At 40.9% G+C, this 122,054-nt stretch overlaps 2 protein-coding genes across 6 annotated transcripts; both read left to right on the top strand.

The window, feature by feature from the left end:
• Nucleotides 1-470: 470 nt before the first annotated feature.
• On the top strand, nucleotides 471-74,844 carry STON2 (stonin 2). 4 transcript variants are annotated; one of them, XM_085061616.1, is made up of 7 exons: nucleotides 471-539; nucleotides 17,273-17,481; nucleotides 17,899-18,153; nucleotides 23,410-23,607; nucleotides 60,869-62,704; nucleotides 68,901-69,103; nucleotides 70,400-74,844. In XM_085061616.1, the coding sequence occupies exons 2-7, from the start codon at nucleotides 17,394-17,396 to the stop codon at nucleotides 70,481-70,483; spliced, it is 2,664 nt and encodes an 887-aa protein (XP_084917742.1). In that variant the 5' UTR covers nucleotides 471-539; nucleotides 17,273-17,393; the 3' UTR covers nucleotides 70,484-74,844. The 4 variants fall into 4 exon arrangements, with proteins under 4 accessions (XP_084917742.1, XP_084917743.1, XP_084917745.1 ...); XM_085061617.1 differs by lacking the exon at nucleotides 471-539 and adding an exon at nucleotides 583-707; XM_085061619.1 differs by lacking the exon at nucleotides 471-539 and adding an exon at nucleotides 4,789-4,854.
• Nucleotides 74,845-77,857: 3,013 nt separating this feature from the next.
• GTF2A1 (general transcription factor IIA subunit 1) lies at nucleotides 77,858-114,946 on the top strand. 2 transcript variants are annotated; one of them, XM_085061621.1, is made up of 10 exons: nucleotides 77,858-77,988; nucleotides 84,055-84,140; nucleotides 95,390-95,491; nucleotides 97,141-97,345; nucleotides 99,711-99,775; nucleotides 101,904-101,979; nucleotides 103,812-103,945; nucleotides 104,879-105,199; nucleotides 107,264-107,353; nucleotides 110,410-114,946. In XM_085061621.1, the coding sequence occupies exons 2-10, from the start codon at nucleotides 84,111-84,113 to the stop codon at nucleotides 110,515-110,517; spliced, it is 1,131 nt and encodes a 376-aa protein (XP_084917747.1). In that variant the 5' UTR covers nucleotides 77,858-77,988; nucleotides 84,055-84,110; the 3' UTR covers nucleotides 110,518-114,946. The 2 variants fall into 2 exon arrangements, with proteins under 2 accessions (XP_084917747.1, XP_084917746.1); XM_085061620.1 differs by lacking the exons at nucleotides 77,858-77,988; nucleotides 84,055-84,140 and adding an exon at nucleotides 88,315-88,567.
• The last annotated feature ends 7,108 nt before the right edge of the window (nucleotides 114,947-122,054 follow it).

The following is a 122,054-nucleotide window of genomic DNA, read 5'->3' on the forward strand; positions in this document are numbered from 1 at the left end:
AAAACAATTTGGTTCATGGACATTGTATTAACTTTCTTAGTCCTGCCTAATACCTAATCCGCAAAATTCATCAGGGTCCAACAGAAGAACTGAGGTGCCCGCTAATTGGTGTTAATAGGTGTTAAAAGTGGGTACACGAACTCACCAGTTACGAATAAACAGCGTTTTTTTCAAGCACGCCCGTTGAGTGATATGTGTTTGCATTATCCATTTTTATTTGCACACTGCCGTTTATTTTTGCCCGTGGGGGAGCGGAGACGGCAAAGGCCGATGGGAGGTCGCTGCGGCCCGAGTCCCTCGGCAGGCAGGGATGCAGTGCGGGCAGCGGGGCACAGCCAACCCTCGCCGCCACCTGTGCGCGGGCCGGGCGGGCGGCGCGGGGCTGGGGCGGGCGGGGCGGGACCGGCCGGCCAATGCGGAGCCGCGGCCCCGCGGAGCGCCCAATGGCGGCGGCGCTGCGCGGCGGGGCGGGCCGGGCCGGGCCGCCGCCGATCGCGCCGGAGGGAGCCCGCAGCGCCCGCGGAGCGCCGAGCCCGCCGGTAGGTGTGAGGGGAAGGGGAGCTGCGGCCCGCGGGAGGAGGGGGTGCGCCCCGTGCTCTGCCTCCTGAGGGCATGCGGGGACGGGGGACCGCGGCTCGGCGCTGACGGGCAGCGCTGGCGCGGCCGGAGGACATCAGAAACTGGAGCCGAGGGCACCTAAAGCGAAGGCAGGTGGCCCTGCTGGCGGAGCTGGGGCCGCCGCCTGCCCCTCGGTGCCTGCGGAGCGGGGCCGCCCTCGGCTGCGCGCCCTGAGGGAGCCGAGCTTCCCCTCGCCGCTGCAGCTCTTTCCCCGGCCGGGCTCGGGGCAGCGCTCCCAGCCGCGACCATCTGCGCCGAGTGCGGAGCTGTGCCGCTGGCTGCTCGCAGCCTCCCCGGGCTGTTCTCCGCGCAGGCTGGCGGTGCCGGCAGCAGCAGCCCTGGGATGTGCGCCTGTGCCGGGGCGAGCTGTCGGCGCTCCTGGGCTGCGGAAGGGTTAACGCTCCTCAGCAGCGGCGCGGGGAAGCCGCTGGTATCCACCTACCCCTCAGCTGCTCCGTGCCATTACTCATGGCTTGGATTTTTTCTTGCTCGGGTCCGCCGAATTGTGCTGCTTTTGAAACGTTTTTCTGCGGATAAGATACTGCAAGGCAAGCAGAAATCGCTCGCTCATCTTTCTGTTGTCGCGTTTGAATACGCTATGTAAATTGTAGGTTTAAAAAGCTCAAATTACCTATTTCCACGCAAAGTGGATTTTTGTGTTGATACGCGACCAGACAGCTTTTTCCTTGCACGTTTGTTTAGTTCATGTGTTAAATATTTTTTCTGTACTGCATCTCCACTTTACTGATTTTTGTTAATTATTTTGTGGATTAATTGGATGTAATCAGCCTCAACTTTTCTGATTTTTTCTTTCCCGTGGCTTAATCTTGTTTGAGACTTCAGGTTTCCAGAGACACAAAAGTTAAAATGCTCGACTGCTTGGCTAGATCAGGTGATGCTTTGCGGCTCATGTCTTCTCATACTTCGGTTGCCCCTTTTGCTGGGAAATATCCTTAGGATAATATCACAGTGGTGGTTTGAGGGCTCTTGTAGTATTGTCAAGGCAAAAATTTGGCGAACATTGGCATTTCTTTACTTGTGAATCAGGTATGAATCATTCTTGTCTTCTGTGTAATGTGTATTTTGCAAACTTACTAGTCTGGGCAAGTAAACTTCAAACTATAGGTTGCTTGTAAAATGCTTGTGTTCGCTAATTCTGGCATGTGACTCTGATGTTGTGTTTTCTTTTCTCTGCCAAGGTGATGGAAACATACCTTGTGTTACACAGACAAGTGAGATTTGGACTTTGCCTTAATATTGCCCAGATAAATAGGTTTATGTAATAAAGTTTGTGTTATCACAAAAAAGCTTGAAGAGCAGTTCCCCCCATCTCTGTGAGATGGATTATGCGGGTTTATGCAACACATCTGACTTTCCTAAATACTTAGTTTCCTAATGGCTAGGTTCACTCTTCTCCAGTAATTTTAAGCTCTGATTGATTATAATTTAAAGCAGTGTTTGCTGTGAATAACTTAGTTTTGTCATGCGTTTTTCAGATTTTCTGTATGCTATTAAAGGCTTTTCATTATATTCCTATGAAGCTTTAAAGTACAAAGCAAGTAGTATTAACTCCTTAGCAGATCTGACATACAGGTTTCCTTATATATAGTAGGAATACAGCTGGCAACTCTTTTATAGTTGTGGCTTTTAAATGATTTTTAAAGTATCAGTGTAATCAGAGCCATGACCATTAAACTTTCCAGTTAGAGAAAAGGGTCAGATTGTTTCTTCTGTGAAGTGGTCCAGTGTATCTCAGTTCAGACTAGTCATACTCTTTTATGAATTGTGCCCTTCATTATCATTAAGAACCTAACAGCATACCTTGGTCTTTAACTGCAGATCTTTCCTTAACTTGAGTTCCTTGGATCCCTCACTACATCAGTGGCATAATTAATACTCTGTGTGGTTGGTTTAGATTACAGTCCAAGGCATGCAAGGTAAAAAGGTAACAGCTACATCTCAGTAGTGGCTAACTCCCCATCTTGAGTCTTGTTTGTGCTGCCTTGCCTGCAGTCTTGTTAAGAACTAGCAGGTGGTACAGTTCCCTGGTTGAGAAACCCAGACTGTGTGTGGGTTAAAACCATATTGTGAGTGGGCTAAATACATCATGTTTACGGAGTCCATAGTTTTTAGCTATCTCAAGTCTGGCATCAGCAAGTGAAAATGAGAAATGGCATCTGTGTGTTACAAGCTTCTCAAGATGTTTTGCTCTGCAATGCTTCTGTTGCACCTATTGTAGAAGCAGTGACTTTTCCAGTCAGTGAGACAGTTTCCAAGGTGGCATCAGCTAGAAGGTCATGGCATATGGGTTCTCCTGCTCTGTCACTTGGCTCCTGGTAGTACCCTTTCTTCAGGCACCTTTTAACCCAGGTATTGCACTGAGGCTTTGTGCAGTAAGGTAACAGAATCAGTTTTGAATTGTTGAAAAGTCGTGTTAAAGGCTGTCTTTGCAATACCATCAGCTTTCTCTTTGGAAGCTGGAAAACTATAAAAAGGTCATTAGTAACTAAGCAATAGAACTATAAAGATTCATGTGGTGGTGGCAGTCTTCTAACAAAATCTTGGCCATCTAAAAGTTGTGTTTATGTATGATAATCACTTAAACTCATTCTGCAGGTCAGCTAGGAAAGGACAACCTTCAGAAGGCAATTCTTAGCCAGTTTGTGTGAACTGTAAGTTGCATTTAAAAGAAAAGTGAAGCACTCAATGGCAAAACCTGGTTCTTTTGCCCTCACATCCTCAGTTGTCTTAGTACATCTCTTCGGAGTCTAGCATGCCGGATGTTTTCTTGCAGGACTGTGAATTCTGCTAATGGATGTAATAACTTCACAAGTGGTTAACCTCGAGGAAGGAATGCCTGTCTTTGTATGCGTTGGGTATGAGCATGTGTTGTCTTCAAGACTACAGCTGTAATTATGACCGCAAGAATTTGAGTCCTAGGAAATTAGGACTCAGCTCATATGTCTGGAAACTTTAGAGATTAAATATTTGCTCCTTCGAGATGGTGAAAGGTTTTCCAGGATATTAAAATCCTTAAAAAGGGCCAAAAATCCATCTACAGGTGTCTAAATGAATAAGGCTGCTTCCCAGGTAGGGATAATGTATCCCCTATTGACTTCTGCCCCATCAATTTTCACTGTCTTCTAAATGTGCAAATAAGGTGAACGGTGTTGAATGTCCTATTTTTTTTCATAACTGAAAGGGGGGTAAAATCTCAGAAACTGAGATTTAAAAAAAATTGAAAAAATACAGTCCTGTGGAAGTACCAGGGGACACACATCAGTGTTCCAGGTTTCTCTTCTTTTCCAAAAAAACTGTGGATGCAAATACATGAGCGCATTATTTAGAGTAGGAATGCATTTTCAAAATTAATGTCCTGATCACCTGCATTTACTGCAGTTCAGTTTGCATCTTGGAGCACTGATTTTGTTTGGGATAAAACCGAGCAGAATGAGGAGCTCATTTAATGTACACCAAGTGCTCATGCAAATTCAGCCTACAGGATCATTTTGGAGATAATTGTAAGTAAAAACCACAAGAAAAGGTCGTGCGAAAGCTGTGCCCTTAATGCCAATTATTTCACTCTCTGACTCTGCTCCTACTGTTAAGGTTTTATGCTGTTTTTTAGTGTAAACTTGGGATGTCTCTTGACCAACCTGATAACCCGTTTTGAAACTCAGCATACTCCTTAGTGTATATTGACAGAAAAAAAATGCAAGAGGAAGAATAAACAACATAGCATAATGCTGAAAGAGTCAAGAGCAGACATCAGTGCTAGGACGATGTGTCCCTTAGATAAACATAGAAACAAATAGTGCTTTTTTTTAATAGGAAATACTCTCAAAATAAGTAGATTGCTGAAATGTATAGCTTTCTTATACATCAGTTTTGTAGAGATACAGTTTCTGAAGGGAAACCATAAAATTAAAGAGCTTTTGCTCTCATCAATCCCAAAAATCCTTCAATAGGTACTTTTTTGACAGGAAGTATTTCCCAAAATATTGAAAATATTTTCTCAGCAGTGATATATTAAGGTTTGTTAGTCCGCTGCAGTGAAACATCTAGAAATATGTGTAAGACTTTCTTGAAGTTTACACCCTTAGGTGTGAAAAAGACATGTAAGTCTAAGTTACCATTCTCTTCTTGGAGGGGGATTCACCTCATTTGAAAACACATCAGGCAAAAGATCCTCTGGAGGTGTTGTGTTCCTTCTATTGACTATAAAAAGAGCATCAGGTGACTATCTCAGATGTCTGACTGGGTGTCTGGAGTTAAATGAGGTGTGATTCATCTTGCTTTATTAAGGTAACTGAACTAAATGTCTCAGCACAATTCCTTCAGCTTGAAACAGAGGGCAGAACTGACCAGTGTGCTTCAGGATCCTACAGAGGTGCTCTAGTACAAAACTATCCTGATATTCAAAGAGCAAACAGTGTGCTCCAGAGCTGAGATTCAAAGTGGAGCACTTGGTCCAAGGGCAGCAGATCTGCCTGGTGAGCTAGAGAGAAAGGATGTCTTTTTGCTGAGCTGTTTCTTGATTCATTATGCTACTTTAGGCCAAGTTTTAGTTGGCATTTATAGACATGAGTATTTATAGAAACTAATTCTCTCTGTGGGCTCTTGGGTTTGCCAGCTGTGAAATGAAATGAAAGAATTATCTTTAATTTACTTTTGAAATAGGGGTTGAGTATACGATACAGTAATTTTACTATCTGAATCAGGGGCCTCTGGTGAACAGAAGGTACTATTTTGCAGAACTTCGTTGTGGTTTTGTGGTTGTGTGGATGATGGAAATGCATGAAAAAGCCTCTACTAAGCATTTTTGAAGAGAAAAAGTATTACTAGCTGCAAAACTGAAACTAGAGCTGGTCAAGCTCCACAGCACAAGGCCAGTTTTTCTAATACAGCAGTTTCAACCAAATAGCTGTAGGGAAGAATTTGGCCTATGCAGTTTAATGAGTAATTGCTGTTTAATTGCCATCTGTTCCTAAGGACAGAAACTTGCCAACAGAAATGCTCCTTTCTTTCTGATCCTTGCTAAGTTCTTTCAAGTTCACCACAGTTCAAGTATTTACCTGGCTAAAAATCATATTCTATATATAAAAATTATACATGGTGAAAACATCAGGTGCATGCTCCCAAATTCATCCTAAATTATAAGATATTTTAGTTTAGCATGCAGAATGAGATATCAGTTGATAGGTGCATGGATTATTTTGGGGACATCCACAGCTAGAATCTCAAATGTCACTGAAGAGGATAAAACTGAGGTAGAATAGATTTGGCAGATCTGGGCTTTCCTCTCCTGATTCACACATCTCTGACCTCTGCAATTTAATCATCCGGTCTCTCTGAATGGAGGCATTAGTTTACCACACTACATGTGGGCTCAGAGGTTGGCACCAGCATTCACTCTTTTTTCCAGGAAGGTTTAAAAGATTCTCCGTGTCCAATCCAGGCTATTGATATGAATGTGATTTGAGCTAAGGCTAATCGAGGGTAGCCACAGACCTTTGGGAGCTGCAGCTCCAACCACTGAAACAGGCACTAACTTTCAAGTGATAATCCTTTCTTTCCAGGAAGCTTGTCTTGAAAAAAAATTAAGTTCTTCTAATTCTGCTAATTTTAGGTAGTTTCTAACGTGCTTTTGTTTTTGTGTGTGAATTATGTGTCAAATTTACAGCTCTGACACAGTGAATCTTCGTGACAGAGAATGCCTGTCCCTTTGTGGGCCTGTGCCTTTATGAAAGAGGAAGTAAATATCTCAGATATTTTAAAATTTTCTTGACTGCGTCCCACTGCCAAAACTTGTCCACTGCATATGGCAATATTTGCCACAGCTTAGCTGGATTCAGCTTCCCCAGAGATAGCAAGAGAGCAGTAACACTGCGTTAGCATTGCCATGTACTGGTATTTCCACATATCGTAATGCTGTGCTACTTATTGTGGGCTGAGGAGCAGAATAACCATGGTCACATTTGGCTACACAAGGCTGGGTGGGAGGTGACTGCATTGCTTTCATTTCCAAAGCAGGTTCAGAAAGTGGCTGTGGTGTCAAACACACTGCACTGCTGGGAGCGTCACCTAGGAGGGGTTGCACAGGGAGGATATTAAGGTTCCAAACCAATTCCAATTTTAATGAAGAAAGGCCTTGCTGGTATGACCTGAGTGCCCGGCATCCGTCTCCAATGCTTTATATTGTTTTGCTCAATTAAATGAGTGAAGTCTTCACAGAGTTCTTTCTGCTTTGTTTTCCTGACTACACTCTAGAGTTTTAAGGCAACAGTAAACCTGCCTTAAACTTCTGGTGGCTTGGATGGAAAGGGAGCCTTGGGGTTTCTTTAGTGGTTTTTGATTTTGTGTTTGGTTGTTTGTTTTTTTTGACATGGTTGCTCTACTAAAGCACTTGCATAACACAAAAGAGGTCATGCGTTAACTAGAAAGAAGTTACACAATATATGACAGCACTCAGAAATGTGACATGAATTAAATTCTTGTCTAAAAATCTGGAATACTGCATTACCCAAGTCCAGCTGAGAGCTGGAATATGTTCATGGCTTCACTTGTCTTACCATGTGACTCTCATCTTACTCTGTAAGTTTCCACATGCATAATGCAGGAGAACACAGTTCTAGCTGTACAGAACGGCTGGTCACCTGCTGCAGTCAAACTTTACAAGATTTCCTCTTCATTAGGAACTGCAGTGATAAGACAAGGAGTAGTGGGTACAAATTGAAAGAGGGGAAGTTTATGTTAGACATTAGGAAGAAATTCTTTATTGGGAGGATGGTGAGACACTGGAATAGGTTGCCCAGGGAAGGTACATTTGTGTTTTTTCCTTTCTCTGTCCCTTTCTTCTTTCTTTCCTTTTTTTTTTTTTTTTTTCTGGGTATTGATTTGGTGTATCCAAGTAAATTAATCTATGTCTTCAAAATGTGCAATTTCAAAAGACGGAATCACGTTTCTATGTCTCTGTGCAAAACGGAGATTTTTTTTTCCCATGCACCTATAAATTGTGGTTTGTTTCGTTTCGGTTCTGTGTAGCATGTGGTGGTTCACACTCCTACAGCACTTGTGTCCAACTGGCTCTAGCCAGGCATATGAGGAGGTGCCACTGCAGAAGCTCCCCCAGCAAATGGTTTGGTCTCCAGGGACCTTCCCCAGGGTGTCTGCACAGCTCTGTCATGCACCCAATATGCAGTGCTCCCTGCTATTCCAGTTTGGACAGTTCACTTTGACAATAATGCCCCTGCCACTCAGTGATTAGCTATTGTCCCACTCTGTGAGAGCTGGTAAATGTGACTTTTGGTGTAAAATGCTACACATTCTTTAAAACCCTGAATGCTTTGTAACAGGGCATTTGCATCAGATTAAAAGATGAGCATGTAATGGAAGCCATGCAGTAATGTTGATATTAATTATTTGATGCCCTCAAGCGTGAGGTGCAACTGATCTTCCTGCAGCTAGTATCAGACTTGCAGTGTCTTCCTGTTGTAGCCTCCTCAGCAAAATACTGAATGTAATAAAATACAAGTGATTTGGTGCCTCCATAGGCAACAGGGGCCTGCATCACTCTCACCGTGTACCTCTGCATCACTTAAAGGATCTCACCTAGGTAGATGACAACATATCTTGGATTCCTCCTTTGGGATGCACAAGGTTGCCTGGTGTCTCACAGGTACTATCATGGGGTAGTGCCAAAGAGTACCAGTTATTAATGTATGTTAATGAAAACAACCCAAAGCCTCAAAAAACCCGAAACTAAACAACAAAAAATTGTAGGATTTTGTCATACCCTGTGTTCTACATCATGCTAGTGTACAATGCATTCTTCTGTTTTGACAACTAAACAAATACAATTAGACACAAATGCATTAGACAGTACCATGGCAAGCAGTATTTTGTACTGTGTATGAATTTGACTTGTCAAGAACTTTGTTTCCACTTCAGATAATTTTTGGTAATATTATATAAAATACAGGGTACCTTTAAATTCAATCCTTGCACAAGCTTTTTTTTTTTCTATAGTTGTTTTTCATTCTCTTGAAACAGGAGTAGCCATGCTAAAGGAATAGAACCATCAAGTCTAATGGGCCTATATTTAGGCTGTCTAAAATAGAGAGTGACAACAAACATGATATTTGTGGGTTGCCCTGAAGGGCTGCAGTGTCCTGGCATCACATTAAGTTGCATTTGACTCTCCAGACGTTGGAAATGAGGAAAGACTTGTTGGATCATTGAAAGACTTTTCTGCTAGGGTAAGCTTATTCCCTGTGATATCTCTTCCAGAGTATTGTTTTTTGTCTGGCTTTAAATAATCAAGCAAGGTTTCCTTAAACTGGGAGACAACTTCACATTTTAATGTTGCCTTTAATTGTAACAATCAGAAAGGATCTCCTTTACAACAAAAATCCCTTTTTAAACTCTTTTCATTGGAAGGGTGTTTCTGATACAGATTAGAAGTTATAAAAGATGTCACATGTAAGTACAATTACAGAGAAATTATTTATGTGTAAATAGTTGTTAGCTATATGGCAATACAGAGAAGGCTTGAATAGAAGATGAATTTCCCTGCTCAGTGTTCCTAATCCCCCTTTCCAGCCAACATTCAGCACAAGAAAACTTCTTTGCTTTCATTCACGGCTGCATCACTTCCTCAATAGTCCTTATCTTCCTGATGCTTTCACAGTTGGATTCTGTGTTTTTCTCTCACTCTGAATCTGTTCTCCCATTCTGTGCATACTCACAGCTCAGACAGATCAATGCCCATCCTCTCTGTAGGCATACAGCCTCCAGTGAAGCATCTCTGTCTACAGAATTCAGTTCCTCCCTTGTCTTGAATGTGGCTAGTGTTTGAGGGCTTAACTTCTTTCTTTTTGGTTGGTTTTTTTTTTTTTTTTCTATTTCCCCAGCTTTCTTAGTCAAAATGAGAGTTTAACTGATACTGATTGATGGCAAATAATTATACCCACCATCTTCAGTGAAGATGTTTTCACCCATCTTCTAGCATTTAACTTTTTTGTAATCAGAAAATAAAACCCTGATTCATTTGTGCAATTGAAACTTGAGGCACAGGAAGAATTCTGCTGACTTTATTAATGGAGGCAGGATCAGTTTTTGAGTTGTACAGTGAATACTTGAAATACAGTAATTTGTTTCAATGCATGTAATCAATGCTGGAGTGTTATATCTCTCAGAACAGGATGGTATTTCATACAAGCCAGGTTGTGTGTTTGCTGAAAGAGTGTTGATCATGAAGCATGATATTCCAGTAAACTTACAATAGCTTACTCATTTCCCTGTTTTGTTATTAGTCCCAGTTTAGAAGAAGGACAGGTAGATAGGATTTTATGATCTGTGTTCACTTCTAGATGGCTTTCTTCAGTGATGCCAAGCTGCAATGGCATAGTTGGTTCCAGAGTGATTAGCTGTAGAACATTATGCTTTTTGCGTTAGTGAGATAACTTTAAAAACCCGCTTTGATAATCATCACAACAGCAAATAAAGTACAGTAGCTTTTGGAGGGTTTGGTAAATGGAGTACATCTGGCTAGCTTGTCTGTGCAGAATTTAAATGAGAACATATGAAAGCATCAATATCAGATGTGCAAACCAGGTTGCTCAGTGAGAATTCTCTTTTGAAACGTGTCCCTTGTATGACTCACTTTTTGAGGTTTGAAAAAAGAGATCAATTTTTAAACCCAGTTCCCTCCACATACTGTGGATTGGAGCATCAATTTTATAGTATTGTGTTGTGCAATAGTTGTGACTACTACAAATTCAGCAACCTGAAGCAGAGAAAAATCTGTGGCATGTGTACTGGGCAGATGTGGAAGTCTGAGATCAGGTTGCTGCTTTGGAGTTCTGCCCTGTGGAGGCCTTGAGAAAGTAAGGAAGAGTAGTAAGGACTATGTACCCACCCTCTCCTAAGAGGATGTTAGCAACCTCTCCTCCCTTACTGCATTTAGATTTCCTGTTGCCTACTGTTATTACCAACAGAATTTTGCTGAACAAAGTAAAACCTGATCTGAGCTAGTCTAGTCTTTGGGAAGAAAAGCCTTAAATTAGTGTTTTTTCTCCTATTTTTTCTCCTGTTTGTACAATACTGGGGGGAAAAAAAGTCCCAGATTTTAGAGATGCAAATATTCTGCTAAACAAATTGACACATTGCCTCTTTCCTGTGATCTTGTCCCAGTCTAGTTTTATTGTACTGTTGCTCTATATGGTAAGACAAGCATTTGACTGATTGTTGCCTCAGCTTCTAGTTTGAGTTGAAAGGTTGGCAGTTTGGGAAGTTGTCCTTCAAGTTCCCATGCAATTACATGACTGGAGGCTTCAGTTACACATTGAATGAATCATGTACCCAGAGTGAACTATATTGAAAGTCCTGAAATGCAGAACTTCTGTTTCCCTGATGTGACTGTTGATATGAACTATCACTGTCAAGCATTTTCTCTCACATCCTCCCATGGTTTTTGCTTGCTATATATTACTTTTAATTGGGGTGGGGTGGGGTGGGATTCAAAATACTTCCTATTCTTTTTTGCACTGTTGTTCTACAGTGTCTTTCTACATTTCTCAAGTTTTTAGGAGGACAAGTAATAGAGGAGGTTGTACAATTTTCCTCCAACATCAAATTTTGAATCTGTCATTATGAGGCATCCAGAATCCATAAAGTATTTCTAAGGCATTGCCTTGGCAGAAGGAGAGACCTTATTGCCTTCTGAATTGTCTAAATAGGCTGGTATTGTCTGCAGGAGAACATCTTAGGTGTTTTCTCTCTCTCTGTGGAAAACAGAGGAGCTTCTGCGCCAGATAGATTTTGGTGTAGAGAAAATAGCAGCTGTTGACCTTTCAGATATTAGCCTTGACGTAAATATTCCTGAGGGAGATGCTTATGACTTTCTTACCAACGCATCCTGTACAGACTCTCCTCTCTTACTATCACTGAAATGTGAACTGCCAGGAAAGCTGGGATGTGTGTTTGTGGCATATGAGTTTATGTGTACTGGTTGTGCTGGAGAAAATAAGGTCATTCCAGGTCACCTCAGCTTTAACACTGCTTCTTCTGTGGACTTTTAGTGTGGATTTAGGCAGATCACTTCATATCTGTTGGAGTAATTGGGAATGGTCCTTAGTGTGGCTGTACTGGGTCCTGGGCTCAGGAAAACCCCCAGTCTGCTTTTTTGTCACTCAGTGTGCCAGATGGCTCTAGTCACCGTCAGTACCACACTCCACCTCACTCCATCTCTGTCTAGAATCACCAGCAGACAGTGGTAATGACCTACCTTGAAACAGCACAAAGTGAGTTTGCCCAGCCTCTGCCAGCTCAGCACTGCCAAGGCTGTTGTTACCAATCACTTATGCGGAATCCATAATGGGAAAAGCCATCCTTTCTTCCAGAGAGGCTGCAGGAGTTTCACAGGGCATGTCCACTCATCTCCCTTTGGCCCCTAATTCTTCCTTTCAGAGACATTTTGTGTGAGTCTTACATGCACCAGGTAGTGACTGAGCTTCCTAAGCTACATCTGAAGTCATGGAGCTCATGTAATAGCATGTATCAGAGAAATTATAGCTGGTCTAAGATTTGAAACAGTTTTACCAGGGCCTTTCTCGGAGCAATTTATAAGCTGGGGGAGCTGTATACATGAAGAAAATATAGTCAATATTAAGAATAATCAGCCAAACGTGACTTTATTCCTGTCACCTAGGTCATTCATAAGGTAATCTTGCCTCAGGTATTTAGGCAGAGATTAGTAAAAGGATTTTTTTTTAAGTAGGAATGATACCCAAATCCAATTCCTTTATTTCATTGGGTTTCTCAAGTTCATTATTTTGGTTTTTTGATGTTGTTAACACTGTGTTTTTGTTTATGCTGTTGCACCTTGGGACTTTCTTTTGATACTTGAGAGCAGAGTTCCAATTTGGAGTTTGTTTATTATTCAGATCATGATGTGCTGCTGGTCAGTGCTTGTTACAGGCCAAGCTGAGAGGAAGAGCCATGAGCTCTCTCACACTTGGAAATTTGCCCAAGGCAGCAATCATTCCTCAGTTCATGCTACTAGAATTGTTTTATCTGTACAGGTTTGCCAAACACATGGTCAAGATAAAATTACTTATTTTTCCTTGAGGCTTTCCTGATGGGAGTGAAACTTGATTGTTACAAGAAAAGCCATGGTCAGAATCTTTCCTTTTCTTACTGTCCCTTTGGCTTAGTTTCTTTTCTCTGCTTTGTGGAATTCAACAGCTTGTCTAGTTGTTTTCCCTTAATGGTCTCCTACAAAACCAAATGCAAACTGCAATAACCAGTTAATGTTTCAGTTCCTGAGATTGTATGGGAATATATAAGCAAGAAAAGCAATATCACTGTATGGATTACAGGATTTTGTTCAGTAATGCTGCCATGTAAGGCAATATATTTAGAGAGGTTACACACTTAGCACAAGCTTGCTATTGATATTACATTTGGAAAACAGGAAAACAAACAACTGGATTTCATTCTCAATATTTCTATTCGGATTTTTTTCTCCTGCTTTTCCATATAACTGTAACCTAGTAACTCTGGGTATTGATCAGAAAGTTGACTGCCACTTGCAACAAATGGATTGAAGCAATTGGAGAAATGACCCTTAGTGCTTAAAATTATTAACTGTGCTAAGCTGTTTCTTTTTAGCAGAACTGAAATCTACTGAGAAACAATGTTTGGGTTTGCTGTCTGAACACATGAGTAATTAAATACTGTGAATGGTATGTTTACAAAAATACCATGCAATTACAGATACTTCTGAAATCCATTACAGATACTTTTGACACTTTTAAACCTCAGTAGTGCCACAAACATTTCTATGTATCAACATTGCTTCTGTTGTTGTTTGTACTCACATAATGTGTAAAGGTCCCACCTAAAGTGGGGGCTCATTGTACAAGGTGCTGGGTGTCAGACTTCTGGTACAGGATAATTATATCTCTTACTCAAGTACATGTTTTTGACTTAATATAAAGGGAGAAGGACAATGATACTCCTTTTCATCTGTTGCCAGAGTGGAGTTGAAGAAAGGACAGATGTGTCACAAGAAGGAATGGTTGTAGACTGTGAATTTACATAGTTTTGAAATGAGAGGTTTCTAGTTATCAAAGCAGTTTTGTATTTTAGAATGAACCTTCATCAGTTTTTAAAAGGGGTTATGTAAAGTGGTTTATCAAAACACTAGGAGGACTAAGGAGGCAAGGAGTTTTGTTCCAGCTGTATGATCTCTACCTTTTGGAGAACTGGAAATAAGTGTCACCTACTTGTCACTCAGATTTACGTGCACCACTGTGAAACTGTAATGTGAAATAGGGACACCAGAAGCAGAAAAGTCATCTTCTTAAAGGGTTTTTTTGAGTCATGATCAAATCACTGCCTTGGAACTGATGGTAAGAATTATTTGGGCCAGCAGGTATACATCTGCTTTACCTTGTATTTACTGTGTAATAGTAGCGAACAAACAAAAGGACTTCTGATTTGCAATTTTTTTACCAAATATCTGATAAATTGGTTTGTTTGGGTTTTTTTTTAACCTGTTCAGCACCAAAAGCTTAGTGCACATAACAACATAAATCCAAAAGTAACCATCTAAACAATCCAGTTCATGTAGGGAAAAATAATGCTGGTCTGGCCTGGTAGTATTTAGTTCCAAGAAATGTGTTTCCATCTCCTTTTGTTTGGTCTGTGCAGCATACACTTTTGCTTTAACTGTAGCTCACTTGGAGTTAAAAAGATCCATTTGTTCTTACTCCTTGTAGGCTTCAAGATTCATTTCTCTACGAATAGCCAGAGATGTTTGAGAAGTCTGAAGAATAGGAAGGAACACTCTGAAATTCACTTGCTGAGTACTCACTGTAGTGTTTAAATAGTGGTGCTGGCTGCTTTGATACAGAGAGGATTCAGGTTTATCCACAATTCAAATGGTTCTTCTGGAGATATTTACCTCTGTAGCAGTTCTGCAAATTGCAGCATTGTTGTATTAACTGGTGCTGGCTGAGGCTCCTTGGTTCACAGTGGGGTTGGCTTAGGTCTCTTTGTAAGAAGGATTTTGGAGAGTGAATGAGAGGTGAAAAATGATTTGTGGATGAAGTTGTGGTTTTTTCCACATAGGCTGCTCAGGTGTTAGCTGTACATGATTCATAATTCTGTGCCAGCATTTAGGTCAAGGGGGGGTGGGATTGGGGCTTTTTTGTGAATGCTGAGAGAATGCAAAATTCTATCTTTTTCATTTTTTAAAAAAAACTAACATATGCATCCTCAAAATGCCTCTGTTCTGAATATCTTTGAAGTTATTATCTAGCTACTCAGACTGCCTTTCCTCTCTTTCAGGCTGCTTGTCTAAAAGGTATGATAACCCTGATAAGTCAAGACAATCTCTTTTACTTACCAAACTGTGAAGTTTGTAGAAAATTCCAGTCATGGAGAAGTTGTATAACCTTCAATGCACAGTATTCTGAAGCTTTTCTGGGTTCATAGTGCTCACTATCCAGTTTAAAGTGCTAATTTTGCTGTCTGGTACTAAGTGGATTTTAAGAATTATGCTTGTTACAGGGCAGTAAGGTACTAGAGGAAATCCACCTTAAAGTAGTGGTATAATTCTCCCACATATCTGCATAGCTGAAACAGTCCATTTTTTGCCTTCTTTCATATTGTTTTTCCCCTTGAAATTGAAAAGAAAAAAAAAATAAATGAGTTCTACTGCAGTCTCTATGCATCAAGGGCAAGCTGAACTGTTTGTTTTTTTCATTTCCTGCCACTTCATGCTTCTGTCAGGACTTTTCCAGGAGAAAGGGCAGGTCACTATCCAGTTGTCTGGGAAAAGAAAACTTAGCTACAGATATTTAAACAAGCTCAAAACAAACAACTTAATTGGTCACATGAGGAAAACAAGATGCCAAGGTCATCCTCTCCTTCCCTCATATGGCATCCAAGTGACCCTAAACATCTGATTTTTTTTTCAGTTAGCTTGCCTCTATGTTTAGCTTTGTAGTTTCCATGAACAGCACCCAAAATGGATGTTGTGCAAGGCAGGCAAATGTACCTGCCCACACTGCATGGAGACAGGCGTCCTGCCATGGCAGTGCAGGAAAAGGGGCTCAGGCACTGCTGTTCCTCCTGCAACAGGGAATTGGTTGTGTAACAGGGGGAGAATATGCAGGGTGACTGGTCAGGGGGCCATAGGCTCTGGAAAGTCTAATGCAAGGGGATTGGTCTTATGGCAGATTTTACTTAACCATCTGGGTTGTCTCTAGGAATCCTTTTTTGTGTTTGCAGAAAATTGTACATTTTGCATTCAATCCCCCTTGAAAAGATTAATCTTCAGACAATGAACATGATTTCTCTCTAGTTGTCAGGCAGGTTTGTGACTTCCAGACTTTTGAAGTTTTTAGCTCTTTCTTGATTGCTGATCTGCCTTCAGCAGACAAATGACTTTGTCACCCTGAGGAGAATAATTGTATTGGAAGGTTATTATCTGCCTCCTTCAGAAAGTACTTAAAGATTGAATGCATTTAAATATGTCTGCTTTTTGGGCCCAAATGTTGTTAATACAAGGCAAAGAGAATTCTCAGTGAAGTATCTGTTCTTATACACTAACATGAAGTTTCACCCTGCAAAACGCTTTAGTTAGGTGAGAGACAGCAGGCCAAGAAATGCTGCTTAAAACTCTTTCAAATAGCCAAGTCTGAGTTCCAGTATTTTCAAGTACTTCAATACCATGGCAACAAGAGCTTCAATGCTTGAGATAATTGGGGACAGAATTAGCATACTTCCCTAGGAGGAGTCTTCTAAGAGTTTTGAAGCAGTTTGCAAATCGGAGGGGGTCATGAGTGCTTGTCAGAGATAATTTCTCTGCCTGGACCTGACCCTCTGCTAACAGCCAGAGCACTTTGCAGTGCTCCATTCCATCTAGGAGATTCACAGATCTGTGTGGCGTGCATACCATTGGAAAGCCTACAAAATTCAGTTGCCGTGATAACAAAAATCATGCTTAACTCCAGACAAGGTATAAGATGGTCTTTAAAATTAAAATGTGAAATTCCAGTCAAGTAGCAGAGTTGAAAGTGCAGCTAGGTGAGAGGGCATCTCATATATCCAAAACCATGATAAAAGTCGTTGGCAACTCATCCTCGTTCCAGAATCAGCTACCTAAATGTTATTGATCATGAAACATGCAGTTTATTGCTTTCTCTGGAAAGGGATTAGACATTGTAAGCATTAGACATTGTAAGCATTAGACAAGTAAGACATGTTGACAGCTTGGACTGGGGATTAAGTTACATCATAATCAAAATTTGCTAATCCTGGGAGAATCTCCTCATCTGCTTTTGCTGGGGTTATGTGAGGCATGGCTCCTTGGCTCAGGAATAAAATATTGGGTTTGGTGATGGACTGTTTTAACATAAAGATGTTTGAAGACCCTCAGCTGCTTTGTATGAAGGAGTTGCTCAAGTGTAGCCCACCTCTAGACACAGGTGACATTCCTGTCTGTAAGGTGGTAGTACTTTGACAGTGTTGTGCCTGTGGTACATAAATTGCTTTAGCACTCTATATTATAAAAAATGGTGGCATTTGTTTCTCCCATTTAATTTTCTAAAATACATAATCTACTTCTTTCTTATCTTAACAGCCCTTGAAAAGAAAGTGCAAAGGAGGTGTTTCCCTCTGTTGGCTCATCTTCACCATCTCTCTCCCATTCTGCTTCCTCCTCCTTATAATCCCCAAGTGAAGATGAGTGGCCTGCTGCGAATATGACATCTCTGACAAGTGTCATTGCCTCCCACCAGTCTGAGTGGGTGTCCTTCACTGACGAGCTGCTCCTCCCTGTTAACCCACGAGGTAAGCTCTCTGATTTTCTTTTAAACTGGTGAGACTTTGTTTGAATTAGACCAACTACTGTCATATATCTAGCACCAGAGAGCTTGCCTTCTAAGTGGAAGCAGTTTGTGCAGAGATTATCTCCTATGTAATAGGAGAATTTGGGCCATAAAGGTAAATTACCCTCCTCATGTGATGCCGTGTAGATCTGCTACAGGTTTTGGATCTGTTCTTCAAAATTCAAGACAGTATCCAACCAACCATGGAGGAAATCTCACCTATTATTAACAAGTGCAAAAGTATGTCCAGTGTTAATCCAAAAACTGCATTAGGCGAAGGAGAATTTCCTACATTTAATGGCAAATTTTAGGTGTTTTAATAAAAAACAATGAAATAACGGTGAGTGCTGTGAATCTTTCTATGTTGTCTCTATTTTAGGTAGCACTGAGGATGCTCCAGTGAAATGTTTTAATTCCTCAGACACCTCCTCAGAAGAGAACCACAATGCAGATAGGGAATTTCAAGACCTTTTCCGCACAGAGCTGGAAGAAGCAGCTGACCAACCCAAGGTGGATTCTGCTGTGCTTGGTAACCATGTGTGTCCCAGCACTGATCTGTCATCATCCATCAGTGCTTGGGTTCAGTTTGAAGATGCACCATGGACCAGTGCTTCATCAACCCACCCACAAACAGGTGAGGCAACAGCAGTGAAAAGGTCCATTCCAGTAAGATAACTACAATGAGAGTATACAGGATTTTTGCCTTGCTCTTTGGCTTCTCAAAGGTTGAACTTTGAGTAGTTTGTACTGTATTTTAACCCAATGCTATCAGAGTTTCAAAAAGAGCTTGTACTGTCCTTCTGGATTGAACAAGAAATACTTTCTTTTCGTAAAGAAAATTAAAGCCTTCTGTGATTCACTCCACCTGTGTTTTGACTAAATCTTGGAGATTGCCAAAATGCATTAATGGGGAAAGAGCATAGAGGTGTTTTCATTAGGGACATTTCTTACAGAGAAGTATGAACAACCATCAAAAAAGTCTGAGCCATATTTGCCTCTGTAACCTGAACTGAAAGAATGGTGATCACCTCTGTGATCATAGTGTTTGCCTACTCATAGATCCTGGGGTTTTTTTGCCAGAAAAAAAAGCTTATTGATACCAACAACTACTGTGCCAGTGCTCATCAGTACTTTCTGCTGTCTTTTGTTGCTATCTTTGCTTTAGCAGCTGGAGAATTACAAAGACAACAGAAGCTTACCTTAATTCCAGCACTGCATACACTTTTCTTCAAATGTAACAGTTTTTTCTGACATACTTTAAACATGCATGCAAATCCTCTGGCTTGCCTCATCAGCTTATGCTAACTGATGTGGCTATATCAGTCTTGTCCTGTGTGGTCCATGTCACTGAGGGAGGATATTTACACACTAAGTCTTGGCATCTGACTGAGATTCATGGGGGAGAGTGGTTCCCCTAGCAGTCAGACCAGGATGTACTCCATGTAATTCTTACATGGGAAGCTATTATTCTATGAACTATATAGGAACCCTAAGGAGGTGTTTCCTAAGGCTGTTTTAAAACCCTCACTTATGAGCTGGTCCCTCTCCTATTCTGGACCCTGTATTATAAATGGCCAGACCAGTGCAGCTGGTCTAAAGCAGCAGCCTCTAAAGTGAAGAAGAAATGACAGCTCTTTTTTGCTGGCCCTTTACGTTGAGGGACATTTTGACAGCAAGAGGTAGGATAAACTTCAGCCTAGTTGTTCTCCATTATTGTGTGGATCATGATTTGTTTCTATGGGCAGCAGCAAAGCTGGAGACGTTGTGTATGCTGACACGCTCAGTGGAAAGCCCGTGGTGACAGCAATTATTCATTTCCAGTAGCAAACATTCTGCATAAGAACAATAGCAAATACCCAGACCGGGGTGGGAGGGGGGAGAGTATAAAGGCCAAGTACAAACAGAAGGATTGGTGTGAGAAGGATGGACACATTTGAAATCTGTTTCCTGTGCAGGCAGCTGTGAAGAGCAATGTCCTGGAGGCTCAGCACTCCCAGTCGCGTTCCTGTCAGGGCTCCAGCACTGTTAGGAAATCGTCTGTCTGTCTGTGCTTGAGCAGCTGCTCAGCTGACTAGATAATTAGCTAGGCTGATGGCCAGGCTGCCTGGAAACACATTTTGAAAAGGGCTTGCAAAGTGGGATTTCCAGAGTGGCATGAGAGTGGAGAGGATGGGTCTTAGGAGAGAGAGATGCTGTCTTACTCTGACATTAGGGTTACAGTATCTTTGCACAGGTTCCCCCAAAAGCAAATATTTGTCCCAAAGTGCTGACAGTCTGAAAAAGTACCGATTTAAAGACAGCTATAATGTAGTGGTAATCCTATAGGAAATACATTTTAAATAAAAAAACAAGGCTAATGGTGGACCCTTATTGTCCTGGGAAAAGTGAAAACATTATTGGAGAAGCAGAGATCAGGTGGACTGATGGAAAGAAGCAGGCCTGAATGAACAGGCAGAGAATTTGGACAATGAGAAAAAACCTGAGGTATAGAAATAAAAAGCACCCACAGTGAGCCTCACAGCGAAAACTGTCTTTGTTTAGGATAGTTCAGGCAGAGTAAATGCTAAGAAAAATGTTTGTTTCAAAATATTTCTGCATTTGGGGTTTATGCATAGCTAACTGACAGCTGCCAAATCATATAGATTTCTCCCCAAGAAGCAAAAACTCTTGAGTGAGGCCATAGAAATATTTGGTCACAGAAATGATGTATTGTGGTGCCCCCTTCCCTGTTTTCCTTTTGCTGGGAAAAGAAGAAATTTGATTTTTGTTATGGTTATAATCAGTGTCGTCAAACTGTTTCTGCCATAGTGAAAAATGAGATTTTTAGGCTAATCCAAAAGCTCCTATCACAAGCACTACACAATCTGTAAATGATCACAGCCAGCGGGTGACAAAACATTTGCATTTGTTACGCAATGGGCCTCCAGCTCACAGTCTCATATTCTGTCAGTGTTAGCTGCACTCTTCAATTCAATGAGGTATTCAAAGCACCAAAATTAGACTAAGGCAAGATCTGTTACATCATGCATCTTACACACACACACACAGAGCCACCCCCACTTCTTCCCAAGAGCTTTGTCTGGTTTTAAATGGCTCAAATAACTTGGACTCCTACCCTGTCCCTTGAGAGGCTATCCAACAGCATATCTGGGTTTAACTACTTTGTGCTATTCTCTCGGAACATAGGCAATGTTTGCAACACAAGATCAGCAGCTGGAAACTACACCTGTCTTTGGCAACTGTGATGCTGTCCTAAAATCAGAAAAATCTGAAGTTCTATGTGATAGAAAATGATGCTAACAAGGTTTGTTATAGTACTGTGTAGGGATCAAGGAACGGGTCCTCAAAACACCAAAGAGGAATGAATGCTTCAAGGTAAATCTGCATATTAAAAGCCAGTCCATCATTTTAAGAGCAAACATATCAAGAAAAGTAAGATGCATGGGGAAGGAAACATTTTTCAGTTTGGGAAACGAGTTGATTTTCAGTATCCAACGTGTGCTGTGGAATTTGCATTTTAGCGATAGTTCTGGCACTGATCTTTTAAAATAAACAGATTTCTGAGAAATTCCTGCAGCAGAAAGGCTGTGACTCTCCAGCTGCTGGCATTAGAGACTGAATTCAAAATTTCTACAAAAAAAGTCCTGCCTCATTTAGGAATTAGACTGCAGCATTTCCAGGAGTCTGAAGAGCAGCAGCAGCAGAAGCATCTAAAGAGGGATCTTAAACATGTGTAGATGTTTACTTTTGCTTGTCTTGCTTTTTGAGATTGCTAGATAGTCTTCGGCTCAGCATAGGGGAAAATGCACTTAGACTAGTTTCAAGGGTTAGTGTTGGGGAGCCTAGAACAGTCGCAGGTGGAAGTTGAGTGCAGTAAGATTTTAAAGAAGGTCTGTTGCAGAAAAAGCTGTCTGTGGTTACAGTTTTCCAAAGTACAAGACTCTTTTTAGGAAAAACAAACTGTACTTTCAAGGTGGCCCAACTTACCTGGAATAAAGTTAATTTGCCCTTATATAGAAGTATTTAGCAACACTAGTCCAGTCAGTCACCGTCTTACATAAGAATTGGTTTTGGAAAGCACAAAACTAGTTGGCAGTATATAAGTTATTATATCTAAATTAGCCAAATGTTTTTTCATATTTCTGTGACTGACTTTAAACAAAAAAATACTGCAAATAGAAAATCTTTTTTTATAAAATAATTCCAGAGTTTCTCAAATTCCAGATACAAAGCACGCTTTAAAAACGCCTTGGCTCCCGTCAGTGATTCACATAGGGAGCTCAGCTTTTCAGCTTGTTGTCTATGTCCAAGTAAAGTGCTCTGTCTACCAAAGCAATTTCAGGTGAAGTTTTAGGATGGCTTTTCAGGTGCCTCATGCCATGTTTAACAAAAGTACTGAGAGAGGGACTGACAGATTATAATCATACACTCATCATCCTTTCTCTGCAGGCATTGAGCACAGCACAGTGTGCAGTTACTGGAGGGGGGAGGGGTGGGCTTTGGTTGTGTGTCTAACACAACAGCTGTCAACCTGTGCAATGAGGAGACAGATCTGACTTTCAGCTCCTCATCCTTAGGGATGACTCAGAAGCTGCTCAGTATGTTGGCTCACAGCTGTATACATAAAAGTACCAGTGCCTGCTTTCCTGAGACTATCAGTGCAGATCTGTAAAATAAATTCACATTTATTTTATTTTTTTTATTTTATATAATTTATTCACATTAACAGTGCAGAGAGCACTGTTTGGATATTCCATCTATGCACACAACAAGGTTTCCATAATGAGGCAGTGTTCCAACACTTGGAGTGGAGAGAGACAAATCTTCTTTAGCATTAATTTGTCATTTTCTTCCAAAGCATCTGTCAACCTAATAAGGGTTGTTCATGTATTACATGCCGAGAAGAGAATCTCTGTTTCAGTAGTTGTTCAGTAACTGCAAGATTTGGGGTGCATCAGCATATTTGTTGGTTTAACAGATAAATATAGATGTACTAACTTACAAAACAGCTATTATGCTGATATTAAATTAGAACTAGTCTCTACCTGTACACTTTTCCTTAGTTCAGGAAGACTTTTTAACCATAGCTTTATTTTTTATTAGTATTATTTTCTCACTAGAGTCACCCATTATTCCTAGCATTCGAGTGATGTTGTGGACAAAGAGTATGCAATACAAAGAGTACACAATACAGACTCAAAGCAGTGGATATGTATGATTGTGTTCTGAACTCTGGGTGATGGTTAGGCAGGGCTTAACTGTTTGACATGCAAGTCTGGCAAATGAGTAGAACAGGATTTTTGATCTATACTGAGCAGAAATGTTATGTAGTATATTCAGATTGGGACTCTCCATGCCACATGTTCAGAAACAAAAGCATTTCCTGGTGCACATCAGTGTGTCAATTTCAGTTATTTTTATACTCCCCCTCCATGTGGAGCATTCTTGAGATGATGACTGCGTTTGAGTGGGTGTCACAGATAGGGAATGCTTCATTATATATAATAATATTACTTTCAAAAAAATCCGTGATACTGTAAAAACTCCATGGTGTTGCACAACTAACTTATTCAGGTCTTGTCAGTTGTGTCAAAAACCTAAAATCTGGTTCTGAAAAGTCACAGCTTCTCCAGTACTTGAGCAACAGGAAAGCATATGGCTGCCAGCAGTATAGGATCTAAGGCAGACAGCTCAGTAGTGCTGGAGGGCAACAGCACCAGGCACTAGTTAAGTTGCTCTGTGTTTGTTATAAAATAACTGCGTTGCTGTGGATGTTGGAACTTATATTTACAGAGCCTCAGTACACTGATATAACATGTCTTTGGGATAGTTGTGATCTTCAGGTAGATTGCCCTGTATGTCTCTAACCAATACCTGTTTCTGCATTCAGTGTCTGCATCAAAAGCACCCAGCTGGACTTCCCCCTCTTCCAACTCTTCTGAGAGGCAAGCCCGTGCCTCAGAGAGCAGCTGGACAACCAACTCAGAGGACACCAGCAGCCCAAGCATTGCTCCCTCCTACACAGATCTGCGGTCACTTAATACTGAGGACTTGACCAGTGGTAGAACATCTGCAGCAGATTCAGCTGGTAAGAGGGAAGCCTTCAAACTTCCATCTCAATCTTTATGATGCTACTCAAACTCACTGCTCAGAATTGAGCCACAGGGAATGAATCCAAAGCAGAACAAACTCAAGGACTAGGGAGACTAACATTTTATTCTACTCCAATTCCAGAAAAATCACACTTGGATTTTACACAGCACTGATACATGCAGGGTCCTGAAGTTGGTGCCAAATGCAACTCTGTACCTGTGATAGACTTGGAGCATTTCTGGTTTTCACATGCCATGACAGTTTAAGCTGATCTAGGGACTAGTTCTCAGTGTATTGTGGGAGAAGCTGGATGCCTTTCCTGAATTTCTATGCAGAAATTTTCTTAACTCGACAATGCATTCAGCTGAGGCAGGCCCAGCTCTGCATGCCCATCTGTTTCAGTGAGTGCCAAGACACAGATCCAGTTTGCTGGATGTGTTCTTTGCATTGTGCTTTGCACTGTTACTGAACAGTAGTGCACAGAGACTGTAAGACATGACATAGGATGGTTCAGTGAGAGATTTTAACATTTAAGGATCCTATATCTAACCTTGTAGGGCTCTGTTCAGATGCCATCATGATTGTGAAAAAATGTGCTACATGGGATTGTAGCTCATTGCTCCTCAATTGTACTCTGGGTAATCTCTGAAGCAGGAGAAATAAAACAGCATGGTGCCAGTTATATCATGGAGAATGGGAACTCCTGAATGACAAAGTTGACTTTCACAGTGCGTAAAAAAAGCTGACATGTCAGGACACAAAAGGAAAAAAAAATACACAGCTCCAGGAGGAAGCATCTGCAGTATGTTGGAAGCTGTTCAAAGCAAGCTGAGGAAGGTCATTAGCTACCCAGTTCAGTGATGAAAATTGATTCCCCGGTGTCTTGATAGCTCAGACCTGGGAGATATTTAATGTGTTTTCTCTCAGGCGGTGAAGGTAAAAATATATGGGAAATACGATCTATTTTATGAGAATGGGCTTCCTAAGCCTCACTGAGGTCATATGTCCCTTCCATTAGAAACATATGCATGCATCATCTGCAAGGAGTATTATCTGATGGTTCAGTGAAGCTGGGTTAGACTTCTAGGCAGGTTTATAAACAGCAGCATGGTAGGTGCTGGCTCAGGACTTAAGACAGGCATTTGTGGAGAAGCAGTAGTTATTTTGGATAAATAGAGCTATTTCTTTTTTCAAATAATGAAGTTATCACAAATCTGTCTTGACCATTTTTATTTTAGAATAAAATGTACCTCTGAGTTTGGAAACCATTTCTTGGTAGGAGGGTAGAATAGGCAAGCTGGAGGATGTGCTAGATATTGCTGTTTTGTTGACTTGGTATAGGTTGCTGTCCCTGGGGCTGTCTCCATCTGAGTAAAGGGAACGAGGGATGCCCAGTAAATATATAACTTTGCATCATATAGAAAAGTCAAAGACAAAAGGGCTGCTGTATATGCCTGGCACACATATGGGATTATGTCCTATATATGGCCTAAAGTGAAGCTGATACTTCAGTAAAAGCTTTGTGTGCAACCTTCTTACTATTTCTTTCTCAGTCAGTCACAAACTGATATATTTATTAGAAAGAGGGATACAAAAACTCATTCCAGTCACCTAAAAATTTTTAAAAGTAAAAAAGGAGGTAATATAAGCAAGGCTGTGCTATTTGTTAAAACAGAAGACACACTTATCATAAACACAGGATACCTAAAACATAAGATACACTTACACTTCCAGTACCTTAGTGGTACTGGAACTTGAAGTATGAAACCCATCGAGTCTTCCTATCACCAGGTGTGGAGCTTGCAAAAGGGCAGCATGAACAAAGTGCATCTGTTTGTCCTGTTCCTAGGATGCCTCACAGCCCCCAAGATGGCTGCTGGCATCAGGAAGGTTTGTGCAAGTGAGGGAGCTGAGGACCTAGTGGCATGGAATTGTTGTACAGTTCTGGCTGTTCTGTTGTTCATTCCCCCCTCATCCCACCATCACAGTGCTTAAGTGGACAAAAAACCTGTGGTCACTTTCTTCTCTCTTTCCTCTCTGCCCCTCTCCAGAAATTCAGTTCTTTAAACCTGACTTGATTCAATCTTTGATTTGCATTTCTCCTCTCAAAGGACTGGCTACCTCAGTCTGTAGTGAAGTTTGAAGTCTCCGTCAAGGCAATGAAATGGCATGTATTTTTGCCATGAAGGCAAAGAGAGGAATCCTCATGGTCTGTTGAGGATGAAGTCACCTTGACTGCTAGCCAGGATGTTGACTTCAAGGTCAAGCTTGCTGGAGGGAAAAAAAAATCAGACTAATTTCACTGCTAAAAAACCCTATGAAAATAAGAAATCAATGTTTGATCTACTTAGTGATGCTAAACAATCAGATCTGTAAAAAAATCTGGGTTTAATACTGTTTCAAGCTAGAAAAACCTAGTGATGAGAAAAGCATGAAAAACTCTACTCTGTGGTCAGATGCTGAGTGAAATAACTGTTTTAGCCATGGTGAATTTTTATAGCCTGAACAGGATAAAAGGATATTCTTCTCCATAATTTCACCATTTGTCTTGAATTTATCCTGCATGCAAAATGCTTTAACGCCAACTGCCTGTGATAGTTGGGGTCACAGGGTTTGTGTGGGAGCAGATGAAAGCCTGAGGTAGGTCTGACTGCAGGCATACACAGAAACAAGTCCAAGAATGTGCATCTTGGTGTCCAGGGCTGGTAGGCTTGAGGCAGGTAAAACTGGCTGGGAATTAACTTTCTCACAAATGACACAAGATTTGAGTGTAAAACCTATGGGCTTGAGCTTTAGCTAATGCATGTGTTTATGCAAGATATGGCCTAGGAAGATATCTGAGAAAGATGAGAGAGACCTGAATGATCCCAACCTGAAAGTTTACCCGTGCTACAGGGGACTGCAGAAAACCTCCCGACTGATGGAGCTGGGATAAGCACAGTGATGTCCTGTAAAGGCAGTAATGTTTACAGTGGTGAAGGTAAATGCTGCATGACCAGAGCTGAAAAAGATTTGCTTTTCTATCAAAGTGCAGCTAAAAGATGCTGCACTTTATTGCCTATGCTTGTTGAACTCTGGCACCAAGAAGCTTTTATATTATCTTCATCTTTGTCATCACAAGGGGCTCTTTAGCCTGCAGCAGCTAGTCAATAAGTGTGGATCAGGGGATAGCAGACTGTCCATTTAATGTGGGCATGTTTACATGGTTACAACAGCAAGCACTTTGCAACAGCTAGGGTTTCACTGTGTGTGTGAAACTGTGTTTGGTGCTGCTGAAGTGGCCCCTTGCTTCAGTTCTTACCATGCCTCGCTGTGTCCCTCAGCTTGGATCAATGAGCTTGAAAAGAAGTGGGAACTTTTGGCCTTTTTGCTGTACTCTGCAAGATAAGTAACACAGGACATCTCTGTTACTGATACAATACAAGTATTTGTTCCTTCTGTAGCAGATGCCTGTCTCAGCTTTCAAAAAAGGCCAAATATCTGCGAGTCAGAGGAGCAAGGGAGAGGCCTTCTTGTAACTGTGGTTATAGATCTTGAAGCACTGAGATCTGTTCTGAGGTTATGCACAAATACCTCAGCTTGATTTAGATTTCTGCATCTCAGCATTCATCTTTAATTTTATTTATATAAATGAAAATTACATTATATACAAAATAAAAATAATTATATGGTCAATATGTATATAATAAAAACATATATATTTACATAGTTCATAAATTATATTCTACTATAAATTTAATACAATATATAATAAAATCTATCTGTATTATATAATAAAGCTATGTGTGTGTATGTCTGTGTGTAGGCATAAGTTTCCTCATAGCCATTTTAGATGCATTGTTGCTAGTTGTGTTGTTTCTGTTGTGATTTGTATCTTAGCAAAGCTGCAGCTTTGCCATGTTTGATGTTAATGCTTCAGTTTGCTGACCAGTTGTTCTCTTTGGCATTCTTCTGAATCTCTGGGGCTACAGGGATACTGAGGAAATTGCTATGTTATTATTTTCTGAGAACATCTGCATGTTTGGAGATAGAAGGTTAAATGTGTGACCTGTAACTTCTCAGAATCCAGAAAGTTAATAAATAGCACAAGGAATTAATTCTGAGAATGTTGTTATTTTCAAAGTAAAATACATGGTTTAAAGCATTTCTGCTGCTTCTGTTTCAAAATGGAAATGGCAGTTCTGACAAGCTCAGCTTCAGCTATTTCTTGAGGGTAATACAGGGCAAGTAATAACTTTTCAAACCTTTTCCTAATGCTTTTCTGCAGTAGTTCTCTTACATACATTTTTACTGTAACTGTAGCCAGCTAGGTACTGAATTCTGATAGAATGATTGAAAGAATGGTGTTCCGTGAGTTTCAAACAAGCAGCTTTGAACAGATTATATAGCTGTGCAATGTGGTTGCACTGAATGCCAGAAACAGACTATGAGCTCTGAACTTATTCCATGTTAATTACCAGGGCAAGGGGGAAAATAATATATGCTGATGATTACCCCTGCCATCCAGAACTGCTCTTCAGTTAGGCTATGTAGCTATTAACCACCTTGTTGTCCCTGTCCCAGATACATGAAAAACTTGCATATGAGAGCCTGCCAAAGCCCGCTGGAGAGGCTGCAGGGAGGAACATCCAATCCTTGCTTCAAGGAGGAGGGGACTCCAGAGTACCACAAACAAGTAGCATTCTAAATGTACTCTTAAACGACTCCAACCTGTAATGGCTAAATTCAGTACCAGAGGTAGTGGTTTTTTTATTCTTCATGTCCAATACCAGCTAGCAATTCAGGAGTTTTATATTCTAGTTGTCATCCCATATTTTTCTCAAGCACTTCTAGCTTCTTTAAGAGTACTGCATTAGTAGGACAGATCTGAGAAGCTAAGTTTAGATAATTCATAGCAGTAGAAGTGTTCTGATTCCAAGGCAGACCCATGTGCCAGAATTCAGCTCCTCTTCAAGGTTCCCTGGCTACAGTGTCCCAGTGACCTCTGCAACAGTGTTCAGTTCTCATCCCTATTTTGTGGTGGGGGAAGCCTGCAGCTCAGTTGTACTAGCTGAAGTGAAGTAGAAATGGCTTTTGCCATGTAGACTGACAGTCTTGCTCTTTGATGAAGACTGCAGGTAAAAGCAGTGGACCAAAGTCACTGTCTCAGTGCCTCCTTATGGCAGGAAGGAAGGCACAGAAAATCTGCCAGGAAGAAGGGGGAAGTGTTAGAATGAGGAAAGAACAGGTACAACAATAAACAAAAGGTTTATTTCTATCTTCAAAAGTTCATTTTTATAAAGGACTGTCCTAATGATAACACTTGGAGCTGAGATGGCTCAGCTCTGCCAGCTCTTGTGGGGCCAAATAGTAGTCTCCTAACTTCAAAAGGTTCAGTATCTGTCTCAACTATGCCCCAGAAAATAACACTGATTACTTATCTTCTCTGTTAGCTTGCCTCCCAAAGGAGTGGTTGATGCTGCTGTAGAACTACCAGATTCTTGATTTTTGTTCAGGAATTATGAGAAATTTCAGGGTGTTGGAGGACAGGATTTAACGTTGCTCTTATAGGGAGAAAGGAGTTAGAAGAAAGCTCCAAGTATCTGCTCCTACTAATGCCTGCTAGACTGAGTCTTACACTACTTACCCCCGTGAATTAATTAGGCCTTCCTTGCTCCTCCACATTCTGAGAAAATCAGGTCTAAGGCAAGGAGGAGGCAAAGTGTGAGAGGAGAAAGTAACACCATGAAAGAACTGAGTCTGATTTTCATTATTGCTGAGAAATGTTTTAATTAAAAACTTTTTATCTAAATATATATATATTTTAAAATATAATAACTTTGCTATTTAATTGAGTGTTTTCTTGTCTGCATGCTAGCACAGAATCAGTTTTGATCTCATGCATGTCATTGGCTCTGTGCTGCAAACAGCTAAAGGAGCATCTGCTAGTTCAGGTGCTGAGTTTTCTTCTCATGGCTGTTTGGAAGTGTAAGGTACAGGAACTGTGGATTTATAACAGGGTTATCTTTATTATAGAAGAGCTAAGTGCTAAGCTTACATGGTATTCTTGATGAATTTCACTCTTTCCACACCTGTTCACTAATGTTTTTATATAGTCACATCAGCTGAAGGGGAGGCAGAGACATCCAGGGACAGTCACACAACTGACCATCTGATGTCCCTTTATGTAGGCAATATCCTGAGAAAATATATGTGAGTAGGTGCTTTGTAGTTTGTCTCAGGCCAGTGAGGCAGATTAGGTGATATGAAGCCCTTTTTTTCTGTTTATAAGGCTGTGATTCCTCAGCCACAGTGTTTACCATGGCCCCAATTGCTCTGTAATGCAGATATCCACATGCTGATGTGATAAGCCTGAGGAGTTCTGTAGGAGATTTTGCAGCTGGACAGGACATTTCAGTGTAAAGCTTAATTGGAGATGGAATGCTTAAGTGCAGCAGTTATCTATGATTACTGTGTTGTTTGGAGCAATTCTGCAAGATGCTAAGTGGCTTCCAAACTTAAAGCTGCTGGGAGAGAAGAACACCAAGATATCTCCCCACATCCAGCTTTCAAAGTAGAGAACATCAGTGTCGGTCTTCAGCGACATTATCTCTCCTGTTGCATTCAGTTCCTGGCAGCATGCTGCTGTACTGCTGACAGGAGGCAGGAATGGCACTGTGGCCATGTTTTAGCTCTGGTGGAGCACTGTCCCAGCTTTGTGCTGCTCAGCAGCACAGCCAGTGCCTCACAGTGCTGGCAGCACCCCAAAGAACCTGATTCTGCAGCTCCCGACCTACAGCAGGATCCACCACGGGGAGCAGTTACCCACCTGAGAACTGGCATTTTCCACCCTCGATTCTACATGGCAGAGAAGCAAGCAAGGCTTTAGCAGTAGCACCATTTAACAAGAGCTGTAAATCATTGCATGTGCTCTTGATTAGAGATCCCAATTCTGTGTGGAATTTCCTGTCTGATTATGAAGGGACTGAATGGAACTGGTAGAGTTAAAACAGCTGGTGAAAAAGCTGAGAGCAAGTAAGAATGAGAAATTTCACAATACCCAAATGCATGGATTTGCTTATTTCTCTCTTACTGTGATATCATCTGAAACCTAAGAAAGGTTCAGGGGATCACTGGACTTTGCAGTACAGGAATTGGAATAGTGATGATGAATGCCCGTAGGGGATCAGTTCTAAAATCATCTCCTCAAAGAACAGTGTGGGATAAAATGGGAAGCAGATTGGTCAAAACCATGAATGAACAGAATCATTTAAGCAAAACCTTCAGCTTCTATGTTGACAACTTATTTTCTTGTGCCCACTTAGAAACTTGTGATAAATGTCCATTTTTAGCAGGACTTCTGCCTCATTTTTTCTTTTATTCAGACCCAGTGTTAGGGAAAAAATGTAACACTTTCTGTTCTTTCAAGGCAGAAATGGCAGAGTTGGATGGGAGTACTGTAGCAACATTGCTGATTTATGTCTTTACTTCAACATCTCTGGTTATTACCTCATCTAGCCTTGATGAAACCATATAATATTGGAGCACAGATATGACATGAATCTTAATAGCTATGTTCACCTGTTATTAGAAGCAATTGGTCTTAATTGTCCTTATGTTTGACAGGTGAGACCAAAATCCTCTGCCTATGTAAACTGGTATTTGATTATGACTGTGCATGTTACATGAGAGGGAGAGGAGACTTCATGCTTTTTATTCATTCTGATCTTGGTTAGCAAGAATGAGAATTGTGATTCTGGGTTTTGTCACATGGATGCCAGTCCAATTTACTCGTCAGTACCCTCGTGGTACTGCAGTATCTTTCTTGGAGACTGATTTGAACTAGTCACTTAGGGCTCAATTTTTAAAAAACTATTAAGAGTCCTCAGTACATTCTGTGAAGAAGTCCACGTCAGGGATTTGCACCTAGAACTGTTTCCAAGATTCTCATGTCCCAGCTATTCCTGTTACAGCTGAACATAATTTTCAAACAGTTTCAGCTCAGTGTGCTCCGCTCCAAATCTAGCCATTTAATTTAGTGTCTAAAAGGAGAGTAGAGATCCTGCCAACATATGTCCTGTAGCTCTGTGTTCTCAAGCCCATTACAGGCTTTGTAGAAATTATGCTTTTAAGTGGAGACATTAGTCAACAGTTTATTGAAGCTACTGTATTTTTACATGTAGACATTTCAGAGAGCTTTAAACATGATTCACTTAAGATCATAGGAATGGAATCTATTTCCCAGGACCCTGATGTAAATGTATTCAGGGCCATTTCCTATCCATGTGTTCCTGTGCCAATATTGTCTATCAAATAGCTTTTTGCCCTCTCTAGTGTAAGCACTTTAATATATTTATACAGGGCAATTATCTCTCTCTCTGTTTTCATTTGCTAAACTGAACGAGACAAGCTCTTTAGTATTCTGGTTCTGCATTCTCCCCCTCATCCTAGAAAGCTTTTCTCAGCTCATGTTGCTGTTTGAATTAATCTTTCAGGTTTATTTATCTTGCACAGAGCTGTGCAAGACTGAGGTCTCACCATAGTCTGATATCCAGATAGTAGTTTTCCCATCTTCAGGAATTGTCTTCTTGATACATCCCAGGATCTTATTTCCTTTTGTGCCAGTGCATCAGGCAAGTACCCTTGCATTATATTCAAATTGATTGTCTATATCCTAGATCACTTTTTCTCATATGTAATTAATTAGTTCCTTCCTTATAACAAATGTATTGTCCTTAAATGCCTGCTTGTGAAATTTATATTGCTTATTACATTTAATCTCATTTCTGATACTCCAGCACTCAAGATGAATCGCTCCTTTCAGTATGACATTCAAATTTTCTTTTATATACCCAGATTCTCCTAATAGTCTGTATTCAGCAAATACCATTAGCATGTTCATTTCTGTGCCATGATCATTATTTAAAAATACAGATAAACAGTGTTAATCATGTAAACTTAATCAAGAAATGTTACTTGTAGCTCCTCTAACCTAATATTTCTCTTAAAACTCAATGGCTGTCTTCCTTTAGCTTGGGTTTTAGTTCTGTCTTAATATTGGTATCAATCTCCATTTTAACTCCTTCCCAGGTGGCACCACATTAAATGCTTTTTCTAATACAGACGGATCTGGTTTTTTATCTAGAAAATTTGTTGTCAGTTAAACCTCTTACATTTGGCTGGAACAAACTACCTCTTTTAAAGTTAGCTTTCGTCCTCTTTATTATCTGATGCTTTTCAATTTTTCCTTCCAAAATCATGCATACTACACAGTCAGTCTCAGCCTTGTATCTTCCAGAGTGAGATATGGTTACTATGTATGTTCTTCTCCAATTGTATGGTACCATTCCCTTCTGAACCGATTCCTTTCAAATCTTGTGATGCAAGCAACTACAGATGTCAGTTCTTTCAGAGTTTAGGGAGGCAGCTTATCAGACCTCCTGATCTGAGCACAGTAACCTCTCCAAAATGTTTACTTACCTCATTAATGTTAATTTCCATTTCCACTCCCTCCTGTTGGTTATCTAGCCTGCCTCCTTTGACCTTATCACTTCGCTCTGCATCACTATCCTTATTAAAGAGCCAGGACAAAATATTCATTAGCTTTGGCACAATGTCTACATGTGTTAATGTTTAATTATCACCACAGCCCCACTTCCTTGTTCTTTATATATGCATATATTGCTTTGGTTTTGCTCCAGTATGTAACATTACCACTGAAGATTATTTCTTAGAAAGGTAGGGCCCATTGAGACCCAGCTTTCCAGGTCAACCAGTCCTGTGTTGGCTTCATTCACCTTTTATATTAAATAGGAGTTTGAGTTGAAGGGCAGAATTAAACAGTAGACATGAGTCCTCAGGAGGGACTGGGGTGCAAAGGGAGCACATGCCAGCACAGAGTGCATAGAGAGGCACATGCTGCAGCCGGCAGAGCAGACAACTGGAGGGTGTTAGTGCATTTGTCACGCTGGCCACAGTGCCAGTTTCATCGCTTCCTGCGCCTCGGGGCTGCACAGCGCTGCCCCAGCACAGGCAATTGGCTCCACAAGTGGGACACGATTCACTGGCCCGGGGCGATTCACTGTGCCTCCTCTGCAGCAGGCTCTTCACCAGCCAGCCAGAATTAGAATCTGGGCGGGAAAGTTTACATAAAAGAAGTAAGGGGGGCTTTCCTGGAGGCTTTGCTTTCATGAACCCACCACTCCTCCTCCCCCAGACTGATTTGTTTGTTCAGGCTTGGTTGCCTCCAGCAACACATTATTAGTGCGAACTATGGTGTATCCTGGGAGACCTGCAGGATTCCCCACAAATCTTTAGAGTTCTTCATCTCCAAGGAGGGAGAAAGACAAAGGCATTTCATTCTGTTGACACAGTTGCACACACATTGTTTCCCTTCTTTGAGTGTTGGTGTGTCTCTTCAGCAAATACTGTAATTGGACTGCAGAGTCTTCATCTTGCATCTTTGTCTCAGTAGATTGTACTTTTCTTGGTAAAGCCACCAAACTGCACTGCCTTAAGGTCTGTATTTGAAAATTGAAGAGGTTTCAGCAGAGCTGTGTACTTGTTGCTGTACACACAGATCAGTCCTTGCTGATGGTAGACCTCAGGCTTTCAGGGTAAATCTGGCCTTAAGATGCATGAGCAGTTTCCCTTGATTTAGCGTGGGTGCAAAGGCAGTGAAGACACAGTGACGTGGATTAACAACATGGGTACGTACTCAGTTCTCCTCTAAGACCATACATCTATGCAAAAATCAATGCCACTGCAAATGCTTTAGATACAATAAGCGTTACAAGATCTTCCCTATGATGTGATCAAACTTTGCAGGTATGCTTTTATCTCCCCTTGGTTTGAAATTACAGGACTCAGCTTCAGCTCTTATGGCTGTTCTCTGTCCCAGGCTTGCAGGACCAGCCTGTGTGTCACAGCACAGTTTAAACATCATGAAGAGCACTTGATTTCCTGATTAGTCACGTATGTATCCAGAGATGGACGGCATCAGATGAACTGGTCTCCCATAAAGGTCAAGGCAGCTTAGCTAAGAGAGGTCGGTGCTCCAGTAGATGAGGCATCAACAGCAGATGGCATCTCAATAACAGAACAGCCAGAGGCAATGCACATGAGGGTTCCCATGGCAGTCATTCTGTCAGTAATGGGGGGCTGTTGAGGAGGCAAGGGAATTAAGGAAATGCAGAGAAAGTGTTTTGAGTGTGATCTACTTTCACCAGGTGATTCAGTTGCCAAGAAACTCAGATGTTCAAGAGCGGTGACTGAGGCTTCAGCCCTGTCCTCTGTCCCCCTGCCAAGCTGCTCCAGGTCTGGCAGGAGCTGGAGGGGACTGCTGGGCCAAAAGGGTGAGCTGTACTCTGCTGAGATTGACAGTCCAGCTGCATACACAGAATAAAACCAGTTTGTCTCGCATGTCTGAACAACCCAAACCTGAACTAATGGAGCAAACAGGTGTGAAAGGAGAAGAGTTTTGCCAGAGCCAGTAGCTCCTTGTCTGCTGGATAAAAGGAAAAGCAGGTCAATAGAAATCAACACATCCCTCATCAGTTGGCAGGGAAAAGAATCACTCTTCAGTGAGCAAAGGCACTTGAGGTTAACCTGGATCATTCTCAAGTCAAACAGCATGGGACCAGGTCCCAGGAGGCTTCTACTAGACCTGGAAATCCAGCTCATATGCTTCTTGATATCCTTCCCCAGGGAAGAAGCGAGGGGGAAGAAAATACGAAGATATATGACTAAGCTATATGTGGCTAGCACAGGTTTTTCCCATGAGAAGTTTTCTTGTGTTTTGTAAATAAAGATAAAGTTTGGATGTTGTTGGAACAGTGTCCCAGAACTTGGGCAGTGCAGGCCTGGCCAATCAGGCCTAGGGGAAGGCTTCTGACTGACCAATCTGGGTGACTTTTGAGAACTCTATATATGTGATGAAATCAAAACAATAAAGGTCATTCCTTCTTGCCACTGAGAACTGATGCATTCATTACTCTGCTAGCTGCTCAACAGCGACAGCTATACTTTTCTGAATTTGAATTATTTCTTAGTGAACAGCTTTAGTCCCCATTCCCTAACCGATCTCCTGCTTTACAGAAAACTTGCAAGGTGGCTCTTGAGCCTCCCAGCTGCCAGTGCTCTAAGAAAAGCTCTTTAACCTATAATGTCCTTTTTCCCTTACTTTACCTTAGGATTGTCTCTCTTCTTGCCCATTTTTTCTCTTCTGGGTGCTGCTCCACTTCTATTCCTTTCCAGTTTAAAATAAATTAAATGCTTCAGAGCTTTGATGCCAGTGGGATCACCTTGTTTCTAGGGGGTGACCTGCTGTATCCTGCATTCCCTTCTGGCAGGGAAGGTAAAATGAGTAAAGGGACTGTCATTCCCCTTTACTTGGCAGAAGGCCCTTCTGCATGCAGAAAAATTTCTTCATAATCTACTTCAGAACTTAAATTTCTCTTTGTTGACTGGATAATTGAAGTAGCACTGTTGCAAAGTAATGAAATAATGGTAGTCTTTGAGAAAATACATACCAATTCTAGCAGTAGCTAATGGTACACTGGAGTGCACTGCAGTGTCATTTAGATTTCATCAGTGACAATAATATCTGCACCTTACAGGAATCTGAACCTGCAAAATCTCCCTAAACATTTTCTGTTTTCTGTGGTGCTGTAGAATTTTGACTCTTATACCTGGATTTCTACCATTGCATTAAAAAAAGTGTGTTATCTTTAAAACTTAATTTTATGGATGAAAATTTTGTGGATATTTTAGTTTTTCAAACATCATTAAATCATTCCCCCATCCCCTTAAAAAAATCTTTTTTTCCCCATACTCAAACAGTATGACTGCAGTCCTCACTTAATTTAGCATAAATTGCGAAAATGCCACTCAAGTTGATGAACAAGTTTTGGAGGCAACTGGTCTCCATGCTTGACATCATAACCACTTAGAATCCCCATGCAATAGTCTAGAGAGCCACATAATATAACCAAATTTGCTAGTGTCACACCAAGCCTGTCACCTAACTGAAATGAAAGTGTGAAATGTTCTTGTGCCATTTTTAATCTAATTGCCTAGTAGTCATCAGGAGGTAAATATTTCTCACTAACTTTCCTGAAAAGTTTGAGAACTTTACACTCCCTACATACTCCTTTAGTTTCTTATTTCAAAAGCCTTCAACACAAAATATCACAGTTCTTTTTGGCAATGCAATATTTTGTATTTATTCATGTAAGTGGAGCTGGCTTTGCCATGTGTTTAATAAAATCAGTTTCGACAGTGACTATGTGCAACCAAAAGGGAAGATGTTTAAAAAGAGGAAAACAGTATGGTAAATACACAGAAATTGTCTCCAAGTTGTATGCTGCATCTGCAGTACAGTTTACTTCAAAGTAATTTTCAAGTCAATACTTGTACAAAACACTGAACAAATGGTGGAAATGGTGAAAATACAACTTCTGTTAAAAAATAACTGCTATAATCACTAAGGCAATGAACTATGGCCATGGCATGTTTTGTGCTCTCTCTCTTCTGTGATGAATGGCAGGACTGCTGAACACTATAAGGATAAAGTAATTTTTAATTCCTGTGATGAGGTAAGATGGTGGGAGCAGCAAAGATCCTGGAGCATAATTTTCTACTCCATGTTTTCTCCCACAGAAATTTGAATACAAGGACTGCCTTTATCAACTGCATGCTTTTCCCCCCTCAGCTTCTCATACGTTATAATTTGGCTATGAATTTTAAAGAATGGAGCAGAGATTAGAAATTAGCACCCTTTGTGTCCTATTGAAAGCATATCAACCCCTCCTCCTTAGACACTGCAGAATTCCTTGCTAATAAGGCTGACTGAACAAGTCTTCATTAAACTGCATGTTGCTGGGCTGGAGAATTTATTTGTCTCCGTCAGCCATTCAGACCATGACCTGGGCAAATCAGCCGTGATGCCTCAGATGTGAAAAGCCTTTGTTTGGCTTCTCACGTTCTTAACACAATTAGTAGCTCTGCAACTCATCTCTTTGGCCAAGGCAGCGTCACGCTGTCCCTTGCTGTAACTACTGGTCTTGGGGTAAATCATTCAGAGCATTCCTCAAGTGATTCAGTAGAATGTGGTTTTAACCATGTAACTCCCAATGCCATGGAAATGAGTGGCAGATGAGGCTAGAGCTGATTACACTCACTTATGATAGCCATCTGTGATACATCTGTACTGTCTGTGCTGGCAACCAAATAGGAAATGTAATTGGACAAAATTTCCTCTAAATTGGTGTAAAGAAACTCACTGATGCAGTATGTCTGTCATTAAGGTGACTGAGGCTTTTCTCAGCTTCCAAACACTGTGGTCCAGATGTTTACCACCTCCTTTTTCAACCTAGAGTAAGTTACAATAGATGTGACTTCTGTGTAACATGGCAGATTATATATGAGTCTTTTGTTAAAAATCACCTTCCACTTGAAGATAAAGTTATTATAAATGGTACAAAGAAAGGAGACAGCTTTTTGTAATAGTCATTAAAGGCTTAGGAGCCCTTTCACAGATATGTAATTCCTTGAACATGTCAGAATTTGCTTTGCTCCAGAAGAATGAAAGGCCAGAGTTTTAAGCTGTATTTCCTCCTCATAAATCCTGAGTATGATGCATTTACTTTGGCACTGGTTTTGCTGCTTCTTTGGATTAGGTCTCTGTTCCCTTCAGTGTTACTGCACTGGAGAAGAGGTATACCTTTTACTCATTATGGTCAGGAGTTAAGATTTCAGATTTTTTGCCTCAGGCACTGGTTGAAGCCTTTCTCTCTCAACGTGCCTTAAAGTCACAAGGCAGTGAAAGCATGCAGCAGATGAGCCAGGGTGCTCTCTCTTTCTGTCTGTCTATGCATATAATTATCTATATTTCTATATATGTGGGTGTGGGTGTGTATGTATACATACTCCTATTTGTAATTCTTGCAGGACTTCAGACAAAAATCTGAGTTGTGTTTTGTGTTGGAAAGGATTGGTGAACATCAGGCCAGCCCAACTGAGTGGCTCTTCAATCAGACAGGTCTTAACAGTGCCCTGTTCCTCCCCTGGCCTCCTTACCCACCCCATCCTCTCTATGTACACAAGATCCTGGTCTCCTCAGCCCACAGCACAGATTGCTTCACAGCAGCAGTAGAAATGTCTTCTGTCAGTTGAAATCCAACCAGGATGTGAGGAAAATAAAATTCTCAGACACTTCTGAACCAGCCTAATCCTTGGGGCACAGAGTTCCTGCCTACAGCACGGAGTCGGAGAAGAGCTTGGTCACTTGTGATAGGAGATGCATCTGAGGGGATCCATTTCAAATGGATTTAAATGGCAGGCATATTTAGGACACCCTTAAGGACACACTTAAGGGTGAAGGAGGCATCTCTGAGAGTTCTCAGGATGAGAACTCGACCAGCTGGACAGTGGCCTGTGACCTGTGAACTTCTCTACACATTTTTCTTCTCACAGACCTTAAACGCTTATTGGCAAAATGCAGCTTCAGGCATGTGGAAATATGTAACAAGCAGAAACTTGTCGGAGACAAGTCTCTCGTTGATTTCCCAGGTGTCAGTGGGTTTGGCTATTCATATTTTCAGTCATAAGAAGCTGTATTAGCTCTGACCTAGTGCCTGGATTGCACAGTGTGTTATAAAGCTGAGGAGTATCTGGCTTTCAGTTAATCTTTCCCTCTAATGTGTTTTGATGCCTTTCATTCCCTGTGTGGGTTTTTTTGCTTTGATTATATCCCAACCTAAACTGTCTTGTCCTGCCAGGATGATACTCCAGAAACCCATTCTGAACTACTGAGCTTTAATTTTGCCATCTTTTCCTCCCAAGAAAAGGATCCTGGAATAGCAACTGTTCAGAGTTCAGTGGTTACAAGATAAATGATAAATATAAGCCAAATGCTGCTGACCGAGGATTGTGTTCAGCCTGGGCTTGGTTCCTTCTCTCTTTCTTAACTGCTGCAGGGTGAATACAGGCCAGCAGTGACAAGATACTGCTTAAGAGCAAGTCCTTATCTGTTATCTGTGCTTCAAACGCCTCAGGGAACAGAGTTGAAACAGGCTTTCATACAGCTTTCATATTTTATAAGGATGAATATGAATAATAGAAATATGAATATGAAGTGTGATGAAAAGTACACCTTCTCAGGGTAGCTGGGAGAATTTAGAGACTCCTCAGTGATTAGCTCTGCAATGAGATCCAGTAGGCTGCCAAACAGACCCCAGCAGTAAAAGCTCCATTGGTTAGCTATTTACAATCTGCCAGAGAGGTGTCAAACATCCAAAGGACAATCTTAGAAGTGGTAAATTAGACACACAATATTTATCAGCTGGTTTTGGTTTCTGTAGGGGTTGTTGGAAAAGTATTGTGGCCACATTAGATTTTGTCTGAGCTTGCATCAAGATCCAAGGTGGAGCTTTAACAGACTGGATCCAAACTGGCAACAGCAGGGTGGGTAGGATCCTTCTCGAGGATGAGAGACATGAAGCTCAGGTTGAGCTCTAGTGTAAAGAAGAACAGAGTTGAAATTAGGTTTCCCACAGCCAAGTAGAGGCTGAGTTACCAGCTTAACAGGCATTTTGGACTGAGTTTATCCTTCATTTTTTCACAAAGGCGGTTGAGAGCTTTTGAGATGTTCAGCTCAGAGATAATAACAGCTCTACAGTGCATGTATTTTTTTGGAAAGCAGATTTTATTTCTTTCCCCGCAGATCTGATTCTGTCCCTAATTTGAGATAATTACTGTGCACATTTTAAAAGTTCTTTTTGTATTAGACAAAAGGTCAAGGGACTACCACCTCGTGAGGAAAAAACCTGTTTCCTGAGAAACAAGCTTGCTTCAGTATGTCCATGACATCCCAGCACCCCATGCAGTGCTCTGTCGTGGTGGCCAGATTAATTATGGACCCTAATTGGGAACAAGAAACAAAAGAGGGAGTCTAGGGAAAGATGACTTCATCTCCCTGCTCATCTTACATTACTGTTCCACACAAAAAGACTGAGGGAACAGACAGAACAGCAAACAAAATTATCTACATAGAGGTTTCCCTTGGCTGAGGAGAGGGAGGATAAAATGAGAAAAGAACACTGTTCACCTGGAAAGTCACAAGAGCAGGTCTGAGTTTTCATCTTTTCCAGCCAGCATGTTTGTTTAAGCCCACACCTTTTAAAGTTTTTGTTCAAGCAGTTTGTCCTTGGGCTAATTTCTCCATCTTGTTCTGCTTTAGCCTCAACTTGCTGTAAGCCTGGGAATTTTTAGCCTCTGTGAAAGAAGTTTTTTCTTACACTGATAGAGAACGCCCTGTCTGCTACATGAAGTTGTTACAACAAGGTGTAGGAGGGAAGTGAGGCATGACAGTGTTGCATAAGGGACAGCTTCACGGCTGGCAGACCTGGGGGGATTACAAAACAAATGTTCCAGCTCGTCCATTAATTACATAATTTCAGATGAGTAGTATAGGCTCAGATTGGCAAAGGCCTAGACGGAGAGGCTGGCACAAGTAAGGACAGCATGTGGCCATTCCTAATTTACTAGTTCTTTTGTTTTTTTCTGAGCAAAGGCATCTAACAACTGATTCTGGCTCCTTGCCTATCAACACAAGCGTGTCCCTCTAGTAAGGCAGTCGTGTCTCTTCTGCAGGGTGGCAGGCACCAGCTTTGCTGCATGCTGTTCAGCACCTTTCCCACATTAAAGACTCACACAGACATCCCTGCAGTCCCTGATCACATAGTCATGCATTCCATCACCTACCCTCCCTGCCTTTCATCATTTAATTCACAATAACCATTGTACCAGCACCCAGAAGTTGTAGCTTGGCCTTTCCTTTTTGGTTCTGCATGCTGTCACACTCCACCATTCAAACCATAAAGCCATTTACTTTCTATGGTTAATTTCGTGTACTTAAAATTATTTCTATACTGATTTAACAGGTAAATGGCAAATCAATAACGTTTGTAAGCCTTATACTTTGTGGCATTACTTCCCATTTACCCAGATAACCTTGCCTTCAAACAATCTATCTGTTTTCATCAGTGTGTCAAAATATAACGTTTTGTTCCTACACAGTAACCAATGAGGGGAAATTAGCAAAACCCAAATAAACTTAGAAATGTCACAGCAGAGCAGAAGGATATTGGTTGTTTCTTAGAGGCACTGAAAGATTGTTCCTGTGGTTTTCAGTCTTACATCTGAACTGCTCTGGGCAGAGGTGGCAGAAAGGAAAGAAAAAAAAAAAAAATACAAGCTAAACCAGGACATTTGGAAAGACCTAGAGGTGTATTTGGCATGTGGATTACTCTGTGTTGGTGGACCTGGCTGTTTGATAGGTGGGTTAGGTCTCCTTCTCCTTCCATTTATGGCAAGAACCAGCAAGAACTTCCTGGATCAGTAAGTCTAACTCCTGCTATCACAATTGGACATATCCTATTATTGCTGTCATAAATTTATCTTGCTTGGTGTTTAAAAATAGGTGGTTTATTCTTTTCATTTCCCATCTGTAAGACTGCACTAGAATCTCATATCCTCCCAGTGATCAGAAACCGGCCTCAAATTTCTGTAGTTTGAGAGAGACTCGTATCTATGACTGAGAAACATAGGAAAATGTTTCCAAGGAGATTAGAAATGACTGGCTGACAGATTGAGTTCTTTTAAATGTGGAATATACTTTGCATTTAAAAGTTATCTCTATATTTGCCCAGCCTGGAGTAAATCCAAAACAGTTCACCTGAGAGGACAAAAGGAAATCCCAGTCCTAAAGCCAGCTGGTGACTGAAGAGTTAACGGGACACGGTTGTTCAGCTGCTGACACGGGGAGCAGCCTGCTGCATTTCTGCAAGGTGATCAGCTGAAATTTGCCAGTTTGGTTTAGTTTCGCCCAAAAAACCGCAACTTTTTTACGGAGGAAGAAAACCCAAAAGTTTCGGGGTTTTGTTCGGCGGAGTTTAACGTCAAGTTCCGCTCCCGTTTGCTCCTTGCCTGTCTGTCTGTCTCCCACCTCCTACTTTCCTGGGTGTGCCAGATCTGCCCACAACCTGCACCTTCCCCCCTGTCCCCGCCCTGCCCAGCCGAGAGGGGCGGGCTGGCCGGGCTGCAGCCTTCCTCCCCCGGAGACCGCGGGGACCAGGGGCACGGCCGGGGACAGCCAGCCCCGCTGGGGCCGAACGGGAGGGACCTGGCCCCCGGGTAAGTGCAGCCAGGAGACAATCCGGCCATCGTTCAGCTCGGCCGCCTGCTGTTAGTTTTTTTTCATCGGCGGGAGGAGGAGCGCATAAACTTACTTTAGAAGCAAGGTAGTGCAGCAGCGGGGCCGATGCGCGCCTGGGCAGGCGGAGGGATGGCTGATACTTACAAAGGCGATTGGAGAAACATCTCCAACCCGTGAAGTCCGAGGGAACCTCCAACACTATATTATTGCCTTGGGAAAGTTTTATTTACAGGCAGAATTTGATGCCGTGAGCGCTGCTAGTAGGATGAAGGCAGAGTGGACGTTTCGTGCCCTGAGAACAAGCCATTAAAAAGGGAATTGTAAGTTGTATGTATACAACTAAATCGGCATTTGGTGTCCTCCTGTGCCTTGCTCATAGCGCCCACTGCCCTGGTAGGAGCGCACCGTGTTGTGGAGCCGAGGAGTGGATGTGGGGGAGGAGGGCGGCTTGGTTCGTGAACTTTCGCGGGAGGTTATTTCTTTTCTGATCAGACGGAGGAAAAGTTGGCTGTTTCTCTGTAGTAGAAGATAAAATGAAACACGCGATAAGAGCTATATTAATTTTCTCCAAATATTGCTGAAAGGATCATGGAAATCTGTGTCTGTACCCACTGAGGTGTTCAAGAAAGGGAAGGTTTGGAAGCGGGTTTTGCTGTGAGATTAACAGCTCTGAGCTGCTCTGTATAGAATTTCAGTGGGTGAGTGAGCAATTCAGATTCGTCAAGGCTGCATTGTTAGGGGACTTCAGTGCCTCAGTATTTGTTGAAAGCACAAGCAGTGCATTGCCCTTGTGTATGCAGGAATAAGCAGCTGGATTTACACAAAAGTGTACATTGGAAACCAAGTTTTGAAGTGTAAAAAAGCAAAATGCAGCTAGGTTTTGTTCTATAAAAAAAGATAATCTGATGCAAAATGTTTTTATTTCCTCTACTATTTTCAACATCATTTAGTATTACAGTGTCATTATGTGTAGGGTCATATATGTCTGAGTACTTTGAAAGCAGGTTGCGTGAGGACATCCTCACACATACGTTTATATTTGGCCTCCTGAATATTGGTCTGGCTTTCTTTGTAACTTGAATTTTCCATTTTTTGCAGCCAGTTCCAAAATGCCTAATTTGACATCAACTCTCCACACCTAATTTAGTTCTATTAATATTTTTCTGTGAGGGAGCAGCACTAAAATTCATTCAGCTGTTTTGAAATGCACACAACAGGGGAGTGAGATGGAGGTGCTTAAATAACCATTGCTATCTTTTTCCCATGCAGATTAAAAGGTCAAAAGCTTTAAAGTGATCATGTAGCTGGAGCTTCTGCATATCACAAACCATAGCACATTCCTAACTTAGTTCCTGTGAGAACTAGAATAATCACACCTGCCTAAAGCACTATTGTGACTTCACTGAGCAGGGTTTTTCATAAATCGGTTCAGTGGTTAATTGCCTCTGCATGGTTTTTAATCTCAGTTTCTCCATGTTGCCTTCCAACTGCCACATATCACTTATAGATCACAGCAATTTTTCTTTTATAATTTTCTGTGTAGGTGCTTACAGACTGATTGTTCCTGAATCTCCCACAGAGACAATTAAATAGGCCGAGCTTTTGTCTTTTGCTGTGCGGTAGAGTTTTGATTCCTTTATGTTGTTGTGAATCTTTTCTGAATAGTCCTCAGTTTGAGTCCTAGTCTCTGGAAGAAAGATCAGGTTCCAGCAGTAATCAGACTGTACCACATACACAAGTGAAATTGTTTTCCTTCTCCTTCATGTTTCTCTCTTCCTGATATTAAATTGGTTCTTTTAGTCTCAAGATCACATCAGAGGTGATAATCATCCAAATCTTTTCTGGACTCATTTCCAAAGGTGCTATCCATCCCATAATGTTGCCTGCTTCCCTCTAACCCCCCTTACCTGAGTGAAATCCATGCACATTATCCCTAAGTGCATACTATTGAACATACCATTTATGGTAAAACACCTTTACACCTCATTACAGTAAATGAGGTGTACAAAATTATTTCCATCTAAAAGTGTCTCCTACTGGCTCAGTGTAGCAAGAAAGGCTCCCTTTTGCCACTTCAGCAAAATTGCTGCTTGTAGGATACAGGAGTTCTGCTTTACATATCTTTTATCTGCTGCATCGTGCAAGTGCAGACAGCTGAGGAATATATTCACTCAGTAGTGAAATCTGCTTGGCATCTGGCCATCCATGGGCAGACAGGGCGATACCCCCTTTCCAGGTGGTCCATTGTTAGGAAATGAATGAAGTAATGTAAATGAAAAGAATCAACCTGAACTTTCTCCTTCCCAAATTTAAGCTGAACTCCAGAGCTCTACCGAAGCTGGAAATTGTTCAGTTGAGCTTATTGTCTGTTTTGCAGCTGCCTCAGCATGTACAGGTTCCAGCTGGGACCAACAGAGAATCACTGAAATGTTGTCAGGAATGCTGATCCAGGAGGCTCTCTGTCCTGACCTGAAGTTCATATACTCTCATGAGAGCTCCTGTTCTCAAGAGATTTTCAGCCTGCTTTGCAGGCCACAAAGGTAGTGAAGAAACACTCAGACTTTGATGTACTTATATAAACTTGTAGTTAACAAACTGTTGGAGTGGACAGCTGCTGCAGGCAGGATCCTTATTCTTCCAGCCAAATCATAAGTAAAGCTGGTCTTGGCTGAAAAGGGAATTGCTTTGTCTGCTTGATGTTGTGTCCTGAATTTCTGTACCCAAGCATTACAGTGAATAAGAAGGGAAATAAGGTAAGAAGGGAAATAAGAAGATAACAATTTATCTCTTTCCTTTTTTTTTCCCATCAAAGATCACTGAGAAAAAAAATCTTGCCTATCACAAAAGCAACCAGAACTTTTCCGTTTGGACAGTGAGACTCAGGTGTGGATTATAAAAATCTGCATAGTCTAGAGTTACATGTACATACAGAGACTCAATGCTGAGAGCCAAAAGTTGGTGAAAGCATACAGGATTCCAGTAGCTGCCCTCCTGTTAAACTCTACCCTGTGTTTACAGAGGATAATGCCACCAATGCTATCTGTACCTATTCTTTGTGCTGGGAAAGTGTTACCACTTCCAATGAATGGCTTTCTAATGGTTCACGTGTAGCATGCTGTGCTGGAGAAAGAGATAAAATATGTAGAATTAGTTCTTGCTTTACGTTAAAGTTGCAAATCTTCCACTCAACATCTTTGATCAGCCAGACCTCCCTGTGAAATCACTATGGCCAGCGACCTCCCGTGTTTTCCCCAGTATTTCTGGTGGACCCCGAAGGATGCCAGTTCCAGGCACACTATGCCTTAAACCTGTTTGGTGCATGTTATTTTGATCCACTTCAAATTCTGTAATTACCGCCCAGGCTTGTCCGTACAAGCCAGCCCTGCGGAGGAGCCTTTCGGAACGCCGTCCCGCACCGAGCGCCGCGCAGCTCCAGCTCTGCCCTGCCGTGCTCTGCCCTGCCCGGCTGCCGGGGGCTCCGCTCGGCCTCCCTGCCCCGGGGCTCCCCGCACAGCCCGGCTCTGCCCTGCCCTGCCCGGCTGCCGGGGGCTCCGCTCGGCCTCCCTGCCCCGGGGCTCCCCGCACGGCCCGGCGGGGAAGGCAGCCCGCTCACCCTGCTGCTATGGCAACGGGCCGGGAATGCCTCCGGCTCAGCCATCCCGGTCTCCGCTCCGAAGCGCCTGCTCTGCAGACAGCTCCATTGTCTGCCGGACAGTTGTCTTTCCATCGGCTTCCCGCGAAATAGCCTCTTCCCGAAGACAAAAGACTAGGCACAAACAGACTAAACAGGGCTAAAAGTCTGAAGTGGAACAAAAAATCCCCTTATGTTTTAACTATAGGGGAGAGAGGAGAAAAATAATTCTGGCTTCTCATAAGTGATAGTTGGTGAAGGAGGAGAGGGGTCATAATTAGGTTTTGTTGGGATTTTGTAATTGCTTCCTGATGAATCCTGAAACTATTCACAAGGAGACTGGCTCACCCACAGGACTGTGCATGGTTTCTGTCCCTGCACAGTCAGGCTGCTGCCATCTGACAACTGTTCAGATCATGTAATGAGAGATCTGGGTTTCAGTTTGCTTTATGGGTGAACCAGTTTTCCTATCCAAAATCATCATCAGAGTTTACCCCAAGAAACAGTTTTGTTTAGATCCAGCTCAGAGAGCTCAAGCGCAGATTTGCCATGAGTCAATAGATACCTTGTTTTCCAGAGTTGCCCCCTTATGTTGTGGTGCAGTGATGATAGGGAAATTTAGGGGGGAGGATACTGCTGACTTAGTAAATACAGGATTTAATCTTGCAAGCTGTCAGCATTTCTAGACTATTAAAATTCTGGTTCAAATAAACACACTCCCAGTACATTCTCTTGTCTCAAGCAGAAATGTGCTTTCATGAAGCCAGTGTGAGGGCAGAATTCTTCATGACTTCAAGTGCTCATATGTGTGTTTCTGAACAAAGCCTATGAGAAATGCCATTCCACGTGAGAAGTTAAATTCAAACCTTTCCATAGGGTGCATATCCTTGTCCACATGACTGGCCTTTTTGTTTCCACCATTTGACCTTGATGTGACCTAGATGAGTGGTACAAATCTGCAAACTGGAGAGATTCAGTGCAAAATATCAGAATACATTACATTCCTAAATCTCTTTAGATATTTCTTCTAGACTCATTGACCCAGTGGAAGTCCACTGGTGGTACTTTCTCATCTGACAGCTATTTCTGACAGTTTACGTAGTTTGTCCATCATATCCAAATAGACCAGTGAGCAAAAAATGTTACGCCTACCTCCTTTTTCATAACATACTGAAATAATTCTGCAGCGTTACCTCATGAAGAAAAAAAATCTCTTTTGCTAGGACGCGATCAGCTTAGTTCTTGAAATACTAGAATAGATTGCTCACCAGTGAACTGAGCAGTCATTCTTGCCCATAGCAATGTTGTTCTTAGGTAACTCCTGTTAACTTTCCTCCACCAGTCAGTGCCACTATGTAAGATACTGGTTTTGGGTATTTGAAATACCTGTTAAGTGTTGCCCATTTATTTCTTGAATGTTCATTTGATCTTTTGGTAGGAATACATTGAAAATACATATTTTATAATCTGAGTACTTTTCATTTAAGCTGAATAAAGTCTTCATCTTATTATCCCATGTTCCTCATTTCTCTAATCCCTGTTGTTTTTCTTTGGGCAGAACTCGTTCTTCCAGGACTCTTCTGCAAAATCTCACATGGCCCTTCAAAAAGCTGAGCTTTGTTTACAGGGCACAGCAGCTGTGGGGGCCCTGTTGTTTTCTTTCACATTGGTCACATTCTGTGCTCAGCTCTTGTCTCTCTGCTGCCACCAAACCAGCTACGCAGTTTGGTGATAGAGGCAGTGAGGTTTCCTATCTCACTGTCCATCCTTTTTTTTCTCCCTAATCTTGTCCTGTACCCTGAAGAAATCTGTTAGGTCTCTTGCACATGTCCGGAATGCGAAAGTTTATTTCCACTTAGCTTTCTGTGGTGTATTTTGTACAGGGATTGTCCTGACACTATCAGAGCTCCAGTCTATCCAGCCCTTATACCCTGCCTAATTTCTAGTTCTGGTACCTCAAGACAGAAATTTTCAGGATTCCAGCTTTCTCTCCACTCTGCGTTCCCATCAGTGGAATGGTGAGCATCTTTTGGGGATGAAATAGGACACACAGCTAAGACTACATGGTGATGAGGGTTGCTAAAATGTAACAATGAGAAAAGTAATCAGCATGTCTAAGAAGTTATTCAGGACTAGCATATGGAAATTTGGACCTTGTGTAGTCTGTATTTTGCCCCCAGCCAGAATTGTAGCTTGGACTGAAGATGCCTGTTAAAGATGGAAAGATGGGAAGTTACAATCAGCACAGAGGAAGGAAGTATAGGTTTCTTCTTCACTTCTCACCAGAGTACTGTGATAACATAATGAGTTACATCTTTCCATTCTTTACTTGTGGGTCTCTTTTGCTCAAACTCTCACACTTAACAAAGGCCAATGCTTTTGTGTTCACTGTAATCACACCAGCATGGTCTAAGGGAGGGAGGAAGAAGTTGCTTGTTGGATTGTTTCTGTTTGGCTGCTTCTGTGGAGTGACCCTAAATAATCCCGTGTACCGTGGTGGCCACACACACACACACACGAAAAACAAATCTCAAAATGACATAAGATAGGCAACAGCCCAATATTTGGTTCTGTTGATTTCCTGCAATTGTGAATAGCTGCACAACAGCTGGGGTTTTATGGTGGGAGCCTGGACTGGTTGTGCTAAGGGAGTCTCTGGCCTGGAACAGATGAGTGTGGAAAAGGGGGAATGGCCTCATCAATCACAGTGATATATTCTACAACAAGCCACTCTGTCATAGCAGCCTCCCAGGCTGGGCAACAGCTGCCTTGAGGTTGGAGATGACAGGGTGATAACACCATGGGATGATAACAAGACTCTCAGATTTGGACAGAGGGCTGCGTAGCAGGACCATTAATTAAAACGTATTTGGATGAGCAAGCTGACAAGTTTTCTGTCTTCCACCCTCCTTGGGAGTCCTTTTGTTATACATATACAGTGGGTGAGCTGGATTAACTCCGTTAATTTCCAAAGTTGGCTGAAGTTGTTGATGGTACAGTTGTGCTCGTCAGTCTGGCAGGGCAGGCATGAACTCGGACAGTACAGCCATGTTTTTCTAAACTTTCCAAGGCAACCCCTGTAGCATCACTTTTTTTTGGATGGGCAAAAACTGAGATCAGTGTCACTCTAAAAAAGGCTGAAGTTAGGTTACCTGTAGCGGGAATATTTCTTCTTACTATGTCCTGTCTCTAAATTGTCTTGCTCAACGTATGTCCAAAGGCTTCAAGAGGTGAAAACCAGCAATGCAGCATCCTAACTCAACTCTGCAACCAGCTTAGCAGCAGCCCAATGTGAATTTCAAAGACAACAGAATAATAACGAAATAAAGTGGTACTTATGTGACTGTAACAAGCATGTTTCAGTGTCTGTTGCTGCAAGCACTTGCTTTCACTTGCCTCTGATATTTTTTGGTGCAATCCTTCTTGCCTGTTAATAATGTGGACAGTACCCTGTTTCTCAGCCTATGGGAGGAACAAAGAGGAAGAAGCAAAAGCCCAGCATTTCTCCTTGCAGTTCACAGCCAGTCTGGTATGTGAGCATTGGGACTTAGTTGTTTGCTCCAGTTTCTCCACCTTTCTCTTTGTTCTTATCAAGATACACCTGCTTGCAATAGCCAGTGCACAAAGAACTACCTTGACATACATAAATTAAGTTTTGCTCAGCCAAGGGCCATAGCTTCTACTCTCTCCAAATATTTTATTCCCTACGGGAGCTTCTTTGCTTATTCCATTTATCCTGTATGGTTCCTAGAAAGCCCACAAGCTTTCACATGATTTACGACAGCCTATTTATCAAACACACATGGCAGCAGCCATTAACACTTCCCATTACATCAGTATTTTTGCTTTGCTACAGAGAGAAAATTTGTGGAGCAGAGGCCATAAATTGCTAGCTGAAGGTCACTTAGACAATCACATGGTTCAGATTAGCACCTAAGACTTTTGCAGCCCTTTCCTGTGTCATATCCTTTGCATCATCCTGCTTCTCAGCCTCAAATATATTTTGTTGAGGGTGGGGGTGTTGCGCTGGCAGGTGCATCTTCAGTGATATCTGTGTGGGTCAGGCATGAGCCACAGTGCATGTAGATCAGGCTAAATAAAAATAAAAAATTCAGATACACGTGGCTTTGTTATAGCTCCTCTCACCTTTGCATTGAGCCCCTCACCTGTTAGCTCATAAAACTTCCCTGTAGCCTGGAGCTCACATGTGCTTTGAGTCAAGAAGAACTGGCCAAACTGGCTACTCTCATGCAGTTACATGGTCTTTGCATTTTAAACAGAAAATGTTTGCAAACAAGCTACAGGGGTGAAAAGTATTAGCACTGGGCAAACGCTGAGCCGTGCTGTCTTCCATAATTTATAGCTGTGTTGTCTATGAAACACGTAAGTCTTTACAGTTCAATGGGTAACTAAATTATTAAAATACATAACTGAAATTGAAGTTTCCACAGAATCTTACATTAGAAATTTCTAAATGGGTCTTTGGGTTTTGTTGTTTTTTTGGGTTTTTTTCAAATGTCAACAGTGACATAACTTGTAAATCATTTTGATATTGCCCAGGGTAAAGGTAGTGTATAAATATGAGATTACCTCTTGACCGGATGACCTGAGATATGCAGACGTATCTGGCAGACAGGATGTGCGCTGCTGACTTGATATGATATACTTGATCCTGGGAAATGCCTTGGGCTCAGGAATGAGGAAGTTAGTGCTACTATTTTTAAATGTTGTGAGGAGCCAGAAGTGTTTGCAGTAGTGCATTTTGAAGATGTAAAATATCCTGTCTCTTTCTAAATGATGTGCACTGTTTATTTTTGTAAGCAGTGGATTGAGCACTGTTACAGGCTTATTCGACATCCCTGTGTACTGACTTCTCTTTTTGCTAAAGAGTCAGCACAAGACTGAACAGATAGTTGGGGTGACAGTAGCTTCAGCCATGCACAGACTGCCAACCTAGGAATCAGAGATCAACCAGTTATTTTGCATTGACTACCAAGTTGTCATCAGCTGATGTTACCATTTGTGGTCACTATCAGTACAGTTTCTGAACTGATAGACTGGCAGTGTTTCAGACACTTAACACACATGATGGTCTCCTGCCTTGGGTTTTCCTATGTCTGTGGGAACATTTCTCACATTTATTCAGCAGGGCCAGACCCCACACTTATGCAATACTGCAACGGCCATTTGAATCCATAACTCCATGCATGAGACCACAGTGTGTTGCTTTGCAGTCAAAGGTTATGCTGCTCAGTGGGACCCCAGATTCTGAGTGGATCCAGAGGCTGGCACATTTCCACCTGCAGTTTGGCACTGCAAATGTCAGGCTTGTTCCATATGGTATTACCTCAAGCACTCAAGACAAAACTAACAAGGTTTCCAAACTTCTGTATCTTGTTACTGGTCCATCATATATTGCTTGAAAAATTACGGCATAATGAAGTAACATTGTCTGTGTATGAGAGATTTATATAATTGCCTTTTGCAAAATAGAGCTTACTCAGGGCATCAGCTCCTCCAAGATGGAGTGGGATTGTCTTTGCGTTTATAGGGTTGGCTGCAGATTTATTCTGCTTGCCAAGTACCAACTTCCTGAAGCATCCTGGCCTTGCAGAAGAATTTCTCTTTCCTTACTCATGCTCAGAATATTTCTTCATGAGGTCTCGTGTCAGTGGCAGTTCCACTATTGAAGGACATGTTTTATGTACTGTGGATTAAAATCAGAGAGGAAGGCAGACATCTGAGGGGAGAAGCAAAGTCCTAAGTACACTGAGGAAAACTGACTTCATTTATTTTTGCCAAAGTACTTTTAAAGGAACCAGTTCTGAAAAATGTCATGCATGTAATTGTTCTTCTCATTTGCTCTTTGTTCTCCTTTTGGATGAATGATGAAGTAGCATGGTTCATTCTTCTGTAGAGAATCTCTCATTCTCTTATTGATCTCTCTACTGAAATGGGTTCAGCTCTGTGTTTTCCAGCTTTGCTCTGTCCCTCCACACACAGGCTTTGTCTTGCTTACCCAAACTGGGAGTGTAAATACTCCCATGGTAGTAATAATGAGTAAGTCTAGGGTGTAGTCACTGTCTTGGTAACCTCTGGGCTGTGCACACCTTGCTGAGAACACAGTTAGATGACACAGTGGTAAAAATATGTCAGTCGTATCTATGCCATGTCTTCAGGTGCTTTGTAATGAATCACGTGGGTATGCTTACTTGCTAAGGCATTTCCTTTATGAATGTACCTGTTTGTTTAACCTATTCTCAGGTAGAAGAAGGAGGTTTTAATAGTTTCTCCACCGCTTTTGTGAGATCTGTTCACAACTTGGCTCAAATCATAAACAAATAGTATTACATCACGTGTAGCATTTTACTTCTTTGAACAGGCATAGTCTTGTCTAAATCTTGTAAAAATCTTGGACACTTCTTCCAATTATATCAGTGTTAATGTACCACCTTCTGGCCAGCTAATGGAAACACATGAACTGATCTTCAGGACGTTTCTAAATCTGTGACTCTCAAATGAGCTAAATCAGAAAGCCTTTTTTTCTGTAATAGTTCTGGGACCCATTCACTACTGTTGTGTTATGCATAAGAGAAGAACTCCACTGTTTTAGTTATGTTAAGAGAATAAAAAATGTTTACTTCAATTTCTTTTTAGAGTAGCCATCTCTACTGAAAAAAAAAGACAAACAAAGCAAGCTGTGTTTAAGTGATGAGCAGTGCTTTTACTAAGAGTACCAAATGTTTCTAGCTATGACTGGGAGAATTTTGTCCCTTTAAAAAAGTTACTGCTTTTAACTTACTGACACGTAATTCTTGCCTGATGTGAAGACATAACAGTTTCTTCAAGACACTAACAACCTTGTCTATTACTTGCAGGAACTATGTCTAATTTGGAGTCTACTGTTCAAATGATAAATTGGTATTAATTGGAGACACAGGCACTTATATTTCAAAGGTATATATCTCTCTTTGCTGCAATGTTCTGGTGATTTTTGGATAGGTTGTATGCTTGTTCTTGACTGTAATTCTGTCTAAGAATATTAGTGCACTAACTTCTAAGTATTCACAGGCTAAAAACTGTAGCATACTCTGGAAAGAACATTTTCTGAATATGGATATATGCTGCACAAATCTAATTTCTCAGTTTAGTGCACAATGTGTTACAGGTGCTTGGTGTTGTCTTAAGACTAGCCAGGTCCATTCTGATTGCTCAGGACATTGCACAGTACAGACTGCCGAACATGTAAGGAACTTTCACAAAACTGTAGTTGCAGCCAAGCTCTGTACGAGGAAAAGGCGTGTTCACTGTGTACAGACTATGAATTGCTGAATTTTTTTCAATGTTGGTGATACGGAATTTTTATTATGAACCAGAGTTTTAACTACTCAATGAACATAACACAATAAAAATACTGAGTATTTTTAAATTAAATCACGCAAGAAAGTTTTGCATTACAAACTAATTTTGTTATCTTGAACATTTTCTTTACTCAAGGAAGAGTGAAAGGGCTCTGATTGAATTAATTAGTTTCTCCAATTGAATAAACAGAGAAGAGGAAAATGATTGGTAGCTTCATACATAGCTGGTCGCAATGAGACTTACAGCTGCAACTACCACTGTTCTGGTAGTCTGATACCAGTGTCTTAACTGTTAGTTCAGTCTGGTTTGTTGCGAAGATGCTCTTTTCCCTCTCCAAGCATCAAGGGGTGGCATGAATGGAGGAGATAGGAAGCAAATCATTCTGGGCAATAAAGTGCTGTAAACACAAATGCCTGAAATACCGTAGTCCTACCTTCCGATAAGCACAGACTTTTGTGTAGATAGATAATTGTAAGAAAAAGTAAAAACAGCAATGGAAAAAGTCAACAAAAACTTCTAGGATCCTTTAGGGTAGTACATAGAGGAATGTCCTTTTCAACAGGTTTCTTGCAGTATGAGGGCTGCTGCAACCTAGCTGTGAGGGTTGAGTCATCATTTTCTTGTATTTCATCTTCAGTTTAGTATCTACACAATGGCTTACATTTAAAATGGAATATAGCAGTTCTTACAGAGACTTGTGGGGATAAATTAATTGAACCTAGATAAAATTAATCATGTTTTAAATAGGTCTGGAAGCTCTGTGATATAACTTTTTTGTAGCTTCAGATGATTTAACTTCTTTTGACAATTAAACTTTTTTTGGGACTTGTGATGAACTTACAGTAGTTAACCAAGCAACAGGCGTTGTATTTAAGTAGTCACTACGCCACTGCTGAGAACAGTCTATGTGGTATTACTGTAGCACAGATTTGGGATACAACTACACTAGGTTTAAGTAAGCCAGTGATTTATGTGGCCTAAATTTAGACAATTGAGTTCAAAGAGATGTAGTGATTTGGCAGAATATGATGAATTGAAAAGTTAGTTAAGGATGAATCCATTCAACATGACCCGAGAAGTCGGTCAAGTGGGAGGAGAAGGAGTAAGAGAAGGAACCTCAGAGATCAGATCTGTGACTTCAGTCTTTCATCTTGCACCATCTCCTGCTAGTTACTTTGTGGTGATTTTGAAATGTCTCTTAGCTGTGCCATAAAACGTAACGTCTGTACTAACGGTTCAGCATGCTGGAGAACTAAATTGCTGTTTAAGTTTTGTATATGGTATGTACAGCAGCAAGAACAGAGGGCATGGTCTGTGTGAGCAGTCAGCTCTTCTACATGCCTGAACTTGCGGAGACACTCAAAGGTTTGGGGAATTCTTACATATCAGTCTTGCAGCCTGTTGGGTGCTGGTGGTCAAGAGCTTTGGAGTTTTCCAGCTGCTCTCCATTATTGTCTTGAAAAGAGGCAAGGTGGATGCCTCTTCTTCTGTCTCCAGAATCTGTTCTGAAGCTCATGGGAAGAAAGTGTCCTGCAAGGTTGTGGGAGTACATGTCTAGGTATTTCCTTAATGTTACCACACAGTAATTTATAGCAAAAGTACCGAGGAAGCATGTAGAGATTACCATGCTGTCCTCACAGGGATTTCTCCTGTGCAAAATAAGCAGGTAGTACCCTCCTGTTGACAAGAAGTCTTCTGTGCATTGAGCTGTGCAGCTGGTTTCTGTGGCACTTTTCTACTGTATGTTAATGCTGGTGTCTGCAGCAGTAACAGATTTGACCCTCTACCATTAAGAGAACTGTGATAAAAGGAAAGCTTACAAAAACAGGCCTGGCTTCATACCTTGTACTAAACTTAAAAGTCTTTTCAAGTGCGTAGATGCAACAGAACTATTAATTGAGTCAGTTTATAGGTTTATATCCACCTCTGTGACATTTACCTAGATACACTGTGCTCTGTGAGAGTACCAGAAATGTGCTGAATACTGAGGTAAAGTGGAACAATCAGTGTTCCATATGTAACCCTTTTATAGTCAGAAAAAATTGGGAAGAGAACCAGAAGCTGTGATCTGATTGATAGTGATGAAGTGTTTTCCCAGAGCCACATAATAGGTTGATGTCAAAGCTGAAAATATGAGTCCACTTCAGAGTGATGGCCCACTCATTTAAAATATCTTTTAAATTACACCATCTGTCTTGGTAAAATCAGAAACATGACAGACTACCCCCAAGAAAAGTGCACTGAAACAGTTATATTGACTTGCATATGAAAAGGAAATGCAAGAAAATGACCAGGTATGGATGTCACGGAAGCTGTGTGGAAGTAGAACCTTTGTCATAAAGACATAACTGCACAACAGCCTGGTCCTTCATTTCTTCCAGATTCTGACTATCTGCATTTTCTGCTTTTCTGTCATTGCTTATACAGAGACACCATAGGTTTTGTTGCTGGCATCCTCCTGACCTGGCTGATCTGTAAAGGCCGAGTCTGTATACCAGTGTCTGGTGGGCTTTATGTAGATTATTTTCCTACCAAGAGCCCTGGAAGAGGTCCAGCTATGCTAACAGAAATCTTAGCAGTGCTTGCTTTGTTTGAGGGACTGGTGTAGGCTACATCAGAGAAGTGAGCACCCCTTTGGAAGGTATGACATGTTAAGAATATGCCTGTACTACTCAGACTAAAGTTCAAAGAGCTATCTGAATTAAATTGAAATTAATATATTCAGGTAACAGGAACAGCCACGCCATGAAGCTCTGAGCTAATTTCTCTCAAGAGGCAAAATAGTTGAGAACTCAGAAATTTGAAAATCCCGGCATTTGCTCAGATCCATTTCTGAAAGTTATTATCTACCTTTTTTTTTTTTTTTTAAGGTATGCAATACCCTCAGATTTTCTTCGTACTTCTGTGGCACAGTTTTGATCACAAATACTTTGCAGTATCAATGTCCTTTAGCAGTTGGATGGCTGCCATTCCTCCAGGCACAAGTAACATGATACTGCTTGGTGGTTTTGGCCAAAGTAGTTGTGGTTTAGCCAATAGAAAAATGAAAAGATGATACAATAAAGAGAACCAAAACCGTCTTTCCTTGTCATGTGAGTCACAAGAAGCCAATCACAATGAGAGGTTCTGCACCCATTACAACAATGATGTTCTCCAGTTTATCATACTGAAATGATTAACCATTTTCCTACTGAACACTTGCAAAGACAGCAAAACTTCAAGAGGCCTGTGGGTGAAGAATAAACTTATGGTGCAGTTTGGCCCTCTATTGCTGACTGGGGACCTAAGTGTCCAAATTATTTAATGGGCTGGTAACGCAGGTCAGGCATGTATGCAGGAAGGTGTGGCCAGTGCTGGTTGCCAGCACCACTTAGATGAGGGAATGAATGCAGAGGTGCAGATTTGTGTGGCCAGCCCGAGGCTGCTCACCCCACAGCTCTCATTGCTGGTGTCACTGGGAAAGGAGACCAAGCTGCTGTCCCCTTCAACTCCTTGATAAATCTGCTTCTGTGCTTTGCTGGCTGGAGCTACCTGTCAAGTTGGAATCTGACATCATCAGGCAACTAAAAGATGTTTTAATTTTGCTAAGTAAACACCTATCAAAGTAATTTGTTTAGGAAAGCAAAGCACTAAACTATGTCCCTGAGTGCCACATCTACATATTTTTATTTGATTTGTTTTGTAGGAAGGAATTTTGAAAACAAGTATGGAAGCAAGAAGTTCATCTAGGGACTTGCTTCCTTAAGTATAATCTCCCAGACCTGCTAGGGTGCTGCCAAATGGAAGGACCTGTGCATTTTAAACCTTAGCACCCATGTTCAGGAGCTTATCAGTAAGTCCAGAAGGGAAAAATATGAAGTAATTGTCTAAGCAATTCTAACAATATCAAGTTTTTTAACTGTGCTATATTTGTCTTTGCAGCAGAGGTGCCAATATTTCTCTTGGGATGCACACACTATTTCATCTAGTTCTCAGTAATTTTCTTCGGATGCTTAGCTGCATTAATATATTGGTATTTTTATCTTCCTGGCTTAGTCATTCTCTCACAGACAAAGCTAAAAACCTGGATTTTCTAGAACCACTTCTGTATTCTTCAAACATTTGTAAATCTGACTATGTGGCTCTTTGGCAGCAGTAGAATGTGCTTTTGACTTTATTTTGGGAAAGAAAGATTATATCGTTTCCCAGGTTTGACACTTCTACATACCAAATCAAATAGTTTATTGATTTTTTTTCTAGAAAATAAAATTATGCAATTATTACATATATGAAACCGTATTCTCATAATGATTCTGTTATATTTCTAGGCACCTGGATCAAAGAAAGCAATACATCTAGCAAAACTTGTTCAGCTTAGAAAGAAATTTTTCAGGTGATTTCTGTGTGGTTTTCATATGAATTCTCAAGGAGGTCTTCTCATCTGGCTTTCAGACTTAGCAGAGGTTTTAATACTTTATTTGTGGAATCACATTTGGTTTCTGCAGTTCAAAAGTTCAGATACAGGAAGGGGGGAGTTATAATTGCTGGCAGAGAAGAGGTGGACTGCGCTTGAGCAACTCTGATCGTACAGACACTGGAACTTTAGACGTCCTTAGAAGTCCTAAGAGAAAAAGGCAATGTTTTGCCATACTATAAAAATTGTGCTTCAATGGGCTACATGCTTGAAGACCAAAGTCCTGGAAAGCATGAGACAGCATATAAGATAATGGTGTGGACTGAGGATCAGAACAATGTCAGATTATTCTTGATGGGGCTTTTATTCCTTTCTTATTCAGGGTATGGTTGTGGATAATAGTGAGTTGGGTCGTTGTTTTTCCCCCCTAATATTCATAGCCTTGTGGCAATACTTAGCAGATAAAGAATCCACTATTGCACCTCCTGGTGTGACCAGTGGCAGGGGCTACAGACAGGCATTGTGCAAAGCTGGGAGTGAGGTGGTAGAGAAGAAAATCTGAGAAACTGAGACAGTGAAGTGCACACACTTTGAAGTGCATGGTGTATTAGTTTGAAAACAAACCAGTGGGAGATCCCAAGTTAGGATTAAAATTTAATACAATTTTTTTTTTTAAGTGCAATAATACAAGGAAAAGCACTGACAAAGTCGGATACAACCTGACACCCTGTTAGACAGGGTGGTGGCAGCAGTCCTAATGAAGTAGTTCAGTTGAAGCAGTGATGATGTGGAAGGTCTGGTCTCCACCTGAAGGTCCAGTGGTAGCTCTTGTCCTCTGGGAACCCAGTAGACAGGGCTGACTTGGGCAGTTCCAAGGCCAGGTTATATCCAGGTGGGAATGCTTGGCTCCTCCCTGCTGGGTGGAGCATCTCACAATAGGATGAGATAATTCCATGAGTCATGTGGTGGGTTCTTGATGGCCCATTGTCTGTTATCAGGGGTGAGTCATTAGCAGGAGATAACAGCTAATGCCCCACAGCTGGTGGTAATAGAATACTGAATACATCTATATTGTAACCTAGGACACATGGCTAGTCTGTAAAAACTATCTGTTCTTATTATTGCTTTGTATTACTGTGGCTTGAAAAACAAATTGCTATCATTCTGTTTCCTATATAATTTTAAATTATAATAACCCTTGAACTTGGATGATGTGTTTTGTCCTTAGATTATAAGGTTGGGTAAACTTACATGCAGCTGGAATGAGAGACCCAGAATATCAAGTTAGCCAAGACAATATGATGTGCTCGTGGCAGCATTTTGGCTAGCAAGAATATTCCCTATTTCATATTCTAAATGGTAAATGAAATAAAAATTCAAATTGTCTATTATGGTTGAGGCAGAATGGAAATCAAGCTCAGCTTTTTTGGGAACTGGTGCCAATTTAAATAACGACTTAAAATAGTTTGTTGTTGTTGTTGTAAAATATGCTCAAATCACAGGTGTACAGCCATACCATAGTGCTACATTTTACATTTACTTTTCACTTGTACTGAAGAACAGTGACTCATTTTAAATTTGGGATATCTTTGTCTAGGAGAAGCAAAAAACAGAAATACAGCCAGCACTGCTGTATCATGTAGAGCAAACCTGTGGTGCAGCTACAGAGTATAATTTCACACTGGCTGCTCATTTTTAGGAGCACTCTGATTCATTAGCCCAATGGGAAGAAAATGGGAAGAAAATCATTAAATTTCTGAACACTGAGAATTTGTGCTCATATTGGAAAACACCTTATTACCACTGCAGCAATCCTGGGAAGAGCTGGGACTGAAATAGCACAGTGTGATACAGATTTCTGCAAAATGTCTTGGCAGAGCCTGACACTTGGAAAATAGCAGTCAAAGGTGCCATGTCCTGAGAGAGGATGAGGAAAACTTCCGCAACACCAGTCAAAAATATATTTTTCCTTATCTTAACATACATCCCTAGATCACAGCTTTTCCAAGAGATGTTTCAGAGACATCCAAGGACTGTCAGACTCTTGCACACTGGGTAAGACAAGGAGTGTCTTTACTGCACTCATCCTGGGCAAAAGTCCCACCCAGGCACCTTTTACAGTGCTGTCACCATACTCCACATGCATTTGTGGTAACAGCAAATACATAGACAAGTGTGTGGGGGCAGACTGAAGATGTGCTCTCCCTCAGTGTTCATTCCTCTTCCTACTGGATTCTTCTTAGAGCAAAGGGTATGGGGACAGAAAAGGGAAAAACTTATAACAAGAGTGAGGGAACACTCCAGGCAAATACCAGAAGAAAACTGTAGAGAAGAAATGCATCCTCAAAGTTTAGAGAGGGAAGTCTTTAAAAAACACCATGACACGTGGTTTCTCCTTTAGGTCATTATGTTGGGATGACATCAGTACAATCATTGCAATAATTCCTGTAGTATTTCTTTCTGGATTCATTTTCTGTGTTCAACTATCTGCTTTTTAATTAATTCTTGTCAGGCTCTTCAGCATTTTAGCCAAGTCTTTTGACTGTCTTATTCTTGCCCAACATATGGGTAGACCTTCCTTGAGTATGCAGACTGTGGGGTTTTTTTTGTGGAGAGAACTAGGTAACTTCAGAATAATTAGCTGAAATTTCCTCCCCTCCCCTCTTTTTTTAAAGACAATTCCTCGTCTCTCCAGGAAGATGAAGAGGTAGATATGGAGGCTGTCAACTGGCAGCTGACCAACACCTCAGTGAATGGCCATTCATCTACCCCAACCACAGTTCGCTTTCCCAGCTGGGTGACTTTTGATGACAATGAAGTCAGTTTTTCACCACAGAGCCTTTCTCCCTTGAAAACAGATACCCCACCTGCAGAAACACAGGCTCCAGATGTTAACTTTAATCTCACTACATCCTTGAAGAAAAGAGAACGTCCTAAAAGCACATTGGGAGACCTCTCCAAAATTCAAAAGCTAGATCTCTCCTCCTTAACCAAATTGCCTTCTGTTGAAACACCACCGTGGAGTGCTACTAATCCATTTCTGGATGAATCTCTTCGAGATGTCCAACCCTCGCCCATCAATCCATTCAGCTCGTTCTTTGAGGAGCGAGAGAGGCGTTCCAAAAGCTCTTCTGTCTCCAGTGCTCCAGGCAAAGGCCAAAGAGACTCTCTCATCATTCTCCATCAAGAGCCTGAGACCATCAGTTTCCATGAGAGAAACAAAACTGTAACCCACACGGATGCTGTAGAGCAACTCAAACAGCTCCAGATTGGAGACCCAGATCGTGTGAGCAGTCCTACCTTGCCTGATGATGACCCCATGATGCCATATGATCTGGATGCAGCTTTATTTAACCTGACACCAGCTCAGCCAAAGGATGGATGGCCAATGATGCTCAGGATCCCAGAGAAGAAGAACATTATGTCATCCAGGCACTGGGGACCAATATATGTCAAGCTGACCAAGAGTGGATGTATACAGCTTTTTTATGAGAAGGGACTAGAGAAGCCTTTCCGGGAGCTCAAACTTGAAATCAATCATGAGATTTCAGAGCGCAAACTCCAGAATTACGATGAGAATGGAAGGATACACAGTGTGCGGTTGGATCGCACAACGTACAAGGAGAAAAAGAAGTATCAGCCTAAGCCAGCCATTGCGCACACAGCAGAGAGAGAGCAAATTATCAAGCTTGGGACTACAGATTATGAAGACTTCCTTAGCTTCATCACTGCTGTGCAAGACACACTGATGAACTTGCCAGCTTCATTAACAGATCTGAGCACAGTGGGACTGAATTATCAAGAAGAAGAAATCACTGTAGATGTCAGAGATGAGTTTCATGGCATCTTGGCCAAGGGAGATAGCGTGATTCTCCAGCACAGTGTGCTGACCCATATCTATGTTCTCAGCTTCCTTTCTGGCCTGGCAGAATGCAGACTGGGCCTTAATGATATCCTGATCAAAGGGAATGAAATAGTTGCAAGGCAGGATATTATGCCCACTACGACCACTAAGTGGATTAAATTATACAACTGCCGGTTCCATTCGTGTGTGGATGAGGATATGTTTAATAACTCCCGTATTATCCTGTTCAACCCCTTGGATGCCTGCCGGTTTGAACTGATGAGATTCAGAACTGTCTTTGCTGAGAAAACTTTGCCTTTTACTCTGAGGACAGCTGCCAGCATCAATGGTGCTGAGGTGGAGGTACAGAGCTGGCTGATGATGTCCACAGGGTTCTCTTCCAATCATGACCCTTTAACTCAGGTCCCTTGTGAAAACGTGATGATCCGCTACCCCGTGCCAAATGAGTGGGTGAAGAACTTCCGCAGGGAGAGTGTCCTGGGGGAGAAATCTTTGAAAGCCAAGGTGAACAAGGGAGCCACTTTTGGATCAACCAGTCTGTCTGGTTCTGAGCCAGTAATGAGAGTAACTCTGGGAACTGCCAAATACGAGCATGCCTTTAATTCCATTGTATGGAGGATAAACCGACTGCCTGACAAAAACTCAGGTGAGTGGTGCATACCATCTTTGCAGGAATAAACTAAAACAAGTTACGTATTTTGGAAGATAGGAAATACTGAGTTTAAATGGTGAGAGATATACATCATCCTCTGTAGTATACCAAAGGACATAAGTTCGTTGCATGAAACATTTATCTGGCCCTTCATTGCAGTAGTTTTACATATACTACAAATATAGCTAATGATAAAACAGTTCTAAGTTTTCTAGATGCAAAAATGTGTGTTTTGTCTCTGCTTGGAGGTATTTAAAAGAGGTGTAGAAGTGGTACTTAGGGACATGGTTTAGTGTACACAAGATCTGTCCTAGGTTAATGGTTAGACTTGATGATCTTAAAGGTATTTTTCAGTATGAGACCAAGGCATCAAACATCTATGTGCTCAGTACTGTTACTGGAAGCAGGGCTTTTCCTGGTAATTTGAAAAGCAAGCCTCTGTGCTATGAGGCTGAATGACAGGATGAGATAAATTGCTGTAGTTCAGCACATGTGATACCTTTTCCACGCATTGCCAAGCATACTGGGCCAGTGCTATATATTTCAATGCATATGCCACAATTAATGCCTGTAAATTACCTGAAATGGGGATTGTAAGAGAGCAGAAGATGTTGCTCAACCATTAAAAAACCCCAGAAATTTACAAACACTAGTTTGTGGCTATGTTTCTGTAATTAGTGCGGACATGCAATTACAGCTTAAACCTGGACAGAGAATACCAGCATGAAACCCACTTTGTATTTCTATCCCAAGTCTTTGTATTTCTAGTAACATGGCTATAATTAAACATTCAAATAATGTGAGCAAGCTACTGTTCCCTTTGACCATTGCTGCCAGTCATTCTATTTGCTGCCTGTCATCCATGGTGCATAATAAAACTGTACAACTCAGGTTTATTTTTATTTGTAGTGAATTCTTCTTCTGGACTTCTCTGATCTAGAATAGCTTTTTACAAATTAGATGGATTTTTCAGTATTAATGCTGTAGTAATGCATCTGGGTGACTGGGAGGGTTTCTGTATTCCCTGAAGGAAAGTTCATTGTGGTACCAAATTTGGCACTCTCTAAGGACATATGTTTTTCCTGAGTTTGAGTTATAGTATCAGCAAAACAGTGATCCAAGTGTCCTAATCTTTTAGATCATGTTTCAGCCCAAGGACACTAGTTTACACCATAGGTCACAAATTTGGAGGGATATGACAAAAGGGAAGGCTTCATGTAGAGTGAGGCGTAAGAAGACAGAGCTTGGAAACTCAAGAGAAATATAGCAATGAAAAATTAACCTCAGGCTGTTTATGAGCAATAGCATGCTTGTGAGGAAAATCTCAATATGCCATCTGCACAAGCTCTGGGAATGAGATGCTGTTAAATTGGGCCTTCTGTGGTGTCTTCTCTCCAAAGATGTCAGTGTACCATACAGACATTACAGCTGAGGAAATGAAAGCCCCCAGAGTTTAACACAATCACAGAACATGCCAGTATCAAACCAGGAGAAAAGGCAAAACTCCTGTCTCTGCTGCCTCCTGGTAGATGATGCTGCCTTACCCATCACAACTCTGAGGGAGATACTGATCTGTGCCTCTAGTTCACTTGATCCCATCTCTCCCATTGTGACTCTTTATTGTATATACACTGTGACAGGGGGAAATACAGATTTGTTGCTGCTGTTGGACCCCTGCCACAGAGCATCTGTCCATCAGCGTCATCATGCAAAACGCAGGGCAGTTGGTATTTGTTTACATCCTGAGCGGAAGAGAGTGTCCTCACCCCTCCGGTCAGATCAGATGTTATTTCAGGGAGAGGAAGAGCCTTGGAAGCACTGTCTTGGCCAAGACACATGAGGTATGTGAGAGGGAGGGAATCCCAAAGTGATGACAGGGCAGGCCAAGTGTAGTTTAAACCTGACCTTGCCCTTCAGGGACTGTTTCTATTTATTGGTGGTACTTTGTCCCGTAGTTCTCCTTTCTCAAAGTCTTGAGGTATGTATATAACTACAAAGAAAGAGAGATATATATATAAGTGGTACTCAGAAGCATTCATTCCCACTCCTTATATTTGCCTGGTGGACCACATCTGCTTTTGTCCAGGTGATACTGATGTGGGATCTGTCTGCCAGCCCTGTGCATGTTTGGCTGTATGCAGCCCTACCCACAAGTCATATAATAACCCTCCTTCACATATTTGCAAAGTCCTTATAAATGATGCAGTTCTCAAGCACTAAATATAGGACTACTCCCTTGACTCACACTTTATGCTCTCTTATTGTGATATCTGTAACTCACCTCTAAGAGCACTCTGGCTCTTCTGTAAATATCTGGCCTGCTAATGAACTGCTCTGGTGCCTGGGACTCCAGAGCAGGAGAGATGTAGTGGCATCACATTGCAGCTGAGGGAATTGCTGCAGGTGACCACAGCCTGCAGCTCCATGTGCCTCCAGAGGCCACACAATGTGTCCACACCACTTGGGGCACATGCATTGCATGTGCCTGTCTGCCAGACGTGCTCATATACATATATAGGCACACATTATGGGAACTTCTGTTCATCCAAGGTGTGTGCTGTGACACACAGTCCCTTGCAAACACAATCCCGAACTCCAGAGGTCTGCAGGTAGCCGGCTGGACCTCCTGTGCTTCACTCCGTTCCCCAAATGCAGACTGGTGCAGTCTCTGGGTAGATGTGAAGGGTATGACCCTCAGCCCTGCCATCCACAGAGAGCACATCCCTAGCAAAGCTCACTGCTTGTGTGCAGGTTGTAGTATCCTAAGCACCCAAATTGCTAAGAATTATTTCAGCAGCTTTGCTGTCTTATCTAAATGTTTTCTTTTTGTGCTTTCTAGTGGGAGGGAGCCCTTTGCACTCTCACTCTAGGACACTGTTATCAGCACTGTCTGTATTATTTTGTAGCCAAAACATGTTATGACTGAACATTGAAAAGCATAGGGCAAATGAAGGATAGTGCATACTCTGGCTGTGATTTGACCTAAGGAAAAAGTATGGACTGGATTGTACTGAGCACATTGCTGAAATCCTGTCCAAAATACCTTGGTAAACTTTATTGCCCTTCTCATATTTAAAATAAATATGATCAAAAGAGTTGATAAAGAGAGCTTATTTGCAGGCTCTTTACAGCTCCAGTTGCTGCTGGCTGGGCTTGACGTTCTTTTTTTCAATCCTGCAGTAGGATACTGGGGAAACATCCAAACAGACTTTGATCGTGGGAAAACACTCTTTCTGTGAAGCAGGGATGTAGCCTCTATGCAGAGCCTTGGATCTGGATTTGAACTTTTCTCTAGTTTGGCTGTGGATCCCAGGCATGATGCCTGGAATACTATCTGAAGTAAATTAAGTCTTTTAATCCAAACATGTTGGGACATTTGAGGTGTCATGAATCATTTGTAACAGATTCCTTCCAATCACAGTAACACATGCATATATATGAACTATATTATCAGATCCTTGTTTGTCAGAACAAACTGGTAGTAGCTCAAGGTAACAAGAGGTACACAACAAAAGCAGTGTGTTGATTTCCTCCTGATTTTACTAAGAAGTGTACCTATCCATTAGAGAAAGAGCTCTGAATGAGCCTGTTGAACAATCTGTAGAGGCTGTGCCTCATGGGCCTCATACCTAGGACAGTAATGAACACTGATGGGGTAGGTAATTTTTCAATAGCTTCAGTAGAGGAGTTGCTTTCTTATCCATTCATCTTGTTATCCACTATACTGAGCTGGTTTAAATTAATAACTTCCCTTTTTTTTCAACTGTTGTGCATGGTCTTTTCTGTTAATGGGTGCTCCTACTAGAAGAAATTAAATTATTGATAAATTGCCGTGTTAATTGCATTGGTGGGGGGGTGTTACCTTTTTTATTCCCTTTGTTTCCCCCTCCTTTTTTTTTTCTTTTCTTTTTTTTTATTTTTAATGAGCCAATGAATATCCACATTTAGGTGTGTTAAAAGAGATTGCTGATTCCATGTGTCCAGCTGAAATTCTGAAGAGTTTAGAAGCTCAGCTCTCCAAAGCATCTGCCAAGCAGTGTGCTCAAGCCCAGTTAAACACTTCCCAGTGATACCTTCACACGCATCCACCCCAAGGCAGCTGAGCACATGCCAGCTCAGGAGCATGGCAGCACAAGCTGAGCATTCTGCAGCTGTGGATGTGGCCTGCACTGGAGCACAGAGCTGCTGCTCCTGGGCTGCTGTGGGTCTCCAGTCTGAAGGAGGGAGCAACCCATGGCAAACTAGAGAGGAAAAGCATAGCAAAGCAGATTGGAGCAAGAAGGATTGCAACGAGGAGTCTGCTGAGAGTGGTACAGTTCAAGGAAAGAGATATGAATGGATGGGCAGCCTGAGACTGGGGGTTGGTTGCCAGTACTGAAAACAGTGCTGAAAAGCAATTCTGGATACAATTTTAGGCATCTTCATACGGTAGTACCAGAGAGCAGTGCTGCGTCACCCAAGGGCCCCATGGCAGATGCTGAAGTGTGCTGCCACCATGGCTGTGCCCACCACAGCCAAGCTCAAGAACCGGCCAGAAGCAAAAGCACTGCGGTGCCGGAGGGCATGGTGGAGAGCTGCTGGGGCTGCTGCTCTCCTGTGGTGGGTGGGACCTCCAGGAAGGCCTGCTGTGCACCACAGCTTTTGATGCAGAAAAAGCATAGGAAGGGCTGTCAAACGGATCCTGGCTTGCTCTAGAATCAGGGCAAATGAGTCAGCACTCTGCTTGGGATAATTAATCCTGGTGAAAAGCAGGAGATGTATTTTAATGCTTGCAGAACTTGAGCTTCTATATCTGCTTGATACTGCACCCATTCATTCATAACTTGGCTCCAGCTATGGTGCTGCATATCCCTGGTCTCTGCTAAGCTGCATAGCCTCTCATTGGATTTGCTGCATACACATTGGTTTACAAACCTTCCAGCAGTGAGGGAACTCTGCATAGGCTGTTTTGAAATACGAGGCTGACTCTAGATTACATTCTTACCCAGACTTGCACTGAGTAGAATTTTTTTTTCCAGCTGTATTTCAGAGGTCAAGTGGGATGTTGCAATGCTTAAGCCCTCTGAAGACTGCCTAATTTCATCCTACTAAGACAAGTCATACTTCAGAATCCCACATCTTGCTTTTCAAGCTTCACCTTTACCAGGCTGACTTTTGGGCTAAGCAGTGTATACCTGCTTTTCCCAGTGGGAGCGTCTGGGCTTTCTGCACCCAGTTCTCTTTACTCTGCCTGCTCTCCTCCTTCTTTGTCTCTGTCCTGTACATCTTGACCTATATGGAGAAGAACTTTCCCAATGAACAAGTAGTCAGAAATCCTAAAGCCTATAATAAAGGCAGGCAAGGATTCCATTCATTCATTTATACATTCATTTACACATACATAGATAATAGGATCCTTTCAATTGGAAAGCTCTGTGTGGCTCTGAAGGCTTTCATCCTCATTTTGCAAATAGAGAAACTGAAGCACAGACATTAATTTACTTTTCAAGAGCTTAGGGAGTTGGCAGCAGTGAGAAAAAAAGCCAACTTAGTTTGACTAGAAGTCCCTACTTTAATTTTTAAACATTACTGCTGTACAGCAAAACAAAGGGGAAAAATAATAAGGGTTATTTACAGATGACAGAGCTGAACATTACTTTCTTTCCTTGCCATCTGTAATGACTGGCCACCTGGTCATGGGTTTGAGTGAGGAATAAATGGTTATCCTGAAGCTTTGAACAAATTTACTTCTTGAACCCAGGAAAGTTATTTAACCTTATCCAGTACATTTTCTTCTGCTAAAAAGCAGAATAACAATTTAAAGTAAACATCAAATATTTCCAAATCCCTCCTTTCCTTCCTATCATTTCATGACATTTCAGAAGGATGTGCCACAATGTACTTAGCATGTGACAGACGCTGAGGGAATCAAAAGAGGATAAATACCTTTACCCTATTGTCCTTGATTTACTTCTTACACTTTCACCCACTAAAAGCAAACTAGAGTGATTGGAATCCTTTTTGCATTTTATTTAATTCCTTTGGAGACTTCAACCACATTGAAGCAGGTAAGATACTGTCACTTGCTATGAACTAGCTCACCCAGGGAGATTCACAGTTTCCTGCAGCTTCACGATGCTGCTTTCTCCTAGGTGTTGTACTTTTGATTCATCTGACACAACTCTCATGACTGTTTGCTCTCTTTTTCCAGCTTCTGGCCATCCTCACTGCTTCTTCTGTCACCTAGAGCTTGGCTCTGACCGGGAAGTGCCTTCCAGTTTTGTCCGCTATGTAGATGTGGAATTTGATATGCCCACCACTTCTGCCTCCAAAGCCACTGTTCGGTCCATCTCTGTCGAGGACAAGACCGATGTGAGGAAGTGGGTCAACTATTCAGCACACTACAGTTACAAGGTAAAACTGAGCTTTGCAATCACCGTGGTTACTTTGTGTGCTTCGTTGTCTTGAAAAGTATGGGCAGACAAATAAAGTGCCATGGACAAAAGAGGTGGGAATTTGGCACATGCCAGGCTGTGTGCAGTAGCTGCCCATGTGCAGCTATTGATTCACGGCAAATAAGCAGTGGATTATCCCCCAGCAAAGATGGAATAAATTTGCTTGCAGTTGTCTGTGGAAGAGCGTGCACACAGCCAGCTCCTGGGGATTAGCTGGTACGGTGAGAGTGTCAACAGGGAGTTTTGCTGCTCCTCATAGTGGGAGTGCTACCGTGGGAGTCCTGCTGCAGACAAAAGGATCACATTATTTCTCTGCTTAAATATTTCTTCCTTCTGCCTGCCCTAAGGAGGGGAGCAGATGGGAAAGTACACTATGTATATACCTGCCAAAATATCTCAGTAAATTTGCATGCTAGCTGAATACTCAGCAGAGAAATTGGCATCCTACCTGCCTTCTTTAAGAGCAATGATGAGAGATTCTGAAAAGACTCTCATGGCAAATATTTTTACGGGTAATTTTAATTATGTTTTTAGTAGTTTCTTAAATTCCCTGGAGATGGTATTTGATCTTCCTAAGTATCCCTTTTAAGAATTAAAACATTGTATTATTCCTGAATTTTTGGAGATGTGGAAATTTAGAACCCAAACACAGATCCCCTTGGCCCTGTCCCATTACAAATTGGTCCCAGTACAAATTGAGGAGCTCAGAGGCTCCTCAAGCACCTCTGAGCCTGAGGACAGCAGGGAGTGTGCTGATATTTAGGGTAGTGTTAGGCAGTGCTTCAAGGAGCAGGGAGTTGGATTTGATGATCCTTATGGGTCCCTTCACACTCAGGATCATTTAGAAAATTAATCTCTTTGCTTTATACATCAGTCTTTGCAGAATTTATGATTAAGGCTGGTTTTCTGCTGTCACTTAGGAAGCCACCTATCATCTGCAGATTTGGCTCTAGGTTTGTATTCAGAGTGCAACTGGAATTGGTAGTCATGTGAGACCAGTTCTCTGCATGACATTATCTCTTCTGGAAATTATTTCATGATGCTTTTGAATTGTGGAACTGCTTGGATTAGACTGAAAATCCTTGTAGTAAATAAAAGACAATTTTCCCTGATCCCCAGTCTATTTTTTCTCACAACCCTCTCAGTTCACCAAGACTTTCTTCACCTGAGCACAAGAACCACCACTGAGGAAGATTTTTGAATCTTTTGTTTTCCTTCCTCATTGCAAATGTTCTCCCTCTTTTTCTTCTACCAGGTCGAAATAGAGCAGAAGAAAAGCTTGAATGAGGATCTGAAGGGAGAAAGCACTGCAAATGTCAATGAATGTGCTACACAGTAAAGGAAGATCAAACTGCAAGTCCCAAGAGGGGTGGTCAAATTAACAGGCCTGGAAGAAAGGACTTGCAGGGGTTGGATATTTTTCTTTTTAAAAATTACGGACTACTGCTTTTAAAATAATGCTCTGAAGAGGATATTTTTTTTTCCTTGTGATGATCCATACTTTGAGAAGAAGCTGGTCAGTGGTTTGTTTGGAGCAGATCCATGGGCTTTTGCTGGAACAATATAAGTACAGTTGTACAGTCAAACATGCCTTTTCTGCCTTTTCACCACCTAGTTTCTGCACTCAACTATGCTCTGGCAACCATCACAGGTACACCAGAAAACAGCCTTTATCTCACAACCTTGCCCTCCTACATTAAGCCTTTTGTTTCAATGCCTTTGGTTTGGCATTGACTGAATCTCTTCCTTCTAAAATGCCAAATAAAATTCAGGGAGGATCAAGTGAAAAATTATATAAAATCTCCTTTTTGAAATGGTCAACAGAGTGAAAACCCTGAGCATGATTCTGGAGAATCAACACACTTTGCATCTTAAACATGGAGAATGGTCTCTATGTTTAAGGAGATGTACTACAGACAGGACAGCTGATCACAGAGCTTTGGTCCCTTCCTGTCTCATCCCCCAAATGACAACCTGTCACTGTGCACATTTTTATGGGGTCTGCACAAGTTACAAGAAAGCCTCTGCAATTTCTTTAAAATTTTTACTTTTTAGTCTGAGCCGTTCTGGTATCTTGACTGAAGATGATTATGGCTGCTAGCAGTAGGGAAAATGTGTTACAATAGTGGAGATACTGGAGGGACTTTGCTAAGATTAGATCATTCCTGCCTAGAAAGATATTTAAGGGAGAAACGTGGGGGTTTAGTTTTGGGTTTGGCATTTTTTATATGTTTTCTTGGATGGGTAAAATGGGTGGTTACTGAAAATGTCAGAACACAATTACTTTAACAGACAATGTTGTTTGTTTTCCTGAAAATCCTTGGAAGTCTATCCAGCACAATATTATTTTCACGTTCTGTCTTGAATCTACAATATAAGTAGCTTGTATATTTATAATACTCCCATTAACTGGGCCCCAAAATCTCTTTCCAAAAATGAACAACAAGCTTCTGTCATGGAGATTTTTTTATCCCCACTTAGCTGGAAGTAACAGCAAATCTTAAAACCTCTTTCTAAATAAAAATGCAGAAGACATAAATCACTCATTTACACATATTTTCAGAGAAAACAGTGTTAAAAATACCCATATTTTAGTTGTTTCTACGGCTTGTGTAATATTTTTTCTCATAATGTTAAATGTAAAATAAGTAATTTATTAAAACATTATCTTTTGAAAGGTTACTACTGACTTTAAAATACATATTTGGAAAACTTTGGCAATGTAATTTAAAATCATAATTAAAATGAAAGCTTTTTAAAAAATGTATTTCATTTTACATTTAATGTAAAAAAACTGATACACTCTTAATTTCCTACTTTCACTGTGACTCCTATAAAAATTACTACAATGTTAAAATCCCAAATAAAACATGAAACTAATTTCATTGAGTCTGAAACTGGTAGTGGTAGAATGTAAAACAATTCATAGGGAGCTTACACATGCCTTTTTTATATGCACCTAAATTTCAAGCCTGCATGACCCTAGTGCCACATGCTTACAGGTGCACTGCTGTAAATACGTAAAGTCTCAGTCCTTCTGGGACTTCTTAAGCCTGTGATACTCCATTATATCCCTTCTGGGCCCAGGATGCTCCTTGGAGCACACCAGTTAGTACTAAGAATTTGCAACATCTGTCTGTAAATGGAAGAATGCTATTAACTTTTATGAAGAATGTTAAGATCAATGGATTAAAATTACTGATAATATTAGTGATAACTTGTATAGGTTGAGATATATCCGAGAGCATGGGACTGAATTTGTGACTGATTCTCAGCTCTGTCACAGGCTGGCTGTGATGAGTTGCATGGCAACTCCTCTACAAATTTCACTCTTCTGTTAAAAGGCAAAGAATTTCTGGGTGGTTTTCCTGTGTTTTACTGAAGCTCCTAATGTAGTGTTTCTGAAATCCCACCATCAAGAAATAAAAAAAAAAAAGCTTAAGCAGTGCTGAGATGTTGCTGAGGAAGTGTGGAAACATTTTGTGAAAAGGAGATTGTCTACTCTGACCTGCAGGCTCAGTGTCTGAATTTTTGCCTATTGCCCCTCAGCTCATGGAAACACAAATAAGTAAGACAAATTAGCAAAGTAATGTTGTACACCTTTAAGAAGGGAGAAAATAAAAGGAATATAATTTTCCATCTCTGTTGAATTGTTACACTATTCAGCCTCTATCATACTTGCACCACAGAATAGTCTATGTTCCAGAAACTGAAAGAAAAACATATTGGAGGTTCCTGGATTTATTTAATTTCTTTAGCACTTCATCACTGTTTGTTTTCTCTTTTTTTTTAAATTCAGAATCAATGAATGAAAGAAAGAGTATGGACCTGACTCCAATCTTTCTTATGTAGTTAGCTGTACACAGAAGTATCTCTTCCAACTGTCACAAATTTAGGCAAGCAAAATTGGGAAAGTGTTCTGGTTTATATGAAAGCTATTTTAATCCATTCTGATCTCTGGAGAGTGTTTTTGGATGTACCTGCAACTGAATTTTCAAGAGTTTAGGATGAATACCTCAGCCAGAGTTTCAAAAAATCCTATTTCCTATTAAAGGACTGGCATATGTAGTTTGATTTTTCAAGAGTGCTAACAACCAAAATCTTTAGAAGATCTGGTGTTGATGTCACCAGGTGTCACAACTGAATTGTTTTTTCAGTCCAGCACCATTATGAGCATTGAGAATTTGAACACTGGGATCCTAAGTGCCCTTAACAGTCTCCACTGTTCTTTATTGATTAAACAGTGCAAATTTTTCAGTGTTACACACTCTCATATGTACTTTATGTACATATACTCTTCACCCGTGTGATTATAGTAGCCATTTGGACAGACTTGATTGGAGTGAAGGGAAAAGATCTGAGAGGTTTGTGAGTTTGAAAGTAGCAGAAATTATTTAGATACAAGTTATGCCTGTAGTGGGGATGATTTTTCTTTTATCATGCAGAAAAATCTCTTTGACTAGTTTCAGATTAATACTGCTTTTGAGAAAGATGCAGTCCCTGTCCTTTGGTGTATTTCAAATCTTTGTAGTACTCAAACACTCCATGCAGAAAAGTGCCTTCAAGGTAAGCACACATTCGCTCCCTGAAGCTATTCTCACTTTCAGTCCTCTTTCTATTTCTCATTATGGTTGTAATTTTTGTACTGTGGTAAGAATTGAGGTATTGTATGGAATTTTGCCTAGAAAAATAAAGTGTCTTTGATCACAAGGGGTAAAGATGAACAACATCTCCAGTCAGCTGAGCTTATTTTAGTTAATGTCTCTTACATTTATTAACTATGGACACTGCTAGAAAAGGAAAATGGGTAAATTCAGCTGAGAAATACTAAAACTGACTGATGTTATTTTTGTTCTTTCTGTTATTTAGACTCAAATTTAGTCATCCTGTGAAGGAGTCAGATATAGCAGTATCATTAGAAACGCTGCAGAAATAATTTTCCTTTTCTGGTGGGTTGCTGGCTGACATATTTACTCGGTAAGACATCCAACACCTGTCCACATTATTTGGTAGCTGCTAAAACTCCCTCTTGAACAGTCACCTCCCAGGACAGAGGGCAGTGGTACACAAAAGAGCATGAAAGCAAGTGGAAAAGGTGTACAAAGTTTAGCCTGGAGGTGCTCATTCTTTTGCATGTATAAAATTCTCAGTAATATCCTTGGCCCTTCACTGCACTAAACAAGCCCTTGATAGGTCACCTCTGTTCCAGATAGTAAAAAATTCCTTTCAGTGACTCTTAGCAGTTCATGTGCATAGTTGTATTAACCTTCAAAACTGACCAGCACAAGAACTTGCAGCACACAGATCACTCATGGATGAAGTACTTACCCTATTCTGCCACTGAATTTAATTTACATGGCATGTCTAGGATACAAAATTGTGTGATAATATGCACAACTGTTCTAATGTTCCTGTTCTGTTCACCCAGCCAGCCACCCACTCACACATCCATCCATCCTCCCATCCCTCCCTCTCTCTTTAATACTTGCAATTCATTCTTTGCACTATTGACATTGGTTTAATTATTATTTTGTAACATGTTCCTGCCTTTTTATTTTGTAAAATAAGTAAGTCTATACACTGGCTAACTTCGTAGAAGTGGTTTATTTTTTCTTTCTTTTTATTTTATCAGTTGAAATGGGATGTCATGGTTTGTTTAAACTATGTGAAAATTTAAATAAATGTTAAGATGAAACAGCATATCCACATTTTCAGTGTGAAATTGAAGTTGTATGTGCTGTATATTCTGATAAATCAGAGGTCTTGAATTCAGAAGAGGAAAGGGAATATTTTGAAGGGCATAAAGGACAACATAAATTAGAAATAATGGGACTACATGCAGAAAAGAGATTATTTTATTTAATCATGCAGATTGAATGATAGACTGCAAAGGAAATGGAGCAGGCCTAGAGTTTGAGCCACATAACAGATGTTTGGAGGAGCACTGACATAAGATGGTTCCAGCATTTGAGCAAATCCATCCTGAAACAAAGTAACTGAGGATTAAGCCTCTGCTCAGTTGTCTCTTCTCTGATTACTAAAACCAGGACTACAAGAAAGAGTGAGATCTTTCTGTGATCAAAACATCTGTTTGCAGAGAAACTATAAGGTCTAAAGTACGTAGAGTCCTCTGCTATGCTTTTCTGGTTCTTTCAAAGATCTTTCCACATCTTTCCACTTTTCTCAGAGTCACTGAGACCCCCTTCAGTCTGTTGTTTTTCTCAAAAGCATTCCTTGTATCAAACTGAAGTGCTGGGCACTCTCTTGGCCACGGAAAATCAGATACCCATCATAAATGCTGTTCAGAGTATTGCTCCGAGTTCAGTACAACTGACAGTATCAACCACTCTACAGTATCAGAAAATGGAGGTACACAAGGTACAATGCCTCATGCTTGTTATTCCAGACTAAATCAGGTCAGCCAGAAGAAAGAAGGAAAGTTCAAGAAGATTCAGGGGCTGTTACTACTAGTACTGTTAGCAGTTTATTTGCTGCAATTCAGATACTCAGTGACTTTTGGAAATGAGCATACAAAACTGGGAGGGTAGGATCATATTAACCCTGATAGCTTGCTAATACACATAATGCTTTTAAAAGAAAGACTGAGAGAAAAAAAACCCAAAAAACCAGGGAGCTCAAAGGTCCTTGGCAATAGTGCAGCCCTTAGAGATAAGCCAAAGTAACACCCTACAAGAGATGGGGAAGTCAGAGTGCCAGAGCAATGTGTACCCAAAGAAAAGACATCACCAGAGTGCGATAGCACAATTTGGAGAGAAAAAACAATTTTTTTCCAGTGCTCTTAGTTGCCATGATTGTCCTCCCTGACTAGTCCAGATACGTTGTAAATTTGTAAGACAAAAAGTGCTGAAGGTCAGCTGGGGATGAAGCAAAAAGATGGAGGAGCAGCCACTGTTTCAGCTTAGGTGCAAGTCTGGGTCACAGCAGGTGTGTCTGAAACATTAAGTGCACCAGTTCCAGAAAAAACTCCTGTCCTTCTGGACACAGTAACAGAAGCCTAACAGCAACTGCTGTACTGAGAGCTTCTTTTGTAAAGGTTTCCCTGATGCAGCACTGAAGAGGAGAGCTCAACTCCTCTGTGGAAGCAAATGAAATTTTTAGGGCATGGTCAGTTCAGCAATTGTGCTAATACAGAGAGTACTGAGATTGAAAGGCAGTGGAGTGGGGAAAACTCACACACAGATGCAGGCAGAGCAGCACAGTTCTGACTTCAGGTCAACGAAAACAAAAGCAAAATTGCAGACAGTTTTCAGCTGAGATTAATAGCATTCAACCTATGGCATCTCCTATGCCCATCTCCATGTTATCCAAACCTTGTTTCTCACTGCAGAAGTCAGCAGGTGTGTTTGATTTTTTTTCCCAAGCTGTTACAGGTGCTCTTTGTCATGGCAGTCAGGAAGTAATGCTGCAACGGGAACACCTGGGGGAGTGTTGGTGGCAAAATGGGATATGCTGAAGTTACAATCTCAGCAGAGAAAAATGTGTGCTAATACCTCATGATGTCCTGTGACAACTCAGGGACTACACAAAAAAAAAATGTTACTTGAGGAGTCCCAATCTACTGACCCTGGGAACAAAGGAACAAATAGTGTAAAAATTAATGTTATGAAAGAATGGTAGGCTTTTGAACATATCGAATTAGATTTGGATCTGAACCACTGTCAAAATCAGCTCTCAAATTGTTCGGGGCCAGCAGACACAGCATGATGAAACTGAGTTGGCTGACATTTCTGCTTGGTAAGTTGGGGTGTGTGGTATGTGTCCTACCTGGAGAAGGGAACCTCAGATTGGAACAACAAGGCATTTAGCTGTGTGCTCACACTCCCTGGGTTCTCAGAAGTGAAGGGACTATTGCTCTCTAGTGGTTACTGCCAGGTTGTTGCCTGTACTACTGACCTGCTCCATTAAGCAACCTCAATGAATCACAAGTCTTACTGGGTTTCAAGACTGTGAACCCCATGCAGAATTTGGCCTGTTGGAAACCACATGGATCTCAAAATTTTGAGTCAGCTCAAGAGTTGACTACCTCACCTGATTCCATGTTTAGCTTAGAAAAGGACAACAGACAAATTAATTTTTCAGTGGTGTTGACTAGTCTTTTCACCCAAGTAGTCCTTATATGTCTGCACAGTCATGCACATATTCAGTTTAAATTTACATACATAAAGTACTTCAAATACCTCCAACAAAAAATGCTGTAATAGGATAAAACAAAAGCATATGTGTGTGTTGTATAGGCATGCAAAGACCTATACAATTATGCATTGATGGCAAGAACAATTTAACAAAAAGGTTTGACCTTTTTATTTTCTGGACACTGTTTTAAAAAGAGCCATCCCCCACCACCCCAAGGTAAGCCACTGAGGCTCAGTCCAAGTCTGGGCAGCCAAGCCCACTAATCCCATTGGTAAAGCGCCAAGCAGATGCTGCCTTATTCTGGAAGTACTAAAATCCCAGTACTAAATTAAATTTCAATTTAATTTATGAGAAATTTATGCAATTTCTCATGAATTTGCATGAAAGATGTCTGCAAACACCTACTGTTCCTGTGTGTGACCCAAACTACCACAGTTCTATACAGCTCAGTCCAGCTTGGCATTCTCCTACTCTCCCTCTCTTGAGGATTCCAACCTGCTGCTGTGCTCACAATGAGCATTGTGTACTATAAGTCTGTGCACCTGTCAGAACACTGCATTGCTGGGAAGCCAAGGGGTTTGGGATATCTCCTCCTTGTTTGAGGCTACCGAGAGGGTCAATGCAGAGGTGGAGACAATTCAAGACTGAACAGAAGGATTGAAGACTTTGAGGGTTTAGAGTACTGACCAGGTTTGTCAATCCTTGACTGCAGTTTATGAAATTCTGTTGAGTATATTATGGAAATAGTCCTTGGAGCAAGAATTAGACACCAGACCTACCCTCCCCCTCCATACAAATTGCTCTCTGTTTTGAGTTCACTGAACCTCGAAGGCCTGTTGCCCAGTGAAAGTACTTAATAGGATAAATAATGGCACCATTTGAGGCTAGTGCCTTATCTGTTTGCTGAGGTGCTATGGGAATGGAAGTGTTTCAATACATCCTTGTGATGTATTTTCTAAGAAGCAAATTGTCCTAAAAAGTCTTCTTCCAGAAACAAAATGATCCTTCTGTATTAGAGCCTGGCAAGAATACAACTATACGCCTTTGGATAACAGGGGCAGTTTTCCTTTTCATCTACAAAAAAGCACATGGCAATCAGTTTCAATCTCTCCTGAAGCAGCTTCTAACCTAAATTTTAAGTTCAAGAAAATGATGTATTAGTTACTAATTTTCAGCTTACGTTAACCATTTGGTATTTACTTTCATAAGAGCTACAGCCAACAATCATTGCTCTCAGTGCAAGGGCTACTGGACAATTTTAGCTGAAAGTGGGAAAATTTGAAAGCATATTTCTCTGAATCATTTTTTGCTGGGGTTACTATACTGCCATAGGAGTTCTGCTTCCCTCTTGTGGCAACATCTTTTACTTTCGACTTGTTACAGTGTAGCCATGATCAGAGTTCATGATAGTTACCTTCCTGACACTTCTCCTCCTTGAGTTGAAAAAAAATAGTCCATTGTCTCGATTCTTCCATACCAAAAAAAAACCAAAAAAAACCCCCAAAAAACCAAACCAACAAACTGTCTATCTAAGAGAGAGATTATTTTTCACATTCATGTGGGAACAACTGAACATTTTTATTAAATCAGTGGTAATTCAGGCTGGTTAAATTTTGTAATTGGGTCTGAATATTTGGAATCAAATATAGGAGGTCCACCTAGGAGATCCTAAGATATGCTTCAGGGGACATGATATTTTCAGGTAGTGCAAAAACTCACTTATACATTTTAGGATATCACTTTGTTCTTTCCTATCTCCTTCCATTTAAATATTGCATGGTCCTTTTCAAACATTAAGAAACCAAGCTATCTGAAGAGTTAAATAAAGAACTTTGCCTCTAAAATGATAGGAAAATCAAGACAGCATTAAATGGCTGTCTTGGAATGACAGAGCCCCAGCTGAATACAGATCTAGTGTCTCTCTATTGCTTCCCCAACCCAGAAGAACATCTCCCTTCAAAGTCCTCAGTAGACTTACAGCATTTGCAGGGTGACTTACCTTGAGTGTGCCTGCTCTGCGCCCTTCTTAATTCCTTTGCAATTTACACTGATGTCAATATAGCACATTATAGCCTGACACACCATTCAGAAAGAGATGCAAATTTTATCTTGAAAGCCACAACTAGAAAGTGGGCAGGAGGGACATGAACACTTGCAGCAGAAGTCTACAATAATGGAAAGAGAATAAGCTGCATATTTCAAACAGTACCTGCTGGTCACCAGGCTTTGTCAGGTGGCTTTCCAATTCTACACCACTTGGTTGTATCCTCCAGCTTCACCTCCAATTTTATCTGGCTTTAGCAGCAGGGCTAGGGACTTGCTTTGACACTTGTATTTATGTAACTGGATGATGTGGAGAGAGACCTTATCACTTTGGCTTTGATGGTATTCTCATTTGCTTCACATGAGACCCATCAGCACCTCCTTGACAGCTGGCCGGTGAAAACATTCATGGGAGCTGAGCCCAGCTGAGCTCAAAGTACAGACTACCAGGGGCTGGCAGCAGTGACAGCTAGAACAACTTGGGAAAAATCATCATTTTCTTTCAACAGAGAGACAGCCATGCTGACTGCTATTCTGTCCAAAGTCTCTCTGGGAGAAATGAGATGGCTGATGTCAGTAGGCCATATTGCAAATCTAGGAAGATCTGTAGTGGAAGATGATGCTTAAGATGGAAAAACTCCCTTTCATCCAAAGCAGCAAGGCAGGGAGTAGGAAGCAGCTGGGGTTTGAAAATGTGAGCTCCAGTCTGTAAGCACAGCTTCCCATTTTTTGCACATGTTTGCAGCTGTCAAAATCTTGATATGCCAGACCCCCAGGTTAAACATCGGTTACCATGAAGACTGGAGCAGAGAGGAGCTCTGGAAATGGGTCACAGGTTGGGAATGGCAATAAATGCCATGGGTCCTATAGCTCCATTACAGGATGAACTGGGCTGGCTCATTCCTGCTGTTTTCCTTTCTCTGAAAGCCAGGGATTCCAGCTGCCCAGCAGTTCTCTCACCAGTGCAGCTTTGCAATTAGATAATTAGCCCCAGAATGAGAACTCCACATTAACTGAGTTAATTCCAGCTGAGTTTATGTTCACTGCTCCTCACTGGGAAGACTGAACTCAGCCAAAACTGAACTGGAGTGGTTTGCTGCAAATTCCACCCAGTCTTATGAAAAACAACCCTGGGAGTCATCAAGGGAATAAAAGAAAGGTTCAGCTTGTCTGTCGATGCCTTTAATGCTTGGTCCCAGAGGGGAAATACGATCACCTCTGAACAGGCTGCAAAGTGTAGGACACACCCATAGTTTTTCCATGAAAGCTGTACACTCCTTGCCCTTAAATTAGCTCTACGAAATTCTCACCAACCCAGAAGCTGGTGTGGATTGCAAGGCCACTCATTTGGGCACAAAGGAACAGAAGTATTAAGTGAGAGGCAGTAAGCATCAGAAGCGGAGCAAACGTGCCTAGCACAAAAGCATTTTTATCAGCCACGTGAACATGTGGCTGAGGGACAAGCTACCGAGTAAAATACACCACAGCACATCTCTGCTTGGTGCCAGCAGCCTGTGTGCTCTCCCACTCTGCCAGCTGTGCCAGGAAAGCTGAGGCTACACAAACACACACACTCCCGAAGGAATCACAGGGTTATCACTCACACAGACCAGCACCACGCCATGCTTATACACTGTATATTTGTATTCTGGCATACCTCAGGTGAATTACTCTATCTTAGGTCACCACACGAAGGCCGAGGTACGAAAGGCTTCCAACGGCACGCTATATAGGTCATTCTGCAAAGTTTTCTCCGTAGGTATTTCACCCTCTTATGCTTGTATATATCAGGAATAACTTTGCTAAAGTTAATTCAGTTCTACTGTGGACCTTTGCACATCATAGCTGCCAGCTGGAATACATGGCAGTAATCAGTGAAAACATCAGCATGCTAGGTACAGCTCTGCTTTGGATCGGTAAAGTAGGACATTGCCTCTAAGGAGACTAATTGGTATTTTAAGTCTGGGATTTTTTGTTATCTGACTTGTTGTTTGGTTTAATGGATCGGAGCCAGCAATATTTTGGCTGTTGTTAGAACATCATCACAGCCGAACAGCTGTGATTCATAACAGTTACAGTCTAAGTGAATAATGTTACCACTTAAAAAGCACTTCAGCAAAGTACTAATGCCGAATGTGTAACTCAGAGGCAGTCCTTTACCTCACGCCCTTTCAGAGAAGCTCTAACCTTCAGAATTTTAGGGACTTTTTTTAGCTGTTTAAGAATCAGTACTCTATATTCAAATTATGAATCATTCAGTTTGTGGAGACTTCAGCATTATGTCAAACATGCACACGTGAAAAATGAAGGGGTGCTCTATGCTCTAAGACCAGTAATCTTCCTGCTACAAGCATTAGAGCTTGATTACAGCAAACGGGGTGTGCATTTTAGTAATGGCCAATTCTTCGTCAATAAAAGGAAGCCTGGAGACTTTTCTACATGACAAAGCATTTGGCAACAATGTCGTTTTGAAGCATTTCCTCCTCTGGTCACTTATTTCTACTCCTGTCAGCTCTTTCAGTCGCATTAACACGTCTTTTGTAGGGCTGCCCTATGAACCAGATCAGGAAACTGATCCAGGTTAAAAATTAGCCAGCATAGGAGGGGAAAAAAAAAAAAGGCATAGTAAGGAACTGGCACAACGGCAAAAGCAGAGTGTGGTGGCACAGAGACAGAACGAGCACACAGTGGTACGGGAAGGAAGTACGAATGCCTGAAATCCTCATTATCACTGAATACTTGGGGGTCGTGGGAAAAACGGAGTCAGTGTCTCAATTAAGTTTTGCCTTTGCAAATTAAGTGTAGTTTTGTCAACCAGAAACATAAAAAAAACCCCCACAATCTCTGGTCCACAAAACCCAGCATGGCAAAATCCTCTGCTAAAGTGTAAAATAAATGCAGCACATGGCAAGAGCCTGGAAAATACCTACTTGTCTCCTCCAGCTGTAGCTGATCATTTACTGGAAACAGCTGATATAAAACCCACGGTGCACACATGTGAAATGGCTCCTTGAGGGACGCTAAGGAAAGTCAATTCCCTAAGCAGAGGAGGCACAAGTGGTCCTGGGAGAAGAACAGTTTTGCAAAATCTGACATGGAGTTTGTGTATAAGTCAGCTAGGGAACTATGATTCTGCTAGAGGAGAAATCCTAGCCTTGACAGGAGAGGGTCGAGCAATTGTTAGTGGCAGCTTTAGAAGAAGGTCTCTGATCAGTCCCTTGGCTTTTGTGGTCCTGTTCTTCAGGTTTTGAATGGGTGAGAGATCTGTTGAAAACAGATGGAGACAGAAGGAGCTACAGTAATGAACAGTAGCTAGTCACCTGCTTATGTAGGCTTCTGTGAAGTTGCAATTTGGGTATTTTGTTTGGGGGAGGGAAGAGGGCTTTCTAATGTTGGTAGCTATGTGACTCTGACTGGATAACTAAGTGCATAGTTTTATTGTCCAGTTTACACATGCCCTAATAAGAAGGGTGTATATAGATGTTGTTTTCAAAAACCTATGGTATTCTGACAGTAAATAGTCTAGACAAAAGAAAAATTATTTGTATTTCCTACTTTGCTTCAGTAAGTACTTGCTAAAAGCAGAGCAGGCCTGAGACTATACAAATCTAATAATGAAATAAAAGCTTAATATGTAGCAAGACTTTCTTGCAAGGCTTGCCTGCTCTAGCACTTCAAAAATGAGACTTCAGTGAAACATTGTCTGCCCCCTGTGCTGTAGGACGCCAATGTTTAGCTCTCTGTGGGCTGTGAGGAAAGCTGTTGAACTGTACATATACTAGACCTTTAAACTTGTGTTAGTGTGCTTTAGTAAAGCATATTGCTGTGCTTCAAATTCTAGAAAAGATAGTAAATCCAGCTAGAAGAATAGAGATGCCTTGCAGTAGGGGTGGTGTGAGCTATTTCATTCCATTTCTGCCTTGCTAAAAAAACTTTTTTGGAAAACCTATTGCTGAAGGCAAGAGGGACATGTTTACTGGTTTTGGTTTCCAGCTACTAGATCATGGTGAGCTGGCTGTTAGAAGAATGTCAATTAATATATATATTTTTATACCATTTAATTAGGGAATTTTTATTTAATACCTGAACACTGTCTGAAAGTCATATCACATAAGTTTTGTTATGTGTCAGCATTTCTTCTGACTCTGGAGGGCTTATTGCATGCAGAAAAGCTTCAGGATGATGTGTCTGCTGTTGATTTCTGCCTGCGCCCAACATTTTGGATTGTGGGTTGGATCACTTAGTTTTGTTTTTAGCTCTGTACAGACACTTAAAAACCCCAAACAAGCAAAAAGAACAAAAAAATCTACCCCTCACAAACAAACATTCTCAATTTTTTTAAGGTTATATTCTCTCTTTGGTACAGTGAATGGAAGGAGTGAGAGAGAGAGACTTAGAGGAAAAAATAATGTGTAATCTCACAATGTGTGCACATAACTACAGGATGCATTTTCCCATATGAACATTTTTTAGCCTGCCTTAGTTCTGTGTATGTTCCTGTTTTATGCTTTAACACATGCTATTGCAATTTAAACTTGAAATGTGTATCTCATTCTTCTGGAAACATGCCATTTCAGAGACTGGGTGAGAAGGTTTACTTCCTTGACTAATAATATTACTGTTGCCAAAGCCTTCTGAACAGTGTTCAATTGCTTAGCTTGTTTTTAAGGTAAGACTGTAATATACTGGGTGAAAATTGTATGTTGCCTTCAGGTCTGAAGTGGGAGACTTTACCAGTACAAGAGCAGATTGGTAATGTGGACAAGACAATGATGACAAATCTGGAAGGCATGCTGAAGGTGAGCCTCATTCTGTCATCCTGTAATATAGTTAAGACCAATTTTTGTTTTCCTTGCTCGATCACCCCCCTCAGGGGTAAGTGGAACCAGTAGACATAATCACAAGTCACACCTAAGTGTGATCAACAGAAAAAGTTTTGTGTTGTTTCAAGAACTAGGAAATTAAAAACCATTGTTGTCAGCAATACCTCATACTAGGTACTCTATTCTTCACTGTATGATCAAAAATTATTTCAAAGAACAATGAGTGCTTACTGATCTAGTAGTGATTTCTCCAGGTGGAGGAGATCAGGCATACTCATGGTCTGCTCTTGGGAGGCAGAAGAGTCGTTTCAGATTTTTTTTTTTTAAACAATTTTCAGATGAATTAAAAAAACCCTTAAACCCAACCAAACAACACAGAGAAATAGAAATTAAGACTGTAACTTACACTGAACGTGTTTCAACTTAGCATCAAGATTTTGTGGTTCTTTCTTCCAGTTCAGTTGCTAGCTGGCGGCTTTCTGTGGCAATCACGGACACTTTGTATCTTTGACTTTCTAGATTCAAGTGTGTCCCAACCCTCCCCCATTAGCAAATACTTACACATCAGTTATCCCTCTGCAAATGTCTTCTTGAAAGATATGCTGTGTAGAACAACCCATTAGTACTTGCCAAGAACTTTAAAATGGAAGGGTGATGAACCCAAAAATCATATGGAAGAGTATTTATTTCTCCCTCCCCCAACCCCTGCACCTTCCTACTCACAGGTTCAAAATCTCTCTTCTAAAAGAAGTAGTTCCATGGCAGACTACAAAGATGAACTACCAATAACCCCGTATCCCCGACCCTTTGTATTAATTTAGCTGCTGTTGCAGTGGTAAGTCATTTGCTCTGCTGAGGAGAAGCAAGGGATGCTTCTGAACAGAACAGGAATCATTCAGGGCACTCAGTGTAGACTGGGTCTCTGAGTGCAAAATGTTGGCTGTAAAAGATAGTTTGTCTCTGTCTCAAACATTTGGTAGAGAAAGAAATATGATTGTGTATAGGATTGAGTGGGAACTATTCAATTTTATTTCCTTCTCTAACATGCCAAGGATCAGCTTTTGATCTTGTGCACAAATGGACTTTTTCCTACACTATCACACATTTGGCACAATTTTTGCATTGAATGAAAAAGTTTACCCAAATGTCATCATCTTCGCTCTCAATGCAATGTCCATCTTCACTCTGGGGTTCAAGTCTAGACAGCACAATAGCTAAAACAGAAGTGCCCACCCAACATTATTGCCAAACCTTGACGTTATTGCTAAACCTTGTGAAGCCACTCTGAGTTGTCAGTGGTAGAAACCTCAGGGAGAAAGATGATAGACAGGGTAAAACAGTAAGATTCATGCTTGCCCAGCAAACAAAGGAGAATGCTGGCAGACAAATACAGATAACTATAAAAGTTTTGCTGTTAGGTAGCTTATGCCTTCTGATGCTCCCCAGACTATTAGCATTACTCCTGCACTATACATAAGCATTTAGGTTATTCCAGTCTAACAAAATGCTAAATGAAGCAGAATCCCATAACATTCATACAGCAGGCAGCCAAGGTGAACAGGCTTCAGGAAGTGGCCAACTCGCTTGATTCCCCATGCAGCCACTGAATTGACATGAATTAGATGGACCATTAGTCTGGCTCAATGGGGCATTTCTCATGAGGGCTTGATTTTGTTCACAACAATATTCTTCAGAGGCACTCAGGGGTTTGCAGTGCTGTGCCACAACTGGATATCAGTGCCTGAGAAACTGTGAGAGGACTGTGCATGCGGGTCTTGCCTTCTGGGAAGGCAGTCTGATGAAATACAAAAGGAGCACAACACCAGACTGCAGCAGTACTGCTAACATGGCCACGTGTTAAATTTTTTAACTATTTAGTAAGCCACTGAAAAACTGGGGGGGAAGGGGTCCATGGTAGGAAACTATAGCCATGCAATGCCTTATTTTGAAAAGAAAAGGGGTATGAATGGCAACCTGATTCCTCCCCAGTAACATGCCAGTCATTCCAGCAGTTTTGTTTCACAGTGAAATACAAACTCTCTGCAAGAGACTACTACCTTCCTATCAGAGGCATCAGAAGTCAAGTAAACACTAGCATCTCAATCATCCTGTAATTCATTCATCAGACCATAAATTAGGGCTTCTGAGTGTGCAGATCCTCTTCAGTCCCATTGGCTGTGCTATGCAGGTGGGAAACTCCAGCAAAAAGGTGAAGTTGGACAGGTGAGAATGGGAGAACTTTGTAAATGATGTCATTTTTTTGCCAAGGGCTCCAGTAATGTGCACAGTGAAAAGTGTCTTAATCAGCTGACCCTCTCTAAAACAGTCATGAACCTGTACAAAGTCTGTGCTCCAGCAGGGAAGGTGGTGTTTGTTACTGTAGAAATGAAAGGCTTTGAGGAATCAAGGGGAAGGCCTCCTGTACCCACTATACCCACTAACAAAATCCTCCCCATCAAAAGATACCAGACAGGAGTTCCTGAACTTGTTACTTGGGCTAGTTAATACAGAGGACTTCAGGCTGAAGGTTACATAACAAATGTAGTTTACACCACCATAACTGCTGAAGAGATGTAACCTACTATGCCCTGTGTATGCCAAGTCAGAATTCAATGTTATTTTTCATTTACGCTTGAAAGGACCATATGCAGGTGAGTTAGTGGTGGAGATCTAAGGGATGAATGGAGTTCAGAAGTTGTGCTAAGAAGTTCATCAGTTAACACTGATGGAACAATAGTCAGAGTTGAGAAGATTTTCCCACAATACATGCCTCTCATAGCTTACATAAAGAGGATAAAAAGCAAATGGTAAAAATGACAATAAAGAGGGAAAACTGGAAGTTAAACCAGCTGGCAGAGCTCTGACAACCATTTTGTCAGAGATCCTATTGCCACCAATTCTGTGAAGAACAGTTAAAAGCAGCAATGTTGCAGATCAATGAGCACTTTTGAGCCTTGACGAGGCCCTGAGGAAGGACATCTGTAAATTCTTAGGCTGTGGTGCCTCCCTGTTCCTGGCCAGCTCCAGCCTCAGTTACCAGCCCACATGGTGGCACACAGCCTGCGAGAGCGGCACCTTGGCCCAGAGAGCCTTTTCTCAGCTGCTTGGGATTGAAGGCACCAGCGCTCACAGTGCCAAGAAGGGCTCAGGACCCCTTTTTTGTGGGTCAGGAAGAGCCATTTCTGCCTTATAGTGGTTACCTGCAGTTTTTAACAGCATGCATGGACAGCAGGGCCTGAGCCACCTCCTTTGTGAGGTGCCAGCCCTGCTCCTGGTGCTCTGCCCTGGTGTGGCCACCACAGCCCAGCCCTGGTCAACACGAGTCAGAGTGTGCCCAGGTGTATGGGCAGCAGCGTGGCCAGCAGAACCAGGGCAGGGATCGTCTCCTGGTACTTGACGCTGGTGAGGCTGCACCTCCAATCCTGTGTCCAGTTCTGGGTGCTTCAGTTCAGGGAGGACATTGATGTGCTGGAGTGTGTCCACAGAACGGGAACGAAGGGTCTGGAGCACAAGTCTGATGAGGAGCAGCCGAGGGAGGGGATTGTTTAGTCTGGCAGAGGCTCATGGGGGCCTTTTTGCTGTCTTCAACTACCTGAAAGGAGGTTGTAGCTAGGTAGGGATCGGCCTCTTCTGCCAGGCAACCAGTGACAGCACAGGAGGACGAGGAGAGGTTGAGGTTGGACATCAGGAGGAATTTCTCCACATAAAGGGTGATTAGACACTGGAGTGGGCTGCCCAGGGAGCTGGTGGAGTCAACATCTGTGGAAGTGCTTAAGGAAAAGCCGGACGTGACGCTCAGCGCTCCGGTCTAGCTGACGGGGTGATGTTTGGTCACTGGTTACACCCCAAGCCCCTCAGGTCTCTCCCGGACTGAACGGCTCCGCGTTTCCGTCCCGCGCGAGACCAGGCCCCGCCCCGCGCCGTCAGCCGCGCGCCTCGTGACGTCACGCGCCGGGCGGGGACGACGCTCCGGCCAGCCGCGGAGACGCTTCCGCCTCGGTAGGGCCCGGCCGGGCCTCCTCGCGCAGCCACTTCCGCCTCGGTAGGTGTCATGGCGGCGAGGGCGGAGCGCCCCACGTGACGCCTCCGGGCCCGGCGCGGTCTCGCGGCAGCTCTCGCGGTGTCTCGCGCCCCCCCGCCCGCGTCCCCCGCTCGCCGGCCGCTCGCGCAGCGCTCGGCTCGCGCTATATAAAGGGGCGAGGCGGCAGCGCGGCGGCTGCAGCCCCGGGGCCGCGAGCGAGCCCGGCACAGGCCGCGGGGCCGCCCGTCAGCCGGGGCGGGACGCGCGGGCGCTGGGGGGACGCAGCCGGGCAGGTTTATTGTTTTAGGGGCGACTCCCCCCGCGGTTGGGGGCGTCCCGGGGGGCTCGGGACATGGCGAGCTCGACTAACACAAACCCCGTGGTAAGGACCGGGTCGGGGGGCGAGGGGGGCCCCGGGGGCAGCGCGGGCGGAGGGGGCCGGCGGGGCCCGCCGCCCCCTCCCCCGCACTCCCTTCCCTCCCGCCGTCCGGCTCGGGCGGTCCCGGCCCCCCGGCGGGCAGGGGCGGCGGGGGGCGCGGGGCAGCCTCGCCCCCGCGGCGGCAGCCAACTTGTGGCGCCCGGCGGCGGGGAGAGAGGCGGCGGGAGCGGAGCGGCGGGGGCGCGGGGCGGCGGCCCGGGGGCGGCCCCGCGGGGAGGCCGGGGGTCCGGCGGGGAAGGGAAGGGAAGGAAGGGCCGTCGGGCGGGGGGCACCGCCGCCGCCGGCGGGAGGCGCCCGGGGAAGGGGCGAGAGCCGGAGGAGCGCGGGCGATAACGCCCGCCCCGAGGCGAGGGGAAGGGGCGCCCGAGCCAGCTTTCGGTTTTGCGGTGTCGGGGAAGCCCGCCCGGGCTCCGGTGGAGCCATTTTATGTTGCTTTGTAAGAAGGAGACGATGGTTGAAAAGCACTTATCCCAGTCCGGCCGGATCGGCTAAAGCCGGGTGAAAGCCCTCAACTCTGGCGAGCGAGGCAGTATTTATTTTAAAAAGAGAGAAAAAAAAAAAAAAGCCCCAAACCTCTTCCCCGTTCCCTTCTCGTGCTTTCTGCACCTTGGCGGGTGGCTCGCTGCTGCACTTGTACTCACAGAGGTTTGCAACAAGCAGTCACACAGCCCTGCGCTGCCACCGAGCCCCCCCGGCCGCCGCTCCGCTCCCCGGCTCCCCCCGGCCGCGACCCCCGCCCGAAGCGCTGGACGAGACAAACCCGGCGTCCCGGCGGCGGGCTCGGCCCCCTTGTTTGTGGCTCTCAGATCCATCATGGCTTCCCCTGCCTTTCTGCCTCCCTGCTCCTTGTGTTCCTCCTCCCTGTGGCTGCCCTGTTTATATAGCGCTATTGCCGCTCTCTAATATAGACTCTGCTAGGATGGGAAGGTGCTTTCCAGCCCCACGTCACCGCCTCTCCATTTAAACACCACATCAGCCTTTAAATAGGGAGCGAGCCGCGAAGCGCGGGCTGGGAGGTGCATGCGTCCGCGGCGGAGGCTGGCAGACGGGCGGCTTGTCCCTCGGATCCCGAGCGGCCTTTCCCACCGCTTTCTCTTCCCCCCGCCCGTCCCCGTCGCCACCGGCCTGCGGAGCGGTGGTGCTTTGCGGGGGCGAGGATGTCTCCTAGCCCGTGTAAATGGGCTTTCCTTCTACGTACTACACAAAGACAGTTTTCTTCTCCTCTTGCATTTGAATCTGTTTACCTTTTCCTTTTTAATTTTTTTTTTTTAATTTTGCTTGGTTGGTTTTGGTGTGGGATTTTTGTTTGTTTAGCGTTTGGGGTTTTTTGTCCCTGGCGTACAGCTCGCACACGTTACTGTGATCCTGTGAAGTCTTCAAAGTAGCTTTTCTGCTGTGTGTGGAAAGGAGTGTTTAAACGGTTCTTACCCAGTGTATCAGAGAGAGTTGTGGTATTTATTTTATGGCTCTTTGCCAAGGTCTCACTGCAGCTGTCTCCCCAAAAGTGATGTTAATATTCAGGTTTTATGTATGGGTCATGGGCTGCAGATGCTACTCTGATTTATGTGTGTTTCTGGTGCATAAAGTGTACAAATGTTTTATTGCAGTCCAGGCAGAGTAATGGTTTTAGAATTTTCACTGCTTGGTGTTATTACAGTATTTGGTATTCTGTAAAATACACAAAAGAAAATGTAAAATGTCTTAGTTTTCTTCTCCAAATCTGAAAGTTTACAAACCTGTCTGTGAGTTAGGTTCATACAATTGCAAGGAAACATCTTTGATATTTTGTCAGCTTTTGTATCGGAAAATTTTAGGAAAGTAGTCAACTCTTACATAGATGACAGTTACTCAGCAGGATGCATATTGAATGTGTGTGATTTGAATCTGATAGTTGTTCTTGTATTTATAAACTTCTGACTTTTTTATTGTAAGAAAAGGATCTATTTCTTTGTAGTAAATTAGAGGTTTTGCTTTTCTTTCTCAAGCAAGGTAGTACTGAATAGCAAAAAATACTTACGTTGAATAATCTCCAGAGTACTCATAAATATTTTTGACTCAACAATTTGCAAAGACTTGCTTTCTCTCATTGTATTTCTGTACATGGAAGTTGTCTTGAAACGTGTCAGTGTTTGAACATTGTGTTTGGAATAGTAAAAGCCAAGCTTAAAATGAGCCTGCTTCAAATAGGTATGCTTTAGGCTAATTTTCAGTTAAATAGTAAAATCTTAAAATTTTGTCAAATTGGGTCTCATTCAGTAGCAAGAAACACCCAGCTTACCCAAAGGTTGCCAAAGATGAGTAGGAACATTTTGAAATGCTGCAACCATGTGACTTTAGGAAGCTGGTCTTGGGGCCTAATGTGTCCATAGCATCGCATCAGCATCTGATCAGATCTGAATTGCTAGAAATCTATTCTCCATGATACAAAACAAATATTAAATGTTAACAATTATATGTAGTATAAGATTTTACAGGCGATAAAAGAATTTATTCGTAGAAGTCCACAATGAGATTAAAAAAGCTCAGTTGTAATGCTTACAATGTAGATTATATGTGTTACTTCTTTCTGTGCACATCTTTGATGTAATTGTGACTAGAAGTCGTTACCTTTCCAGTGTGCTCTTCTGGCTGCTTGTGGCCAGCTTACATCAGTCACTGCATGGCTGGGAGAAAGATAGCAACATTTCAGGGAGAGCTGCAGAAGCAGCCAGGGGCAAACTGCGGTCAGATGTACATGCTGTGGTCTATTCTCCATAACGTGTTGGTTATTAGAAACCCAAACTGCTGAAATCCCAAGTGTTGTGATAATAATTACAAAAGATTGCAGTTTTTGTACACTTGAAGCGAAAGAAATGTAGAATGTAGGAAGTGTAAGCCCCCAAAGGCATGTGGCATTTCTTAAAATAGCTTGCTGGTTGCTCCTGGATTTGGAGTGTGCGTGTAGCAGTGTCACCATACTCAGAGTTTTCTTTACAAGATGCACAGAGAAAGTAAAATATAATCATTCCCTTATGTTCCTGGAGGGGAAAATAGTAGATTTCAAATCTTTTCTATGTGTTTGTGGTTGTATCTAATAAAGCAGGAATTTTAATTGTTGTCTTTAATCTGTAGTAAGTGCTTGGAATAGTGTTTATTGAAGAGCAATTTGAGTATTTTGCTCTTAAAAGAGCTTGACATTTACAGCAGTGTACTCTTTATGAGGGAGACACTTTAATATAAACCAGATGAAAGCACAATTATTTTAATAGCAATCTTTAAAGTTTCCATTTATTCTCATTGCTTTCTCTGACTGAATGCAAAAACTTACTGGAAAGCTCACCTGCTATCCCATCTTTAGACTTACTCAGTAATTGTATTACTGTGTTTATTTTTTGAGTAAGCAGTGTATAAAAATAGTTTTGTCATTTAACTCCAGAATCTTAGATGGCTTATATAAACAGCTTCAGCGTCATATAAATAATGCTGAAAGCCACACTTAATGTATATTGAAAACAATACAGTGTGCTTTCTTTTAAAGCCTGGAACTTAAGACTGTTCCGTGATTTTACTTGATACGCCTCTTTTGAGGTAGGAAAAGAGCTATCTGTGATACTCTCAAAATTACGCTGAGAATGTCACTTGAAGGCATTGCTGCCTCCAGCGTGGGAGATGTTGCATCCACGTGGGCTGGATGTTCAGTCGGAGTGTACAACAGAATTGCAACTGGACAGGATTTTTCTGAGTATTATGTAAATGTGTATAGGTAAAATCAGCCAGACTGTTTTATTATAAGAATGCAAATGTTTGCTTCTCTTTTCTTCCTCCTAATCACAGAGCCATGAGTGTATTGTGTATATTACTGAGTGATTAGAACAGTGTCTGAAAATTCTGACCCATTTTGAGATCCAGTGCACTGTGAGGCTTATGTGGAGAGATTACGTGCATTACTGCTTTTGGGCTTGTTAACCTGCATGGCACTTGGCTCACTGCACCCCTGCAGAACTGCCCTGCTTTGGGGGACTTACCTGCTCGCTTGGACTGTTGGAAGTAGTGCAGAAGGATCCTGTGTCAGCAACGGCAGAGTAAACATCTGTGCTCTTAACCTGCGTTTCGGAGGTCTTGCTCAGCTAATGCTGGACACTAGAAACCAGTATCTGTTTGATTTTCTCTTACCTACATCGTGAAAAAAGGAAATTCCCAAGCAGATTGTTGGGCTGTAGAGTCTGTTCTATTTGAATGTTGATAACTTTCTTATGGGGCTTTATAGATTCAGAAGGCTTTGTGAATAAACCTTACAAAAAATACCTGACTGGGGAGATAGGAGGAAGTATCTACTGGTGGAAATTATTAGGGCTTGTTTGTGTAAAATCTGTTTTATTAGAAACGTAGGCCTAGTAGGTAATTTAGTGAGAGGAGGATTAAAGGAGAAAATGCACCCTCCATCCTGCAGGAATTTTGATTGTAATTTGAGGGATACAGGTAGTTCTCTTGACTTAAATAAAGTAACTGACATGCCTGAGGTTAAGCATGTTTATTTGCAGAATGTGGTTTTGGCATTAAGGAACAGATGCTTTTAATATAATAACGAACACTATATGGAATAGGTTAAGTAGTATTTCTGTGGTAGTTGAATCATATAAGCTCTATGCAATTTGTTCAATTATAGAAATAATAGGACTTAATGTTATTAAGTAGAATGTCTTTTTGCATCTGTTATGAATTAAGTGGAAAAATAATCCTGTTAATGGGGCTTGGTATTTCTAAGTTACTGCACAGATTTAAAATACTAGCACTTGAGACGTCTGGCTTTGAAAGTCTGTTTCAGTGTTTGTAAGCTCAGTTAATGCAGTACTTGAAACCTGGATAAGTGAGCATGCAGTATGGTATGTTTTATTCCTTTCAGAGAACGTAAGTTGTGGATGTAGGTGCTGTAAATGTTGTTGCCAAGGATGGCAAACTTACCTTGTACTTGAAGCCAGAAATTTTTAGGGTTTTTTTTTTTTGAAATACAGGTCACAAAAGATGAATTATTACATTTCAGCTACTTGATTTGCAGCAGCAGGTTTTAAAGCTGAAATGTGGTCAATAACATAGAGTGGTATGTTGGTTTTTGTTGGGGTTTTTTGGGGTTTTTTTGCAAGTAAAGATATTCAACTGCTTTTGTTTGCTTGTTGGGCACTCAGATTTTCCCTGGATTAGTAAATCAATCATGTGCTACTAGTCTCCCTACATTATTCTATAATTTAGGCATAACAATTCCATAACGTGCAATATAATCTTTAGTGTGGCTGCAACAAATGCAATGCTTCTGGAATGCATTAAGCAAATGTTGGTGCATAAAATAAATGCTTCAATGCATGCAGTAGATTTGGTAGTTCCAGCACCTCTGGGACTAACTAGTTGTGTTTGGTGCAGATTTCCTGTGTGTGCATTGGAGACACAACCTTCCTGGAGTGCCAAACCCACTGCACCAGTACAGGATGATTGTTTTGCATATATACAACATATCTGATGTGTGTTGCATCATTCAGGATTTATTGCTTAAGGGAGTTGGGCAGTGGGGCTGAGGAGAATGACAGTTTAGAGAAATTTGCGGCGACTTTCTGGTCAGTTTGAAATTGGTGTGCTCCTAGCCCAAGGAGCAGCCTTGGTCAGTGAAGTATATGTGGTTCACAGGCTGCAGGATTGATCAACCATAATTTACAGCTTGTAGTGCTGTCTTGCAGTTAGATAGCCCAGATATTTAAACCCAGCCAAAATCCCACTGAGGTTCATACTTAAAAAGAGATGTCCAGGCTGTACTGTTTAAAAGGTACAGCATGTACATAATACAGCTCTCGTGTGGTTTATGAATTAAATTTTGTGCTTTAATTGATAATACTAAGTGTTCACATTCTCTGTTTTAATTGTACCTTTATTTTAAAATTCACGAAATGATTGAATTTGGAAGGGACCTCTGGAGGTCTGCTGCAACCCCTGTGCACAAGCAGGGCCAACTAGAGCCTAGGATGATGTCCAGATGGCTTTTGAATGTCTCTGGGAATGGAGGCTCCAGAACCTTCTTTGGTAACCTAAAGTGAACTGACAATTCACTTTCTTTGATAATTTAGGTGTGAAAGCAGTGTAATAGAATAATAAGATTTATAGTGTTTCCCCATGAAAAATTTGTAATGTAGAAGCATAAGTACTAATTGAAAGCAGAAGTCTGTCTAGCCTTATATCCTGTCTTCAAGAGTTTCTGAAAACAGATACGTAAGGAAGAACAGGACATTCACATGAATCCTTCCACCTTTTTGAGCTTTCAGTGTTTTTCAGCTGAAGATTGTTCTGAGTCATGCTTGGTTCCTGTTGAACCAGCAAGCACTAGCAAGTTTCTTTTTCTGTCTTTAATATACTTTCGAACTTTAAATGTTCTTTAACATGAGTATTTTGCACATATCCAAGCATTTTTGCATATTTAGTGTCTACATTTCCAAGCAGAAAATAAATTGATTGGAAAACAATCTTCTTTTCTCTGTTTTAAGTTAGACTCCTCATGGCTTGATAACTCTTGTGCTGTAGTTATGTCACAAAAGATCACGAGCAGTCCTTTCCCTTTTCACCTTGTTTGAGCTGTTCTTCCAGATTTATACCTTCCTGGATATTTAATCACTCGGAAACATGCAATGTATTCTGAAATGCAGTTTTTTGTGGGTGGAAATCTTACTTTAATATTAATGTGACAAGTTTTTTTTGGGTTTTTTTTCCCCCCAAAACAGTGCTAACTAGTTACTGTTTTTTTTAAAGCCTAAATTGTACAGGTCTGTAATTGAAGATGTCATTAATGATGTCAGAGAAGTTTTTCTGGATGAAGGAGTGGATGAACAAGTTCTCATGGAACTCAAAACAGTAAGTTGAACTTCAAAGTTCTTTTTAATAGACCAGTATAGCAGTTAGTTTCCAAATCTGGCTACTGTTTTTCACAGCTGAAATACTAATTTTTAGTTAATTAAGCACTGTATTAATCGATATATCTGTAGCCCCATATCATTTGAATTACACTGTTATATAGACAGATCTGCTCACCTTGTTTATTTTCCCTAATCTGATAAGAACAGTCATCTGAATGCAGTGTTATTTTTATCCCCAAAACACTGTATCTTTGAAAAAGGGCAAAATATGTTTATTTTAGAGACAGACAGTTCTTAGTGTTTCCCTTCAGGAAAAATAAAGCGCCTACATTGCTTGGTGTTTTTGTCTTTCTGAAGAAGAGTTGCATTGTTGGATGCATTGTCAGATTTTTGCATGTATGGTTTGTTGTTTGCAGTATTGTCTTTTTGGGGTTGGTACATAATAAATCACACCGTATGCATCACATTTGCCTGAAGCTCTTATTCAGAATTGTTTACATGGAGTGGGTTTGAACCAAAGGTCCAAAGTAAAGGCAGAATGTAAACCTGACCTCTAGTGGGTCTCCTGTGGCTTTCTTCTAATTGTTGGTAAGTAAAGACCTTCGAAAGGGAAGGGAAAAAGCAGGGGGGAAAAAAGGCAAAACAAAAGAGCAAAAAGAAAGGAAACTGGGAAAGTAGGTGACTTTTTGTGTCGTCATTTTCAGTGAGTGTGGTGTCGTACGTTCACAGTATTTTTGAAGTATTAAAAAATGGATGGAGTGGGAAACAAATTTTGAGTTTGACTAGACAGAAAGAGGTGAAGGCTTTTTCCCATGAGATCATGACCTGTCTTGGTGGAAACACAGTGAGCGCTATAAAAAAAGTGCTTTGGTATTTGTGTCACAGACGTGTTCTGCAAATGATGTCAGAAAAAATCAGAGGAAGGAGACAAGAAGGAAAATGAAATACTGAAGAAGAAGGGGGTCCTAAGCAGATTTTGAAATCATGAGTCCTGGGGTGCCTGTAGTCTTTTTGACTCTGTGTTACAGAATACTTGTGTTGCAGTCTTTTTACAAGAGCTGCTTGTTTGCCTCTGTATCTGTCCTTTGGAGACACATCAGCTGACATAAAGAACTGTGGTGCTGGAGAAGATGAATTTGATATTGTGGTAGAAACTGTATAAATGACTGTAGAGAGGCATTATCTTAGATATACTGGTAGCTTCTGTTGAAACACGTTATGAGACAGTAGTCTTTAAGCAACTTTTATTGAGGAGTTCCAGGAAGAAATGGCTTGAAGAAAGCTGTAATAAAGAATTATTTTTGTGATTAAAGAGGTAAGAAAGAAAGAATGTAGGGAAGTGGAAAACTTGAAGTCTTATTTAAAGCTGCCAATTTATCTCAGTTCATGCTTCTGTTACGGTTGTTGTGAATCTTCCACATTGGAGAAAAGAAAGAATGTTAGTGCTGAATCTTGGACTGATAAGGGATGTTTAACTCCTTAACTCTGTGGAGTTCCATTTTGTCTGTATCTGCCCGAAGGCTTTTAGGCTTTTTGCACAAAATAAAAGTGAAAACCCCTCAATTTTGGAGTAGTGTCATTATATTGTTACCAATCACGTTGAGTAAAAATTGTACACAGATATTTCTCTTTCCTTTTCCAAACTAGCTGTGGGAGAACAAGCTGATGCAGTCTAAGGCTGTAGATGGCTTCCATTCAGAAGAGCAGCAGCTTTTATTGCAGGTGCAACAACAGCAACAGCAGCAGCAGCAACAGCAGCATCATCACCACCACCATCACACAGCTCAGCCTCAGCAGGCTGTCCAGCAGCAGTCTCAGCCACAACAGGTCCTTATTCCAGCATCTCAGCAAGGTCAGACTTCATCTCTAAACGCTTTGGCAAAACACTGAAGTTAGTCCAGATCCTTAGCATATTTTAAATCTAGGGCAGGGTATTTATCTTATGGCTAACTTTTTGTCTTTCTACTTGTGTCTATTCAATGGGTCAAGAAAGCTGTCTTGGTGAAAACAAGCTTTTCTAACCGGAAGTGTTTTGATATTTGTTTTAAGTCATATTCTTCAGAAGATTTTGGGAAAGCTGAATTCTTCTGTTGGTCTCCTACAATAAAACATGTTTTCAGAACACATGACTTCCAAAATTCCATAAGCAACTCTAAATTCATGCCAATATACATAAGCAGTTGACAGTTTAGTCACGATGTAGTAGTGTCATTAGGAGCAAATTATTTCAAGGAGCCGTTATTGTTTAGCATAACTCAATACTAGGACATGAAAAATACTTGTATAATAATCTGAGTGTATGTAGGTATTTTTTTGGTCTTAAAAGACTGTACACTGTAGGTGTGGATTTACTAGGTATATTTTAGCTGGCATAACAGTATTGTTACATTGTTACATTACTGTCTTACCTATGCCCATTAATAATTTAAGGAAAAATATTTTCAGCAGTTATAATTTCATTTGAAAACTAAGATAAATACTGTTGGATTTTACTGCATATATGCTGAGTAAACATATTTGTCACCTATGAAAGGCATGATGGAGTTTTCAGTGTATTAAATTTGTGACATAAAATATTTATCTGTGGTAGTCAGACTTCAGCCTTGTCACATTTCGTGGATCAGAGAACCTATATTATAGGCACAAAAGATAGCTATGAGTTGATGTCCCTCTCTGTCTCCCCCTAAAACCAGCCCACACCAAACCACCGTGTATTCCGACACAGTGTAGAGCTAACGTGACTAGAACCGGTCGTGGGGTTTTGGTTTTTTTTTTTTTTTCCCCTCCCGGTGTGTTCGGTTTTTTTTTTTGTATCCCGGTGTGGTTGGTTTGGGGCAATTTTTTGAGGGACAGAGGAAGATGGGTGTTGATTGCTTGTTTTCTTCTTGCGGCAGTTGGTATTCTGGCTAGACATAAACCAGTTTTGTGTGCTGGGCTAAAATAAATTTTGAGATGAAGACCTCTGAATGAACGCGGGGGCGGCCGCTCAGCGCGCCCTCTGGCGGCTCCTTGGCGGAGCAACCGCGACTCCGCTGCCCTGCCTTCCCTGCGCTGCAACATGGAAGTTGTTCCCTGTGCTCCCGGCGTGTGAAAGATCCTACCCATTGGGACGCACTTAAAGCTGGTTTATTGTTGCCCACAGCTATGGCTTATGACCAAATGACAGCATGGAGACTAAATGAAATTAGGATATCAGAGCACTTCATCACAGAGATGCAGTTTTATGAATTACTTCCGTGTTCCATGGTGGAGATGGTACAGTAGTTCTTCACATGAGCTGGTGCAGTCCCAGGGAGGGATCAGGATGATCCACATGGTGATTCCTGCTGTCCTTGTTGTCCTGGCACAGGTTCACAAGATTTCCTTAATATTTTGCCCTCCTTAATTTCTCTGAAAGTTGGAGGTACTGTCAGATCTCTGTACAAGGTTGTGAGGCTTCCTAGCCCAGAATCTTTTCCAGAAACAGTTATTCCTAGTATTGTCAAGTGTCATTAGTTTGGAGGATAGGATGAAGAACAGTTTGTCAGTGATTAATTCATTCAAATACTCTGTCACTTTTAAGTTTACTGTGACTGATAATAGCACGGACAACGTGTTTGCTCCATAGACTTGGACACATGCACTTCTGGATGATCAGTGGGTTGTTTAGTTTAGTTGTGTAGTTTAGTTGTGTCTTTCCTTTAGCACACCAAAACTGCTTTGTTGTGTGGGATAGGTGGTTTATCACATTTCATCTGCTTCTGCTGCATTAGACAGTGAAGATCATGAGTTTACAGCTAGCTGACAGCACATAACTCAGGCTAACTGCAGCATCCTGTTACTCCTCATCTTGCTATAATCCTTGCTTAAGTCTGTTTTAAGAGTTTACAATTTCCGTTTTTTGAAGAACTCTGATATTGGACATCATTAATTTTATCAGTATTTCATTAATACCTTTAATTTCAGAAATACATTTTCAATCTACCTAGATTCGAAATAGGTGACTGAAGCCCTTGAAATAAGATATGTAAAGGCAAAATAGTCATATCACCCCTGAACTACTGCTGAATATTGTCTTAAAGTGAGACTTAGTATGACCAGAGACTGCTTAGTATTTGTTTTTTGTGGTGACGCTCAGCTGATGTTTGGGTGATATTCTTTCTAAGTTACTCTGGCTTGGATGTTATTTTGAGCAGATTGTATATTTTTCATTAAATGCTGTTTTTCTTTGTTCCTAGCACCTCAGCAGCAGGTTATTGTGCCAGATTCCAAACTGATACCACATATGAATGCATCAGGCATGGTAAGAGAAGCAGAAGTTTATACAGGCTTACACTGTCATTATGTAAATGATTTTGATTAAATAGTGAACGCAAGTCTGGTATTAGTCATCAGATGCTTAGAAGTAATTTAGGGCACACTGGTCAAACTATCTGCCATCTTCCTCAGTTTTGCTGCTGCACTGACAATCTAGGAACAGTAATCCATAACTTCAGTTCTGATAACAAATCTAGGACTTAACCTTGTTCCTGTGCTTTAAATGTGTTTAACCAAAATTTTTTTAAAATCAGAAAATGAAATACTGTTGGTATGAATCCGCATGATGATATGCTCATATATCAACACACCACCATTAACTGATGCAAGCATACTGTATTTGCTAGGTGTGGGAAAAAGCATTAAATGCTCTGAAACTTCAGTTTATGTTGAATGAGAGATGATTTAGCACTTCATGTATATCTTTGCTGGTCACATTAATTTGTTTCACTAATTTTGTAGCAGCATGTAGAACTAAGTCTGGTCATATAAGCTTTTCTTGCACTCTGTAGAGGTTTATATTGCATATCTTATCTGGCTTCAAATACCCTGGCTTAATTTAAAAAAATTAAGTTGTTTGCAAAGCCTTGAAAACAACCCCTAATACAAGTTAAATATGTCTATTATGACCAGAATTCATTGCATTCTAACTACTTCTATGGTAAAAGCCTATGAAGCAAAGTTTCCTGATGCAACAAGTTTTGAAGCTGGAAGAGCCTTAGCCTTTGCATTTCCATTACCTGCTGATCTTTCTACAGAAAAGAGCCTGAACTTTGTTACTTGAATAGCATGATTTACCTCCAAGCCAAGAGCACATAAACATTCACCTTTTTATTCTATGTTTGAGAGCCGTTTCAATGGGATTTGTAACTTTACAAGTCCAGCAGTTACATGGTTTTTGTCCTGTCTCAGTTATCTCAGGATATGGGAAAATGAGTATGCCAAACTTCTTAAACTCCACTGCTATCAAAATGTGGATGAATTGTATAACACAGAGAACTACTGTTCAACAAAGAGTTAGAGTCAATTTGGAAATTATGTTTGTGTTTATTAGAAACATTTAGGTTGATATAAAATAGTGAATCTGACAGACTGAATATCTTGGAAGGCAGGGAGTAATGAGAGTTTGTTCATCTGCCTTTGTCTGGGTTGTGAGGATGCATTGCAAGCATGTTTAAGTTTTGTGTGGTGATCCATAATATTAGCAGTTGTAACTATTGTATTGACTAGACAGCATGGGGACATCCTGTTTCTCTGCCCAGCAGTAAAAGTTTAAATCCTTTCAGTAGCAAAGAGTAATCAGCTATGGTTGCCTTACAGTAGGGTAAGGGAGGCTTTTCCGTAGGCAGCTGAAGTTGGAGCCTTGAAATGGAGAGGCCTCTAGAGAAGTCCATTGCCCTCTGCAAATTAAGGACTTAATACAGATTTTTGTGTTTGGAGCTCCCATAATTGTGTTGGAATTCAGTTTCCTTGCAGGTTCAAATCATTACTCATTGAGAGTTCCACTTCCTCTTCGAACCAGCTGTCTTGAGAGAAAAAACTAGTCATTCTGTGAACAGTCAGTACACAGTATATGTATATTCACTCAAAGGAGCTGTGTGATGTAGAACTTGAAATGCAGATCACTTACAGAATGAAGAAAAGTGCAAACCTGATTACTACTCCCTGTGAAAACAAGACAGGCGAACATAATCATTGCTTCAGTACCTTATGTTTCTTCAGATTTGTAGGCCCATAGCCTTAGCTGCTTTGAAAAAGTGTGACTTAAAATTGCCACATGAGCAATGCAGTGTTGTACGCTATTAGTAGATCAGCAGAGAAGGCAGAGGTTTATCTGCTGAGCTTGCAGATAAACCAAGAAACCACATGGAGTTGGGTCAGGGTGTGATATTTAGTGATTTTGCTTCAGTTTTCTTCCTATTAAAGAAGGAAACTAAAAAAAAATTTGTGTAATATAATGTACAGTTGAAATGCCTGCATTTCAATAGCTGCAGAAACTTGTGTGCAAACATTGTAAACAGCAGTAGAAAGTCACATATGTTCAGGCAGCATGCTGTGAGATGAAACGCTGTCAATATTATGTCTGTGGTTAAAAAGCTTTTCTTGTATTTCAGAGTGCTGCAGCCACTGCAGCTACATTGGCTCTCCCTGCCGGTGTTACTCCAGTTCAGCAGATACTTACAAATTCAGGTAACTCTTGACATTGAGAACAAATACGAGTTTTAAGGGTGTTTAAAAGGGAGATGTTCTGGGCCTTACTTGTTATTTACTGCTAAAGAGCAGAACCTGGGATTCCACCCTTACAAGGTAGTACAATCTCTTTACTTGACTCCTGCACTTTTTGCTTGCTGACTTTCTTACGAGCCTTGTGGTTCTGCCCTAATGGTGTTGTAGGTTAGAATCTGTGTAAGTTTTCCCCACTTAGAGAAGTTCTAGAAGCATAGTGACAGGTGTTGCTATCCTTTGTGTATTTCTGAGCTTTGTGATGCATGATCTGCACTCAGGTACTGTGCTGGGTATAAAAGCAGGATCACTTCTTCTGTGGCTTCAGAAGAGTAATGTCTTCAAAGGTTTTTCATACCTGCTAAGCATGCAAAGTAGAATCTCTAACTTTGCTAGCAATGCTAGCTTTATTTTGTATTTATATGCTCTAAGTAGCATTATGCTGTCTATTTAGAATATAATTAAATGTTACTTTGAGCAGCATGTCTGATATTTCAGGTATTTTCATATTATGTTGATTTCATAAGCCTGGTTATAGATTGATACTGCATGGAAAGTAAAGGAAGGCCTGAGGAATCTCATTTTCTAGATACAGTTTCTGCTTTTGCCAGACTAGTTAATCTAGTCTGCTCATAATCACCTGGGATTTAACTCTCCTGTTTTAAACACTTTAATGATACATAGTTGAAGTAAAATTTAAATATGCAGTTGTTCTAAAAATCAAAATCTTCCCAGTTCTAAGGAAGCACATCTGTGTTTGTTAGGGCATAGAATAATCTGCAGCCCATATTTGTTACTTCTCTGGTAATACGTCTGTTTTGAATATTTACAGTAATTTCTTAGACAAGGGCTGGGATAGTCGCTTCGTTCAGATACATCTAGCTGTTTCAGCAAACAGGGCTTTGCATTTTGCCATGGAGGGAGAACAGGAAATCCATCTCTGAGGGAAATGTATAAAGTTCAGGATTATCTAATTTAATTTCTGCTCTCTTCTTACTCCACCTGTCTGATAAGAAATATGAAAAACTAATATATATACTATATATATTAGTATATATACTGATATATATACTAATATATAATAGATATACTATGTGGTATATCTTAGCTCTTGCTTTTTAGAATTGCAGGCTATTTCCAAGTATGTATTTGTATTGTGGACATATTTTTTAAGTGATGAAGGGTATAAAATGATAAAGCTAAAGGATAACAAAAGGAAATCAAGTACAGGCATTGTGGGAGCAGAAAGGAGAGGTGGACAATAAGTGTAACGATAGATTCTGCAAAGAAAGTTATGCACAGAGGAATTTCTTGAAATATGGCAATCAGAAGGAAAAAATTCTGAGGAAAGGACATAATTTCACAGGACCCTGGAAATATCCTGGTGTTAGCAGTGGATAGAATTTTTGCATTTTGAATATCTGTATTTTTATTTTGGTTTATGTTAATTTGTCTTTCTAGCTGTAAAATCTATCTTTTGAAACATAAGGTATGTTCATAAATGGGAGCTATTATTTAAAATACTCTGCTGTGTTAAAGGATTAGTCTGTGGCCTTAAAAAGTAAATTTATTTTTGGATTGCATACCTCATGAGTATATTTAGATGATAAACAATCCTGTTATTTGTTTCTGGCATAGCTGTAATTGCATAATAGCTTTTCAGTAATGAAAATGAAGCATTTTAGTGTTTCTCTCTTTTAATTGTCATTGGTATTCTTCCAGGAAACAAGCTTCTAAAGTAAGGTAATTTAAACAGTGAACTTGTACATTTGATTAATTTGATACTTACTTTACTACAGGCCAGATCCTCCAAGTAGTTAGAACTGCAAATGGAGCTCAGTATATTATTCAACCACAGCAGCCAGTGGTTCTACAGCAGCAGGTTATACCACAAATGCAGCCTGGTGGAGTACAAGCACCTGTTATTCAGCAGGTAAAGGAAATTTTTTGAAGGGTACACTTGGAAGAAAAGAGCATGATAGTAATTACTAAAGAGGCTTGCATTTTTGTGAGCAAGTTGAAGTAGAACACCAAGTCAGAAATGTTATAATTAAAAAAAAGAGAAAGTTGTGTCAAGTGTTGATGGGGGTTTTTGTTTGTTGTTCTGATTTTATTTATTTATTTTTTTAATGAACAATCTTGAAATGTTGTTTTCAGTGTCACTTTTATTCTTGCCAAATACTAACTGGCTGCAGTTTAAAATTTCTTTTGTACATCTCCTGGTGACATATTATGTGCATAATCCTAGTCTACGTACTTGTAAAAACATGATTATTAATTGAAATCATTCTGAATCACATAATACTAGAAGAAAATACTTAAACCTCACAACCCTTGGTCATTTTAGTAGTGAGTACAGTACATTATAGAAAGATTGTTGGTCAGCTACAAGGTCAACTGTGTGTCCAGACTGTGTTAGCATTGAATTTAGCATAGTCTCATTGTCATAGTGTCACAGTTCTACTTAAAGCAGGTTAGTTTAAGCAGGACTTGGTTTAAGCAGGACTAAGAATTTGTGAAGACTTTCATTCTTTTTTTTAATACAGAAAGTTTTTTAAAATAATCTTTTACCTGAATGAAAACATTCCAGTGCTGTGCTTGGAACTCAGGTGTGGTGGTAGTCCTCATGTTTTAGAATGGAAAGACTTTTAAATTTTTTTATTAAATTTAGCAATGCAGAAAATGAACGCCAAGTAGTGAAAGAAGGTATGTGATTAAAATTATGTACCTGATATAGGTGGAGTACTTGTAACTCTTCTCTAATTAGTGCAAGTCAGATTGATGTGCTTTAATTGTTTTCTTTGAGTCAGTGATGTGGGAGTCTGTCTTGTTAGCAGCCACAGTACTTACAATGATATTCCATCAGGTTTTGGCTCCTCTCCCTGGAGGGATTTCCCAGCAGACAGGAGTGATTATTCAGCCTCAGCAGATCCTGTTTACAGGAAATAAAACTCAAGTTATACCTACGACAGTGGCTGCCCCTACACCAGCTCAAGCACAGATTCCTGCAGCTGGTCAGCAGCAGCCACAGCAACAACAGGCACAACCACAAGCACCACTTGTTCTCCAAGTTGATGGAACAGGGGACACATCATCTGAAGAAGAGGATGATGAGGAAGAAGAGTATGATGATGATGAAGAGGAAGAGAAAGAAAAAGATGGGGGTGAAGATGGCCAAGTTGAAGAGGTAAACTTAATATTATGGCTGTGTTTCAATTCAATTTTTTGTTGGTATTTTAAAGAAAACTATCTATTTCAAATAATACTATATTCCAGTAATTTCAACAATATAGCTTCTATTGTTGTACTTCAGATTCTTTATTTCCATTTTAATTCTTTATTGTGGAAACAGTGTGTATTAGCAAAGCACCTTGAAATGCAGCTGGGGAAGGTGTGAGTGACACAGCAAAAGTTAATTGTCACCAACGCCAGGTGAATAGATGAAAAATACCCCTTCAGTAGGAATATTTTTGATGTTATGGAGAGGTCAGTCATGAACTCATGAAATCTTCATGAGCAAACAGAAGTAGTCAACTCCACTTGGGACCAAGTATGTACACGGACAGGGTGTTAAGATTGACAAAAAAGAGAGTGATATTTGGTTAACTGAAGGCACCAATGGATGTGGTCTGACCTGCATCTCACTGGCTATTCCACTGCTTTCTGTAGCAGAGGAACAAGCTTGAGAACTCAAATTTGATTATAAAGCATTTTCTAGAAACACATCTGACCTTGACTTCATAAAATAAGGAGACAGGAACAGGAGCGAGTTGTTGCATTCTTAATGATATGTGACTAATTTAGACTTTTAAATTGGCTTGGGTTTGGACTTCAGCCAGTGGTTCTTACCAAGTTTTTGTGCGTTGCACCAAAAAGTGTCACAAGAGTAAGAAATTTTATAAAATGGGTAGAGGGTGGGGAAATACTACTAAGTTAAATGTTCTGATACTTAAGTCTCAGAAAGGAAGCGTGATACTTCTTAAATCTGTCCCTAAAATTCATTTTGAGCTGCCAGACTGCTTCCAAACTTCTCTACAGTCTTTCCAATTAGTTTAGATTCCATTTAAAATGCCAACGTGAACAGCATTTCACAGTCTGTATCACCCATGCAAGATATGCAGATAAAACTTGTAAATAATCAGATTTTCTGTAGTACATTTACAGCGGTGTCTTAACACTATTTTTCTGTTACAAATTGCAGGTTGGGTTCACATCAGTTTTCCATTATCTTCTTCATCATTGATGCCAGTTTGAATGTTTTAATAGTTGTGTTATTAAGTATAGGTTATCATGCTTAAATATTAAGTGTTCCTTAACCTTAATGCTAGCATTCTTGAGGGGTTTTTTATATGCCAAGATTTCATTATCAGCGTGTCAAAATTATGTTGTTTTTTGCTTCCTTTGCTCATCAGCAGCTACTTTGAGTGGACTGCTTCCTTAAAGATTTTGAAAGTCAGTTAAACTTTGAATGGAATTAGGACCTCTAGTACACATTCTTGTCACTAGCATCTCCTCCATTTAGCTTATATATTTGGCAGTATATTTGGAAGACACTGTGTTGCATTTATTAGAGGTTGGTTTAGCTGTTGAAGTGTTTGTTATTTGCATGAGAGAAAATCCCACTGAATTTCTGCTGGAACTGTGTGTTAACAGAAAGAGGAAAAAATGAAAGTAAATTTTTAAGGGCATGAAAATACGTTCTAGGAAGTCTGGAGAAGTTATTTTTGTATGTATTTCTTCAAGATAATATCAAAACTTCTTCTCCCCTTCCCCACCCCATAAAAATTTCCTGTGTACGTTGAGGTTTATTTTCAGTTTTGGTAAATCAAATGTGAGTAAACCACACAGTTTTATTTTTAAGATCACATAGCTTCTTATGTGCCCTTAAAACTCCATGGCTTATTCACATTTGATGTCACCTTTCCACTGTTCAGATGCTTTACAAAAAGGAAAATCTGCATACTTTTGTATGAACACTTGCAGTGAAGGAGGAAGAATGGATTAGTTGTGGTGACAGAAAGCTGCTGTGCTCAGACTCTGGCCTGGACACTGAAGTGCCAGACTAAAATTCATAAGGGTATCTTCTCAGGATGGAGGGTAGGAAGCATTAGCATTCTGTTGGAAAGCCTAATATTCCCTTCCTCAACTGCAGTTTAGGTCCTGTAGTTCACAGACAGCACTGTAGCCTCATGTAATCAAAGTAACAACTCTAATCTTGCCAAACATAACTTTCTGCATGTGTTTGTTTCAGGAGCCTCTGAACAGTGAAGATGATGTTAGTGATGAGGAAGGACAAGAACTGTTCGATACAGAAAACGTTGTTGTGTGCCAGTATGATAAGGTAAGTCTACCAAAAACAGTCCAAGAGTTCTACTTTCTCTGTTTTCCCTATGAAATCATAATTTTTAAGTAGTATCTTAGTAACTGTTAAGTACAGGTAGATCTGTAAAGACTATAATGTGAACGAAAATACAAGAATTACATATTGTTTTAAAAACAGGTTCATGTGCCATATTTGTACTAAACTTGGTAATGAGTAAAACTCAGAAAAATTTGGCTGCATTTTATTTTTCTTCATCCTATCTTTCTGTGTCCTTTGACAAAAGAACAGTCTTCTGGGCTCAGGAGAGGTGAACTATTGTGAGTTTGTACATTTATTGTGGCTGTGAACGGGAAAAGTAGTTGTCAGGATTTAGACTTGTGGAAAACTGTTCCTTGATCATTAAAAATACCTTTTCTGGATGATAGGATAGTTACCAGAGGAGAATGTTCTTGCTGTGCTGTGCATTGTGCTATACGAAATGGCAGTGTGGAATGCTTGTGCTTGTTTAGCTTTAAATTCTGCTGAAGTGTCTTGCAAGAATTTAGTCATTACAGGGGATCATGTTTTCCCTGGAATATGCAAGCATTCATCTGTGCTGGAATCTATTTCAATGTGTCTAGACGATGTCACACACTTTTTGCCTGAAGTAGTACACAGAAAGATAATTCAATGTGGATTTTTTTTTCTTTTCTTGATTAGTTGCACTAATCAAGGATTCACAATCGTGAATAAGGATCCTTTCTAAACCAGAAAAGAAAAGCTGTATCCTGTTTTAATAAGAGCTCCGATGTTGCAAATAATGGCTGAGTTAGTGAGTCTTCAGTTGTGCCCAGACTCTGCTTAGACTTGCCATCACACTCAACACAATTTAAGATAAAGTGGTATCAGTATCTACATCCAGCCATCTGGCTCCTCCAGGCCGTAATCCAAAACTGTTTTGAGGCAATTTGTAAGGAATAGTGAGGGACCTCAGAACAGCAGTCAGACAAGCTTATTGGGAGCTGCTGAAGCTGAGCAACAGGAACTACTCTGAAATCCTCACCCTCTAACAAGTTAAGAATGGGAACTTCTTAGAGAACAGTGTCCATCGTGAACTTCCAGTGCCACATGCTCTGAAAGGACTTCATCTCTTAGCAAGCAATCATTTGTCTGATTCAGTTTGTCTCTAAAATACATAGGATCTGCTTAGATCTCAGCATTTCCTTCCTGCCCAGTGTCCTGCATCAGCTCATAGTGGGTGCCTCTGGAGGTAAGAGACAAGGGCAGACAGGTAGGCAATGCTTATGCAGAGCTTTTTACTATCCTTCTGTGAACTGTTGCTTGAGGAAGAGATAGTGCCTTCTTCTCAAATGGCCAACAGAGGATTTTTCCTCTGCCCCTTAAAAATCAATTTGATTATTTTTGAATCCTTGAAAACTTTGTCTGTCCTTGAAAACTATGACAAGAAGTTTCATAAATTTATTGTGTGATGTGTGGAGGATTACCTTGTTCTTAAACCTGTTAGTTTCATGTGATACTTCCTAGTTCTAAACAGTCTTTTGTTTTTTGCTTTCCTGGTGCTGTTTATGGTATTGCAGATCATCATAACCCTCCTCAGTCATATATTTGAAATCAGAGCTGCACTTTGCTTTGTTGTTATTTGTCCAGCTGTTCAAACATTTGATGGCTCTTACTTTCATTCTACAGATCTGTTTTATTTTTCTGCATCTTATTTGTAAAGGTTGATAAAGTTTAGGGAGGAGCACAGGTGAATACTTCAATGTATTTACTGGCGTAGCAGTGTTCTACAATAGTTCATGTTGCTTTTGGCCCCGCTGAACACAGAGCTGATATTCTCATTCTCATTCTTAGAACATTAGAATCTCATTCCTGACTTGTAATTGTTAATTCAAATGCACCATTTTCATTTTCCATGTAAATTGAAATTGATTTTTTTTCTCCGTTGTTGCTATCTTCACTGGCATGAATGCCACCATTGTTTTGTTACACAATGAGTTAGCACAGTAACATCGTTCTGCAGCTCTTCAGTGACTGGTTTTTTGTATCATCAGTACACTTTGTCATTTTTCAGATCCTTAGTGAGCTCTTAAGCTGTGTAGACTCCAACCAGCACAAATCTTTGCTGGAATGCACTCATTTTGCTGTATAAACTGTTCTTCTTACCCTTGTTTTCCCATCTTTATTCAGTTATTTATTCATCTGAGAACCTTCCTTCTAACCTTATGGCAGCTAAAATGCTTCTAATGCAGGATTTTTGTGGAATGCCATTCAGTAGGGCAAGTAGTGTATATAAGCCAGACCTTTCCTTGTTCATTTATTTGCTGACTGACTTTTGCCACTGACTTTTTTCAGCTTAAGGTGAGAACAGACCAAGCAGTACTACAAATAATTAGTGCAGTGATATGGTCATACCTGTTTTGGTGCTATGTTACTGTTTCTACAACACTAATGGTAGTTGGTGAGACTTCCTGTGCCTGACGAAAAGTTGCAGCAGAGTTTCCTGGTTTTATGACTTACGTAACTTTTTACTGAAGATAGACCATCTTAATTATACCTTTGTTCAGTCTGCAAAAGTTTATCATAAACTTACCTTTTAAGACAGCATTTCAGCTTTCTGAAAAGTCTTTTGTTTTAGCATCTGGTCATCTGGTGATCTTTTGCTCTTTCAGATGCGATTTTTGATGGCAAGTATTTATTTGCTCTGTGCTTACAGTATGTGGTGGGGAGTTTGTTTTGCTGGTTTTTAAAAATTTTTTCAAGGTTTGCTCTTCTGCCTTTAGACTGAATTCTGTTCAACTTTCTTTGGTTTTAAGTTAAGCATAGGCTGGACATCAGGAGGAATGTCTTCACAGAAAGGGTTATTAAGCAGTGGAATGTGTTGCCCAGGGAGGTGGTGGAGTCATCGTCCCTGGAGGAGTTTAAAGAAAGACTGGATGTGGCACTCAGTATTTGTAATAATTTAGTCATGTCTGTCTAATAGCTATTTTCCTTTTTCTTGCTTTTACAGTTTACTTATGCATTATTATGTATTTCTTTTGCAGAGTAATAGTTTAATGTTTTTGCCCTGTTTTTAGATTCACAGAAGTAAAAACAAATGGAAATTTCATCTCAAAGATGGCATCATGAATCTTAATGGAAGAGATTATGTATTTTCCAAAGCCATTGGGGATGCAGAATGGTGAAGTTTTAAAAGACAAAACAAAACAAAAGAACTCCCTGTAAAAGGAAAAAAAAATCAAAAGCAGGAAAAGTTGAGACTTGGATGTATACTCCAATCAAAATGTGTATCTGCACATCAGAAATAAACAAATGTATTGGAACAAAAGTAAAATGTGGCAACAAAGACACTACTTCAGATGAGCAAGCCATGGACTGTAGCAGCTATAGCATTGTCTGGGAGCTGGTTTTGTGTGTTAGGAATACCTTAATTATCAATTCTACATACAGGTACCTACAGCTGGTATTTAGCATGTAAGGCTTTGTCCCCCCCCCGCCCTTGATTTAAGATTTTAAAATACTTCTTCCACTGATTGAAGGAACTATTCCCTTTGATAGATTATTAATCTGAAAATGCTTATTGTGTGTACAAATCTTTGCTTTGAACACTTCCTTTTGGTAGTGAGGATGGTCAGAATCTTACTTAAACTGCGTGCAAGCTTTGTACAGAAGGGTAAGAATTAAGGTGTTAAATTTTAAATAACTTGTATAAGGAAAATATTTTTAATTCTGATATGCTCATTAATTATTATATCTATTTGTTGTTTTCAATGCAGTTCCCCATAAACAGGTTGTTGTTCCTAGCAGTTACAAAATGGTAAAATGATTATTTGTATTTCAAAATTATTTTAATTTCATGTGATAGCTTTTATTTAGGACTGCATTTTTCTAATTCGAAGCACCTCCTCCCCCACAAAAGCAGGTTGCTTAACTTGTTAATTGTATTCTTGCTGTTTGGTGGTGGTTCAGCATCACTTAACTGAAACAAGTAAGTTGGGGGGTTTTTTTGGTTTTTTTTTTTCAATTTTCTTTAAAAGGTTTGGAGATTTTTTGAATACAATATCTAGGTAATGCCATAATAGATGCATTCCTGTATCTGCTTACTATGTATGTAGTCCATACACCCACAAATAATTCAACAGACCACAGGAACAACTACATTTTTCATGTAGAAAATCACATAAAACTTCTAACATCCTGGCTGCAACTCTTAGTCAAAGATCTGCTTTACTAAAAAGTATAGCCAGAAGTTACCTGCAGCAGTTAATCTCTCTAAAGTTTCCAGATGGCATGTAATTTCATGAAGAGAGCTGCACAGCTTTGAGAACACAAAGTTTGTTTGAGTATCTTTAGGCTGTCTTGGTAACAGCGAATCAAGCAGTCAGATGCACTAAACCTTGTGTAGTCACTTTTTCACTTGCCTTTTTTATTGTTTGTTTGTTTGGGGTTTTTTTGTGTTCGATTTGTGAAAAGCAACAAAGTTATTCCCCCCTCCTTCCCTTTCTTACCTCAGAAGTTGAACAACTTCATGCATAGGTCATTCTTGCAAACCCTGCTTTTGGAAATGCAGTTACTTTTGAATGAGGAGAAGGAATGGGCATTATACTTCAGAAACTGTTGAGGAAGGAATGTTCATGTGGCTCACCATTTCAAAAAAACCGTTGCATTTTATTGGGTGTTAGCAAAGATGATGAGAAAAAGACACAGCAAAGATAATTTTAACTAAATTAGGGAAGACCATGAGAAACAGACATGATTCCTGACTTTTTTTTACTTGAGAATGAAACATCTTTAGCATTATTTAATGAAGTCACAAGTGTATTTAGCAGTATGTAACAGCTGCATTAATTTTCATTCTCTGATTTATTTGCCTCCAAGTGCATTTGTAGTCTCAGTAGTACATAGAAAAATCTCAACAAATTGTAAAGAAGGTTTTATTGCTGTGGTTTTGTACACCTGTGCTCTCATTGATACAGACTAAAACTGCCTGTAGGCCATGTCTAGAGCCATATGGTTGTTAGAAAGCTGTCTACATTCATAAGCTTTATGGAAGGTTAATTGATTACTCTTCTAATTGATTCTTCAGTAATGGAATCATCATTTAGAGTGCATTTTTAGCTTGGGGGTTTCAAGGTATCTCAAACTGATTGGTGTTTGCTTTCTTCTGAACAATGCAGATATTTTATTTTTTTACCATTGTTGACACTTCTATGTACAACTGCAAGGAAATCAATAATGTATCAACTAATTCCTTCCCTCACCTTTTCCATGTCTGTTACCAGTAAGTCTTAAGTAGCGGACTTCAGAAAAATTCCCATAACGCTGCACAACCAAACCAATAAAAGGAAAAACCATCCCTTTAGCCATAGATTCCTTTTTATACTACTGGAACCCAGTTTACTTGTACAACACTTCGTTTTCATACAACTTAGTGATATTTCTCACCCACATACATATACTAGAAGCTGCATAGCCTCTCTATTTATTTTTAAGGGGTAGCTGAACTTTAAAGGTAATTAAGCTTAGTCTGTTCTGAAGGATGTTAGAAGCTTTCTGAACTTGCACAGCCTCTGGCAAGCTAATTGTATGGTATGCTTTTCAGATAGTTTTTGTCTTCAAATACCAGTATCTGTGAAGTTTTGGGAAAGCCAGTCAAACCGTGCACATACCAAACTGTGCTCTTATTGCTACATCAAGTGTTCCTTTTTTTAAGTCAAAAAGCATGTTTTAATTTCATTTTATTGTAGCAGCTTGCTGTAAGAATGTAGTTTGCTTAATTTTATTATTGTACTTGAATTTTTAATCATGGTTTTAACTATATAACTGAACAGACCATTTCATTAGGTTCAAAAGAAACCATTCCTTTCAGAGGGCAAGGGATTCCCATGTTCATAAATGATCTTTCCCCCCTTAGAAATAGTTTTGTTTTTGTTTTTTTTTTTTTTCCCAATTTAAATAGTTCAGTATTATGGAAACAATTAATGGTTTCAAGAGGGCTTATGTTAAAATTTGCACAGATAATGGAGCACCTTTTTTGTGATGGAAAACAATGGGGAAGATAACTTCCAAATTATAACCATGATGGCTGACGGAAACTTGTAGAGCAATTGGGCAAAACTGAGTCTTGTGCCTTTTCAGTTTGCAGAATACCTGTTTTGCCATTATGACAATGATTCCTGAGAGAGTAAATTTCCTGCAGTGCTTCAATCAGAAAAGCAACTTTTTTGCGCTAATTCTGTTGGGTTTTAGTGTGTGCAATCATTTAAAACCATCTAAGTGGAAAACAAATAGAAATGTTTTCTTTCAAGGAGATAATAGAGAATTTAGTCACATAAGGAATTTTATTGGACTATTTAAATAAAATATGTTTTTATTCCCCCTCAGTTGCTGGTTAGCAATGAGATTTCTTTGAGGCTTTATACTCCTTGTTCCTGCATTGTACTCACAAACTGCATTTAAACATCATTCAGTCTCCTAAACACTATTTAAAGTGACAGTTGTGGTCCAAGTTTATTTCCAAGATCCATATGTGATTCTGAAGCACATTTTCTAGAAGAGAGCAAAAAACATGTTGTGTCATGTAACAGATTTTTTTAAATAAATGTTTTCTTATCTTTCTGCTGCACAATTAGGAGTGTTAAAGTAACTTCATTGACTCTGTGAAAATAATTCCACCGCTTGACAGTTAGCAGTAATTATGTCACCACATAACACTACCAGAATAAAGTTTCTTAATTTCAGTGGAGTTAGAGACCTTGTTAACTAAATTTCATACTGATTTAATCTCTTCAATTTGTAAAAGCTCCTTTAAAAACAATAAAGCCCCCCAAAATTTCCCCCAAAGCAAAAGCTTCCTAATAGAATGCAATGAGATATCCAGGAAATGAGCAGTGGTTTTCGGGCAACGCACACTGGATTGATACTGGGCTGCCTTACACAGCACCATGGGGTTTACTGTGTGCCACCCACACCACCCACGTACCCCAACTGAGATTAGAGTTCTCAGACTTTGAGATTAGTGACTATACAAGATGGAGAAAATTGCATATTGTTCTGTATTGGTGTCTGGCATTTAAAGTCTCGTTTTCCCATTGCTGTGATTGGTTGGGAAATGTGTAAAAACCAGTACATTGGTTTCCATGTCGTCTACCTTTTTTCAGGCAGTTCATGCAGTGTGTTTTTTAATTATTATTTGGTGGATTAGATGTTGTGGAACAAAAGGAGCTTTTTGAAACAGGAAAAACTACCTTGGGTTAGCTATATGTACAGTCATCCAATGAGACATGTTCCAGAGTGCATAGGGTACCAATAGATTATGGAGTGGGGGACTATCCTTTTTTGCTGTTCTGAGCTACTATTGTCAACTGCTGTTGTACATATACTGTTATGTGTAAGGGGGTAAATATATTTATTATGTTTGTAAAATTCATTCTGTACAATTGCAGATCAAGGTTGCTCCTCTGTGATATACAGGATATTATGTTTCAAAGGCCATGCTTGGAATACGATTAGAGAACTTAGTATTTTGATGTACTAAGACCTATTTTAAGTTTAATATTTTGCCTTTGCAAAAACTTTAATTAAAGATGTTATTTAAAAATGTTTGCCACTTCATTTACTATGTTGCATGTGCATTTGTTTCATATATGAAGCTTATTACTACTTCATAACAATGTTAAAGATTCTGAATTGATTTCATCACATGTAGGTAATTTCACTGTCACTTACTTGTTGAGTTTGCCTTACAGATTTTCCATTTAAGATCATCACAATGTTATAAAAGAAATTCACAGTTTAATCTTGAGGCCAGATTGGCATATTTGTTTAAGGATTTTATCGCTGTGGTAACCTAAGACTTAGGTGTTGAGATAAGATTGGTTGAACAGCTTGGTTGAACAATGATATCCTGGGGGTGCACTAGGAGCAGTGTGGTCAGCAGGTCAAGGGTGGTGATCCTGCCCATCTACTCAGCCCTGGTGAGGCCCCATCTGGAGTGCCATGTCCACTTCTGAGCTCCTCAGTACAAGACAAGGAGCTACTGGAGAGGGTCCAGCAGGGGCCACAAAGATGATGAGGGGTCTGGAGCATCTCTCTTATGAGGAGAGACTGTGAGAGCTGGGCCTGCCTAGTCTGGAGAGAAGACTGAGAGAGGATCTCATTAATGCACATAAGTATCTCAAACATGGGTGTCAAAAGGATGGTGGCAGACTTCTCAGTGGTGCCCAGTGGCAGGACAAGGAACACTGGCCATAAACTAAAACACAGGAAGTTTCACCTCAACATCAGGAAGATGTTTACATATTTACTACATCTTTACAATGAATGTGGCAGAGCACTGGCACAGGCTTCCCAGGGAGGTTGTGGAGTCTCCCTGTCTGGAGACATTCAAAACCTACCTGGACAAGTTCCTGTGTTACCTGCTCCAGGTGACCCTGCCTTGGCAGGTGGGTTGGGCTAGATGATCTCCAGAGGTTCCTTCCAACCCTAACAATTCTGTGATTTTCTTAGTCCTGTACGTGGAAATGTGAGACAATACTGAGAAGTAAAATGCAGAGTTCTTAAATGATAGTTGGCTGATCAAAAAGGTTTCATCTTCATCAATTAATATAATCTGACAGAATTACTTTTTGGGTTAAGCAGGTAATGTGTTTTTAGTTCCTGTCTGAAAGCAATATCTTGAGACATGATATGTCATTTATTTTTAAATCTAAATTTTGAACTTCAATCTGAAATAATCAGGGAGAAAATAAAGTGTAGGCTGTACTGCCTGTACAGGGGGTGGTATTTTGGAATGTGATTTTGACGTAATTGTTTAGCAACAATGGCATCAGTGTATAGCAAACCAAGACTTGTGAGCAGTGGTGTGTTTTGATTTGGTTTTTTCCTTAGTACTCAAGGGTGGATTCCCTCCCTCCAGTATGCCTCTTTGCCCTCTAGCCCTCAACACTTAAGCAAATCTAAAAACATACAATGCTGCTTTTCCTATAAAATTTGCCTTACTTGAAAAGGAGTTGGAGTTGATTCTGGATAAATAACTATGAAAAATTACGGTGTGTTTCCAAAAGAGATAATTGCTGTTGTAGCTTGCATACTACGTGAGAAACAGGTCAGAAAAATGGCCTGTTGCTTTGGCCAAAAGCTTTTCAAAAGGACCCTAAAAAAAGAGGAGGCAGAGCTGACAAATTAATAGCAACTTTAAGTTAAAACAAGCTAGATTTCATTTCTGTGAGGAAATGTGAGAATGTTATAATTGAATGTTAGTTGTGCTCTCCCAGCTGTGGCTGAGCGAAGTATTTAAAGGATTTTTTTTCCCCAAATCAATTATATTTTAAAATGCTTAATTTTCTTACCTGATTTTTATATGGCTTGATTATTGTCATTGCAGAGGTATGAGAGGATAAGAATCTTGGCATATTAACGTAGCTTTCAGTATGTCCCTGTTAATTTTCCACTACACGTCATTCCTTACAACTTGCACTATATCAGCTTTTGAGTGTGTATTTTGTATTTTCTAACACAGACTTTTGTTTGTAAAATACTCTGTTAGAGACTTGCCCCTTGTTTTCGGAGCAGATTTCATTACTCTTTACCACTAATGGGATTATGCCAAAATCTAATCCTTTCAGAGGTAAGGACATCTGTAGTACAGTCAGTTGAACCACATTTGACCTTCAGTGTGGATATATAACATTCAGAAAACTTGGTTTAGAACAATTCTTTTCTTTAGAGTGAAGACTTCCCCAATTATATTTGTGTGAAGTGCCTGTGCAATTACACCTTTTTACATCATATAAATGTGTATGCCCTTGTGTGACCTGAAAGAGGGTTTTCTGAAACAGATAATATGGAGAGAGAATAAATGAAAATAGTGCTTTACATTGCAAATGATACTGAGTTGCCCATTCACTTTTATAGGTCAAAAACCACTCTCTGAAGACTGATATTAATAAACTGCTATTTTAATATGCTCTTTAATGATAAATTTTTTTAAAATAATCTAGTTTTTGTTTTTTAGTTCAGTCTGGTAAATAAAATTTTACTGAAATTGAAAATATGGTGTTTAATTTGGATAAGTATATTCCACTAGCAAATCCAAAACAAGGACTATCATTAAATGTAAAAATAATAAATAATCTTGTAACAGCAAAAAATGTTATGTGTGAATGTTGGATTCTGTCAAGGTAGAAGTGCTTTTCCTTTGCTAGAGGAAACAAATGAAGGAGAGCTGTGTTGTGGAAAAATTCCTCTAAATGTCTGGAACAAAGGACAGTTGGAATCCCAAGAGAGTCAGGATGCTGCTTTACAAGTACCGGAGCTCGCAGGATTTAATGTCAAGGTAAAGAACAGCCCTTCCTTGCTTGTGATGGGGAAAACCATTCTGACCAGCAAAAAAGGAAGGCAATCCTTTCTGTTAGAGCTCTTGGCTGCCTGACTTTTCCAATTTCTCCTAGGAATCCTGCTGAGGTCCTTGTCCTTGTGTCCTGCTGTGCCAGCGCCTGAGGATTTCATACAGAGCTTTCCCCGCAGAGGAACAACTGGCTGACTCTAGGTGGGCTGTCTGGTTCCAACAGGTAATGTATTCTGGGAAACAGTGTTGTGGGGAGTACAGCATTTCTAAAAAAGGATTTACTGCAGAATTCACCTCGTGGGAATACTGCTTGTAGGTTTTGTTTTATTTAGGTTGCCTTTTGTTTCAGAAAATTTAAATTGTTGCAGGATGGAAGCCCCTTCCTCCTGAGCTCACCTTGTTCATTCTTTTAACAAAGAAAAAGCATTAGTGCTGGTAATAATATTTCTGATGTGCTGTTTTTTGTGGGCTGAATTTGTTTGTCGGATTTTAATAAGTAGTTTTAAGACATTAAAGCAGTGTCTAGTGAAATTCCGTGTAGGTTTAAAGAGTTGACAAATTGCTTGATAAGTGTGATGATGATATTGGTGATAAAAATCAGGTAGCTAAAGGTGAAGTATATTCACATCACAGATGTTCTTGCATGTATCACTTAAATTGGCTTTGGGAGGGGGCGGAGAGAAAGTGGAGCAGTTCTTAAATTTGGCAGTTCAAATTAGTGTTACTCTTTATTCAGAGTACCTTTTAGCTTTCATTTTCTGACCTGAATGATTTTTATGTCCTTAAACAGCTCTGTAATTTCTCCCTGAGGTTGCTGTTTTGCCATGTAGCCTAAATCACTTTAGATAGTAGGTGGGAAACATAAAGTTATTCTTCAAATAGAGTGTGGGGTTTTGGCATAACAGAGAAAGATGATGTGAAGAGAAACTGGAATGAGGAAAGAGTGCAGAGGAAAAGATAAAATAATGCAGCCAGCCTTTAAAAAAACAATCAAGGAGAGACTAGACTGCAAGCGTTATACTTTATTTTCCAAGGAGAAGTGTGTGTATGGAACAAAGAAACCCTTTTTTTTTTTCCTGGACTTTCCATGGAGAAAGTGCATGTACCAGTGTGTCTGGTACACACCAGAGACTCTCCTTAGTGTTTTTTAATGAAAATACTGTTCTTGCTGCTTTATACTGACCATTGCACAGTTTAGTTGGAAATCTGTAGATGGCTAAAAAAGAATGAATCTGTTGTTTCCACAGCTCCCTCTAGGCAGCAGCAGTAATCCACATATAACTTCAGGAATTCTTACTGCAATCAAACTGAAACCAGCACAACTACAGCCTTGGTGCTGCTTGGTATTTCAGTGATACCCTGCATATGTCAGCAGCAAACCGTGGGGAAGGACATTCAGATGACACTTCAGAGCTTGCAGTGAGGGTTTTAGTTAAAACCCACGTTACTTCTCCAGTTTGATTTACTGCAGCTATGCCTTCATAAAAGACATGAATACTGTAATTTTTCTTCTCTTTTCATAGAAAAGCCACTGTCATTTCAGCTGAAACTGTAAGACAACCAGCATGGGCTTGGCAGTCTTAGTTACCAGTTTTAGTGTTAAGACAGTTACCAGTCTTAGTGTTTGAAACAGAGACACTCTTCTTGGCAGCAGAGCAGCTCTTATAAACAGTATCACAGTATGTATGTGAGTAATAATCCAGCAATTTCTGTTACTTTCTAATGACTGCTTACTGAGCTCTTAGATACAGGTTGTTAATAAAGTTGATGTTCACAACAGATTTCATTCCTTAAGAGAGGAAAAGTAAAGAACCCAAAGGAGACTCCTCATCACAGCTGCATATTGAATAGCTGAGAACCAAAATGAGTGTGTTCCTTCTCCTTGAACTCTTTAGTAAAGCTTCATGAGCTGCAGTGGAACTGAAGGTGTTCAACAGTAACTATATGACTTGAGATGGCCACACGTACAAGCCCTGGCATTGCATATAATCAGGATAGCACAGAGAAGTCCTTCCAAAAAAGGTAGGGTGAGATTCAAGTTGATATATTAATCTCACAGAAGTTAAACTCTTGAAAGGATGTTCAGGATGGCCCTACTGACATCCAAGTCCTGTGCTACAGTTCATGAGACTTCCACATTTTGGAAAGTTACCCAGTATTTTCAGGGTGGAAAGTAAGGCCAGGCAGTTACAAAACTACACAGGATTGGTTTCCTGTCTAAGATGATAATCTGGAAATTTGGAATACTGTGGAAATTCACACCAATGTGTATACATGGGAGAAGAGGGTGGACAGGTGTGGGATGGGAATAGGAAGTTAGAACTGATGGGTTCTGATGAAATACTCTGTGTGTTGACCTCATAGAGCCTGCATTTGCTCACTTTCACATCATGATTTCCAGTCACACAAAAATAAGTCCAGTCAGATGGGAGTGACTAAGCAGATGAAAAGTATTCCAGCTTTATGCAGAAGTGTTATTGGCTAGTGTGAATTCTGGGCTGATGACGCTGTCAGAATCTCCCGGTGTGCGTCACTAAGACCTCTTAACCATCTTCTGTTCCAGGGCATGATGAGGGCCCTTCAACATCTTGTGCCTTAGTCCACTACATGTAAGTGCAATATAATGTCATATGTCATATGGTTACAGAATTGCTACAAAGGAGGAGGAGAGTGCATAATATCCAACTAATTTTGTGCCTCACTGTCCAGTTTTAACAGCAACTGAGAAACCATTTGATTACTGAGTGCTTTTAAAGTGCAGATGCCTGGCATCTGTTAGAAAAACAATACAGATTATGCTGCTATTACTTATCAGCCTGCCCAAACACTCTGGGAGGGAGAGTTCGGTTCATTTTAACACATAAGCCTAGGGCTTCTGCTCAAATCAAGCTTCTCTTTCTAAGGAGTTTTTTTGGTATAGGTTTTCCAAAGACTATGCTGTGAGCATTAATACTTTATTTATCCCACAAGAAAGGAAGCAAAAAAGCATTTCATTTATGTAAATAAACCAAAATGCTATGGCAGTGATGTGAAATTTATCTTTGATTGCTTGTGCTATTTTCAGAATCCAAATACCAACTACCCTGCAGGGCAGGGTGTGCTTTACTTTGACTATAGCTGACCTGTTGCAGATGATGTAATCTAGAACCAATACCTACTCAATAAAAAAATCCCACATCTCTTTCTATTGGAGAGAAAGAAAACTACCAAAGGTCACCTAAAGCCATTAAATTGCTCAGAGGAAGTTCCAAATGTTCATAACTAAGGCTCCAGCTCAACTTTACGGTATTTTTTCTACAATGTCCATGAATGAAGAAATCTTCCGTGGTCTATTACTGCCACATAATGCAGATAAAATCACAGTAGTTAATCTAGAGAAAATAATGGCATTATCTGCCACCCTGAAATTGGCTTTTCTGACCTCCACTCTGAAATCTTAGAGCCATCTGAGGTTCCAAAGAATGGTAACATTGTCTTTTCCCATTCCTGTGCAGGCTCTTAGAGAAGGCAGCTACTATCTGCCCTCATGTAAAAGCACTTGAGCCATGAGGTGTCAATCCACTGAGGCAGTGCTGTGAACAGGGAATGTGTTCTTCACTAGCTGTTTTTTTTTCCTACCAGAGCTCTGAGGTCAGGCCTACTGAAGGAAGATGCAATTGAAGCTGTCTTTGCAGTCTGAATAGGGAACTGCTTGAATGTAAGAGAAGTGACTGCTGTGGAGCAGACCAAAAGTTCACCTGTGCCAGAATCCTGACTGTGACAGCTGCTAACAGTATGTGGTGAGCAGAGCATAAGAGAATAGGCAAGTACATGTGATCCACTCCCCGAGTACTGCCTTGCTTCCACCATGTAGTTGCAGTTCAGAAGCATCTCCAGTCAGACAGGTTTTGTGGGTTTAGGATCTTCCCTCAGCTTTCTCTTCTGTGAAGTTCCAGTCTCTCCATAAACCCATGTAACTTTCTTACCCACCGCAGCCTTTGACAAGAAGTTCAGTAAGTCAGCTGCTACTCCTGACTGCGTTGAGCTCTGCTTTCCTTGCACCCTAAAGCTTCACGTAGTGGGAAACACCATTACAAGGGTGGTAAGGTATACAGATACTGAAGTCAGCTGTGTTTTTTGGGACAGGGAAGGTCAAGAGCTAACCATTACTTGGTTGCATTGACAGTTTGCAGCAGTGGGACTTGTCCCTCAAGTGTTCTGGTTTTTTTTTTCCCAGGTAATACAAGGATCCATATAGCAAAGATAACTTTCCCCTACCCCCACTGATAAGAACTACTGAACTTTAAATTAGGCAGCATAAATTTTTCACAAGTACAGAGCAAAGGGGAAGGCTCTGAGGGAAACCTAGTGGGAGGGAGGGATGTTGTTTCATGT

Source organism: Lichenostomus cassidix, chromosome 5, assembly GCF_008360975.1.
Source record: "Lichenostomus cassidix isolate B80296 chromosome 5, HeHo_3.0, whole genome shotgun sequence".
In the NCBI taxonomy this organism is placed as follows: domain Eukaryota; kingdom Metazoa; phylum Chordata; class Aves; order Passeriformes; family Meliphagidae; genus Lichenostomus; species Lichenostomus cassidix.

What these genes read in the sequence shown, in the direction of transcription:
- STON2 (XM_085061616.1), top strand. Translation starts at nt 17,394, where the DNA reads ATGACATCTCTGACAAGTGTCATTGCCTCCCACCAGTCTGAGTGGGTG. An exon ending in ATCAACCCACCCACAAACAG is followed by an intron (nt 18,154 to 23,409) that starts GTGAGGCAACAG and finishes TTCTGCATTCAG; the next exon opens with TGTCTGCATCAAAAGCACCC. An exon ending in ACTGCCTGACAAAAACTCAG is followed by an intron (nt 62,705 to 68,900) that starts GTGAGTGGTGCA and finishes CTCTTTTTCCAG; the next exon opens with CTTCTGGCCATCCTCACTGC.
- GTF2A1 (XM_085061621.1), top strand. Translation starts at nt 84,111, where the DNA reads ATGATGACAAATCTGGAAGGCATGCTGAAG. An exon ending in TATTCCAGCATCTCAGCAAG is followed by an intron (nt 97,346 to 99,710) that starts GTCAGACTTCAT and finishes CTTTGTTCCTAG; the next exon opens with CACCTCAGCAGCAGGTTATT. An exon ending in GCAGATACTTACAAATTCAG is followed by an intron (nt 101,980 to 103,811) that starts GTAACTCTTGAC and finishes ACTTTACTACAG; the next exon opens with GCCAGATCCTCCAAGTAGTT.